A 129369-nucleotide genomic window follows, 5' to 3' on the forward strand; every position below is an offset into this window, starting at 1 on the left:
ATATACACACTTAAGTATAAAACAAGGAAGGGAAAAGGAAACTTGTTCTGGAACATTTGAGGAAGGAGAGGGACAGAAGTCATAGGTGGGGCAAGAAAGCTTCCAGAAGAGCCCAGAAGAAAGATAATGAATTCTTAAAGATAGATATCTGGAGGAAGTTCATTCCAGATGTAGGCAGGGACTGCTCCATGAAGAGTAGAAACCTTCCTGGTTTCAGTTGACTATAAATTTTAGGATCTGTTTCAGGCCATTCATTGGCCCAGCCAGGGGTGGACTTAGTTTTGGAGTGCTGTGACCCCAGGGGCACATAATGTAAAAGAAAGAGGTAGCTACCAGGTCTGACTTGCTTTGATTCTCCCAGGTGCCAGATTACCTCTAGATTTCTCAGGAAAAAGGTGGGGCAGGTATGAGTGACACTTCTGTCTCCCACGTATAGCATAGATTCACCTGAGTTGCCTTGTCTGTCTGTATTTCCTCCCTTGAGTAGGTCATCAAACATTATTCTCTCTCTCTTTTTTTTTTTTAATGGGAAAATAATTTTACTTTATTTACCATTATCCATACAATTTTAGTGCAACTTCCTTTTTTTATTAATTTTATTATTATAAATTTTTTTTGACAGTATATATGCATGAGTAATTTTTTTTTATAACATTATCCCTTGTATTCATTTTTCCAAATTTTCCCCTCCCTCCCTCTACTCCCTCCCCTAGATGACAGGCAATCCCATACATTTTACATGTGTTACAGTATAACCTAGATACAATATATTTGTGTAAATCCAATTTTCTTGTTGCACGTTAAGTATTGGATTCCGAAGGTATAAGTAACCTGGGTAGATAGACAGTAGTGCTAACAATTTACATTCACTTCCCAGTGTTCCTTCTCTGGGTGTAGTTGTTTCTGTCCATCATTGATCAACTGGAAGTGAATTGGATCTTCTTTATGTTGAAGATATCCATTTCCTTCAGAATACATCCTCATACAGTATTGTTGTTTAAGTGTATAGTAATCTTCTGGTTCTGCTCATTTCACTCAGCATCAGTTGATGTAAGTCTCTCCAGGCCTCTCTGTATTTCTCCTGTTGGTCATTTCTTACAGAGCAATAATATTCCATAACCTTCATATACCATAATTTACCCAACCATTCTCCAATTGATGGACATCCATTCATCTTCCAGTTTCTAGCCACTACAAAAAGAGCTGCCACAAACATTCAAACATTATTCTCAGGGCAGGATGGACAGGTCTAAGTTTCGAGACAAGAGGTCTGGAGGTCCTGTTTCCACTTGGTTGGAGGAAGTGGGAAGGACCTAGGAACCCTTTCAGATTGGGTTAGTTTCTGCATCAGAAAGGAAGGTCACTGACCAGTAGAATTGTCCCAAGCCTGGCCAGCTTACCAGCAGATGTGTTTAGACAGTGCTAAGAGTAGGTGAAAAATAAAATGTCTAGTTATTCATCTTGCCAACTGCCTTAGGTTTTCATGAGATTTAAGTATCAGTAGATTGTTTCACTAGGCATAACTTACCAAATCCAAAGTTGTTCCATTAATGTTATGTTTAGCATTTCTTTTTTTGTGAAGGAATCTGATTCATATTATGTTTTGAGTATAGAGGCAGGTGCTATTATTATCCCCATTTTATAGTTGAGGAAACTGAGACAGACAGAATTTAAGTGACTTGCCCAGGAAGTGTCTGAGGCTGGATTTGAGCTTGGGTCTTCCTGACAAGAGGTCCAGAGCACTATCTACTGCACCACTTAATAGCAATATTCAATAGCCATGAAGATAGATCAAAGATTCTTAACCTGAGATCTGTGAATTTGTCTTAAATTTTTTTTTTCTTTTAAGGGCAGCTAGTTGCAGTGGGTAGAGCACCAGCCCTGAAGTCAAGAGGACCTGAGTTCAAATCCCACATCTGACACTTAATACTTCCTAGCTGTGTGACCCTGGGCAAGTCACTTAACCCCAATTGCATCAGTGCAAAACAAAAACTTTTTTTTGAAGTTAAAAAAAATGTTCAAGACAAACAAACAAATCATAAAAAAAGGACAGTTATCTCTCCCCTCATAATTTTTAAAATTATGAAATATGATTATTTCAATGCTTTAGACCCTAATTTCCAGAGGCTATAAACTTCCCACTGTGGGGAAGTTAATTCTTGCAGTTTGGGGATTCCACCTGGGGCTGAACTCTCCTGACGGATAAATGGGTGAGTGACAGACAGAATTCACCCCAACCCACTAAATCTAATGTACTCCACCATCTTCCCAGAATCCTCCCCCAACCCATTATATCTAACTGATTGCAGACAATGCTCTGAATTAAAAAATACGGGCATCTTGCCATCTCCCCTTCCACCAAACATGCTCCTCTCTTCTCTCAAATCTCTCCTGACCTTCAATCAAATCCAAGCCATCATTGAGACTGGAAGGAGTGAGAAGATCAATAGTTCTATGACTCTACCTACCATTCTTGTAACTGCTGAGACAAAAACCCTCCACTGCCATTCCCCTTTGTGTGGGATGTAAAAAGACCCCTACTCAAAATGACTACTCAGAGATCACTCAAAGTAGAAAGCAGAAAGATTGTTTATGATTAAATTCTCTTGAGAATGGGCAGTCGCACTGGGAAAGAAGGTACTCACTGCTGAAGGGCCAGAGAATTAGTAAAGATACACAGCTTTTATAGATTTTGTTACAAGAGATTACATCACAAGAAAAAGAGCATTGTGGGGGAAGGGGAGGCATCGAATTGGTTGTTGCTATCTGGAGACATTGGAATGGAAGGTTTCTATTTCCTCGAAATCACCTGATTTCGAGGAAACAGAAAATCAGGACTTCAGGCTTTAGATAATCAAGCAGTGTTTAAACTAATAGTCTAAATATGGATAAATGTCAAATACTGATAAATGTCATCAGCTCAGGTTAAGTAAATATGTTTATAGCTGGCCAAGGCTCAAGTAAATATAGGCCTGCACATATTGTACTTATGCAGATTACGGAGAAAAAGAAATAATAAAAATAAAATACAGAAAAAGAATTCACCCATTCCTGTAAGTTCTTCACTTTATCTCTCCATTCCATACACCTTTACATTTGTTAGAATGTAAGCTTCCTGAGTGCAGAATTATCTTATTTTTGTGTTGTGCCCAGGAGGATCTAAACCACCTTTTCCACATATAATTGGGTAATGAGGGATAAGTTACTCATCCTTTCAGAGTCCTAGCCCAGAAGATGTTTATTTGTATTGATTTGTTCCCCACTGATAGCTCCAATATAGATAAATCATGAGACCAATAAAAAATAAAACTTTAGTGCCAGTCACACAACAGGTGTTTAATAAATGCTGAACTGTTAGAATTTTACTAGGTGCTGAACTACTGAAGAGAAGGGGGAAATGAGAGCAAAGTCATAAATAAAGATGTCCTTTCATGCCCACTGACTCTGGTGACTCATGGGTGTGTGGGAAGGAAATGTCCAGGAGAGGAAAGGATGCTGGATATCAATCCCAGCTCTGCTCAGGACAGCCTTTGTGAACTTGGGAAAATTTCTCAGTCTCAAACTTCTCGCTGATGTATTTAGTGAAAGACCAGTCCTGGGAGAATGCATGGGAGTTTGGAGAAGCTGCTTTTAGATGTACATGGAGGGACCTTGCTCTCGACTTGAGAGAGCAACATGGTGACTGTTTCCTATCTGCTTAAAAAGACCTTTTTGGCTGTTGAGCCAGAATAGAAAGTGCATACATGAGACTCCAATGGAGAAATTTGCTTGTTTAATTTCTTGATGACCGTAGAGTCTAAATTGAGTGTCGGAGTGCTCGAAGGTCAGTTGTAGAGCAGGGGAGGATCCTCTCTGTTGAGCCAACCTGAGTTAACAAGTGCCAAGGGATGAGCTTGGAACGGAGCTGTTTCCTATTTGTGCCTTCTTTCCTTTGGCACAAAGCTCTGTAATATCTGAAGGGGTCATGAGAGCCAGCTGGAAGAGGTCCTGAATGGAGACCTTCCTGACCTATTTGACTGGGTCCAGCAGTGGATCTCTCCAGTATCTCAATTATCTGGCCATACAGCAAACAGAGTGACTTTTTCATCTGCTGGGACATATTTGAGAGTGAACTTGGGTGTATGTGAATGCTTGTAGTAACCACATAAACTTGAACCCATTTTCCTCAAGGGCTAAAGTAATGGATGGGAGAGACCCTGGTTCAGGGCCAGGGAGAATTTTTTTGGTATCTTTTTTGCTTGCTATATTTTCTCTGAAAGCATCCTTTGTAAAAGCTAATGGATAAAACTGATGATAATATTAATGATATTAATATTTATCAACAATAGTAATAACATTAGTATTAAATTGATAATATCAAAGATATTGAAGAAATATTAGCTGGGACTGGTGATTAACATTGGGTAGAACAAATTGGAATTTAAGGTTTAAGGTTAATACCATTAGAAAAACTATCTCCAACTCTTTGGGGTTACCCATAGGACCCTGAGGGGAAAATGTACTTGCTCACAGGGAGTCCCTAAAAGAAAAGGAATTGGAATAAGGACCCTTCAAAGTCTTCGTGGGCTACATGTAGAATGAGGGAGTGAGTTATATAGCTCTTCCATCTCTAAATCTGTGGTTCTATGAATGGAACTCAAATAAAGTTATAACAATTGACAATGGGAACAAGTCTCCTTATCCCACTGGAGAGTAACCTATTATGTTGCTGAGTAAAAATGGCTTTTTTCCAGGCTTAGATCCTTTTCAATCCGGGAAGTCCTTAGCTTGAATGTAACTCAGGTAACCACCTGCAGAATGAGGCCCAAATGAAACAAGATAAGAATTCACAATAGCTAACATTTGTATAGCTTTGTCCATTATCTTTTCTATCTTATCTTTTTAATTCCTTCAATGAACCTAGCTGGAGAGTACTATTATGTTCATTTTACTGATGAAGGAGGCCTAAGGTCATATGGCTAGCTAGGGTGTAAGGCAAGATTCAAGTTAAGGTTTTCTTGATTCCAAGTTAGGACATGTACGGACTTTTCTATTCTGTTATCATGAGCCAGGAACTTCATCATTTAGAAGTCTCTTTGTCCTACAGAATACAACTAGCCTTGGTGCTCACATCTCATCAATTCCTGCTACCCCTTAGGTTTGGAGGGCTGAGCAATGAACTCCCCAAACCTCCACTTAAAAAGGGCTCACATTTTAGTCATATAAAAATGCTCTATTGATTAGAGAAGAACAAATTAAGGCAACTCTGAGATACCACTACACACCTCTCAGATTGGCTAAGATGACAGGAACAAATAATGATGAATGTTGGAGAGGCTGTGGGAAAACTGGGACACTGATGCATTGTTGGTGGAGTTGTGAATGGATCTGGAGAGCAGTTTGGAACTATGCTCAAAAAGTTATCATACTGTGCATACTGCTGGGCTTATATCCCAAAGAGATCTTAAAGGAGGGTAAGGGACCTGTATGTGCCAAAATGTTTATGTAATGATCAACTGTGATGGTCTTGGCTTTTCTCAACAATTTGGTGAGATTCAAGGCAATTCCCAAAGATTCGGGATGGAAAATGCATCCAGAGAGAGACTGAATATGGGATCAAAGCTTAGTATTTTCATTTTTTTTCTTCTGTTTGTTTCTTTTCCTTTCTTGTGCTTTGTTCTCCTTTTGTCTGATTTTTTTCATGTATAAAACAACAACTATAGAAATGTGTTTAAAAGAATTGCACATATTTAACCAATGTCAGATTGCTTGCAGTCTTGGGGAGGGGTTCGATAAAGGAGGGAGAAACATTTGGAATACAAAGTCTTTCAAAAATGAACATTGAAAACTATCTTTACACGTATTTGGAAAAATAAAATATTATTGAAAATTTTAAAAAGAGGGAGTTCAGCACAGTAATATTTTCATCTCCTATTTGGCTGTAGTTTTTTGGATTTCTTTAGAATTCTCCATCTTGCCCCCACCTCAGGTACCTTTCTTCTCTTAGCTTTTATCCTTTTCAGCTTCATTTGTGTGGTATTCCCTCATTAGAAGGTAAGCTTCTTGAGGGCAGGGTTTTCTTTCTTTTTATTTGTATTTGTATCCCAGCACTTAGAATAGGACCTGGCACATAGCAGCAAGTATTTAATAAATGTTCATTGATTGACTGACTGACTCCAAGTCCAATGTCCAATTTACCATGGCATCACACATGCCTACTCTGTCTTGGCAGAGACTTACACACTGAGGTGTTATGGGAGGAGTTCTAGTCATTACATTTTTAGTATGAGCATTTACACTTTAGCAGTCAGCAAATGCTACAAATCTGGTCTTGATCTATTGTTTTGTTGACTGTAACTTAAGTGATAGAGAAAATGTAGATAATATTTAAAACTGTGTTTTGCAAAACTTAACATTCCTTGGTTGTTAAACATTTATATAGTACGCTAATGCACTGCTTAAATGAGATAACATATATAGAACACTTTGCAAATCTATTTTTGTCTTTTTTTTATATATGTCTTTCCCACCATTGTTTTTCCCTGTTTATACTAATCTCTATGTCCTTTTACCCTGTCCTTCCTCAGAAGCCTATTTCCCAGGATTATTGTGGAAATCAAATGAGATTTGTAAAGCACTTTGAAAACCTTAAAATCCTATATAAATGTTAGCTGTTGCTATTATTATCTCTGAACCAACAAAATCCTGTTATAAATACTAGTTATTACAATTATATAATCTTATTTGAATCTAACAAATTGCCTGTGAAGTTGATGATGTTTATCCTTATTTTATAAATGACACTCAGAGAAATTGTGGCTTGCCCATGGTCACAAAGGAAATAAGTGTCAGAAGTGGAATTAGAAACTAAATTTTCCTAATTCCAAGTACAAGACTCATTCATTCACTTAATGAATATGAATTCATTGTGGCTACCATGAGCCAGGCACTGGGGATACAAAGACAATAAACAAAACAACTTTCATCTGTAAGTGCAGACAGTTCAGATTTATCTTATTCTAAAAGTGTGGGTGGAGAAGTAGGAATCAGATTGATCTTTTACTTCCAAGCACATTATACCTCTCCTCAGACTAGAACTTTTGGGGAAAATCTTTTTAAAAACACATCTATGTTCTCCAGCCCACAAAATGCTCAACAGGTTTTGTTTTAGGACAGCTATTTATTTATTTTCTCCAATATGGGTAAACTATGTAAAACACAAATGACTAATAATTTTCCTTTAAGAAATACTTAAAACAAGGGGCAGCTAATTGGTGCAGTAGATAGAGCCCCAGCCCTGAAGTCAGCAGGACCTGAGTTCAAATCTAGTCTCACACACTTAACATTTCCTAGCTGTGTGACCCTGGGCTGGTCATTTGACCTCAATTGCCTCAGCAAAAAACAAACAAACAAACAAAAAAACACAATAAAACAAAAATTCCCCAGGAGAAAATACATTCTTTCAGGAGGCAAGACCAACTTTTTGGAATATCTAATCAGTTATTTCACAATGTCCTCAGATTTATTCTCAGTAACTTACAAGTCCTAATTTTCTGGCCTAGGAGGTATGACTCTTTTGTCCTTTTGAGTTCAGGATGATCTTATGTGTAGTCATCTCCTCCAAGAAACATCATTATGAGAAATACTTCCCACTGGTCAGCTGGTTCTGACCTCTTGAAATCACAAGCTGGAAATAGACACTTCTCAGAATCACTGTTAAGTGATTTATATTCAGGAAAAGAAACGTAAAGCAGAAAAGTCTCCCAGGCTATTAAGGCTCAACTCTAAGCATCATCTAAGCAAGAACTAAGCAAGTACATGTTCTCCCTGCCATGCAGTGAGAAGTAGGGTGGCTGAGGGAGAGGAGAGAGAAATCCCTCCCTTCACCTAGTCCAAAGGAGAGCTGGGGCTGTAAATGGCCTGAGAGAGGCCATTTCTTTATTTTATTAAAGCTTTTTATTTTCAAAACATATGCATGGATAATTTTTCAACACTGACTCTTACAAAACTTTGGGTTTCAAATTCCCCCCCCCCCTTTCTTCCTACCCCCTCCCCTAGATGGCAAGTAAATAATATGTTAAACATATGCAATTCTTCTATACATATTTCTACCCTTATCATGTTGCATAAGAAAAATCAGATCAAAAAGGAAAAAAAAAGAAAAAAAGAAAACAAAATGCAACAACAACAAAAAGAGTAAAAATGCTATATTATGATCCACGATGACTTCCCACTGTTGAGAGAGACCATTTCTAATTGAAGGTACCTTCAATTTATAATTACTAAAAGAAGAGATTGTCTAAATCTTTTGTGAAGTTTTGTCACAATCCACCATGAGAATGAATTAGGATCACTCAAGAGCTGATCTTTGTAAAGTGAAATACTTATTCCTGAGCAAGAGGTCAATGCCCACCCTCATAGAGCTAGAAAGTAGGCTCACTCCCATTACATAATAGACAAAATAAATATGATAAATAAAATATTAAAATAAACGCAAGTATAATTACAAAAAATATATTTTCAGTGGGTGGACTCTAGTGGTTAGGGATGATGGGTTAGAAAAGTCTTGATGGTGCTTCAGCTGCTTTGAAGTGGGTACAGATTCTAAGAGGTAGAAATGAGGAAGTAATACATTCAAGGAATTAGGGACAGTTTGTGCAAAAGCAGAGACAGACTCTCCCATGAATGCACACCTGGCTTTGGGCCATTCTGCAATTCATCCGGGTATCATAAGGATTAGCAAGGCTACAGTGGTGGTTAACTTTATTTTCAGTCCTTGGCATTCAGAACTAAGAATTTAAAACACTGCACTCTCTCTACTAAAGGACTCTTTTTCTCTGGGCTCATATAAGTGACTGAGTTTAGCCCTAGAGAACTTGATCTTCAAAGAGAGAGATCAGGTTCTTTTTTTTTTTTTTTTTTTTTTTTTAAATTGCCTCTTTGGCCCTTTAAACCCCTCACTCCAAAGCCCTGGTGAAATTACTTTAAAGCTTAATTTGGTGCAAATCTAGTGCCTCCCCAAAAGGCAAAGTGCAAAGTTCTCAGTGAACAACATGAATAGGGTTTAGGACAGCTATTTATTTATTTATTTTTTACATTAATATAGGTGGTTGTATTGATCAAATGAAATTACATGTATGAAATATTTGGCCAGTAAATTAGTCAAGTATTTATTTAAGCATCTACTATTTAAGTTCTGAAGATTTTTTTTTATAATAGTTTTTATTTACCAGATATATGCATGGGTAATTTTACAACATTGACAATTGCCAAGCCTTTTGTTCTAATTTTTCCCCTCCTTCCCCTCCCCCAAGATGGCAGGTTGACCAATACATGTTCAATATGTTAAAGTATAAATTAAATACAATATATGTATACATGTAGGACAGCTATTTATTTCTACCTCGATAAAGAAATGTTAAACACAAATGCATTGACAGACACTATAAATAAGATGCAGTAATTTATAATTACTCCCAGAAAGTTGATTATAAAAACATGAAATTGTGAAGCAGTTTGTATTACTGATGAATAGGCATTTTATATTTCCTTGTCCAAATAATTCTGTTTAAGCCTATGGCTTCCTGACAAGTCAGGGCAGGGGCTGAGACCTTCCCTCTCTGGGTGGTCAATGTCTCTAGCACAGAAACCTCATCTTCCACTAGTCATCTTAGGCCAAAGGACATTGAACTTCTGAAACCCCTAAACTTTTCTGAGGTCGAATATGTCTATTTTGGGATTGCTCTTCAGTCATGTAAGTTCATGGGAAAAAAAGAAAAAAAAAAAAAAGAAAAAAGAGTGGATAAAGTAGCCAGGGACCTAATGCTCAAGCTCAAGCTTGCTTCTCTACCCACACAGGTGCTTCAGCATCTGTATGCTCAAAGTTCACTGTTTTTCCCACTGGGGGAAGGAAATGGGTGTCCCTCATGGGAAGTCTAGAAAGAAGGCCATGTGTTATAAGAAACAGCACAAGCTGCCTCTCCTTTCAGAAATGACCTGCCTCTGCCCCTGCTATCACAGGTTAAGGAGATTTCCTCATCTTCCTAAAGCTTTCCAGGTGTTCACTGCCCAGCCAACAGCCCCGGTTACCCACAAGCAGCAGCTAGCCCATGGGGTGAAGTCCCAGTTACGCAAAGATAATATTGACAGAAATGACAAGGCGTGGCTCCTCAATTCAGCAGTCATATTTACATAGTGGCTTTAACGTTTTTTGAGGCTTTTGTGTACATTGTGATAGTAAAAAGTTTAAAAGATATGTTAAAAAATAGTTTAAAAGATGGTGTGTGAGCCTTAGGGTAACCTTAAAGATGGAGAGAATGGCTAAAAAAGCTAGCTAGAATCTCAGTGAGCCATTGGAAGTCATTAGGCTAAGTACAAAAATGACCAGTATTTGATTTTCCCCGTTCCCTGTGAGTGTTTTGCCTAGATTAGTCTATTTGGTATTCATAATAATTCCAGGTAGTTTTTAACCTATAATATAAAATACTAGTTATGCAGGTACCAAGTGAAGGGACTGAGAAACTCCTCACTGCCCAGATATCTTCACCCACCTGTAAGTTATGGCTGAAAGTGGGGGGGTAGATATAGAAGGGAAAGTAAGGTGTCCACTGATAAAACCTTCCTAAAAAGTATTGTTTATGTCTAGTGTAGGGCATTTTGATTCAATCTCTGCTTCTTGTATTGTCAAAGACATACCACAGCAGGGAAATTAAAGAAGGTTTGTGATTTCTCACAGAAGAAATCATTATTCTGCTGCCTCATTCTAAGTGTTGGATGTGTCCTGTTTTTTTTTTAGATTGTTATTTCTTCCCATCTGCCATCACTGAGAAGAATCTCCACACAGGAAGGATCAGGGGCTGCTTATTTCTTTTTATATCAGTGGGTATAAATTAGGGTATGTGTGTAGAGTGATATCAAGTTAGAAAACATTTATTAAGCACTTACTGGATGCTGGAAATACAAAGATAAAATACAGTTTCTGCTCTCAAGAAACTCTTAGGCTAATTTACGGGGAACACAACATACAAATAATTAGGTACCCACAAAATATAGCAAGATAAATTAATCAACGGAAGAAAGGTGCCTATCATTTCAGTTTTGTCTGACTCTTCATGACCTCATCTGGGCTTTTCTTGGCTAAGATACTGCAGTGGTTTGCCATTTCCTTCTCCAGCTCATTTTACAGATGGGGAAACTGAGGCAAACTGGGTGAAGTGACTTACCCAGGTTGGATTTAAATTAGGGAAGATGAATCTTCCTGACTCTGATCCTAGTGGGGAGTGGGAAAGATTTCGAGCAGAAGGGAGGGACTTCAGGTGAGATCTGAAGAAAGTCTAGGATTCCAGGAGGTGGAAATGAGGATAAAGAGAAGAGAGCTTCAGGTATGAGAAATACCTGGTAAAGAAGAATGAAGTATCTTGTGCGTGAAATAGCAAAGGAGGCCACTGGTACTGGATGTAGGAGTGTGTAGTGGTGGGTGTAAGAAGAGAGTAAAAAGTCTGCATGGGTGTGGGGAAGATAGATTATGACAGATTATGAATCCAAATTGGGGATTTTACTTTTGATCCTGGAGATGACTGGGAGCCCCTGAGCTTTGAGGAGGGAGAGTGAGAAGGTCACACTTTCTCTTTAGGAAGATCCTTTTGATAACTAGGTGGAGTGGGATGGACTTGTGGGAAGCGAGCAGGCTATTGCAATAATCCATCTGGCATGCAGTCAGTACTCTTCATCATTGCTTTTCCCTTCCTCAGCCTACGCACAAATCAGTTATCATTATGCATTATAATCATATACACTGAAGACCTATTTCCTTTCTACCTTCTCTTTCCTACGCTTCCATCCCCCTCCCACCCATTTCTGGTTCAGATAAGCTCTGTGGAGTTAGGGAATTGATTTTATTTCAAAGAGAGTGTTCTGCATACAAAAGAGGCTTAACTAGTGTTATTGGAATTGGATTGTTGAATAAATAATGCCCAGAGGCTAAGATTCGTTTTCCTTGGCCAACGGTTTGAGGTTCTGTCATGAAAATGAAAGTGATTTTAAGAGAATAATAGAAGAAATAAAAAAATAAAAAAAAAAAAAAAAAAAGTCCAGAGAGTGAGTTTTACCTAAGTTCATACAGCTAAGTGTCTTAGGTTGGATTTGAACTCAGGACTTCCTGACTCCAGGTCCACTGAATCATCTAGCTGCCTTTAGCTGGCATCTGAACCGGCACTTTTACGGTTTGCAAAGTGCTTTACACATATTTTTTTCCTCCTTTTAAAAATAGTATGTTATTTTTCTCAATTATATGTAATGACCATTTTTAAACATCCATTTAAAATTTTTTGAGTTTCAAATCTCGAAATGATAAGGCATCAGACACGTGTGTATGGACTATATTATATATATATATACACACACATTAGATGCAATCACGTAAAATCACGTTTGTGAAGGAAGAAACATTAAAAGGGAAAAAAAAACCTCTGAGAAAAAATAAAGAAAATGAAAATAGCACGTTTCCAACTGCATTCAGAGTCCATCAGTTCTTGGGCTGTGGATGGCATTTGACATCACAAGCCCTTTGGAACAGTCTTCCCATTGCTGAGAAGAGCAAACAAAGTCTATCATAGTTGATCATCGCACAGTGTTGCTATTGCTGCGTACCACGTTCTCCTGGCTCTGCTCGCTTCACTCAGCATTAGTTTATCCAAGTCTTTCCAAGTTTTTGTGAAATTTATCTGCTCATCATTTATCTTCATAAAAAATTAATTAATTTTTATTTACGAGACATATGCATGGGTAATTTTCCAGCATTGACAATTGCAAAACCTTTTGTTTCACTTTTCCCCTCCTTCCCCCCCACCCCCTCCCCCAGATGGCAGGTTGACCAATACATGTTACATATGTGAAAGTATAAGTTACCTACAATATATGTATCCGTGCTCATCATTTCTTTTAGCACGGTGCTATTCCATCGCATTCACAGACCACAAGTCGTTCAGCCATTCCCCAAGATGTCAGTTTCCCATTCTTTGCCACTACAAGAGTTGCACTAATCTCTTGGCGCATGTGCTATGACTATTGTGTACATTTTGATGATCCCTGTGGGATACAGACCCAGAGAGATATTGCTGGATTAAGGGCTATGCGTGGCTTGATGGCCCTTTGGGCATAGGTCCAAATTTCCCATCGATTCTTCTCTTTTTTTCATCACAACCACCCTTGGAAATAAGCATTATTATCATCTCTGTCACTTTAAGGTCGGCGAATATCTCGTTCGATCTTCGCCACAGCGGCGGGGGGAGGGGCTAGTGTTCTCAATGAACAAGAAACTGAGGCAGAAGGAAGATGGTTTCTCCAAAGTCGCGTGGCTAGTGTGTTTTGGAGGGATCCACGGAATGAGATGTTTGAAAAACGCTTTGCAAACTTACACTATATAACCATTAGCTGTTTTTATTATTAATAATAAAATCCACCCTACTTCTAAAAACGTGAATTGTTTCCATGGTATTGGAAGGAATTATTATTTCCCCTTGGATCCGAAGGGCCTTCCTGCCAGGCCTCGGGAGGGGACTGCTGGGTGCCGGCTTCGCGGCAGACTGGCAGGACCCATTCATTCTGCCTCTTGGGCCGGGTCAGATATGTTTGGGGACTCTTTTTCCTGCCCTGGCTGACAGGTGGCGGAAGGTTACATAGCTTTCTGCTTAACACAACTTTATGCTTGGATTTCCGAGAACATGCCAAGGGCGTGCCAGCTGCCGCGAGAGGCGGGGCTAGAAGTCCTTGGGGCGGGACGGAGGCGCCCCTTTGAGTGGGGCGGCGGAAGGAGCCGGCTCACTTGCCTCTGGGACGTTCGTGAGACTACCGCTGTCCTCGCGCGCAGCCTAGCGCCCTCCGCTCCCGCAGCCGCCGCGACAGCTGCCCAGATCCGGAGCAGTGGGCGCGGGGTCCCGGCAGGGCGCGCGCACGCACTCGCGTCTCGTACGCGCGCGCGCCGCTCCCGACTGGGTCCGTGTGTGAGGGGGGCGTGCTCGAGAGAGCGAAGGCGCGGAGTCCGCGCGCGACCCCGGCCCCGGCCGCCCTCCGCCCGGCCTCGCAGCCCCGGCCTCCGGGCCGGGCCCCGGAGCCGCAGCCATGTCCAAGGAGGCGCGGGCCGGGCACGAGGAGATTATGGAGGCGCAGGTGATGTGGGAGCCCGATGGCAAGAGGAACGCACAGATGGACCGCTTCCGGGCGGCCGTGCGCTGCGGCCGCGGGCCAGTGCTGGGTGAGGGGCCGACAGGGCGGGGGAGGGTGGGGACCCTTCTGTCATTGAGGAGGCGGGCCATGGGTGGTGAGCCCCTCCCCTCTGCCTCATTGTACCCGCCTGTCGTTGGGGGGGCGTGGCGTGGGTGGTGAGCCCCTCCCCCTGTGCCTCAGTGTACCCTTCCGTCATTGAGGGGGCGTGGCGTGGGTGAGCCCCACCCCTCTGCTTCGGTTTACCCGCCCGTCATTGACGGGGTGTGGTGATGGGTCTGCCTCTTTGAGAGGGTGGGATGTGGGTGGTGAGGCTCCTCCCCTCTTCTCCTCCTCTCCCCTGCCTCAGTTTACCCCCCTCTAACTGCAGGAAGGGCATGGGGAGGGAACATGCAAGTGGAAGAATACCACTTCCTGGCCCAGTTTACCCTTTTGTCAGTGGGCAGGGAGGGAGGAACCAGAGACAGGAGTGTTTGAAAAACAGCTCTGGCTCCTGCCTCAGTTTCCCCTCCTGTCAGCTTGATATGAGTAGAACTGGGAGCCGAAAGCAAAGCAGGCAGGGCACTGCCCTGAGGCAGGGGCAGAGGCAGGAAACTTTGTGCTCCTTTGGCTCCATGCCTCCGTTTCTCCTGTTCGCCTGCCCCCGGTTGCATGTGTGGACATAGTGCATTTGGGTTACTGTGTTTGTCTTCTGGTCACTAGCACTAAGTGACGGGGCAGATAATTCTCTCCTCTCCCCTCTCTTTGCCCAGCTCTTGGCGAGTGACAGCATATATATAAGGGGTCTTGGGGGGGTGCTCGTCAGCTTCCCTCCTTTCTCAGCTCCCTCAGGGGTGCGGGTGACTGAGCTGTTAAGGGGGCCATGGGAGTTTGGGTGGTCAATAGCTTCCCCCATGGTTGATGAAGAAGTGAAGGGGGGAGGAGAAAGCATTCTTGGGGAGGAAAGAGGAGGAGTGTGGGCAGATGTCTGGTGGAGAAGGGCCTCAGACTTTGGTCTCTCTTTCCCTTTCCCCTCATCTTTAGATGGTAAAGGCCCCAGATTGAGGTATGAGGAACCGTGGCAAGTGCCTGTTTCTCCTTGTTTATCTCTGCGCTGCTCCTCACCACCCCTAAACTTGGTTTTGGAAAGCATTCCTTGGCAGGGAAGAGTGATAATGGGAGGGCATTTCTGTGCCTTAGTATTTCCCCTTTGTTAGAGGAGGGAGAGAGGAATGTCGTGGGGCCGTGTTTTTGTGACAGTTGCTTCATAGGTGCAGGACTGAGTGGTTGGACCTGAGAAAGAGGGTGTGTATAGAGTAGCTGTATCTGTGGGAGAAGTGTTCTGAGCCTCAGTTTCCCTTCTCTGCTAGATGAAGTGATAGGATGCCAAGATCTCTGACATTCCATAAAGTGGCTTCTTATCCAGACATAGCTGTCACTTTGGACCCAGAATCTTTTAGAATGATTGAATTTCAGAGCTTGAAATGACCTTAGAATTAGAATCAATTCTAGTCTAGCCCCTTATTTTTACAGCATTCAGTGCTTTCCTGATACTATTACATAAGAATCATAGGATTTATAAAAATATAAATTCCCTCCCCTCACTTTTTAAAGGAAAAAAAAACTTCCCCTGAGAAGGGAAGGGAACTCTCTCCTAGTTACCAGGGATACCTGACAAAGTATTTTTCCAATCATGCTTGGGATCAGAATATGCTGGCTCTGTCACAGGTTGGGTGTTAGAACTTGGGATCTACGGTCATACATCTGAAGATACCTTAGTGGGTGGAGCTAGGAGAACCCGGTTTCTCTCAGAGCAGGAATTCTCTCTTCAGCTGAGAGGCCAAACCAGAATTGAGCCATCTGCAGCTAACAAAACTCCCAAGGGCTTCTGGAACCACATCAGCATATTATTGGGAAATTTTAAATAATGAAGTGAAAATGAGGTACAAGGTAGATAACATAATTAACTTGTAGTTTTCTGAGTCAGGATGGGGCCCAACAAGGATGACACCACTGCTTCCCATCAAGCCTTTGAAGAGCTCCAGCAGTGGAAACTTAGCACATTAAAATCTCTATCAGTGGCGTGAGACTCAGAAAAGAGGGGCCACTAATCTGGATCCCTGTGGGCTGCATATCAATTTAATTTTAAGATGTAATATTATCTGTTTTATTGCATTTTTATGTATTTTGTTAAGTATTTCCCAGTTACATTTTATTCTTGTTCTGGTCACACTTGGGAATAGGGGGGGCCAAGCTGCCTGTGTCCCTGGTTTTTGATGTAGACCCTTTTGGTTTCTGTATCATCCTCATTTTGTCTTTTTGGAGCTTGAGAACCAGGATCTATTCTTTGTGTGTGGCTGGCCAGTTATTCTGGCTAAAATGGTAAAGGCTAGAATATCTGCTCACTGTTTGTTCTAGGGGCCTTTTCCCCTGCCCTTTTCAGACTGTTCTCTCTCCTTTTTTGCTCCTGCCTTCTCTCTTGGTCCAGGGGGCAGGGAAGCCCTTACTGTGGGGTCCTGCCCAAACCCATCTTTCTTCTACTAGGGATTTTATCTTTGCCCTAAACCTTTTTGTCTATTTTACTTAATTTATACTTGGAAGTTAGGACACAATATGTTATCCCATCTAGGACACAATTTGCATTTTTAGTTCCAACTAATTATGTTGATAGGGGATTTGGGGAGTAGATCTGGGTAGATGTCTTGGATCTTGAATGAAATTTGTTCTGTAACTTGAATTCAATATAGCAAGCATTTATCATGCACTAGTCAATTAAAAAGCATTTATTAAGTCCCTAATATATGCCAAGAATTATGCTACAAAACAAAAAAGGGAATAAAATTCTTGTTTTCAAATTGTTTACATTCTGCTAAGAATGAATGCTGGTCTTGGGAAATTCAAGTTCCAGTCATCCCTTTGTGGAGAGAGTTTTGGGCAGGACCTGACTCTTTTTGCCTCTGGACAGGATACCTTAAGATTTCTAAGAGTCATGGGATCCACCTTCTGTTGCTGATATTTGTTTCAGTGACAAGTGGAATTAGAGTTCTCATCACACCCCATGCTGTCAGGCAGCTTTTCCTTGCATTTACCCAATCTGACTGGTTTGTTGCCAATCTCTCATCTCAACTTTTTTCCTCCCTAAAAACATTCCAATTGAGCATATGTGTCTAACAGTGAGGATTCTTCCAGGGGACTTTAAGGAAAGTGCTGAATGACCCTTGCATTCTGAATGTAATTAGAAGGGAAGAATGTTATGAAATTAGCCTCATATTATTCTTTTCTTTAGAGAACTATGGCTAGATGACTTCTTTTTCCTATTCAGCAATCAACAAATGTATATTGAACCTTTCTTTGGGAAAGGCATTGTGGGGGATAAACCTGAAATATGTATTAGGCAATGTTCTAAGGGCTAAAGAGTCACAGATTAAATATACACCTCACCCTCAAGTAGATCATGTTTTACTAGGCTAGATACAAACAAGTCTGGATGAATATACAAGGGTTGATGGAGGCAAAGAAGAGATTCAGAGAAGAGAGGAACATTTAAGGAGGTGGAGGAAATCAGGAATGCCTTCAAAGGACATTGGAGCTGAGTTTTGAAGGAAGATAAGGATTTTAAAAGGTGGAGATGGATAAGGATATATATTTTAGGTTCTGATGACATCCTTTGGGATATACTTGAAGGTGGGAAACATCATTTCAGCTTCTGGGAATAGCTAGTCGATTGGTTTGATTGGAATAGAGTGTGTGTAAAGGGCAGTGCTGGGAGTGCTAAACCAGATTTTGGAGGGCTGTTTGTAGAGTTACCTACTTACATACAAACAAAAACAATAGGTAACAAATTCTTTGTATTAAGTGAATGGTGCAGACAATACAGATAATCAGAAGAGGAAGATAAGAGTTGGGTCTCCAAAGATAGAGAAAGAGAGGATTTCAACAGATGCTGAGGGGGAGGAAGGCCTCCTCATTGGAGTGTGCAGTACATTTGATAGAGGCTATCTATTGCCACTTGGGCTTGAATAAGAATCTCTTCTACCAGCTGCTTGAGGAATGGTCAGTTAGCTTTTGATTGAAAACTTTCAGTGAATGAGGAGGCATTATAATATAATAGCTAATATTTGCACAATGCTTTAGATTTGCAAAGCATATATATATATATATATATATATATATATATATATATATATATATACACACACACACACACACACACAGAGGGAGAGAGAGAAAGAGAGAGAGAGGGAGAGAGAGAGGAAGAGGGAGAGAGAGAGAGAGAGAGATTAGTAACTTTGGGGTATAATTCCAAATTGTTTTCTAGAATGGCTGGACCAATTTCTAGCTGAACAAACAGAGCAGGACTGAATCTGTTTTATTTTTTGTTATCTTTGCCATTTTTAGGAATGTGACTTAAAATCTCGGATTTGCTTTAATTTTCATTTTTGTAATTATTAATGTTTTGGAGTATTTTTATATGGTTGTTGATAGCTTGGATTTCTTCCTTTGAAAAGTGTCCCTTTATATGCTTTGACACAAGTGTCAGCATGGATTCCTTTTTACCTTTGTAAAGTGTTATACAAGATAACTTGCTAAGGCTTCCCTCACTGAGGAAGCCTCCTCTCCTTGCATGTATCTATCCTACATTTAGATAGCTATCCTTGATTCTATCCTTTAAAAAAAAAAATTATTAGACTTGCTCATTGCTCATAGCTATGGTAGCTCTCCTCCTTTTCTCAGCTGAAATCTTTTGAGGAAGCTAATTGCATACACTAAGTGCCTCACTTCTTTTCTCTTATTTGCTTCTGTGCCCTCCATAGCCTTCTTGCTTCTGATCTAATTTTTTCACTAAAACTGTTATCTCTCAAGTTAGCAGTGATATCTTAATCTCCAAATCCTAATGGCCTTTTTTTTTTCAATCCTTATCCCATTGGACTTATTGGAAGCCTTTGACACCGCACCATCTACTCCTAGAAATTCTCATTTGTTGTTCAATCATGTCTGACTCTCCATAACTCCATTTTTTTTTTTTTTTTTTTGGGCAAAGATACTGGAGTGATTTGCCATTTTTTTCTCCAGTTCATTTTACAGATGAAGAAACTGAGGCAACAGGGTGAAGTGATTTGCCCAGGGTCACACAGCTAGTGAGGGTTTGAGACCAGATTTGAGCTCAGAAAGCTGTCTGAGATCAGCTTTGAACTCAGGTCCTCCTGACTTCAGGGCTGGTGCTCTATCCACTGCACCACCCCGCTGTACCTCCTATACCTTTCTAGTCTTTTTGTACTTAATTCCCTTGCATACTTCTGTGATGTAGACATCCTGGATACCTTGCAATTTCTTACATGATACTCCATCTCCTGACTGTGCCTTTTCACTGGCTGTCCAGGGCCTGGAAGGTTCTCCCTTCTCCTCATTGCCTCTTGGTTTCCTGAAGGACTTAGCTCAAATCCTGTCTTCTGCAGGAGGCTTTTCCCACCTCCCCTTTTCTTTGATTACTTTCTATTTGGTCTATCCTATATATGAAGTTTCTTTGTCGACTTGAAATATCATCTTATTTGATTTGACCCAGTGTGCAGACTGTCAAGATCTTTTAAAATCCTGGTTTTCAGTGCATTAACTATCACTCCCAGCGTGGTGTCAGAGACATTTAATAAGCAAGTCATGGAGGGGTTGGCATCTCTGCTGGCGAAGAAGTACCTCGGTAATTGATGTAGTGAAGTGTTATTTACCTATGAATCATATGCTGCTTATTGTTTCCTGATTGTTTCAGGGTTGTTTGTTTTTCTCTTCTCAGTTGGATTGGAAGCAGTCCAGGGCAAGACATATTCATTTCTTTGAAATCCACAAGCACCTTTTAGCATAGAGCTGAGCATACAGTTTAGATTAAATAAATACTTGATTGATTGAATGGCCTAAGGGTTGCTGTTTTCCTTTTCTCCTTTCCTGTGACTAATTGTAGATATTTTTCAGGTTAAGAATTAGATTCTTTAGAGTATATTCTAGTTTGGAGTGGGGCTCTGCTCTAGTTGGATCAAAGATATTGAAGAACTTGAGAGTGCCTCCTCTGGTCCTGTTGTGTTGTATGGATTGGACCAGTTTTGTCAGACTTCTTGACTCTGAGTCCCTTGGGAACAGCTTGTCCTTCACAAGGGGGGAAGGATGATGAGTATGAGAAGCTGTACCACATGTGTATGGTCCTTCACAGTTTTGAAAAACCTTTCATTTGATCTTTATGACAAACCCTCAAAAGTGAAGCAGTTATTTGATTTTCATTGGTGGGGAAACTGAAGCCCAGGTTTAAGAGCCTAAATATATATTGTAATTGTCAGAACTGAACCTCAATCCCAAACCTTAGGAATCTTAAGTAGTTTGCTTTTCACTCTTCCATGAGCTTGGAACAGTGACTTGGCATAGAGGTATTACCAGTGACTTTTAAAGAAATTACATCAAAGCCAATGACAGGCTTTTTTCTCCACTACTGGTGCCTTGCAGGTAGTAAACCCTGAAATATTTGAATGGAACTGGTATTCCATTTATTTTATATTTTATACTTTAATATTCTATTCATTTTATCCTGAGTTCTACCAGTTTATTTTTTGTTGTTGTTGTTGACCTTGGAAATAATAGTTTGCTCTTGTAGTCACTTTTAGGCAACTGAATAATGACTGTCCATTATGAGTAACTTGATTTGGATTTTAAAAAATTTCTTAATACTCTCCAAAAGCATAATTTCATGAACTTCCTCTCAAGAAAAATGAAGCATCCTGTTACACTGTTGAATTATTCTTACAAAATCCCTGTGTAGTGATTCCAATTTCTTTACTTTTAGCTAATTATAATGAATTGTATCAGTGGTCGGTGGAGTCATACTCAGATTTCTGGGCAGAGTTCTGGAAATTCAGTGGAATTGTCTTCTCTCGTATGTATGATGAGGTGAGTGTATTGTTTCTAGGTTTTTATCCTTAATGTTGATAAATTTACAGAGCTCTTTATGCTGAAGATATTAAGCATCTTGAGGAAAGGAAGCCTGTTATTCATAACCTATTCTGTCTGTCATTGCATGATATTATGATTAGAGAGCTGGCTTTGGAGCCCAGAAAACCTGAATTTAAGTCTTCTAATACATAATCATTGTGTGATGATAGCTAAGTCATTTAGCCTCCTAGTCTTCCAGGAAACTCTAAGACTCCTAAGGTGAAGAAAAGTTATTATTTGTTATAGTGGAATTCCCACACTGAAAATTCTCTATACCAGTAAAATTACAGGTTCTGCTCCTGTCCTACTTCCCTATCTATTTTGCGTGTGCAGAGATATGGTAGGTTAATAGTGAGCAAAACAATGATAAAGTTATATCCTTATATATTTTGTTAAAAATATCAAATCTTAGGCTCTTTTCCCCTTTGCCCATTTTCTCTTATGATGTAAACAGTGTTCCATATAGGTCTGTTTTTTAGATAACAAAAATAGGTAAAAATATCAAATCTGTGGTTTACTGAAGAAGCAACACTGAATAGAATTTCAGTAAAATTTTCAGTAAAAAAAATCCTGAACTGTCTCATAGACATTTTAAACTTTAGCTTTTAAGATCACCTTTGGGGTTTTCCCTTGGGAAGTTGGCCCATTTTCTCCAAAAGAATGGAGAAAACCTTAGAATGCATGGCAAAAGTATCTAATGTTCATTTCAAGGCTATCTTGAAAGCTTTAACAATTAAAAAAAACCCTTAAAAGAATACTTTGGACAAGTGAGTTAGCTAGCTTTATAGATGGATAGCTTAGAAAACAATTATCATGAGTTACTTGTGTCTTAATTTGCACCATCATTTTCTCCAGGTTGTTGATACATCGAAGGGAATTGCTGATGTACCTGAGTGGTTCAAAGGCAGTCGTCTGAATTATGCTGAAAACCTTCTGAAGCACAAGGAAAACGACAAGATAGCCCTGTATGCTGCAAGTAAGTCTTCACTTGGTTTTTCAGATTCTCTTCTATGCATGTAAGAAACATAGAAGATTGCATTTAAAATTTAGTTGATTTACACAATTTATCAGAAATATAATTACTAAAATAAATTGACACATGCTAGCACATCCTATTTTCTAAAAGAAAAAAAAAATAGATAGGAAAATCACTGGGCTAAGTTTTGGTAGACTTGCTCCACCTCCACAACTAACTGGAAATGTATGAGCATATAGTAACATGGAATCTCTGCTTCCATCTTTTCATCTATAAAGTAGGAGTGATCTCCCCAATAGTGTCTCAGAAATAATGGAAACATTAAAACAAACAAACTTTTAGCAAGGAAAGAGACAATGAGGATTCAAATATTATACTCTCCCCCCCCCCCCCAATTAATAAATTGGGATAAATTTGAACAGGCAGTTTTCAGAGGAAGAAATCAAAGTTATCTATAGTCATCTGAAAAAATGGTCTGCTATTTCAGTGCCACAAACCTGTTGTGTGCAGAGTACTGTGCCAAGCATTAGATAACATATTCACATAATCCAAGTCTGGCAGAGATCTCCTTAGCTTTTAGAAAAAAGAGAACAGTATTTTTAAAAATTAATTTTAATGTAAAATTAATTCAATTTAATTTTTATTTTCAGTTCCAAATTCTCTCTCTCTCAAAATCCCCTCCCGTTTCCAACCCATTAAGAAGGCAAGAATTGCAATGCTCATTGTACTTGTGAAATTATATAAAATATTTCCAAAATGGCCCTATTTTGGAAAAAAAAAAAAAGTAAAAAAATATGCCTCAGTCTTTGTTCTGAGTCCATTAGCTTCCTTTCTGGAGGTGGATAGCTTTCATCATGAGTCCTTTAGAATTATTTTATTATCTTTAAGTTATAAAATCTTTCAAAGTTAATTATTGTTACAATATTGCTGTTACTGGGAAAGTTATTTTCTTAGTTCTTATTACTTCATCCTGCATTAATTAATACAAGTCTTCCCAGGTTTTTCTGAAATCATCCCTTTCATCATGTCTTATATCTTAATAGTATTCCATTTGACTCATATATCATGTTCTTCATTCCCCATTTATGCCCCACTGATGAGCATCTCTTCAGTTTCTAATCATTTGCCACCACAAAAAGATCTGCTAAAAATATTTTTTGTGTGTATAGATCCTTTTATTTTTTCTTCGAATTTTTTGGTATGTAGATCTAATAGTAGTATTATTGAGTCATAGGATACAAACAGTTTGATGGACTTCTGAGCATGGTTCCAAATTGTTCCAGAATGGCTAGACCAATTCACAACTCCATCAACAAAAGCACTAGTGTAATCATTTCCCCATAACCCCTTTAGCATTTGTCATTTTCTTTTTCTGTCATGTTAGCTAATATGATAGATATGAGATAGTACCTCAGAATTGTTTTAATTTGCATTTTTAAAATTGTTAATGATTCAGAGTATTTTTTCAGATGTCTATAGATAACTTTGATTTCTTCTTCTGAAAACTATCTGTTCAAATTTATCACAATTTATTAATTGGGGGGAAAGAGTATAATATTTGAATCCTCATTGTCTCTTCACTTGCTAAAGTTTGTTTTTTTTTTTGTTTTTTTTTTTTTTTTTTTAATATTTCCATTATTTCTGAGACACCATTGGGGAGATTACTCCTACTTTATAGTGAAAGATGGAAGCAGAGATTCTGTGTTACTATAGTAAGCTCATACATTTTCAGTTAGTTGTGGAGGTTGAGCAAGCTACCAAAGCTCTGGTAGTTCCAGGGCAGTCTTTTTTGCCCAGCTCAGAGCTTTTTTTTCATTGCCTGCTCTCTTCTGTGCTGTAAACAGAATTCCAAATAAGTCTTTTTTAGATGACCAAAGCTCATTTCTTTTAATGGTAGAACTTTTATTAAGTTGGAAATCAGTGCTCGCTCATAGGGTAGCCTGACGTAAAGAAAGGGGTGTTGGATGTGGAAGCCGAGAGCCTCGCTTTGACATTTGCTGGCTGTGTGACTTCTGGTCTTAATGAGCTGCATTCTTCTCATTTGTAAAAGCCTTGATCCCAGGCTGATTGTGCAGAATGGACAATATAAACCCTATGGTTGCTACATAAATGGAGGGGGTTATTATCACTAACATGATCGTATTATGCCTTAGTACACTGATGTCAGGGCTTGTTGAGCTAGATAGGGCTAGTCTGCCCAATATTGAATGGCCCTAACCAGTTAAGCCTTTTCAATTATGTGTTTGGTTCTAGATTTTTCTGTCTTCTTCCTCATAGCCCATCCTAAACTTGCTCTTAAAAACAAACAAACCAACCAATCCAATAACATATGTTTACCTCTGTGGACTTTTTTTTTTTTTTTTTTTTTTTTTGCTAAGGCAATTGGGGTTAAGTGACTTGCCCAGGGTCACACAGCTAGGAATTGTTAAGTGTCTGAGGCCATATTTGAACTCAGGTCCTCCTAACTTCAGGGCCAGTGCTCTATCCATTGTGCCACCTAGCTGCCTCTGTGGACATATTTATTGTGGGGAAAAATCATTGGTGGGCCAAACATCAGGGACAGGACTCTTTATTTGTTCCACTCAGTAGTTCTGCTCTTCATTCTAGTCCCAAAGTCAGTGACTCTTGGAGGCACCATCGTTTATGAAGGTACTTTCAGGTGTACCTTGGTTTAAATAAACCTGGTGTATTTGAGTTTGTTTTAGAAAACAGATTAAGAGAGAATTATTTGCTTTGAAAGATTTTAAAAAGAATAATGGATGTCCCTAGTGATTGAAGAATAGAATTCAGCTGGCACCCAATTCTTTCGGATGTATGCTAGTGATGTATATAAATGAGTTATCTTTAGTATAAAGATTGGAAGGCAAATCTTTGCTTTTGGAAGTTGCTAATTCTGGAATGCCAGGTACATGCATTACTCTGGTTAGAAAGAATGTAGCATCTTTCTCATACATTAATTATGTTCCATTTTGTTTTATATTGATTTCCATACATGTATCCCTTCTGTTAGAATCTGCTCCTTGAGAGTAAGGGGTCATAGGCTCATAGATTTGGGACTTAAGGGGAATTTAGAGTTCTTCCTCTTATTTTATAATTGAGAAAACTGAGATGGTTATATGCCTTGCCCAACATTGTACAGATAATAAGTGGTACAACTGGGATTTGAACATAGATCTTCTTGACTCCAAATTCAGTCCTATTTACATTGCACAATGTTTTTCACTTTTGAATTTAATTTTTATATTCAGTTCTATCCAATAACTTGCTAGTCTCATTGTCTAATATAGTGAGTACTTCATACATAGTAGGCACTTAATATTTGTTTGATTAAATTACCCAGAAGGTCGTCTTCTAGAAATCACAGCACTGAGAAGCCCAACTCATAGTTCAATAAAAATCTTTCTACAATATGGCTAATAAGTGAACATCCATTCTCTACTCTTAAGAGCTGGGTTAAAGGAAGCTTCTGGCCTAAAGCAACTCATTCTGCTTCTGGGCAGCTCTGATGAATTCTTAGAAAGTTCTTCCTGCCATCCGGCCTCCATCTGCTAGTCTCTCTTCCTTCCCCCTTACTGCTAACTCTTCTGACATAGACTTCTGAGACCAGGCAAGACAAGTTGAACCCTTCTGACAGTTGGTCCATTTGAAAAGCAGATAAAAGGAGTGAATGAAAAGCTTCTGCCTCTGGGTGCTATGAGATTTACTTAAGACTCAGGGAACAAAAGGATTCCCTTTCATCTTTCATAATTCTGAAGAACTCCCACTTCAGGATGCCCCTCCACTGTGACAAACTTCTGGGTCTTTGAAATGGTTATATTGTACATCACAAAAGTGCTCTGCAACTAATAAAGCCAGGCTGCCAGCAGGCTAGTCATCATTTTGCCTGGGGATTGACTTTAGGAATTAGTAAACCTTTATAATATTTGTTACGCTTTGGAATATGGTGTTCCTATGCTTTAGGCTTGTTGAATTTGTCTTTTTCCTTGTTTCTTTTTTTTTCTAAAACATTGAAGGCCTTTAACCCCTATCTAGTCCATTATAAAATTTAAGAGTGCCCACGGACCAGATGGGCTCCATGTTATGTATTTCTTTTAAGCAAGAAAATATAAAAAGAAGATTCTGAATTTTGCCATTTTATTGTTTTCTTTGGGTACCACTCTTGTCTCAGATGTTTACTAATCTCTGTGGCTCTGTGCTGATCCCTTCAAGGTTTTAGATCTAAACCTTCCTGTGTGCAGGTCTAGTCTCTACCTCCAAACAAATTGAAATTGTAGGAACTATTCATTGCCTTCACACTCCATTGTGTGGTGTAAAAATTATATGCAATGAAACACCAAATCTGTTTTTTGAAGCAACAGCTGGAGTTTCATGATACTTTGGAGCTGTAGGAATCTAAAATACAAATCAGCTTTTTTACTCAGGTTATATAGCTTGGTATTGTGAAAGGAAGGAAAGAAGAAAAAGAAGAAAGGATGAGTGGAGGCAAGGGAGGAGGGAAAGAAAGGAGGAAAGGGGAAATGGAGGAAAGAAGATAAGGGTAATGGAAGGAAGGAAAGAAGGAAAGAGGGACAGAAACAAACATGTGTTGAGTACTTCCCAAGTGCTAAGTGCTTTTCTGAGAAATGACTAATAGAAGCTTTCCTTGATAAACAAAGAGAAAATGTGTATATCTCAGTTTAGGCAGTTATACTGCTACACCTTAATATTGATGCACATTAAAGGTAAATTAGAGGATAATTATTCATTTAAAAAGAATGTTTTCTTTTTCCTCTTTTTTTCTTGTTTATTTAAAAAAATAGAAAAAAGACAAAAAAGGAAAAACAAAAACAAAACAGAAATTGTCATGACTTAGCAAAACATCAGGAAGTATTCAAAATATATAACAATAAATTTCAGGTTCAAGAGAGGATACGTAATAGTAGAAGAAATTATATTCATGAGTGTTTTATTCTTGCTAAAGCATTTATTATTGATTTCTCTTAAACAGTGAGCTTCCTAAGCTTTTTGATAGACTAATGTTTTCTTGTGACTTATCTGAAACAGTTTTTATTTAAAATGAGCTTGTTTTTCTTTGTTTCAGAACACTGGTGTCTGGAGTCATATGTTATAACCTGTGAAAAGCTACTCAGAGAGTACACTGCTCAGTACTGTTTGGATGTCTATTCCATAACTCTTTGGCAGCTTCAGACTTTTCTCTGGTGGTCCATGAATGCTTAACCTCTTCTTCTCTTTTTAGGGGAAGGCAAAGAGGAAATTGTGAAGGTGACTTTTGCAGAATTAAGACAGCGTGTGGCTTTGTATGCTGCAGCTATGAGGAAAATTGGAGTGAAAACAGGAGACAGGGTGGTTGGTGAGTATCCCGTATAGTTGTGGTTTCAGTGGGCAGATGCTGAGGACGAAAATGTGCTGTGCCCAGTCTTACTAACCTGGCTTTTAGTCTTGGCAGAAGGGGTCTTTTTATGAAGAGGACAGTGTTGCTGCATTCAGGTTGGCCAGTCCATGGGTCACTAAATAGTTGGCCTGGGTGAGATCTTGAAGATTATCTAGCATCGCCCTCTTATTTTACCGAGGTAGGATCCAGGAAGAATCAGTGACAGAGGTGGTTCTTGGACCCATGTCTTCTTATATAAGACTTTTTTTTTTTTTTTTTTAAGGATTTGAGGATATTTCTGCTTACTTTGAATTCTTTTCTTTGAACCTTCAAAAGATTAGGGGACTAGTCCTGGCTTTCCTACTAACTACTTGTAACATTGTCCAAATCTTTTCCCCACTTTGGTCCTTGGTTTCCTTACCTGTAAAAGGCAGGAGTTAGATTATTTTTCTAAACTTTCTTTCGGTTCTAGAACTTTGATACTTTTGTGACTATAGGATTTGTCTAAGAACATTGACTCAGCAGTGTTAGAACTTTTGGGTTCATGGCTCTTTGGAGCTTTTTTCTCTATATTTGGTGAACCCTCAGGGCAATTTTTAGATCAGTATCATGTGAGAGTTAACAAATATTGGGGAATGATTTTAAGTCACTGTGTCTATGGATGCTAGTGGCTTTCTTTCTCCCTCACAAATAGCCCCCCATCTTCCTTCTCACTGGCTGCCCTCACTCCCAACGTATGCTCACCCTCACCTCTGCTACCTAGAATTCTTCTCTTTCTCTAAGATGTGCCTTGGATGATGCTGCAAATTCTTGTGCTCTCCATCCCAGACTACCTTCCTTTTAATTACTATCCTACCTGCAAATATAAATCTTGTCATATTTGCTCCCTATTCAATAAACAGTAATTCATCATTATTACTAAATTATTGTCATTAGAATCAGATAGAATTTTTTCTGACTTTTAAAACTTTTTAAATTGGCTCCGTTTGCTTTGGAGGCTCACACTTCTCTTTCTGCTTTCCACTGTTCTGCCAAATTGTCCTTGCTATTCTTTGTCTAAGACATTCTGTCTCCTGTCTCTGTGTCTATATGTTGGGTTGGCCCCATGCCTGGAATAAGTTTGCTCTTCACTTCCACATCTTGGAATCCTTTGTTTCTTTCAAAGCTCTGCCCAAGTAATCTTACATAAGACTTTTCCTGAATTCTCCAACTGCTAGTGTCCTGCTTCTAATAAATTTATCTTGTATATATTTAATGATGTGGATGTTAATTCCCCCAGTAGAATGTAAAATCTTTGAGGGCAAAGATTGTTTCATTTTTGTCTTTGAATCGCTAACAACTTGAACACATAGTAAGTACTTAAAAATACTTCTTGGTTCTCATAGTTTAATGATATAAAAGTAATAGCCACCATGAAGAGGCCAAAAGAGCTTAGAAACTATAGTAACATTTGATTTCCTTACAAAGCAGAGAGAGGAGGCAGCTAAGAGCAACACTGGTTTAGAAGTCATCAAAAAATTTTTTTTTATTATGTTTGTTGAAATTAATTTTATTATAAATATAGTAATAAAATAAATTAAAATTGTCTGCTGTTAGAGGCATCTCAGTGACAAAGTGCATAGAGTTCTGGTTCTGGTATTAGGAAGATCTTACTTCAGATATGCCCTTCACATACTTAACTCTTTGTGATGTTGAGCAAGTCATTTAACCTCTTTCTGCCTCACTTTCCTCACTTATAAAGAGAGATGAAAATAATTGCACCGATCTTGCAGGGTGTTATGAGGATCAAAGGAGAAAATATAAAGAGCATTTAGCACATTGTCCTAGAAGAGAGCAGAATTCTATTGTTTGACTTTATTGACCTTCAGAGCCCTCCATACTTTAAAAGAGGAGGAACCTTAGAGATACCCAGTTATCCTTTTCTCTTTCTAGTTGGAAAGATTCAAAGAGGAAAAGACAAGATTTTGTTGTGAAAAGAGACTTGATTGACCCAGAGCCTATTGGACTACGCAGAATCCTATTTATTGAAAGGCTAGTTGGGCTTGTCTTGCTTGCCTCCCTAGTTTTTCAGTTCTCAGGTGGTGGTGTTGTTCAGTCTCATTTGTGTTGAACTTTTTGTGACCTCGTTTGGGATTTTCTTGGCAAAGACACTAGAAGGGTTTGCTATTGAGGAAACGGAGGCAAACAGGATTAAGTGACTTGCCCAAGGTCACATGGCTAGTAAGTATCTGAGGCTGTTTTTGAACTCAAGTTCTCCTGACTCCATTTCCGGAGTCCTATTTACTTTGGCAGCTAGCTGCCCTGGAATAAGGGAAGTATAGTCCCTTGTACATAGCATAATAGTTTTTCAACATCCTGTTAATTGTGATTGTGAGTTAAAAGAACTTGTCACTTCTTTATCAGCTTGAGAGCAGAACAAAAGTGATTTTGTTCAGTTCAAGAGAAATTAGAACCAGATAGGAAGCAGCTAGTGAAGGGGCTTTATAGAAAGTGGATTATTCTTGAAGAGACTAAAGAAGTCAAAGCCTGAAATCCATTTGTGAGATTCCCCAAAGAAATATGTTTTCCCATATGCCTTCCTTCTACGTTTCTATAATTGGGTGCCCACTGTCCCTCATAGACACTGTGCATTAGTAGAGAGTTTTTTGGAGTGAATTCTGATGTACTGGTTATTCATTTGCCTTATATTGAGTAACTGTGTTATGATTATTTTTTCTTTTACCTTATCATTAAGTATATGCTAATGGTGTCATTGGTGAACCAGTTTGTGTAAACGGGAAGTAAATCAGTAGGTACTCAGGAGTTAGAGTGCCAAGTAGTAGGAATGTATTCTTCCTATAACAGGGTTACTCCTAGGATCCTGAGAGAGTTTCAGTTTTAGTAATGTGGCAAACCTTTCTCTGGGAACCCCAGACCTGTGGGTATAAGGTTAAGTTGAGGTGAGCAAACCAGGCTATAAAGAGTGAGAGTAGATTCTATGCCATATCCATATGCTATAAATGTGGGAACTCATTTAGAGTTGATTGGAAGATCTTGGGTCTCTATCCTTGCTTTATTGGATACTCACCTGTCACCAGGATCCACGAAAGCAAAAAAAAAATTTTTGGGGAGCATTTTTTAAACAGATAATTTTTTATGTTTTTCTTTACAAATCAGACTTTTTTTCTGATATAATTTTAATTATTGGATAGCAAATATTAATCTTTTTTGGTTTATTTTACCTATTAGTAAGTATGGAAGTTAATATGAGCAATCCTGGATATAAATTATCTAGAGTATTGGTGCAGATAGAGCTACATAGAAGACTTTTAATTAAGGGAACAGCACCTGCCCTAAGAGCTAAAAAAAAATAATAATATTGAAGCTATTTTGCAAGAGGATATTGAAAATGCAACGAGACGCGAAATACTAAGGTGCATGAGAAAGGTAGGATTCTATTTGTTTTCTATATATTATCTGAAGATGTAGGCCTTTTTAAAATTCCTAGCAAGATAGGGATTGCAGAGTGATTGGAGTGTGATCTTAATTAATGAGATAAGTGATTATTACTAAATATTTATTATACTAAGTTTATTAATTAATATGATCAAATATTATTATCTGGAGATAAATCATTATAATTAACTTGGAAGAAAAAGCCATTTGAAAAACAAGAAATATAGATGTTAATAGGTTTCTCCCATGCTATAGAGTATAATATAATATCAGTGGAACCACAGGTCCAAGCTAAGATTTTTTTCAGAGAGAAACCATGTTCCCCTGAGCAATGCCACAGGGCATTTAGGTTACTAGATCATTGTCAGTTGTAAGAGTGCTAACAAGCAAATGTGCATGGTTTCCGCAGTTAATTGCCTTCCTTCAGTATTTCTAATGGAATTACTAAATAGGTCCTTCTTAGTTTTCAAATCCAGTTTTAGGTTACATAGTTATGGGCCCACAAAATCTGAGTTGGAATGATCCTCAGGGGCAATCCTGTACAACTATTACCTGCAGAACAATTCTCTTTACAACATTCCTAACAAGTGGTCATTTAGTTTCTGCTGATGACCACTCATAGGGTGGCCCTTGCTCTTAGATTTACTTAAGATATATACAAATCCAATTTTTCTGTCTTGTTTGTTTAGGAGTTTCTTTACTAAACATCATTACTTCCTTGTTTGATATAGCCTCCAGGTCCATCCTTCCTCCACATACACTCTTAAAAAGTGGCACTGAAACCTGAAGTTTTAATCATGTTATCTGAAAATCTACTAAAAGCAAAACAATTATAAAGTACATCGAGTAATTGTTCATATTGCAAAAGCATATTTCAGCTCACAAAAGTATTCAACTAAGAAGAGCTCCCTTAGTTCATTAGTAAGTTAACATTTTGTTTTGGGCAGGTCTGGAAAGCAAGGAAATTAGATTAGATTTTAACTAACTGGTTTTGTGAGTCTGACCTTTCTTAGGTAGAGAAATATAAGGTTGATGTTAGGATCTACTGCTTGCTCAGGGGCCAACAAATAAATAAATAAATAATATTTGAAATTATAATTTGTGAAGATTAAATTTAGAAAAACATCATCACATTCACTTTCAGGAGCCTATTTATGTGAAGTGGGTGTTGACTTTTAATGGACAGTTTTTCAAGATTATTATCTTCTCAGGTGCACTCATGATCTGTAAATAGAATCAGCATTTATCTTTAAATAACTTTGTTTGATTAGATTTAAGAAAATATACACATAAAAAACTCAGTAAATATAAAAATATTTGCTTGTTTTCCTGCTACTTATCCTTGGGGGAATCTAGGGTTTTTTTTTATGCTTGATTTTGATTCCTTATAATATTAGAGAAGAATAAGGAACCATTTTGAAGACTGGAAGGAAAATTAGTGATCCTGGGGCTTGTCCCTTTGTTCTTTTAAATATTGAATTTTTTGTGTGAATCTAAAAAAAATATTTTTGGCATAATTTATGTTAGGAAAGATGGAAGAAGAAAATATATCTCTGAGAGGCAAGAATTTCCAAATTTAATAGATAACAAAGAAGCAAGTTGACAGTTGACTGTCTAGCACATAGCAGACATTTAAGAAATCTTGTTTTATTAATTATTGGCTTCTAGAAGGAAATTAACAAATTGGACCATTTTCCAGGGTAGGTCAATTTTTTTTTTTTTCAGGCCTAGACCCTACTTGTCTTAGGGCCATTCCAGTTAGTATGGTTTATGCTTAAGACACGTGGTTTTAAGTTGCTAGGCTAGAAGCAACTTAAAGATAAGTGTTTTTGGCTGTATTTATTAGTCTATTTCAGAGCCTGAAAAAACATCATAGAAACTATGATGGGAAGGTGGAGGACTGAACTAGGTGAAAGGATGACCATGATTTTAAAGCCATCTTTGTTACTGACTTATGTTCAAGAAACATCACTTCTGTAGGACTCAGTTTACTTTTTTTGAAAGCAAAGAAATTAGACTAAGTCTTTATCAACTTTAGGATTCTGTGAATCTGAACTTTCCCTGTTCTTAAAAAAAAAATAAAGAAAAAAGGGGAAAAAAGAAAAATCCCTTCTTAACCGTTCGTGGGGTCTTGATTACTTCTTTCTGTTTTGCTCCTGGAGAGTTCTGATATTAAGCACAATCTAGTTTTACTGTTTGTTTTACTTGGCTCAGTTATAAATGTGATCTTTCAGAACTGTATGTTTTGGGGGTGGGGAGGGTGGGGAGTAGGTTTAGAGGGATTGAATGATTCTTTATGTTGAGAAATTTGCTTCCTTTTACTCTCTTCCCAGAGCAGGGACCAAGATGATTTAACTAAAAAACTCAAAGGAAGCTATTTATTCTTTCATTGGTGAAATGAGACAGTTTGGAAAAAGTTGTTCCTTTCTTAGGTCAGTCATATATTTTGCTTTGTAAGAAAGAACACACTTCTGTTGTTTTTTAATCATTAAGAAGCCAGGTTGATTGTCTTGAGTAGTTACTTCCTATTTGTGAACTAAGGATTAGCTTAATGGCCTTTAAATTGGAAGAATGTGAATGCATGAGTTGGTCCTAAATTCTTCCTTCCTTCCTTCCTTCCTTCCTTCCTTCCTTCCTTCCTTCCTTCCTTCCTTCCTTCCTTCCTTCCTTCCTTCCTTCCTTCCTTCCTTCCTTCCTTCCTTCCTTCCTTCCTTCCTTCCTTCCTTCCTTCCTTCCTTCCTTCCTTCCTTCCTTCCTTCCTTCCTTCCTTCCTTCCTTCCTTCCTTCCTTCCTTCCTTCCTTCCTTCCTTCCTTCCTTCCTCCCTCCCTCCCTCCCTCCCTCCCTCCCTCCCTCCCTCCCTCTCTCCCTCCCTCCCTTTTTCCTTTCCTTCCTTTCCTTCTTTCTTTCCTTTTTTTCCTTTCTTTCCTTCTTTCTTTCCTGAGGCAGTTGGGGTTAAGTGATTTGTCCAGAGTCACACAGCCAGGAGGTATTAAATGTCTGAGGCTCAGGTCCTCCTGACTTCAGGGCCAGTGCTCTGTCTACTGTACCATCTAGCTAACTGGTTCTAAACCACTTAGATCAATGGGTTCTTTTTGAGGGGTCTTTAGTTGAGTTGAATTTTTCCTTGTAGATGTATACAGTGAAATATAGCAGTAAAAATATAGATTATTCCATTGATTATGAAATGGTTTAACAAATTGTGAGATACGAATAGAATGGAATAACTTTATGTGATAAGAAACAACACATATGAAAAATTCAGAGAAACATGGGGAATATCTAGAGGACTTGATGTAAAGTAATCAGGACTAGGAAAATAATATGCATAAAGATTACGCAATGTAAATGGAAGAATAACATGAGAAAACTGACCAAATGTAGTCTCAGGAAAGGGGAGAAATGCATCTCTTTCCTTCCATTTCTGTGTGTGTGTGTGTGTGTGTGTGTGTGTGTGTAGGATTTTGAGTAAGGACAGAATCGAACAGTCAATTTGTTGGTTGGTTTGGTGAAATTTTTTTTTTTCACCCTTATTACAAAAGATAGTTTGCTGGAAAGGAGAAGGTGCTAAATATTGACTATTTAGAAATGAATGTGTTGTAAAGACATCAATAACTTTTCAAAACAGGTGATTCAACTGGCATTGATAGATAGCCAGATTTATCTCCGAGTAACACCATTGTTTTATTGATTTGTATTCACTCCATTCTGACTGTGGAAGTAGCATCTGAAATTATTTCTTAACTATTCACCATAGCTCCCCATCTGTGGCCACTTAGCATGTTTGTTTGCCAAAAACCAGAGGGCCTTCTTTGCCCATTTAAGCAAGTGCTCAATAAATAAATGTTTGTTAAATGAATGAATGAACAAATTCAGTCAGAATTTTCTTTCATGCCTCTGTGTGCCTTCTCTAACATTATGTAATAATTATTGAGCACCTTATTAGTGTGAAAAAAGTGAGAGTCTTGGATTGCTTCTGACCTTTGTTTCCTGTAGAGTGAGCAGTACTTGGTTGGGGGTTAAACATTGCCACTTTCTAATTCCTGGGCCCATTCACACCTGTGTTTCTGGGTAGATTACTCTGGATAAGAACAATAAAATCTTTTCACCTCTGGCCTAAGAAATACCTGAGCCAATTCAGGAGAGCATGGGAAAGGAGCAAGGAATTGCTCTCATGTGGCAAGGATTACTTCCATATATTTTGTGGTCATGTTTCTTGTGTTTCTTTGTTTCAGGTTATTTACCAAATAGTGTTTATGCGGTGGAAGCGATGCTGGCTGCAGCGAGCATTGGGGCCATTTGGAGTTCTACGTCCCCTGACTTTGGAGTGAATGTAAGCAAATCTCTTGGAGTTTTCTGGGGCCAAAATCTTCTTTGCACTGGGAAGGACAGATGCCTGTTCAGTTTAACCCTGTGCTTCCCTGTGCTTACACTGACATCTTGTGGCTATTATCAGGAAGCAGTTTTAAGTCTCGCCAATTGATGGCTTTTTCAGTTATTCACAGGGAACAAATCTAAAAATTAGGTTGAGGGGAGGGGCTGGCACTGTCTGCTCACTCCTGGGAATAATAACTCCTGGGTTGGCAATGGAAAAGCCCCAGTTGATTCTTAACTTATTATTATTAGTTTTAGAATAGCTCGAGAGAACAAGTTAGAAGGATTTTTATTGACTGTTCTCTTTTAAAAATATTGTTTATTTTAAACATATGTTTCTTTTTCAATTGTGAGTTCCAGATTCTCTCTCCCAGCCACTGAATAGGCAAGCAATATGATATCAAGTATACATATGAAATCATGTAAAAATAAAAGCCATATTTTAAAAACAGCAAGAAAAATAAAGTATGAAAATCATACTTCAGTTTTTACTCAGATTTTATTAGTTCTCTCTATGGGACTAGATGGCATTTTTTAATGAGTCCTTTGGAATTGTCTTGGGTCATTGTATGAATCAGAATAGCCATATCTTTCACAGTTGATCATCATTACAACATTGCTGTTACTGCTCATAATGATCTCCTAGTTCTTTTCACGTTATTTTGCATTTGTTCATATAGATCTTACCATGTTTTTCTGAAACTACCCCCTCCCAGTTATTTCTCAGAATAGTACTCCATCACATGAGAAAACTGTACAGTAGTACTCCATCACAGTCATATGCCATAACTTATTTAGCCATTTCCCAATTGATGAGCATCCCCTTAATTTCCAGTTCTTTGGAAAAGGAAAAAAGTGGTTATAAATATTTTTGTCTACATAGATTCTTTTTCCTTTTACTTTGATTTCTTTGAGAGATATACCTAGTATTGCGGGGTGTGTATAGTTTTATAGCTCTTTGGGTATAGCTCCATATTATTCTCCAGAATGGTTGATTCAGAATGATTGACCAGTTCACTACTCCACCAATATTTCATTAGTGTACCTATTTTTTCCTCATTCCCTTTAGCATTGTCATTTCTGGTAGGTATGAGGCGACACCTCAGAATTGTTTTAATTTGTCTTTCTCTAATCAGTTGTGATTTAGAACATTTTTTCATATGACTAAAAATAGCTTCGGTTTCTACTGAAGAACTGCCTATTTATGTTATTTGACGATTTATCATTTGAGGAGTGACTTTTATATTTATAAATTTGACTCAGTTCTTTTTTTTTTTTTTTTTTTTTTTTTTTTTGCTGAGGCAATTGGGATTAAGTGACTTGCCCAGGGTCACACAGCTAGGAAGTGTTAAGTGTCTGAGGTCAAATTTGAATTCAAGTCCTCCTAACTTCAGGGCTGGTGCTGTATCCACTGAGCCATCTAGCTGCTCTGACTCAGTTCTATATTCAAAATATAGATACCATAAATAATGAAGCAAATTTCTGATAAAGCATCATTTCTAAATATATATATTTATACACACACAAGAAATGATGCCTTTATCATCTGTTTTATCTGTTTAGCTTCTGTTTTATGAGTGAGCTCATCTCATTCACATTCACAGTTATGATTACTAATTCTCTTTCCGTTCATTTTATTTTCTTTGGTTTCTTCTCTTTCTTTTTATTCTAATCTTCCTCAAAAGATTCTAACCATTGCCTCCCTTAACCCACCCTCCCTTTTGTTATTTCCTCTATCTCTTCTCCTGTTTGCCTGTTGACTAAATTATATTTCTTTACAAATCTGAGGGTGTGGATATATTCTTCCCTTTTTAAACCAATTCTAATTAGAGTTAGGTTCAACCATTGTGTACTATTACCTCATTTTCCCTGCCACTGTAAAAGCTTTTTTTATATGCCTTTTTTATGTAAGGTAATTTCCCCCATTCTTCCTCTTCCTTCCTCCTTCTCCCTCTTTTTCAGTCCTTCTTTTTTTTTTTTTTTTTTTTTTGAGATCATTTCAACACAATTGATACCTATGCCCTCTATGTAAACTTTTAACTGCCATTAATAATGATAAAGATCTTAGGGGTTTCATATATCATCTTCCTGTACAGGAATGTAAACAGTTTACCTTTATTGAGACTTTTGTGATTACTCTTTCATGTTTACTTCAGAGTCTCTACACAGATCTGGTCTTTTCGTGGGAAATGATGATGAAATGAGAGTGGAAGTTCTCGATTTCATTAAAAATTCATTGTTTCCCATCTAGGATTATACTGTTTTGTTGGGTAAGTTATTTTTGGTTGTAGGCTTATATGCTTTGTTCTCCAAAATATCACACTCAAAGGTTTTTTTTACTGCTTTATAGTTAGTGGTGGCTGCTAAATCGTGTGATTTTTCTATGGCTCTGAACAACTTTAAACTTTTTTCTTTCTGGCTGCTTGTAATATTTTTTCTTTGGTTTTGGAGCTTGGGACTTTGGCTATAATGTTCTTGGAAGTTTTCATTTGAGGGTTTCTTTCAGAACGTTTCTTTTCTTTTTTTTTAAACTTTTTTCATTGGTTCTAAGAAATCTGGTCAATTTTCTTTTAAGATTTCTTGAAATATGATGTATATAGACTCTTCTTTTGCTTATGGCATTCAGATAGTCCAATGATTATTATTTTTTTTCTCTTCAATTAATTTTTTCCAAGTCAGTTATTTTTGATATCTATCTAGATCTATCTTACATTTTTCTTTTTTAAAAAAGTCGTTTGAGTTTATTTTAATATTTCTAGTTGTCTTATGGAGTCATTGCTTCATTTTAATCCATTATAGTTTTCTTGGACGATGTTTTTATTTCTTGTATCAAACTGTTAACCTTTCCATCTTTTTTCTTTCATAGCCCCTATTTCTTCCAGTATTTTCTTCTTGTGCTTTAATTTCATTCATAAAAGACATCTTTTTTTCTGAATTTCATATTTATGAATTGTTAAAATTTGCATGAACACATAGAAATATAAAGCAGAGAAGAGTTATTCAATTTCCCATTATACTTTTGGTGAGACTTTTCTTCTGATAGGCAAGGTTGTAATGTTCTTTGGTTCAGTTTCTTGGAGTCTCTGGGGGCAGCTTTTGTTTCAGTTCAGTAATCACCACAAGAACAGCCAGGTGTTAAAGTCCAAATCCTTTATTATCTCTTTCATAGTCTTGTTTCCTTTCCTGGAGCCCAGTTAGCTTCTTTCCTCCCTCCCTCCCTCCCTCTCTCCCTCCCTCCCTCCCTCCCTCCCTCCCTCCCTCCCTTTCTCCTTCCCTCCCTCCTTCCCTCCCTCCTTCCCTCCCTCCTTCCTTCTTTCTTTCTTTCTTTCTTTCTTTCTTTCTTTCTTTCTTTCTTTCTTTCTTTCTTTCTTTCTTTCTTTCTTTCTTTCTTTCTTTCTTTCTTTCTTTCTTTCTTTCTTTCTTTCTTTCTTTCTTTCTTTCTTTCTTTCTTTCTTCTTTCTCTCTCTCTCTCTCTCTCTTTCTTTCTTTCTTCTTTTTTTTTTCTTAAAAGAAATTTTTAAACTCTTTAAAAAAAAAAACAAAAACAAACAAAAAAAACCCTCTTGATTCATATCTCTCAGGAATGCTAGTTGAATTTGTGTCCAAGCTTTGTTTTTCTTTGAGACTTTCCTTGAAAATGATGTGGAGTCATTTTCTTTTGGATTTGTATCTTTAGCATCTCTGTTTAGCATTGTACCATAATAGCTCTTTATGGTGGTTTTTTGTTTGTTTGCTCATTCTTCCAACCTTCTTCTTGTCTTTAGACTTGATGTTAGGGCTACGTTTTGCACCCTTTTTGAATTGAGGTCTGGGTTGGTTCTGTAACTGCTTTCTTGGTGGGGATGAAGGAAGGGAATAGGTACCTACTATGTGCCAAGCACTGTGCTGAACGCTTTATAAATATTATCTCATTTGATCCTGACAACAATCCTGGGAGATAGGTGCTGTTATTTTTACAGTTGAGGAAACTGAGGCAGATAGATGTTAAGTGACATGTCCCTGTCACACAACTAGTAAATGTCTGAAGCTGGAGGTCAGGATTTTCTGACTTTCTGAGTAGCTAAGTGGCACAGCAGGTAAAGCGCTGGGCCTGGAATCAGGAAGACCTGATTTCAAATCCAGACTCAGATATTTACCAGCTGTGTGACCCTGGGTGAGTCACTCAATCCTCTTTATTTCAGTTTCCTCATCTATAAAATGAGCTGAGAAGGAAGTGGCCAACCGCTCTTGTATCTTTGCCAAGAAAACCCCACACGGGGTCACAGAGAGTTGGATGTGCCTGAAACAACTTCCTGACTCCCACTGCATCTGCTGGGTCATCCAGCTCCTCTGACACCTTGGGGTATCTCAGGTGGGACCCACAGACCGGCAGTGTTCCCAGAGTGCAAAATCAGATTGCTGCCCCCTGATGTGAGCTCTGCCTTCCTGACTTGGGTGTGAACAATAGGATTCCCACTCGATTCCCACTGTCAGCCAGTTAGTTATTGTGCTGGATCAGAGGGACAGAACTGCAGGCTCCCCTTGGTCTGGGATTGCTGCCCTGGTTACACCTCTGCAGGCCTTCGACTGGGCTAGAAGCTGGAACTGAGCTTCAACTTCTTTCAGACTAGAATGTCACCCTTCGACCATATTCCCTTTAGTCTGCCTGGATCTGGACCTGGACCTGGGTAGGGAGTGATAGAGCTGCTAGTTGGTCCTCTCCTTGGCACAGAGCCCCGGCATTGATCTGAAGCTCTCCCACTATGGAACTGGGACCTCCTCTTGCCTTGGTGCACCCCTTTCCTCTTTACTAGAATGATCTGCAGGCAGCAGGCTCCTGGCCAGGCTCCATCTCCAGTGTTTGCAGACATTCCTGCCTACCTGGGCCAACCAGGGTTGGAAAAGTGACTCACTGTGACTTTTTCTTGGTTTTCTCCATCAGGATTCAGTCTGTTATGTTACTAGATATGTCTAGAGCAGGGGAGGGGAACGTCTGGCCCACGGGCCTTGTATGGCCTGTGAAATCCTCTGCTAAGGCAATCACAGCCGATGATGAGCTGAAAGCTAGCTGCGATAACCTTCCACTGCTTGAAGTCTGTAAATTGATCATTTTGTATGGTCTGCGAATGATATTATAAATATCCAAATGTCCCTTGGAAGAAAAGACTCCCCCTCCCTGGTCTAGAGGGAGGTTTGTTTGGGGGCAGGATTGCTTAACTTTAGCGCTCCCCAGACTCCTCCATCTTGGCTCTGCCCCTTCACTTTAACCTGTGCTGTTCTCCGCCTGCCTGCAGCCTGCGCTAGGGGGCAGCGTGGCTTTGCTGCACACGGAGCAGTGGTGAGGGGCCAGGCCGGGCTGAGGCCGGCAGCCGGGAGCTGGCAGTGGCCACCTTGTCACGTGCGAATTTTCTCATTCTTCAAATGACACTGATGAGAACCTTCTTTCCAAGGTGACTGCTCTGTCATCTGTGGAAAGAGCTTTCATTTTGCTTGAATGATCCTGTGTCTGGCCTTGCTCAGAGACCATTGCTTTTACTGTCCTGCTCTATTCACTTTACTTTTACATCTTTCTCAGTTGAGTTTTACCATAAATGGCGCTTTCTGCTCGACCTTCATCAAGTCAAAGCCTCGGCAGTTGGGAACTCAAAAGCAGATTTTGACATCATTACAGTTTCCCCAGGATTCTTGTTCTTAACTCATAAGTCTGCTGAATTAGTTCTAGAACCTGGCTAAAGGAGAGGTCATTCATTTGGTCCCACAGAGAAGTATTTGCAGAGAGGGACAGGCTGAGGATGAGGACTGTAGGAGGAGTGTTGCTTTTCTCCTGTTTCTTCTATCAGGTGATGAGAGTTAGTTTAGAGTTGGTAGGACTGTCTTTCCAAGGGACCTTCCCAGCTTCCCGGTGACCCCAGTAAAGAGAAGGTTGCTTCTCCTTCAGTGTCCAAGTGGGAACAGAATATGCTGAAGGGGGGAACTGAAATATTGGTGGCTCTTTCTTCTCAAATAGGCCTGATGTGCTTTAGTGTAAGGATCCTTTAAATGGGCGGTGCCACAGCGCAATAGGAGAGTGAGTGGCCCAGAAGCAATCTCTGTGGATATAGGACTGCCCTGTGGGTGGGATCCCGGCCATACTGAGATAGCTTCGTAATGGGTGACTCTCTCGCTGATTGGCTGTGTGTGTGACCTCACGGGCCCTTTATAAGCCCATTGATTGCAGCCAGTCACTCTCTTTAACCTGGCTCCCTAGCCTGGGATAGCCAAGCCAAGGTGATGGAGCCATGAGAGGTAAGGAGTTTGGTAGAGAACATGTGGGTCTTCAGACCAGGTTCACTAGGGAACCAATAAGTCAGGGCATTATGTGAGTAGGTATAATAAAAGCTTTTAAGATTACAAGTGGCTGTTCTTGAGCGTGCTACTGGTTATTAACTATAGATTCAAGAGATCGTGGCCAGAGACCTTTGAAGGCCTCAGAGGAGGCGAGCCGGTAGAGCTCACACTGCAAAGGACAGTGGTCAAAGGTGCTCTGGTGGGTCTAGGACAGACTAGTAATAGTAACTGCCAGGAGGGCATGTTACACTTTAGGAAGTGGGGGAGCGTGGATGGGGGGGTGCAGAAGTCATTGGAGGGCTCTCCTCGTCCCCCCAGTTGTCGGCGTCATCTGGCACAAACTGCTTGGCCTTTATTTGATAGTGACTTTTCTGAGCTTGTCTTGTTTTCCTCCAGTAAAAGAATGGAAACTTCTGGAAGACAGGGATTGTTTTAATCTTGCCTTTGTCTAGGACCTCCTGGCACAATGGCCAGCCTAGGATGGGATTGTGAGAGGTGTCATATGTGTGATGGCCATTGGACAAGTAACGAGGCCGGAAGAAATAACAGAAAAGCCTCCAGTTGTTTAGTTGGTAAAACATTTTAATCTGCCTTCTCTGGTCATACTCCAAGATGACGCAGAACTAAGAGGAAAGATGTAGAAGTAGGTGAGATGGGGCTTGGATCCTGGGAGGGGTGCTTGGTCAGGAAAAGGGAGGCCTTTCAGAATACCCTGGTCAAGCCAATCCTCGGTGCAAAATCTGAGCACCACGATATAGGTGAGAGAAGAAGTTAGGTTGTACAGATGGCAATGAGTGAGGAGCCCCAGCCCCTGGGGAGAGGATTGGGGAGGCTGCCTGGCTATTGGGGCTCTTTTCCTGCCTGGTGGTGCTTGGAAACTTCTTATTCCTGTCCCAGATATTTGATGGCAAACTTCTGAGTGTTAGATAAAAGTGACAGGCATTTAAAAATAAATATGAGTATAAATTCCACTGAAGTTCTACTGTCAGACCTCCTCATAGTGTGGAGGGTCCCTGGTAAGTCCTGGCCAGGCTTCCAATAGGGATGGGCATGTGCTGGATTGTGCCCATTGTGGGAGGCCCCGTCTTCCTGGGCGAGAGAATCTCATCTCCAGGTCAGCTCTGAGTGGAAAGATGTTTGTCTAGAGCAGCTCTGGAAGGCTGGTACTGAGCTCTGTCTAGGGGGCAGCGGGTCTCACACCGACAGACTCTGGGCGGTGTGTGCTCTCATGCCAGGTGAGTATATATGGGCAGGAGAGACTGAAAGAAGTATCTTTTTTGTGGCCTGCCCACATATCCTGGCTCAGTGCTTTTAGAAGGCACTGTTTTCAAGTCAGAGATCCTGCTGGGCGAGGAGCTAGGGATGGTTGAATCTGGGGCATCAATTGAAGAAACATTTGTTAGGCCTCCTATATTCTCAGGCAATGCAGGTCTGAGGCATATTGGAGGATGTTAGGTATATCAGGAGAGAAGCACTGGGCTGAATAGATTCTAGCCCTTGAAGAAAAAAAAATCTAGTTGAAATTTCTACTGTTCTGGTTCAAAAGGTTGTATCTGCTGCTGATGTTTTAATAGTTTCCTTTCTCATGCTTTTAGCAAGTCAGGAAAATCATTCTATCTGCTCAGTGTGTGGAACACAACATAGCTAATACAGAAAATACTTTATTAGAGAGATCAATTTACAAGGAGAGAACAGAGCAAACACCTGATGTTGCAGCAAATTATAGGAGTGAGATTTTTGACTTATCGGCATATTACAGTGCGAAATGCTTAAGTAATTGAACGGAGATGATAAAAACTTCCTTTCCCCAGCATAGTTTTAATAAATTTTTTTTCTTGCTATTGAATGACCTGTTTGAATAGCAGTAGAACACATTTTGAAGAAATTTGTTAAAATACAGAAAGATTTGCTTTTGAAATAACTAAACCACATTTCATCCTGTAGCAGCACATGGCAAATGAGCAGTAAAGATTGATTTAAGAAGATCCTTGACTTAGTAGCATACTGATTCAACTCCAGCAAATACAGGGATTCCATCTTCATGTAAAATGAGCTAAGGGAACAGCTAAACACAGATGGTCTGGCTATCTTTTATTGAGTGTCCTCTATATACTCAGTCCTATGCTGAGCATTATGGGGGGAAACCAGCAAATGGCAGGTATGATCCCTGCCCTACAGGAGCTTATCCTATATGATAAAGGAGATTGGAGTGCCATAGGAAATCCTACTCACTCTTCATGGCCCAGAGCCACCAGGGCGGTCTCTGAGTTAAGAAGCATTTGCTGATTTCTTATTTTAAACCTATTGGAAATATTGTCCTTCAAAAACCATTAATTGTTTACTGTGTGAAAGACACTGCTAAGTACTGGGGATACAAAGAAAGTTGACAACAAAAACCAGTTGCTTCTCTTGGGGGACTAATAGCCTAATGAAGAGCGAAGGAGTTTATTCTGTTCCTTCGTACTCATTCAGTGACTTCTGCCTTTGCTATGATTCTCTATTCCCTCTTGTGATGTGAAAGTTGTTTCTTTCTTGAAAGTTCTTGCTATTGGAATGTTGGCTCTGTGAGGTCTTAGCCAAGCTGCAGATTTCAGATGGAGATGCCATAATGAACTGCCTGTCTCTTGCCTGGGAGCCACCTTTCTTAGGCATACAGGGTCATAAACTACTGCATCACATCCTAAGAAGACCCCTGGTTCAGGAGGCAAGAGATTTCAGTGCTCATATATATATTATATGTGTACATATGTCTATCTGCATATTCATATGAAATCCTAGCCTCTAAATGATTCAACTGCACTTAAATGGGGAATCCATCTGAGTGTTTGTTTAAAGGGAACAGAATCAGGGAGAGACAAATAACAGCAATGAAATAATCTTTACTCTCAGGGAGGGTACTTATATTCTAACAAGAGAATAACATGTATGTGTATAAGTATATGTATACATATGTATGTGATACACATACATAGATGTGTATCCCATACATATATTTTATGTGTGTATGTGTGTGTGTGTGTGTATGTGTATATATATATACATATATATATATATATATGTATATATATATATATATATGTATATATATATACACATACACACACACATAAAATATACATATAATAAATGAAAGAGGACAAATACAAATAAATGAGGCATGGAAATACAAGGTAGTTAGAGAGAGTGGGCACTAACAGTTGAGGAGCCAGTAAAGATTTTATATAGACAATGATGATTGAGCTGTTTCTTGAAGAAATTAAGTATTAAGTGCCTACTATATGCCAGGCACTGGAGATATAAATACCAAAAAAATGAAACAATTCCTATTTAAAAAAGCTTATGTTATAGGAGAAAAATAAGTACACTTACAAATAGTATAATGAAAGGTACAGTACAACGAATCACTATAAATACAGGATATCCCCCAAATCTCCATGCTGTTTTACACTTTTATGGTGCCATATAGATGTCAAAGTGCATAGAGCATGGGCCTAAAGTCAGGAAAACTAATCTTCCCATGATCAGATCTGGCCTTAGCCAGACCTTTATGAGCTGTGTGATTCTGGGCAAGTTGCTTAACTCTACCTCAGTTTCCTCATCTGTAAAATGAGCTGAAGAAGGAAATAGCAAATTACTCTAGTATCTTTACCAAGAAAACCTCAAATTGGGATGTGAAAAATTGGATGTAACTGAAATAACAGAACAACATAACTTTCCCTCAACTGTTTCTTTTTATTTTGGAGACACTGTTTTTGTTGTGTAAAAGTTTTATCATATTAAAACTCTCATTTTTTTGTTTCTTCCATTTAAAAACATCTTTTTTCTCATTTCTGCAGTTGAGGTATAACATTAATTTTTCTTTCATTTTAAACTTTTTTTTCCTAATTTTGTTCCATTAGGATTATTGTTATATAAGGTATGAAAGTTAGATTTTGAACTGTGCTTTTGGTTATGATAGTCATTCCCTGGTTTCCCAGACACTTTATAAAAGAATGCTTCCATTCCTCAGTGTGTTTATAATTTTGAGTTTTTCATCCATAGTTCTCTCATGTTTGTTTCCCCCCCATTTTTGGGTTTTGTTTTCACTGTTCTCTTTCATTGGTCTGTCTTAAAAAGGTGTTTTCTCCCATTTTTCTCTCTTCTTTCAGTTTTTCTTTTTCTTTATTCTTTTGTTCCAGTTTGTGATCTCATAAGTACAAGAAATTTCTGAGTAGGGAAACTGTTTATCCAGTGCAGATCTGCTCCTTTTTGATTTCAAAGAGTTGCCTGGGGCACTGAGAGGTTCAGTGATTTGCCTTACCCAGGGTGTCATTCAGGCAAGACTTCTTGAACATGACTTCTTGATTCTGAGGCTAATATTCTGTGCCCTATGCCAGTTTTCATAATTTCTGCTTTATGTTACTTTTTAGTACTTCTTATTTATTGGTTGATGTGTTTTTCATCTTCAAATCAAAATAGTGCTTTGATTATTTTTATAAGATCCTAGGATTTTCATTTATTTATTTATTTTTGGTGAAGCCTTTTTCATACCTTTAATTACTTTAGCCTAGTTCTCTTTGTGTTCTATTGTTATACAGGAATACTAATTTTAACAGCGTAATTCTCCTCCTAATGAAATCCTAAAATTAGTGACTAGGGATTTTCCTCTTTTGGATGATTAATGATATCTTTTTTCTTTTCCATCCTAGGGTGTCCTGGACAGGTTTTCCCAAATTCAGCCGAAACTTATCTTCTCTGTAGAAGCTGTTGTATATAATGGCAAAGAACATAACCACATGGAAAAGTTGCACCGGGTTGTTAAAGGTATCTGTTTTTCTTGTCTGTGAACTAGTAGAGTGAAGTATGCCAGCACCTATTTAAGTAAGAATGGGGGAGCAATGGGTTTTTTTTCCTCACTTCTTAAAAGTCATGGAAGAGATATATGATTGAGGTTCTAAATTATGTTATGTTTTAAAATGTCAGCATAATGTCTCGCTAGTTCACAGAAATCACAGAATTTCAAAGTTGAAGAGACCTTCATGGCTATCTAGTATACTTTATACTTCTCCAAATATTCTTTCTAAAACATATCTGATGAGGGGTTGAAGACATCCCATGAGAGAGAATCTACTACCTTCTGAGATAGTTTGGACTATTTTTAGATGGTTCTAATTGTTAGGAAGTTTTCCTTACATAAGACACAATTTGTCCCATTATAGCTTCCACCCATTGCTTCTCACTTTTCCTACTGGGATCAAACAAGTTTAATCCATCCAAATGAAACCTCTTGAATTTTTGAAGATAGCTGTCAAGTTCTCACTATGTCTTCTCTTCTCCAGGCTAAATATCTTTCTTTCTTTTAACTTGTCTTAATCTGCCATGAACTTGAAGCCCTTCACCATCCTGATTGCCTTTTTCTGGATGCTTATTAGTTCCTAAAATGTGGAGGTCTTAACTATATAAAATGCTTCGGATGTGGTCTGACAAAGGCAGAGTACATTGGGACTTTCATCTCCTAATTCTTGTAGGTTTGCCTTTTAAAACTCAAGAGGTTATATGGTTGATAGTTAAAGCATTGGACTTCGAGGGGAGGCAGGAAGATTTAGATTCTGCCTTAGTCATTAAGTCATTTGGTTTGCCTCAGTTTTCCCTGTGGCAAAATGGGGATAATCATAACATCAGGGTTTTGAGGCTCAAATGAAATAACATATAAAGTGTTTTGCAAACCTTAAAGCACTTATATAAATGCTTACTACAAGTACAGACTATGACTATTATTATAACAATGACAATTACTACTACTATTGCCATTTTTATGAATTTTTGACTTTCCTATTATACAATTCAGTCATTGGAAGCTTCTAGTTGCTCAGAAACTTCAGATCTTTTCCAGACTAACTTCTGTCTAACCTACTCTCTTCATCTGATACTTATTAAATCCCTTTGTTGAACCTAAGTGTTAGACCTTGGGTTCATCCCTATTAGATGCCATCTGACTGGATTCAGTCCATTGTTCTAGCCTGGGATTATCTATGGGATCCTGACACAGACATCTATCCCTCCCTTATATCCCTTTCAGTTTAAGATCAATTGTATATTTGGCAAGATGCCATTGACTTCTTTATCCAGGTTGTGGTACAAATGTTAAACAGTATAAGACAGAGCAAATTTCATGGGACACTTGGAAACTGCCTTCCAAGTTTCTTGTGTAGTCCGTGTCTCTCTGGCTTTACCATGGAATAGCAGGAGAGATTGTCAGATTGTCAGTATCAATCAAATGTAGGTAAGCTATGGAGATGCCCCTGACCTAAGGGCTTGGTAACTTTGACAGAAAGGAGATAGGAATGTGATATGATTTGTTCTTCATGAAGCCAGCTTGGCACTAGATGATGACTTATCTTTATTGCTGTATTGATGCTTACTAATCATCTTTAATAATACTTCCTAGAATTTTTCCAGGAATTGAAGTCTAGCCTATAGTTTATAGCTTCCTTTCTCTTTACCTTTTAAAAATTATACAACTTTATTCCTTTCCATTCCTGTGGTATCTCTCTTATTTGCCATGATTTTTCATATATTACTGCCAATGGCTCATCTGTCATAACTATCAATACTTTTAGCATTGGAAGATATAGTTCATCTGGGTAATTGACTTAAATTCATCAGTGATAGATCTAGGTAAGCCTTTTTTTATTTACTTATTTATATTGGTTATCATCTCTCTTATTAGCCATTTTTCTTCTCTCCATTCAGGTCCAGAGCTTCATTTTCTACTTGAGGAAAAATCAGAATATGAATTTAGAAGCTTTGCTTCTTCTCTTTAGTCACTTAACATTGTGTTGTCCATCTTCAGCAGTGACCCTTATACCTTCTTTGATCTGCCTCTTTTCTCCAATATAGATTTATTTATTTAAAATTTTTTTATGTATTTTTTTTCAGTTACATATAATAACAATTTTTAACATTCATTTAAAATTTTGTTGAGTTCCAAATTCTCTTTCCCTTCTCCTCTCCTTGAGAAGGCAAGCTTTGATACAGCTGTGAGATCATGCAAAACATATTTCCTTATTTGTCATGTTGCAAAAGAAAACACAGACCAAACCACCCTCCCTCCCCCCGCCAAGAAAAAATAAGATAAAAAAAAATCATGCTTTAATCTCCATTCAGACTCCACTCATCAGTTCTTTCTCTGGGTATGGATATAGTGTTTTTCATCATACATACTTCAGGATTTTCTTGGATGATTGTATTGCTGAGAATAGCTAAGTCATTCAAGCTGACCATTGAACAATATCCAGTATTTTTCTTACCTTTTTTCAGTACTGCCAGCTTTTGCTCCCCTGACAGTAATTATTCTTATAAAATTACAGAATTCTACTCCCCCCACCATTTTCTAATACCAGCTCTAGCTTCCTTCTTCTCAGATATCTAAGTTGGTGGGTGACTTTTCTGTGGCTTCAGGCAACCCCTCTTTTCCTTCATATCTGGATTCTTTGCCTTTGAGTTTTCAGAATTTCATCTTTTGGCTCTTCCTGTCTTCTCAAACCTCATGGACTGGTTTTTCCAGTCAGTTTTTTCTTAGAACCCTGTTCTAATGATTATGGTACATTATGCTTGACTTCTTTCTATTTTGTTGGCACAAATTCTAAGAGGAAATGGACTTCTCCCCTGGAACATCCAGGTTTCAACTATTTCCACCAGAACTAATTCTTCCATTATGTGAGTCAGTTCCCACAAATGTCATTTTCCTTCTTAGTTTTTTTTTTTTTTTTTTTTTTTTTTTTTTTTTGGTAAGGAGTATATTACCCTCAAGACAAATCAATCGACTTTTTAGCTGTTTTGTTTTTTTGGCAGAGCTAGAACTTCCTGTGCACTGCTCAGGTCTGTTTGGTTTCCCAGGTTTGTGTGTCTCTGTTGAGAACACAGCTATTTCCTTTTTAAGTCCAGGCTCTGTCCACGTAGTCCGCCTTCCCTCCAGTCCCCTTTTCTTCCCCCTGGTGATCTCCCTGTGACTCTCCTCAGGGCTTCCTGGGCTTCCTCACTGGAATGGATCTCCTTCTTTTAAGGGCTGTCTCAGCCTCCCTTTTACCAGCTTGGGTCCCTTGTGCTTGCCCCTCAAGGCTATGGTTCCTAATGGTAGTGAGACTTGTCAGCTCTGTCCCTGGTAGTCAGGCCCAGCCTAGTGCTTGGAGCCGTCCTTTCTCAGACTGGTCTCTTATGGCCTGGATGTCTCTCCTACAGTTAATCTGTGTACTATGTTCCTGGGCAAAGAGCTATCTTTCTTGCATTTTAGGCCATATCCTTGAACCCCAGAGCCTCTCTTCAGGCATCTTTTTAGGCCCAGAAGGGCCATATTTGCTTCTTACTTCTGCATCCTTGTCCTGCCTGGTCAGCAGTGAAGAAACCGTGTATGCCCCTATGGGGGTCAGGGCTTACCCCAGATTTTGGTGTACCTCCTGTTGGCAGGAAGTGTTGTCTATGCCTTGACTCAGAACAAGTGAATTGCCACCCATTTTGGTAAGTCTTGGTAATTCTTTGTGGCCTTTGGATGCTGGGCAGGCCCAGGAGGAGGACTGCTTACTTTTGTCATTGTGAGGTCCACACATATGCCCTCATCAGGGAGCAGCCATTGTTCTCCCTTCTCCCTCAGAGCCAGTGTCGCACCTGCCAGCACCTATGGTACTACTTTATTGCCCCTTGGAGGACAGGCAGCATTAGCTCCTTCGTCTTCATAAAGAGCCTTAATTTGTGTTTGTTAGTCCCTGTTTTTCAAACTGCTTGGGAACTTGTCTCATCAACAACTTTTGAACATAGTTGTGAGAGAGCCTCTTCAGCATTGTTACAAAAGAGAACCCCTAAATGTACTATCTTTCCTTATTTCAGTAACTCTAACCTGTTTTATAATCTGACATTTCTTCTTTCACTACCTTCTGTTTCTCTTCTTTTTCCTTTAGGGCCTTCTCTTAGCTTTCTTCTTTTTCAGATTGAGTTGTTATTCTTCAACTTGGCATCTTATTCTTCCGTTTCTTTGCACCAAATTCAGACTCTAGCTTGCTTTACAATTTCAAAGCTCTCCAAATTGTCTTCACAATTTCCTCTTTCACATATAACAAAATTTTTCTTTTCCAAGCCTTTACACTTTATAGTCTTTTTTTTCTGAAATCAAAGTAGAGGAAAGTATCATATTATTTTATTTCTTCCACCTTTCTCAGGGCTTCCTGACTTGAAAAAAGTGGTAATGATACCATATGTGAGTTCCAGTGAGAAGATTGACATTTCGAAGATTCCTCATAGGTAAGCTGATTTAATGCTTTGACCTGCTTCAGTATTCCCATAGGAAGAATAATTCTTTATGAAAATAGAGGTTGAGAGAGCTTTAGAAGTGAGGTGTGAAAGAGACTATAGGACTGAACTTCCAAGCCAGGGTCCTTGTATAGATAGATTTCAGTGAGCCATGACCTTGGGTGAGGAAAACTTATATCTTTATTTTTTTCTAACTTCTAACTGAAATTTGGTAGTTCTTTCAATTATAAATTAAATTCCATTTAAAACTGTTATGAGAAGGGATTAATAGGTTCTGCTAAAAGGATCAAAGTTAAGTCATCAAACATTTATTAACAGCTAACTTTTGCCAGATACTGCCAAGTTCTGGGAATACAAATACAAGCAAAAAAAGGATAATTCCTGTCCTTTAGGAGCTTACATTCTAATGGGGGAAGACAAGTCATAAAAGGTAGTTAAAAAGCAAGGGATGAAGGAGAGTGGGAGTGGAGAATGTGTGCAGAAAGTTGAAGAATGTGTACAAAGAAGCCTGGAGAGGAGGGAAAGCTGGCCTGGGCCTCTTCCTCAAAGGGAGGTTCTGGAGGGTAAAGGGCCATAACGCTGCTTATGGGGAAAGGCACAGGTTAGGATGAGAAGGCTTCTGGGGATTGTTTGGAGCACAGAGTCTATAGAGTCAGGGGTGAGGTCCTGAGTGGAGTGCCCCCTTTTATTTTGAGATCCAGAGAAGAGAGGGACTTAACCATTTTACGTGGTAGATAAGTGTCAGAGCTGGGGTGGGAACCTAGGTTCCTGGACCTCGTTGCACTCAGTGACCTGTCTTGAACAATTATGGAATCATTCTAGGTATACTATAATGAGGGCTCCAGGAGTAATACTGCATCTGTCACTCATAGGTGGGGGAGAGTGCAGTGGTCCAGGGAGGCTTCAGGGAGGAGGAGGAGGCTGACTAGTCCTAGGTGTGCTCTGAGTTCTGGGGAAGGTTTGTATGGAACACACAAAGGAAGATGGAGCAGAAGTGAGGATGGTGGGTGTTGAGTGGTCAGCCTGAAGGTGCTGATTGATTGCTATGGTATTGGATGAAGTGAGGGTGAGCAGAGGCCAGATCATACTGGACTGACTAAGGAATGGGAACTTGAACTTGGTCCATAGTGGAGAGTCAATAGAAGTAAACAGGTGAACTCATCTGAAAGTGGGAGTCAGCTTGATGGACCCATGTCATGAATCAGGCTTTTTCTCTTTTTTTGGTAATTGGTAGATTAAAGTGGCTTGGCTGGACGGGGGTGTGAGGATTTTGGAATTCTAGTCTTGCTTCTGCCACAGGCTCACTGTAACTGTCACCAAGTTATTTTATGTCTCTGGGTCTCGGCTTACTCGTCTGTGAATTGGATGTGAGGGACAGGAATTTAGCATATCAGAATTGGAATTATCTCTCTGGTTCTTTCATAAGGAGTTTTCTGGCTCGAAAGTCCTATTTTTAGTAGTTCTAGGCAGGGAATTAGAATTAGTGGTGTGATTCTGCCTTGTAGCAAACTGTCTGAGGGTAAAGCTTTGAAATGTCTGACTCCCAAGTTGGGCATCTCTTACATTCAGAATGTGTTTATCAGTAATGGAGAACATTGGCTGGGCTGCATTATCCACTTCATTTAGCTTTGTATAATACAAGAAGCTTCCCTCATTAAACCTTTGCAGTTCACTTGCCAGTACTATTCATCTTTGGTTTCTGGATGCCCCAGATAAACTAAAAACACATCTCTACACAGATATACTGACTGGGCTAGAGTAAAAACATCTTCCGAACTTTCCAGTTTTAGCAAAGCAACAAAAATGGTAGAAATTTGGTTTGATTTCTCATTCATTTGGGGAAAAAAGGCTTTGTTTTTGTCAAGTTGGATTAAGTGTTTTATATAAATGAAATTCCTATAGGACTAGAGGCATAAACAAGCCTTTTTTTGGCCATAAAAATCAGCAGTGAATAACATTGACATTTGTAAGTAGTGTGGGGTGTTTATTTATTAGAGAGATACCTTCTTTTTGATGTACTTTCTAAACCTTTGGAGCTCCCCAGGGTCAGGCTCCAGAGTCCTTAAGGATTCCATCTAATATAAGAAAGTACAACACCGCTTTGAGCCCAGTGCCTAGCATAGAGTAAATGTTGGCTGACTGATGGAAGTGCTCTGCTTTTATTGCAACATTGTCATCCTTAGCAAATGTCTTTAGGCTAAATTTCTTTTCTTTTTTCTTTCCAGTGACAGGTAGAAAAATACATTTGCTAAACAGCACAACAGTTGGATTTTGTATGAACAAAGGGTGAGGGATGGGGAATCGGGGTTTATGGACTCTTTGGGGGCTTTAAAGATTCTCAGTTCTTTCACCTGATAACCATGAGATTTGGAGGAATTCATTTCACCACTCTGGGCCTCAGTTTACTTATATGTAAAATAAAGGAATTGGATAAAATTATCTTTATGGTTTCTGTTTCTATTGATCTCAAGGTCGGAAAAAGGCTCTTCAGTGGGTCTTACCTTTTTCTGTGATTGCACGACCTGTGGTCGGTCATAACTGAGGGAGAAGGCCTGTTAGATGAATGCCTGCAAACCTCCATGAAGTTGCCTTTCATTCTTAGGGAGCAGCTTGCAGCACTTGCTTCTTACTGGGTATAAGGCACATAGCCGCAGAAAGTTTGCCTGGCTCCCAGTGAAAGTCATTGAGTGGTTTTTAAAGTTGCAGAGAGAGCCATACCTCTTGTAATATAGAAAAAGTGAATTAATTTGACCTCCTCTCCATGGCCCAGCCATTCAGAGGTAGTCTAACCTAGTGGCTGGAGCTGGCCTTGGAAACAAGTTCATATCCTAGCTCTGATACATGTTGGCTGGGGTAATCCCTGGCAAGTGTTTAGTGCTACAGAAAGTTCTCTTACTCTCCTACTCATGGCATATGCAACAATTTTGATCTTTTAGAGTGTCTTTGCCCTATGTTTTAGAGAGGAGGAGTTTGCAAATAAGAATGTCTAGTGCTAATTAGGTATCTAGCACCATGCTAAACTCTTTACAGTTATCATCTTGTTTAATCTTTACAACAATCTTGGGAAGTAAGTGCTGTTATTACTCTATGTTATAGATGGGGAAATTGAAATAAAACAAGTTAAATGACTTGTCCAGGGTCATACAGCTAATAAGTGTCTGGGGTTTGCATTTGAACACAGATCTTCCTGTTTCTAGTCCCTTCACTCTATGCACTGCATTACCAAGCTGTCCAAATCAGATAATTAACGAAAACAGGGGAAATTAACCTCTTTAAGAATGAAAGTCGCCACATTTATTTAAAGAGCCATTTTAACAGCGATAGCATAAAACAATGAATGTGATAATTACAAATGATTTTTATTTGCTGAGTTTATTAAATAAAGCGTTTCTAAAATTCTCTAATATCTCCTAAGATCCAACTTCAGAGCTTTATGTTAGCTAAGTAGAGCTCCGGGTCTTTCTTCCCTTGCACCAGAAGGTTTTCAGGGGCAAGCCCAGCAGCTTACTTAGTCTAAGTGTAAGAAGGCTTTTAATCAGCCAGTTGGCCACCAGGCAATGGGTAGTTTGGCTTATGGTAGGTCTTGAAAACCTTAGACAGGGAAGGATTATGGTAGAGTATCTGTTCTGCTGAATTAGAATAAACTTAGCTGAAGAACCGTGGCCTTGTACATTTGCTTTGTGACTGGTAAAGCAATATCAACCACATTTCTTTTGAACTGCTACAGAATGAAAAAATTGTTATTCGTTTAAATGAACTTTTCTTTATTTGGATGAAATCAGTGATAAGTTTAACTATGTACTTTCTCAGTTTACAGCATCCAATGTCATTATCTTCTGGGAAGATTAGGGTTCCATTGTGAGTGAAGAACATTTCTCAGATGGCCCCTAGGATTATGTGCCACAGTTCAGAAAATCCTGAATGATCTGTAATGTTTTCTATATCTGTCTACAGCATATTTCTAGATGACTTCCTTGGAGCTGGGAAAGGAGACCAGGCCCCCCAACTGGAGTTTGAGCAGCTGCCTTTCAACCATCCCCTCTTCATTATGTTTTCCTCGGGTACCACTGGTGCTCCAAAGTGCATGGTGCATTCCGCTGGGGTAGGTCATCTTTCCATGACTCAGATGAGGTGTTTGTCACAATGTGTGTTGCTTTAGAGAAGTACTGATAATCCTCATTTTATGAGTGAAGAAATGGAGGATGACAGTTTGTGGGGCTTTTCTAATTTGGCAGCAGCTGCCAATGTCAAAGCCTTCCTGAGTGGTGGGCATTGTTGGCATCAGGAGAAATAATATTGGTGGAAACCCAAGTGGTTTTTTAGAAATGCAAATAACTGCTACCAAAACTCAATTGGAATCTACTGCCTGTACAATGCTTGTACTTCTACCCTAGTGTAAAGTTGATTATTCTTTACTGTTTTCCCTTGAAACATTACTCTCCTGAAGAAATAGGGAAAGAAAACATTTGCCAGGTTTTATTTATTTAGTGCCTCACAGTTTACAAAGTGGTTTACAGATACAAACTCATTTGGTCCTTAAGGTCAAGGTGATTGTCATTATTGTCTTCCTACAGATGAGGAGCCCAAGAGTCCCTGCGAGTCAGTAACTTGCCTGTGGTTATACAGCTAATGATGTCAGAGGTAGGAGTCCAGCTGAAATCACCTGGATTCCAAGGCCTGCCTTTCTTTTACTATTGTACAGTGTTGCTTCTGCATTCCCCAGAATTTATCAGTCAGATATGAAATAAAGAAAATTTGGAAGCAAGTGGAAATAAAGACATCACACTTTAGCATTATCCATAGTTCTAAAGTCACTTTATTAGTTTAGGAATATAAAATCATATCACATATAACTTAGTTTGAGATTAAATTTAATAAGTCTAGCATGTTTTGAGCAAAAAAAATCAATTTTTTAAAATACAAACTTTCAGATTTCTGGCAAAGGATGTATAACTGATCCTTTCTTAAGTGTAATCATTTAAACTAAATGGAAAAACATCAGCAGAAGTAAACTCCATTGGTCAGACAGCTTAAAATTCCTCTGATTTATTATGTAGTATGGTTACTGAAGTCTCCCTTTGCATTCTATTCCTCTTGAAAGATCTTAGAAATCTGTTTTGTCTGTCCTGTTTGAAATTTAATCTGAACCTCTGCCAGTGTTCTTGTGCTTACTTCACTGCAAGAAAGGCATTTGAATACAGAGAGAAATATCTTAAAGCTTTTATTTGAAATACTAAGCTTAAAATAGAGGAATATCCATGGGAGAAACAAAATGTCGTGGTTATCAGCCTATTGTCTTTATTAAATTTCTTTATTAAATGAATTCATCATTTTGTAATGATGTGAGTTTACATGTGTCCTATTTCAAGCAAAATAACATAAGAAAATACATAATTATAGAGGAGAGAAGTTTAGGATGATTGTTTATTTAGCATATGTTATACCAGGAAATTCACTTAAGTAATGCTTTAAAGTCAGATTCGTTTTACAAAAGTTAAATTTCTTTAAAAGTTTGTGAGTATTGTGTTCCTCTAATTTTCTGTCATTTCTACTTTTCTCCAAATTATAATCTTCTCTCTTTGAGGGGAGCACTTATCCTTGGTCTTTGCTATCTCTTTTAAATATTTTTTCTTTCAAGTCCAGGAGAATAGGGGAAGAGAAGAAAGGGAGGAAATAAACAAATCATTTTTCTCGGTTCCTTCTCTGTTTTAAAGGAAACTAGATCTATAGAGTAACTATAACTTTGAATGGAAGGATCATTCAGCAGAGATTCAAAAAATTATTTGAATGTTTTTAATAAGAATATATAGAGGGAATGTAGGTATTTTTTTGTGCATTTGATAATTTATTTTCCTCTTAGTAATTCCTCATATCGGTATTAGATTATATTAGTCAGATAACAGTTGTTCACTGGTCAATGATTTTTTTGTTTTGTTACTATTCAAAAGAAATATTTCTGTTTATTCTTTTGCCCCCTCCCTATCTCTTCCTTCTTTGCTGGTGAGGTTCCTGAGATCTTTGGTGAACCGTAAAAGGATTGTAATGAAAATGAGGGAGAAAGGCTCCACTGTGTTTCTGCAGACTATATTGACTGAGGTTCAATGACTTGGGCAGTCTACTTCCTGCCCTCTCTGTTGCTTCTAGGAGAGGCCATGTGGTGTGGTGGAAGGAGCATAGCTCATTAGCTTCAGCAGAGAGCAGGGCCTTAGATCCTTGCTACTGGCCTAGTGACTGTTAGCCATGCAGTAAACTCCATGGAACCTTGTTTTCCTCCTTGGAAAAGAAAGGGGAAATAATACCCCTGTAGTTCCTGTCTCCTAGGCTGTTGTGAAAATCAGAGATCTTCTTGGCCTGCTCTGATTACCAATAGTCCTCCTTTTCCTTGTTTTTAGATAATCAAACAGGTGGTCACTGTCCCCATCTTTCTTCTCAGGGGATGAAGCTGCCTTAGATAAGGCCCTTTTGCTTCATGGTCAACTTAAATCCTTGGAGGCATCAGACATGGACTTGGATCTAAGAACAGAGAGCTCGGGAGGCCCAGGGAGGCCCATGGAGGCCCGTCCTTCCTGTCAATGTACTTCTCCCTGTTTTTATTTCATTCTTCCCAAGCTCTGATTATCTAGTTTGATAAAAACTCTGAGCCAGAGAATAGATGTTATTGGTAGAAGAGCAGTTCCCTTTTGTTCTTTAGAATCTGTTCTGTTTGTCTCAATCACTAAACATCTATAAAGCGTTTGCTACATGCCAGCCACTGTGCTGGGTATTGGGGATACAAATTCAGAGTGAAACAATCCCTACTCACAAATAGCTGTAACGTATAAGAAGCATGAACCATCTATTGCTCTTCCTATCTCTCCTCCCCCCTCACTCCCAAATCATGACATTTCATAGAAGTTAGAATTCAGCAGAAGTGACCTGGCTTCAGATTATTCGTGTTAGGCCCTTGGCTGAGTCCTAAGTTTTAACTTCCAGTCTGCTAAGTATACAGATGACTAGTAGGTGGCAGTGTTCTGCTATTTGTCACACTGATAATATTATCAAGTCCAGGCCAGTCTCTCTCAGTTGGAAAGGGAACGATGATTTGTACAGAGTTTTACTCTGCATTTGTTTCCAAAAGCATATGCTGTTAACATTGGGGGCCTCATCTTTATTGTAGACTCTTTTCTATCATTTTTATTTTCATGGCAGGTTCCACACAAGACCCTTTAGTCCATCCAGCACCAGAAAACATGGAGAGTTTTAAAGCCCCTTGACATTTTTCTGTCCGATTCATTAGCATTTCCTAGGTATCAGTGGCAGCAGGATGACAATAAAATTCCTCATCACTTCACAAGGACTCAGAAATCAAGTTTCTTGGAGTGAGGGAAAACATGTGTATTTTTTTATTTTTCCTTGAGCAATGTGCCTGAGTTACCTGTATATTTTGTACTAAGAGGTCTTGTCTTAAAAAGAAAATAGCTCCATTGAATGTGCTTTTGTTCCCTGTTTCTTTAGGGTACCCTAATCCAGCATCTCAAGGAACACATTCTTCATGGAGACACAACTAGCAGTGACATCATTATGTACTATACCACAGTAAGTATTTTGCTTTTTGTTTCAGATGCTTAGAAAGGGTTGTGTGTATTTAAATAAAACTCTTTTCTCCTCCTTTTTCTTTTCCCTTCATCTCTGACTGTGAAACACCTTCAGTAATTTAGCATGTTTTCCCTTGCTTATACCTTTCCTCCACAACTATGTACATTCATAGAATCCCTGAAGTAGTATTAAAAAAAAAACCAAACAGACCATTTTGGATCATTGGTCTATGAGGAGGATTCTTTTCCTGAATCTCAACACTTGCTTGTTATTTTTGCTTGTGTGTCTTCTCCTTGACTTGACTAAATACCACCCTGTTCTTGCTGCCCACTATGACTTCAGTCTATACAAACCTTTCTCTATGTGGTATGGGAGTCTGAGAAAGGATGGTTTACCTGTGAGCAATGAGATAGAAAAGCTGCCGTGGGAACATCCAGTAAAGGTTAGGTCTCTAGTCTGGAAAGATCAGGACTGATGGGAGTTTGTTTGAGATTTTTAATTGATAGAGATGAATGTATAGAGCAAATGGTTTTTTTCCCCCACTGAATTCCAGACATTAGAACTACTCCTGGCTTGCCTTTGTGAAGCCCAAAAGAGGTAAGTTTAAAAACAAATAAAAGAATGTTACTTTATTTATAGGGTAGTAGTAATCACAAGGAACTTTTTTCTCTGAAGAGTAATACAAGCTGAAAATATGAACAGGTTCAGAAATTTAGAGACCTAAAATCTTCTAGCAGAATATAAGGCTTTTGAGGGAAAACTGTATCAATTCTGTATCCACAGATGCTACCATGGTGCCATACTTAGTGGTTCTTAATTCTTTATTTAATGAATTAGAAGAGACTCTAGAAGGCATTTTGTCCAGTTGCTTTGTTTATAAATAGGAAAATGTGTTACAAAATTATACCTCTTAGGGTATAGGAATACCTTCCTATAATAGGAAGCTAGTTTAGGGCACAGTGGCATTTTAGTCCAATATTTTTTCTACTATACTATGTTGCTTCTGGCAGGGAAAAGGTAACAAAATTCTAATGATTTATTTGAAATCCCATATTGTACGGTATGCCCCTCCCTTCTGTCTGTCATTGGGCTGAAGGTTTACCCTGGGGAATGGGGATGGGGGGGAAAGGGTTAGTCCTTTCTCAGATTAGGGCTGCGTTGTATACTGCTAGAAAGGTAGGAAAGGGGAGAGAATAGCATATATCCATTTGACTAGCATGTGTTGCTCAAACAAATTGGCTCAAGGAATTTCTGTATCTTTGAGGAGCACTGACATCTAGCACCTGTCCCTTGGAACCAGGATTATAGTAAGCATCGAATTGCTATTATTCGTTCAAATTTCTTACTTGGTATTCTTTCCTAAGTTCAATAAATCAACATTTTATGGACCTGAGGTTTTGAATTTTAAAAAGCATCCATCCACTAAAGGGAGGAGACAACTCATCTATCCTATTTGGAGCTTGATGACTTAAAACAATAGAGTCTTTCATCAGCTGATAGAAATGCTTGTGGATCTGGGCTGTTTGTTCAGATGGCAGATTTAAACTGAGCCTCTTATGGTTTGGAATAGTTTCATCTTTATGCAGACTATTTCCATCATAACCTATTTAGCAAATGAGATAATGCATTCTGAAGTGCCTTAAACTATAAAGAGTTATACACCTGTAAGGGATGATGATTGTCTGCAGCATTATAGTGTTATCCTTATTAAGTGGCGTCATCTATGTGCCAAAAATCAGCTGTACCAGGCCAACGACACCACTTCCTTGTCCTTTTGCAGTCTTATTGGCTGTGAATAGAAGGATATTGCTGCTATTTAGGACTCCCACACATTCTCTTCTCTTTGTTGTAATATTATCAAGCTGGAAGGAGGGCTTCTTATTAGTTTTTTTTTTTTTTATTAACAAAACAAGTTTCATGGTCTTTTTAAAAATTAGCAACATTTAAATGAGAGTTGCCAGCTAAACCCAATTTCATATTGTCCTTTCTGTAATATTTAATAAGGAAGTTTAAATTGGCCTTTTTTGAGAAACTGGGTTATGTCATTGTTGGTTATTGCCAAAGATGGAAGAATTAAGGTGTTCTGCTGTGTAGAATGCTCTGGTGATTTGTGGTTTTATGATTTTTGTGGTGTTCACCCATATAGTGCATTCCCTAGGCAACAGTTTAGTTGATATACAGCTTGTATTTCTTCACACCTTCTTTTCCTTTATTCTTTTAGGTCAGACTACATTAGGGAGAGACTCTTTATTTAGTAGGTACTGATCTTCCATGTTAGCACTTTATAATTTTGTCCTTAACTGAGGATTTATGAGAGTACAGCATTTCATTTCCTCATTTGGAGGATTCCTAGAACTACATGAGGAGGAGAATGGGTCTCTGGTTCTTTGTTTACTGCTAAGTGAACTATAATGCTTGAAGTCGGTCTTCCAGTGTTCCTTTTATGTGTGGAGAATAACCATATTCTCGATCTCTTCTTTTCCCTGCCTGTCTGACTCTTGCCCTGTTGCCTTTTAAAATTCCTTTGAGTTAGCCATGTTCATGTGCCCTATACATTCTTTCATGTTGCACTGAATGTATAAAATGTCTAATTGTGGGAGGGAGTAAGCCTTCTTGACCCATCATAGATGGCTGTGGTCCAAGTACATAAGAAACTGCGTGAATGGAGAGATCTCTCAGTATAAACATTGGTCCTTTTGTCTCTTCTAGACTGGCTGGATGATGTGGAATTGGCTGGTGTCTGTGCTTGCAACAGGAGCTTCCGTGGTCTTGTACGATGGTTCTCCCTTGGTCCCAACAGCTAATGTGCTCTGGGATTTGGTGGACAGACTAGGGTAGGTAAATAAGATGCTAAACATCTGTTGGTTTTCACTGATGAAAAGGACTTAGAAAGTAATAACAGCTTTTCTCAATATATTCCTTTAGGCAGCTAAATTCAGCATTTTACTGGGAAGGGCATTTGGAATAAAACTGAAAATACTCTCCTGCCCTTGTACAAAATTGGGATGGCTTTTTCTTGGAATATTATATGCAATTGTGGTTCAAGGCAGGACAGCATAAATGATCAAGGGGAATGGAAGATTTCTGGGGCTAGCAGCATGAGAACAGGCCAAAATGATGAAAGCCCTCTTTGGTTTGTGAAGATTAAGGTTCAGAGAAAGGAGTATGAAGGAAATGACTGAAGTCTGAAAAGTCATGAAGGATCTAAACAGGATGAATATATTCTTAGATGATTTTTCTTAGAGCTCCACAGTAGCAAATGGAGACCAGAAAGTGAATAGGAATTTTCTTTTGTACAGAAGGACAAATCAAGTAAAAGGACCAAAATGGGCTGAGCAAGTCCTCTGCAGATTTTAGGGGGAAAATAGGCAAGATTATAGCCAATGAGAGGGTATGGAAGGGGTTTGGGAGGACCCATTGCAGTGAGATGAGATGTGTATTGATGGATACTTAATGGAACAGAGTTGAAATGCATGATTAAAGTAGAGCAGTTAGGGCTGTTTGGACCACGATGGGAGACTGATTAATCAACAGTCATTTATTAAGCACTTGGAACCAAGGATTATTAAGGACAATCCTACTTGTCCTTGGAACTTACTGGTTCTCATCAGAAGCAGAATCTTGAGTTGGTTCAATTATTGGCTCTAATTCAGTTTATTTTTTAGCTTTTTTTGTTCAAGAAACACTATTTATTCTTTGAGACAGTCCAAGAAATTGTCTTAGGTTTCTCTGCAGTAAGTATCCATCTGGTAATCCCACATTAGAGGGTCTGATTTTTCTTCCTAGATTCAATAGTAAAATGTTAAGATTTTAGGAAACAGACACAAACCGTATAAATGAATATGTTGACCATTTCTTTGGTGCATGGATTATAGGAAGGTGCATTTATTTTCTAGGAAGCAAGGTGGGGGAAAAATGAATGGTCTCATTTTTACCTTTCTGTTTCCTTTTAGGGTGTCATTAGGAAATGTCAAAAGATCCTTTTCATGAGGATCTTCTTTGCTAGGTAAATTACCCAAAAGTCTTTAGGATTTTATTTGGGTTAATACATTTTAGCAAAGATTCTTTATTTCTTTTTGGTCAAGGATGATTTTTTATAAAGAGTCTGGGTACATTCATGAAACTAGGAATAAACCCCAGACATAAATATAATTACTCTTTAGTTTTGTACTGTTTATGGTAGAAAATAGGCAGAAAAATGAATGTTTTTAAGCTTTTGTTCATTCATCTTTTAAATATAGTTTTGCCTGGTTTTTGTAATATTTAAATCTTGACATTAAGCTCATTTTGTTAGGGTATTTTCTAATGAGGCTGTATCCACAGAAAGGTTAATAAAATTCCTCGGAACTTGGATTGAAGGAAGATCTCTTTTTATATGTAGGGCAGCCTTTGAAAGCAGCCTACAGATAGAAAAGTTATATTGGTATGTTTAGAGAGAAATGTTTCTTCTCAGGACATGTTAGTAACAAAGCAGAAGATAAGGCCTTAAGGGAAACTCATCTTTGCACTCATCTATTTAAATGGTTATGTTTATGTTTATGTGTGCTATTAATGGCTTATTTAAATTTATGCATGGCTACATAGTGAAAAAGAGGGACTAATTGAAGGAAGTGAAGTGAATTAGGATGACCATTGCAGCAGTAACTGACAATTTGAAGCAGAGGAGAAGCCACAGGTTCTCCATTTTAGCTTTGTCTCCCTCTTTCTAAAAGAAGCACTAATGCTGAATTAAATGAAGTCACTAAAACTGTTGTTTCGTCTTAAGATTAATGATTGTTCAGAACTTGTGGAGTTTAAAACAGAGCCCTTGAAATATCTATGATGGTTTTAACTAAGATAGATAAATTTAAATATTAAACCTTGTTGATCACTGAAGATTTTAAGTTTAGCATACCAAGAATAAGGAATTTTGAAGAAATTAACAAGAATTCTTTAATTTATTTTTTAAAGCTATTATTTTGTTTTCTTTATTGGGGAGATGTTATATTCCTACAAGGTACTAAGACAGTGGAATTGATAAGAGACAGTAGTTCTCTAATTTAGCATGGTTCAGTATGATTGATCTGACCCTACAAGGAGATGTTATGGGCCAGAACTTGAAATAAGGTACTGAGTGGAATTGAGGAGACAGTGGTTAAATCTAATTTAACATTGATTCAATCGTACAATAAATAATGGTTTCCGAGTGATGTAATAATTAGAGTATACTCAGCGTGCAGCATATAAGCAAGAAGCTCTCAGGGACAAAGGGAACTCTGAGAAATTGAGAAGCCAGGATTCAGTTGGGCAGAACTGAGGAAGACAGAGAAGTGGTGGCAGGCTGTCCTGTGGAGAACACTGAAACCAAGATCTGGAAGGCCGCCAGAAAACTAGCCAAGCCCAAGTGAAGGAAAGAGAAAATAAAGGTTTGGGACTTAACTCCTGGCTGCATTTGAGGTGATTATTGAACTGAACTGAAACTAAGGCTGCCTGCAGAAGCTCCTTAAGAAACCTGCACCCAGAGATGATTACAATTTAGAGAAGAACATTACAGGGAGATATCTAGAACACCTTGTCAAATGGATGTGGGACAGTTTGGATGAATGGTTTCTTTTAGGGACAGAACTTGGGTTACTGCTGGGTTTTGCTAGTAATTGGATTGGCACTGAGTTGTATTAGTTGTTTACATTTGCTTATCTGTGACTGGGTATTATCATAATGCTGTAGTAAGAGATGGTAAGATCCTGTAGGTTGAATCAGCTATTCTTTTAGTGAAAGTTAATCATTTTGGAAGTTACTCAGGGGATCACTTTGTAAATGATTACTTCAGTAATTTACTAGAATGTGATTACTATGTTAAAGCAGTGATTTGCTGAGGGCTTTGTGGCTTGAAAGAATTCATATACTTTCCAGAGAGGTTGAACCATCTGTCCTGGGCAGGGCTTTTGAAGACATTTTTAGTTTGTGGTGCTGGCTGGGTGACTATTTTAGTAACACCTTTCAAGTCCCTGTTGAAAGTGCTGTGTAATAAACACAAATACTGTTCCATTCTGTGCCAGTCTTCTCACTTGACCTCTTCCTAATTTGGTAAAAGGGGAACTTCATGCCATTCTGTGGCTGGTCTCCTGCCTTCCAGGGAGTAGGAAAGAAACTCCATGTCAGCTGGCTCACATAGATGCTGTTCCATCAGGCTTCTCCTGCATGTCTATTGACCTGGCCTAGCCTGCCCCCAGGGAAGGAGGCTCCCCTTGCTGTGCGTCTGTGCTGCTTAAAGCCCTGAGAGCGTACTACCAGGCCAAAATCTGAGAGATGTTGATAACCTGTAGTTTTGTGAGCCTCAGATGAGATAATGGATAGAAAGCCAGTCTTCAATCCTGCAGTATATGTTCATTACTGTTATTGCTGTTAGCCTTCAGTCACTAGACCTCCACTTTGATGATGACTTTCTTCCCCGTATCTTCTGCTGCAGTTGTGCTCAGGCAGTGCATATAGAACGATACAGGAGTGAACTGCTAAATGTTTAATAATTAGGTTCTGTGTAAAAAAATTGTATGCAACACACATTTAAATTTAATCTGCATTATTAACTTAGAGCTGTTCTTAAATCTAGACAATATAAAAAATGCATTGCTCTGAATTGTAGCAATTTCTGAGACATAATTGCTTACACTGAACATTTAATAATGGCTTAGCAAACCAGTTAGAGTTGATTCCACCACACCCTTGTGATAACCCACCTGAGCTACCCTTCAATAATTAACAAACTCCTATCTGGTCACATCTTTCACATTTGGTTGATTCTGAATCTTCAGCTGTCATTATTCAAGTCTCTTCTCTTTCTTCCATTGTTTGTTCCCTTATTTTTCTCTCCTTAACACCCCTGCCAAATGTCCCACTCTAAAGCTACCCATACCTTACATTGTATCCTCTGGAACACAAGTAGCAACTTTGATTTCATTTTTCCTTTTCTATTCCTTCCATTTTCTAGCTCACACTGAAACCTGGCTTCCTCCTGAGTCTCTCTGGTGGCCTTTTCCAATGCTAGCTGCACTTCCATTCATGCCCTACCTCTTCCCACCCTTTTCACCCCTAACAGTTGTAATAAGGGTGGAAGTTAGAATACTTTCTGCTCCCCATGGCTGATTCCAAGTTCTCTCTCTAGCATCATTCCTCGGTAATCTTTGAGTTCATTCATTCTATCTCTACTACCCAACCAAAACTCTAGTGGCTGTTGTCTACTGATCTTCAGTATCCTTCTGGATGTTCTTTTCTCAGTGAGTTCAGTACCTGACTTACATTCTCTCTGTTCTCAATTGTTGCCTTCATATGAGGGACTTCAGTTTATATTTTGATGTTCCTCAAAGATTTTAATCTCCCAGTTGTTGAGTTTACTCATGTCCAATGATCTGGTCCTCATCTCAGCTGCACTTAGAGCAGGGGTTCTCAAACTACGGCCCGGGGGCCAGATGCAGCCGCTGAGGATGTTTATTGGCCCGCCAGGTTATGGCAAATGGGCTGAGGGGCGGAGACAGAGTGTGAGCTTTTGTTTTTACTATAGTCTGGCCCTCCAACAGTCTGAGGAACAGTGAACTGGCCCCTATTTAAAAAGTTTGCCACTGACCTAGAGAAAGTCATACTCAGAATCTTGCCATCACCCATAAATGTCCCACTTCTATCCCTAACATTCCAATCTATTGTCAAAACTCTTCTCTATTTTGCAGCTCTAAACCTCTATTCTTTGTCTTCAAAGTGGACCTCCAATCTCTCCCTCCCTCAATTCTTTCCTAGGTCATCAATCCTTTCTGGGCTATACTGTTATCCTTCTCTTTTCTTGATTCCTCATAGTGAACTGGCTCAACTCTACACTGACTTCTTTCAAATCTATTACCTTCTTATCCTAACAAAAGCTTGTCCTGCTAAACATCAGCTCAATCCTACTCAAATTAAATTGAGTCTGTGGAACATATTAATAGAAGTGAAAAGACATGAAGTATTTCAGAATGTTTACTTTTCATGGGTGGAACGTAACAATCCACTGGGACTTAGTTTTAATTCTGTAGACAACTTCAAAATTATGCTATGTTTTACAGTAACTAAAAGCTTAAAATATTTTCTGCCCCATTTTCTGTGGACAAATGAACTTTTCCTTAAAATGATAAGAAGCCTCCACCTTCAGCAAGCAATGTAAAAAAAAAAATTACATTATTTGTAATGGGGATATATTAGAAGTCTTCTCAATAAGATCAAAGGTGAAACAAAGGTGTTCATTATCACTACCATTATTTAGTATTATATTAGAAATGCTAACAGTAGCTGTAAGAGAAGAAAAAGAAATCGAAGCAATGGAGTAATAAAAACTCTCTTTTTGGAGATAACATAATGATATTTGCAGAATCCTAGAGATTCAAACAAAAAGCTAATTGAAATAATTAATAGCTTTAGCAAAGTAGCAGGGTTTTAACTAAACTCACATAAATTATCAGCATTTCTAAATATCACCAACAAAATCTTGCAAGAAGAGATAGAAATACCCCATTTAAAATAATCATAGACAACATAAAATACCTGGGAGTATACTTGCCAAAATAAACCAAAGAATATTATTATACAACACTTTTTATACAAATAAAGTCAGATTTAAATAATTGGGGAAATAGTATTTGTTTATGCGTGGGCAGAGTCAATATAATAAAAATGACAATTATATCTAAGCTAATCAGTGCCCTCCCAATTAAATTACCAAAAAACTATTTTATTAAGCTAAAAAATAATAACAAGGGAAGCTAGGTGGTACGTGGATAGAGCACCAGCCCTGAAGTCAGGAGGACCCGAGTTCAAATCTGGCTTCAGACACTTAACACTTCCTAGCTGTGTGGTCTTGGGCAAGTCACTTAACCCCAATTGTCTCAGCAAAAAAACCAACCAACCAAACCAACAACAACAACAAAACAATTCACTTGGAAGGATAAAGAGTCAAGAATGACAAATAAGTTAATGAACAAGTATAAGGGAAGGAGATTTAGTAGTATCAGATCTTAAACTATATTGTAAGGTAGTAATTATTAAAACTATCTGTTATGGCTAAGAAATAGATGGAACAGAGTACTTATACAATCAGTAGAATATTATAATAGTAATCTTGTGTTTGATTAATGTAAAAGATTTAAACTTTTGGGATAAGCATTCATTATTTGCCAAAAAATTACTGCAAAAACTGGAAAGTAATCTGGTAGAAACTGGATATAAATTAGTATTTTACATCATTTACCAAGATAAGGGGCAAAGGCATACATACCTAGACAGGGAGATATCATAAGTAAATTAGAAGAACATGGAACATATTAACTATCATACTTATGGATAAGAGAGATCATGAATAAATAAAAGATAAAGAATATTTTGTGATAATTTTGATTGAATAAATTAAAAAGGTTTTATACAAATAATACCAGTGTAATCAAGATTAGAAAGAAAGCAGAAAATTGGGGGAAATTTTTTATTTGCAAGAATATGAGTTATTCCTTAATTGATAAATGTTCAAAGAATATGAATAATTTTCAAAAAAAGAAATCAAAGCTCTGTATAGTCATATAAAAATGCTCTAAAACATTGTTAGAGAAATAGAAATTAAAACAACTCTGAGATATCTCATACCTGTTAGTTGGCTAAAATGATAGAGAAAATGACAGGTATTGAAGGGATTGTTGAAAACTTGGGTCATTAACACACCGTTAGTGGAATTGTGAACTGATATAATCATTTGGGAGAGAAATTATACTCAAAAAATTACAAAACTGTTTATGTTATATATCTTTTAACCTAACAAAACCATCCCACGGTGATCAGGGGAAAAAAAGAACCTATATGTTCTAAAAAGTAGCAGCTCTGTTTGTGGTAGCAAAGAACTAGAAATTTGGGAGATGCCTATCAATTAGGAAATGGCTAAACAAATTGTAGTATGTAATTATATGATAAAATATTACTGTGATATAAGAAAGGATGAACAGGTTGGTTTTAGAAAAACATGGGAAGACTTGCATGAAATAATGAAGAATGAAATGAATAGATTCAAGAGAATATTATATACACTAGTCAGTATTGTTCAAAGCATAACTGTGGATGATCAAGTTGTTCTCAGTATTATAAATATTTAAATAAACTTCAAAGATATGTGTCAAATCATGGGGTGGGGTGGGATGAGGAGGAAGGGAAATAGTTTGGAACTCAGAAATGTATCTCCCCCCCCCCAAAAAAAAAAGTCACCTAAATAAACAAAGGTTGACAACTACAGTCTTAGAAAGTTGTCTAGGCTACTTAAAAAATAATTGATTTACCCAAGGAAACATAGCCATTTGTGACATAAGCTGTACTTAAACAGATCTTCTTGACTCTGAGACTAGCTTTCTATATACTAGACCATGCTTCCTCTCAATAAAATGAAATAAAATTTAAAAAAAATTCTGTAGACACATTTCTGTTACTTGCTTTGCAAAGAAGAGGAAAAGATAATAATTGTAATTGAAAGGAAAGATAGATTTGAGAGTTTACAGGACAGGGAGAAAAAACCTGAGTCTCAGCTTAGAGTATCAGATCAGGGAAGTTGCATTAGGACTAGCAGAGCCATGCTGGCCTATAGCATTTATTCTTGGTTGCATTGGGAAAGAACTTCTACATGTATGCTTTTATTTGTTCCACTACTTTCAAAACTGGTGTAAATAATGAAGAGTGGACTGTAATTGATTTCTTTTACACACATCAGAGTTATTATTTATGTGATAGAAAAACAAAAGTGATCCCCATGTTCATATTCCTTTGATATGGGTAAGATATTAGAAAAAGGTGAAGTTATTCATTTACTTTTCTTCTTTGTTAGAGTAATTTTAAAATGTTCTTTCAGCAAAATACATGTTTATCAGTAGCATTGGAATTAATCACTGAATGTGATTTCTTTTGGAAGGTTAGGAGCTCCAAGCATTTAGGAAAAAAAGTAAAAATGACCCGAGTGATTTTTTATCCATGAAAATTGTGTATAACATTTTTTTTGGGGAAAGTTGCTTTGTTTTATCAGTTTTAATTCGTGACAATAGCTTTGTAATTACATGTAGGTAGATGTTCCCTCCTTTTCTCTCTTGCTCCAGGTACTCAGGATCCTGGAACTGTAGATATGCAATCCTCATCAATTCACTAAAAGAGGAAATATTTATATTAGTATTCAAGGACGTTCAGTTTTATAATTTTTTCTTTTAAAATAGCCTTTTTATGTGTACTTAAAGCCTATTTAAGGGCAGATAATGGTTGTGGATAAAACTAATTGCTATAGATTTGAAAGAAGTTCAGATCCTTAATGTCAGAATATGACAACATGTTTCTTAGGATGAGGAAAGACTTTATAAGTTAATGCTACAAGCCAGAAAAGTGGTTTAGGAAAGTTCAATTGAAAGTAAATTACCAATATTAGAAAGTTTTATTGCAATGTACAAATCTGGTGAAAACTTTTTTTTTCTCTTTGTTTTCTTTCCATATCTTTGTCTTATCTTGCTCCTAGGATCACAATTCTTGGAACTGGAGCCAAGTGGCTATCAGTACTTGAAGAGAGAAACTTGAAACCAGGTAAATTGACATAGATTATCACCAAGGAAATGGAATACATTTAATTGTGTATTTCCTCTATGCAAGTGATTCTTTTAAAAAAATTGGTGTTAACTGTAACCTTTTAATTGTTCTTCATTTTAGTGGAAACCCACAATCTTCAGACTCTTCACACTATTCTGTCTACAGGATCCCCTTTAAAAGCCCAAAGCTATGAGTATGTTTACAAATATATTAAGAAAAGTGTCCTCCTTGGATCTATCTCAGGTAATGCTCATGGTACTGGGGGAGGGGTAAAAATAGCAGAAGTGGGAGGTTATGATCAAGGAAATACTTGGATTCTACTTTTTATCTCTCTCTCAAATACTCATAAAATGAAACTAAAAGTTTTTGTAATGATTAGTTTTAGGCTGAAAATATCTCTGTTGTTAACTCTAGGCTATTTCTCCTTGTCATCTCTGTGTCCTTGGTTGACCTAAATTTCCACATTAGCCTTTGTAGTGATGCTTGTCATTAAAAAAAAAATTATTGATATATTTGGTTTCAATATAGTAGTTACTTCCAAACAGATAACTAAACAGACCTCTTTACAAAGTCCATTCACTGAGAAAAGAGTTAATAGAAAGCTTCATTAGCTTTGGAAGTATTATGCTAACAGCAAATGTTTTCTTTGACCAAAAGTTTTTTTCCTCATGTTTGCTTTCCTTGCATCATTATAGTCACTATATATACATATAAATAAATACAAATATATTCTTTTGGCTTTTCTTTCTTCACTCTGCATCATTTCCTATGTTTCTCAGAATTCTTCTATGTATCTTTCTTTATAGTGCAGTAAAGATGTAAAGAATCCCAGTTTTTATGGTGCTAATAAACTTTCCTTTGACAGTTGGTACTTTAAAAATGAGCTCCTTATCCAGTGACCACTGAGTGAATACATTGATAAAGGAGCTGAATCATATCAGTTGATCTTTTTTCTGTATGAGACATTAAAAGATAGGAAATTTGTAGCTAAACAGAAGGATGACTCATCATTACTCCTTGGACAGACAAAGAAAGGAGCTGGTACAGGGGTCTTATTATATGTCCAGAAGCAACAGTAAATATCATTTCATGATATATTTAGTCATCTTATATTGTAGAGTTAATGATAGATATTTATAAAGGACATCTATGATAAAAATTGTACCTTGTTGACCAGTATCTGGTGGGGAAGGTGAAGTGATAGAAAAATTCTATAAATAATTTAATTATGAATGTTAAAAATTGTCTTTATGTGTAACTGGGGAAAAATAAAATATTATTAAAAAAACTTAATTAAGATCTTTCCAAATTATATTACCATATGTTCTGATACTTGTTGATTCCATTGCAAAGGTATAAAAAGGTGAGGAGGGGAAAAATACATGGATATTCCTGAGTCAGGAGGAATAAATGAATGAAAAAAGCTGAACATTTGTCTATTGCAGAGGTCTCATGCCTCTTTATCATGAATGTTTTCTTTAAAAAATTCTCTAAAAAAAAAAACAGAACATATAAAGGTCTGATTATTTGTTTGGAAGGTGTTGGCTTTGGTGACCACCAAAAATAATGACTGCAGAAGGCTTGTTTTGGTGGGAGGAATTACCACTGAATCAGCTGACTCATCAGAGTTAAGGTTAGAATTAGTTTTTTTTTTTTTTTAAGAAAGAATAATAATGATAAAATAAAAACTTGAAAGATTTAACCCTGTAGTATTTAAACAAATCATTGAAAATTAAAAAAATGAAAAATGGATTACATTGTGACATTAACATTGAATAAATAAATTTCTTTCAGAAGTTTAGTCAGTATAAATTCATTACCACAATAAGGAGACCAAAAAAAGTCCAAAAAGTGTCTTAATCAAGCAAACATTTGATTTATTTGCCAAATGGTTAGAGATGGCTGAAAAGGACAATTACCAGTCAGTTAATAAACAAATTTTAAGCATCTCTATGTTCTAAATACTGTGCTAATAACATTGGGGATATAAAGAAAAGCTTATATCATAATAGGAGCAACAACATGTAATTACATAAGGATATATATAGTTCAGTTATTGAAAGAAACTCAGAGGGGAAGGCACTAGCCAATGGGAGCCAGGAAAGACCTCCTACTCTAGCTTAGAGCATAAAGTTGTTTGTGAAACTTTAAGAAGGATGATGAACAGTTATCAGCAGTGTTATCTCATGAAGCAGACAGAAGCATGGATAATGAAGTCAGTTAAAAGAGAACTTGACAAGATAGCCAACTAGGAAAAGTTATTTGGAGGGCATTTGATGGAAAGTGGAAGGAGAATTAGAGGCAGAAGAGAAATACAAAGGATATGAACCATCCATTTGAACAATTTTCCAATATGTCATTAGAGAGAATGTAGGAAAGCACTAACAAGGATAAAAATGGGAAGAATACCTCGATTGGGCTGAGTATATGTAAAGGAGATCTGGGCTGCAGGGTGTCTTAAGGGGCAGATACTAAAGATGTAAAAAACCCTCAAATTTAATGAATAGAGAAAGCAGGTGACCATCAGGCTGTCAGTAATCACAGACCCAGACTGCCCATTCACCTATTTGGTACAACATTTTTGTCCTTTTGTGCACAAATTGAGGGCTTTCTTGGTGAAGGTATTAGGGAACAAGTAGACTTTCAGAAACAGTATTCAGCAATGGACTACACTTTTAGCATTTCATAATTAACTTAAGATCTCATTGTTTATTGCTTACTAAAAGCATTTGAAAGTGGGTAGATGTGGAAAGGTTGCATTCTGTATTGTTGGAGGGAACACCCAAATCCTATGGATTCATTTGAGATATTTCATTACATTTATATACCATATTTTGTATAGCCATTTTCCAATTGTTTGGTTGCATTCTTTGTCCCTTATTTTTTGCTGTCAGAGATAAATATTGCCAGGAATGTTTTTGTTCATTTTTTCTTTATGTTTGATTTCAGTAATATCCTTGAGATATAGACCCAGCAGTGAGATTTCTGGATCAAATAGTATTAAAAAGTTAGTCATGTCTCTTATGCAACCCCAAATTATTTATCAGAATAATTAAACAATTTCATGGCTCCACCAGTAGTTAATGAGCCTGCCTGCCTTCCCACAGTACACCTAATTTGGAGTTTTCCCATCAAACTAATTTAGCCAGGTGCTACGCTGGATTCTTGGGATACAAAGACAAAAATAGCACTTCAAGGAACTGATTTGGGGAAGACAGTGCTTATCTATCCAGAATGTTTCAAAAGTTTCTGCAGTTTTAAGAGTTAGCTTTTGGAACACTCCATCAAGTACAGATAGAATTTATACAAAATAAACTGGGGGAAGAAGCACTAGTTACTAGGAATAATAAGAAAGGCCTTAGGGAGGAATTAGCATTTAGTCCGAGTTTAAAAGAAACTAGGGATTTTAAGAGTGGAATGTAAGGAAGGAGCACATTCCTGGCCCAGGATAGATGTATGGAGGTGGGAGATAAATGTGGTGAGTCAAGAGCAGCTGGAAGATCTGTTTGGCTGGATTCTGGCATGTCTAACTAGTGTGGCTGTGTAACTAGTAAGGATAAGTAGGTCTCATTGAAAGGCTCAACACTTGAGCTCATTTTTCAGTCTAGTAGTCTTGGGGAGGCCTTGAAGTTTCTCAACCAGGGTAGTAACGTGTCCAGAGCTGGATTTGAGGAAAGTGGCTTAGGTAATTGTGTGGGACTTGAACTAGCAAGAGCTGAGGCAGCGAGGTCTGTCAAGATGTTATTTTATTGCAGGAATCTAGATTGGGGAGAGAGTTGTTAGGGTTCACTTGCTAAGGCAGTACCCTTGGTTTGCTATTGGATATTTGTGAGAAGGTATTTCACATGAGTCTTGACTGACCTAGCCATGACTAAGACCAAAGCAGCTTGAGCTTGAGAATAATGTTTCTAGCCATTAACCAGTTGGGTGGCTTCTGGGACAAGTTACTTGACCAGACTCTCTTGAGCTTAATTTCTTCCTTTATAGAATGGATGGATAGTTGATATCTAAAATGTTTTTCAGCTGTAGCATTCTGAATCTGTCTTTTTATTTGTGTAGTATGGCTTTCCTTGTTATTATGGTTTTTTCTTTATTTTTGCAACAAAAATATCTTATTCACTTTAGCTTTCGGATAGACTGACATTTTAAAAACTCACCAATAAAAGACACTTTAATGAAATTAGCATTTCTGTTAGTAACTGGGGGGAAATGGAATGATTCTCACCTAGTGTAATGTCAGGGCAAGATAATTTCTTACAGATATGCTTTGGAGTTAAAGGAAATGCAATTTTCAAAGACTTGTTTTAAATGGGATTTTTTGGTCTTCAAAAGAGAGTTAGTGTTATTTGGAAAAGATTTTCAAGAAAAGCCTCATTTTCTTTACTTTCCCCTTCTCTTCATAATTCTATAGTAATTAATTAATTTTTGAATTTTATCCCTGTCCAAAGGCAACATATCTTTAATGCTGAGCTACCTTTAGTGGCTTGGTCAGCCAGGTCATCCTAAGATCCACATCAATTTACTTATGGTTGATTTCTTTTATGAGGTCCCCTTTCTTCTGGATCCCATGCTCGGCTCCTGGCTTCAGCATGACAGCTCCAGTGACAATTATCCTGTCACTCATGCTTTCTAGAGCAGTGAAAGGATGTTTAGCACCAGAGATTCTCTGAGAGGACTCCCTTAGGGCAAGGATTCCTTTATTCCCTTCAGCAAGTAGAGGGAGATTCTCAGAAATTCAGAGCATTATCCCTTCTATTGAGCTCACATTCACACACTCACACACACACACTCATACTCACACATACTGGAAGCTACTCCCCAGCCAGAGGCAGGACTCTTGTCGTCTGGCCCTAGTGAGCCGAGATGGAGTAGTGGATAAGAAGGAGGCAGGAAAATCTCAAGTTTGAGCTCTTTCCCTCCTCCCAGTCTGATCTGACTCTTTCTTTTCAGATGATGATTTCCTCTCTTTTAAGCACCTTTACGATTTCTGAAAAGAAAATGTAGTGCCACAGTGATCTTCAGCATTTAGGCCTCTGTTGGGAGAACGAATATTCAGTATTTGTCATTTTGGGGGGCTTTGGCCTCTGTATGCTAGTTCAAACAGAATCAACATATTTCCTCAGTTTTTTGAGTGTTAATCTTCCCTCTTTTTTTAATTGCAGGTGGGACTGACATAATTTCCTGTTTTATGGGTCAAAATGTTTCAATTCCAGTTTATAAAGGAGAAATTCAAGCCCGCAATCTGGGCATGGCAGTAGAAGCATGGAGTGAGGAAGGTAACTTATTTGTCCTTTCTCTCTTTAAATAGAATCCCTTAATTTTTGAGTTAGAAGGGTGCCTTAGAGATCATCTGGTTCAACCCTTCTTAGATGAAAAATTCTTTCTGCCTGGTACCCAGATTTTGCTTTGAGACCTCACCTTTTGAAGCAGAATAATCAATTAATTGTTAGGAAGTTTTTCCACATAATAAGCTTGTTCCTAGTTCTGCCCTTAGGGGTAGGCATAGCAAATTTGATCCCACTTTCTTGTGGCAGCCCATCAAACCTGGGCAAGGGGAAAGGGAAAAAGAACAAGCATTTATTAAGGCATGGAGGTAAGAGCTTTAACAAATATCTCATTTGATACCTTCAAACCTGAGGGGTAGGTGCTGCTATGATTCTGCTAGGAAACAGAGGCAAACAGGGTTAAGTGACTTGTCTAGAGTCTCACAGATAGTAAATCTGAGACTGGATTTGAATTCTGGTTGTTTTGATTCCAAGATCATTTTCCCAGATGTCTAGCTAGTAGATTCCCCCCAGGTTGTCTCTGAAATTTTTGTTGTTGATGTCTTTATGGTTTTTTAAAATCAACATTAATTTTCCAATATATGTTCCATATTTTATAACAAAAGGAAATAGTCAAGCAAAACTGACTAGTACAGCAACCAAATCTGCCTGTCTCTGTCATATTGTTATCATTAGACTCAAGACTGGTCATTGCATTTAATCTGAATTTTATTTATGATATTGTAGTCATCATATATTTTGTAATTTTCACCTTCTTGAGTTTTGCATCAGTTCCCCTATTTCTCTGAATTCTTTATTTTCATCCCTTTCTTTGAGTGTAATATTATGACTTTCCTCATGGTTTGTTCAGCTATTTCCCAGTGGATAAAGAATTATTTGCCTTTCTTTTTAAACTATGCATGAAAATTCTTATTTATATGGGTTGTTTATTTTTCTTTTTTGATTTCCTCAAAATATACATCCCAGTGACATCAATTGGTCCAAGAGTTTCAGTAGTTTAGTAATTTTTTGAGCACAATTCCATTTGTTTCTTAGAATGGGTGGGTCTAAGCCACAATTTCACCACCTGTGTATTTATTAGAGAGCCTGGCTTCCCAGAGCCTCTTTGGCTTCTCTTCTCTAGGCTAGATACTCCTAGGCTTTTCAGCTGTTCTCTACAAGGCATGAACCCAAAATTGCATTAAAAAAGTGTTCTGGAGTTCAGAATCATCACTACGCATTTGGACAAACATGTCCCCAAAGAGTTTCTGATTTAGAAGAATTGCCTTTCTTTGGACAGTTCAAGCTTATCAGTATCTATTCTAAAATGTTCTGTGTCTACTTGGAATTAATATTCCAGGTATGTATTGACCAGGGCTGAGTGCAACGGAACTTTTACTTTATTTACCCACTATCTAATGCCTTTTTTTTTTTTTTTCCTTTTAAATGAGTGGGCCAGAACAGTTGTCTAGAAGTGCTCAGTAGTCTTTGGTCTTGTGCTTCCATTGTTCTTTGTAAAATGAAAATCTAAATCTCTTTAAAACTGAGTAGATCTCTTTTACAAATTGCAAAGCATTTTTTTCCCTCTTGATATCCCTTTGCCAGTGTAGTTTAATGCATATTCTGCTTTTTGGAACTATTTCTGATTCTCCTTGTTTGAGTCCTTGTTCAGTAATTGATTGCAAGGTAAGTATGGTGGAAAAGCACTCAAACTTTCAGTCTATTTGTTAATGACTGACCATTGAGGAAAAACAGCTAGATGTTTTAGTACCTCTCTTTAGCCATCAGAAATGCCTGCCAGCTAGTCATCAAGCATTATTAAGTGTTTATTGTGGGTCAGGACTGTGAAAAGTGCAAAGAAAGGAGAAAATATTGGTTCTTGTCCTTAAGGAACTTACATTCTGATGGGGGAACTACATAGAAATAACTGGGTACATAAAAGATACGTATAAAGTAGATGGGAATATATCTTGGAGAGATACCCACTTGTCTGTGATTTTCCAGCAACATTGGTGTGTCTTGATCAGAGCAGAGGATGGTGGCAGTATTGCTTCCCTTCTTTTGGACGCTAATCTTTTAAATTCAGCTTAGGCTAGGATGATCTTTTTTGGTTGATGTATCCTGTTGTTGACTCATACTGAATTTATAATCATACCTTTTCCCACTGGAACTTTGTTTAATCAGGCTTTCCTCCTGCTATATTTGTGAAACTGATTTTTGGAGTGGGATTGTAGGCAGCCTGGGATAGGAGAAAAAACACTGGATACCCTATCCCTCTGTGACCTCTGTGACTTCATCTCTTGTGGATCCTAATTTTCTCCTATGTAAAATGTGCAAGTTGGATTAATTGACCCCAAAGGACCTTGCTAACTCTTAATTTGTGATCTGATTATTTCAGGTGTAGAATTTTATATTTATTCCTGTTAAATTTCATCTTGGGCACTTTTGGGCCTAACTTGACAAGATCTTGTAGGATCTGTGCTGTCATCCGGTATGCCAGCTGCCCTTGGCTTCATGTCATTTTTAAATTTGATAAGCAGGCCATCTTTGAAAGCAGTTGGAGAAGTTAAATATATGGCGATGGCATTATTCCCTTCAGTGCCAAGTAGGGCTCTATAAATGTGTGGTAACAGTCTGTAGCATATTGATCTCCAAAATCCAATTGGAGGAATAAAATTGCTTCCTTTTAATGGGTTGACTTTGAGGCTTTTGATTTGTTAAGTAAAAGATATAAAGAGCTTTGGGAAAATGTGAATTTTTGTGGGTTTTCATTTGTAGTTATTCTTCTTTCTGTCTAGGAAAGGCAGTATGGGGCGAGAGTGGTGAACTGGTTTGCACAAAACCAATACCCTGCCAACCTACATACTTCTGGAATGATAAGAATGGTATCAAATACAGGAAGGCTTATTTCTCTAAGTTCCCAGGTAAGTCTGGATGACTAGCAACAGGGCTAAGTTCCTGACTTGGTTAACCCCTCTGTGATCCCCAATTAAATTTTCCTGTCTTTATTCTCGTCCTCAATAGCCTAGTATTGTCTATATGAGCTGAGGAACTCGTTTGCCAGTGGGGTGATGATGAATTTTTTGATAAATATCTTGCCATCTTATGCTTGAAACCTTGGAAAGTAGCTATAATAGAGGTTTGTGTTTATATCACCCCTCATCCCCCTTCCTCCCCAAAGAGGCTATTATTTCCCATAAACACTGTTGTTGATCAAGTACAGCCTCAGTGGATGACCAGAATGGACATTTTGGGGACATCTTGCTCAATCATAACATATACTTGTTTTGGGAGAATGAAGTATGGGAAAGGTTGTTTAGTTTTTTTTTTTTTTTTTTTTTTTTTAACTCTTTCAACTAAATCATTATCCAGCCATTACAGAGTAAGAAGTATATTTTGGATTAGGGTGAATTTGGTGATTTATTTGCTCATACTCAAAGACATAACTGCTTTTAATTTTGAAAGAGTGCCTTTTTCTGAAGTGGAGGGGCTTCCTACTTAAAAAGCTCAGCTTCCTAGAGCTTTCTTATTTTATTTTATAACCATTGTCAGGTTCCTACTGCTATTAACTGATAATCAAGGTAGTTGTTTCTTCTGAAGTTATTTATACGAAAGCCTTTTTCATAGAAGCCTCTTTTAGAATTGAAAAGTTTCAAGTGATTTTAGGTAGTATCATGTGCCCTGACTTTATTTCTCTTTACCCTCTTAACCCTCTGCCATGTTACATGTGATAATGTGAACATATCATTTATGGAAGCTTTTGTGCCTACCATAGTGCTTTGGTGCTTGTTCCAGAATAGGTGCCAAGTAAATGATTAAATGAGCTAAGTGGAAAATTACATCTAGTTTCTCATTACTGAAGAAAAATATTTTGATTGAATTAGTTTGACAGTTGATAACAATGGTGATAGACAAACCTTTTATCTTTGTGTTCACCATTAGTTTTGATGTGCCTTTAGACTTCATTGATTTGAAATCATTTGGTGTAAAATGCTAATCTAAATTAGTTATAATTCTGAGCTTTATAATATTTTAAAAGAATGCAGTTTTCTTTCAAGTACATACTGCTAATCAAGTATTTCTGAAGAAAGATCCAGCAGGGCCTGCATATTAAGTAAACGGATTAGTTTTGTGTAATTAGCATCAGCCTGTGGCCCAGTTGATAGAGTACTGGGTTGGAATCTAGAAGATCTGAATTCAAATGTGACCTCAGATACTAACTGTGTGACTCTGGGCAAGTCACTTTACCCTGTTTGCCTAAATTTCCTCATCTGGAAAATGAGCTGGAGAAGGAAATGGGAAATCACACATAAAGAGAAATTCTCTCAGAGAAGACTGAAAAACAACTGAATAAAAAAAAATCTTATATAATAGCAATTCTTGTGCTTTAAAGCACTTAAAGCAGATTTTAAAAAATGAGACATCCTCCTCTGCTGTGGGAGCTCCACTATGTGTGAGTCTAAAAAGAGGAAGATTCTATGCTAGTCAAAGTTTGAAAAGTAGGGATATGTGATCAGTGTCCATTAACTTCTGAAAGAGAAAGAAAGGGCAGCTTCAGGATAGCTGTCTCTCTGTACATATACGGACCTATTTCAAATCCTAGTAAGTAAGCATGCCTCTCTGGTCTTTCACTGTAGCCTATAATGATAGAAAAAACAGGGCTAGATTTGACATAGTAGAGAGTTATTTAGGGAAAGCATTCTCCTCAGAGATTATAGTGCATGTAAATAGAATTAGGCTATAAGGAAGGATTTTGATAATTTTGATTCTTGAGGGTTGAGATTTTTGCTCTAGATGATAGCTCTGCATATTAGGAAGCCAGGAAAATTTATATGCCTGACATTGAGGAGAGCCAGACAGTCATGCCTTCTTCCACATTGTCCTTTGCTTCTCCTGCCAGATAGAGGAGCCTGTTCCAAAAGGATCATGTTTGAAATTAAGGCAAACTGAGGCAGAAAGTTCTAAGCACATTCAGTTTATTAGCAAGGCCATCAATTCTAATAAAAAACTAAGCCAAAAAACCACTTTGGAAAGTACAAGAGAACAAAAGATAACATTACAGATGAAAAATAATGTGATCACAAAGAAGTCTGGTTTGCAGGAAAAGCAAAAAGCTTCTTCCTTCTTGTTGCTATGGAAAGTTCATTGGCAATGTCCACCTACCAGGCAGAGTCCCAGTGATAACAGAACAAACTCCTTGGCATTCACCTGCATGCTTCAAGGATAATGGATTTCTTCTAATTGTACAAGAGAAGCTAGTGGTACAGAGATAACAGTTTTCTTTCAGTTAAAATGATTTATAAGGAAACTTAACTTTTAAACTTAACCATAGAGGAAATCTGAATTTCTAGACTCAAGAACTTCTGAACTTATTTATGGTTCAGTCTTTTTTGACTCTTTGTGATCCTATTTGGGATTTTCTTGGCAAAGATCTTGGCATGGATGGCCGTTTTTTTCTCTAACTCATTTTGCAGATGAGGAAACGGAGGCAAACATGGTTAAGTGACTTGTCTAGGGTCACACAACTAGTATCTGAAGTTGGATTTGAATTCAGGTTTTTCTGACTCCAGATCCAGCATTCTATTCATTGTGCCATGTAGCTGAACTTAGGGACAAAGAAACATGGCTTAGGAAGTTTACAGAATAGAATCACATATAAAATGATAAATCAGTATTTGATTTTCTCACCCTTATTTGGCAGTTCAGTTTCATTGTTTTTATGTTACATTACCAGTAGTTCAGCAATTTGAGTGTAGGAATTATTTCACATTAGTCTTTGTTCCCTTTTTGTCTAGCTCATGGCAGACACTAAATGCTTTTTAAATTGAATTAGATTACACACTTGTTCAATTTTGTGAAGTTGCCGAAACCCTTGGAGGTGTCTTTAAGTTGCTAGCCTAACATTTAGAGACTTTGGAGCTTCATTTTCATGTGGCTTCTTTCTTTCTATCACATTGTTCCAGGAAAGTTAATGTGGCCTTCCTCCCAAGGTTCCCTGGAAATAAAAGGGGACAAGCAGGTGGATGAAGCTGTGTTGTAGTTTTTACTATGTGTTCTGTCACTTAGAGAGAAAATAGGGAAGGTGCAAGTATTGCCCACTTAGGTAGACTGATGGAACAGGGCCAGTTTTATTCCTGCCCTCACTTCAAGGCTTTTTCTTGCCTTTTTGGACAAGGTGGCCTAGAGGTGAAGCAGAAGCAGCTCCATTCTAGGAGCTGCTTGGAACTGGCCCATCAGTTTGACTTTGTAGGTGACACACATTTCCTTTTTTTTTTTTTTTTTTTTTTTTTTTTTGGAGAGAGGGCAATTTAATTATTTTATTTTATTAACAAGGCCAACAGGTTATTAAAAAGGATGGTCAATTGACCATCTCTTTTAGACCAAAGACAAACACTTAATAAAGGTTTCTTGGGACTATGAGGGGAGAAAGTGTGAAAGGAAAAATAGAAAAACAGATTATACTTGACAAAAATCAAAGAGGGAAATCCCCTTTGATAACATTGACAAAAGCAGAGAGGTCAGTCTGCTTGATAAGTAGACCTTCCAGATAAAAGACACAAAGGGAAAAAAGTCACATCTGATGCAGTCCTGTGGCCCTGGTCTGTTCCAGCTCAGATCACTACTAGAAGTTTCCTACAAAATTGATCTCAAAACACTTTTTTGTTTACTTTGTGGTGCACATTTCCTGCAGGGACAATTTCTTCAGGACAGAATTGTATCTATTTTTCTTTCCCTTTTTAATGGCTTGGTAATTAGAGGTGGTGCTATCTTTTAAACAACCAAGAAATAGATACATTTCCCACAAAACAATGTTGAAAGATAATTTACACATGACCTGGAATATTTATGAGCAATCTTAGCCTAATTTTTTCCCCCCTAAGGCAGTTGGAGTTAAGTGACTTGCCCAGAGTCACACAGCTAGGAAACATTAAGTGTCTGAGGCCAGAGTTGAACTCCTGACTTCAGGCCAGTGCTCTATCCATTGTGCCATCTAATTGCCTGTTTAGCCTAAATTCTTAAGTGAAACTACTCAGCTTCTGATAGCTCTCAGTCTTTCAGAGCTTCCTGTTAAGAAACTACTAGGTTTTCTTTCTTTCTTTCTTTTTTTAAATTAATTTTATAATTATAACATTTTTTGACAGTACATATGCATAGGTAATTTTTTACAACATTATCCCTTGTACTCCCTTCTGTTCCGAATATTTCCCCTCCTTCCCTCCACCCCCTCCCCTAGATGGCAGGCATTCCCATACATATTAAATATCTTATAGTATATCTTAGGTACAATATATATGGGCAGAACCGAATTTTGTTGTTGTTGTTGCAAAGGAAGAATTGGATTCGGAAGGTAAAAATATTAGGTTTTCTTTTCCCTGAGTTCTTCTGATTTGCTTCAGGCTCAGATTTGGCATACAATTCGTTTGCCTGGGAATGCGGTTGGTTTTTTGACTTGTTCATATTTATAAATCTTTTAGTTAAGAGCCATAGGAGAATATAATGGTTTTCATTTCTTTAACTTGGATGAGAGGAAAAAAACAAATTGCAGATTGCTATGGGTCTCATGTGAGACTTCCATTTTGAATAAGCACAAGTATGTGGGGCAGCATGGGATAGTGGATGGGGCCTTGGATTTTGGAGTGAGGAAGACATCAGTTCCAATCTTCAAGACAATCTTAGCTCAGTTCCCTCATCTGCAAAGGGGAAATGCAAAATGGAAACAGTAGTAGCACCTTTCTCACCTTTCAGGACGGTTATAAGAATCAAATGAGTATGCATAGCCCTTGCAAATATTGAAGCTCTCTACTTTGGGACATCATCATTGTCATCACCGATGAATTGGTTTTTCTACTGTCTCCTAAATACCGAGGTTGTTACGGGAGCAACCTGCTAGTGGCTGCTGGGGCTCCAACTCAGACCAACAGAATAGATGATAGTGATACAAAGAGACTGAGAGGCAGTAGCATTCTCTGACCTCTCTTCTTCCCTCCAATTAATTTCATTCCCAATCCACAAGCAACATCTGTGTCAGTGAAGGCTGATTTGCAATTCCTTTAGGGCTGTTATGATTCACAGATGGGGGGGCTTTTGGAGGACACGCCTGCCCCTTCACACTTAGGCATGGTCCTTAACATGAGGTCTTAGTTAACTCTTGAAAGTTCATCAAACATCCAAATTCAGGAACTTCCGGCCAAGATGGCGGCGTGGAGGCAGACAGCTGCTTGAGCTCCTCGTTTTCTCTCAGAACTTACTTCATGACAAGCCTCTGACTTAATGCTTGACCCAGAAAGAAATTCACAAATAATCACCAAGAGAAGACATCCTTGAAAGTCGCCAGAAAAGGTCTGTGTTTGCTCGGGGGAGGGTCAAATAGACTGGGCGCAGACTGAGGGCAGGCAGCCGGAGTGAGACAGGCAGCTCACACAGCCCAGACCGGAGGGGGAGGGGTACGATCGCTTCTGTTTCTGCAAAAAGACTTTTATCTCAGAGTGGATACTCCGTCTTGGCAGCAAGCCAGGAGCAGCAGAGAGGGTGTAAACACCGGAGGTGAAGATTAAAACCCCGGAAAGCTAGCGTCTCTTGGGACATCTCAGAGCCTCAGAGCGCAGACACAGTGCAGCCATCACTGTCCTGTAAGTGCCTTGCTGCTGTCCCCCACAGTCTGTAAAGGAAGCCGGTAACGCCATCCAGCCCTCCCCCTCCCCCCCAAACAGAACAATTGTTTCTCTTGTCAATTTGTTTTCTTTGATTCCCACTCTGACAAAATGAACAAAAAATTCAAAAGGGCTCTAACCATTGACAGCTTCTGTATGAAGAGAGAGCAGACTTCAAACACTGGGGATACTAAAAGCAGACTGTCCCTAGATGAATCCCCTAAGGGGGATGTGAGCTGCTCCTCAATACAAAGGAATCACATAGAGGAAATCAAAAAGGCTTTTACAAGAGAGCTAGAAGAGAAATGGGAAAAGGAAAGGGAAGCTTGGAAAGAGAGCCTGGAGAAGTTATCCAGAGTGGATAAAGAGATCAAATCATTGAGAAACAAAATGAGTGAGCTGGAAAAGGATAATAGCTCTCTAAAAAATAAAATGGATGAAATGGAAAAAAATTCCATAGAAGAAAAAAACTCACTTAAAAACTCAATTGGACAATTACAAAAAGATATAAAAAAAGTGAGTGAAGAAAATACATCATTGAAAATTAGACTGGAACAAGTAGAAATGAATGACTCAAGGAGAAACCAAGAGGTAGTCAAGCAAAACCAGAGAAATGAAACAATTGAAAAGACTGTCAAGTACCTTACTAGAAAGACAACAGACCTGGAAAACAGATCCAGGAGAGACAATTTGAGAATAATCGGACTCCCTGAAAAATGTGAGGAAAAAAGGAGCTTGGAAACCATTTTCGAGGAAATTATCAAAGAGAACTGCCCAGACGTTTTGGAAACAGAGGGTAAAATAGACATTGAAAAAATTCATCGATCACCTACTGAAAGGGACCCTAAAATCAAAACGCCAAGAAATATAGTGGCAAAGTTCAAGAACCATCAGACAAAGGAAAAAAATATTAGAAGCTGCTAGAAAAAAGCAATTCAGATATGGAGGATCCACAATAAGGATAACCCAGGATCTAGCAGCGTCCACATTAAAAGAATGATACTCTGAAAGGCTAAGGAACTTGGCAGCCAAGAATAACTTACCCAGCAAAAATGAGCATCGTTTTCCAGGGAAGAAGATGGACATTTAATGAAATAAATGAATTCCATGTATTCTTGATGAAAAAACCAGACCTACATAAAATGTTTGATCTTCAAATACAGAACTCAAGAGATTTCTAAAAAGGTAAAAAGAAATCTTGAGAACTATACTTCTGCCATAAAACTATGTAAAGAACATATGTATAATTAGTCCTAGAAACTAGAGGCGGAAAGGAAATTATATCATAAAAAAGGGTAAAGTGGTGGTACTACATCTCATGAAGAGGCAAAGGTAACCTATTATATCTGAGAGAAAGAAAGGAAGGAGATGAACATAATGTGTATCAATAGACATATTCGATTTATGGTGAAACTTCTTCCACTTCATTGAAAAGTGAGAGGGAAGGAGTAAGCTAAGGGGACGGGAATACAGAAATTGTGAGGAAAAGGGGTAAAATAAGGGGAGGAACTTTAAGGTGGGGGAAGGATCCTAAAAATGGAGGGCTGTGAAAAGCAAGTGGTGTTCACAAGTTTAATACTGGGTAGGGGGGTAAGAGGGAAGGAAAGGAGAAAAGCATAAGCAGGGGTTAACAGGATGGCAAGCAATATAGAATTAGTCCTTCTAACCATAAATGTGAATGGGGCAAACTCCCTCATAAAGAGGAAGCAGTTAGCAGACTGGATTAAAAGTCAGAATCCTACTATATGTTGTTTACAGGAAACACACCTGAAAAAGGGTGATACATTCAAACTAAAAGTAAAAGGGTGGAGCAGAATCTACTATGCTTCAGGTGAAGTCAAAAAAGCAGGGATAGCCATCCTCATCTCAGATCAAGCAAAAACAAAAATTGATCTAATTAAAAGAGATAAGGAAGGGCATTATATCCTGCTAAAGGGAAGCATCAATAGTGAAGCAGTATCAATATTAAACATATATGCACCAGGTGGTGCAGCATCTAAATTCTTAAAAGAGAAATTAAGAGAGCTGCAAGAAGAAATAGACAGCAAAACTATAATAGTGGGAGATCTCAACCTTGCACTCTCAGAATTAGCTAAATCAAACCACAAAATAAATAAGAAAGAAGTCAAAGAGGTAAATAGAATACTAGAAAAGTATGACATGATAGATCTTTGGCGAAAGCTAAATGGAGACAGAAAGGAATATACTTTCTTCTCAGCAGTTCGTGGAACCTATACAAAAATTGATCATATACTAGGGCATAAAAACCTCAAAATCAAATGCAGTAAGGCAGAAATAGTAAATGCATCCTTTTCAGACCACAATGCAATCAAAATTACATTTAATAAAAAGCCAGGGGAAAATAGACCAAAAAATAATTGGAAACTAAATAATCTTATACTAAAGAATGATTGGGTGAAACAGCAAATCATAGACATAATTAATAACTTCACCCAAGAAAATGACAATAATGAGACATCATACCAAAATGTGTGGGATACAGCCAAAGCAGTAATAAGGGGAAGTTTTATATCTCTACAGGCCCACTTGCATAAAATAGAGAAAGAGAGGGCCAACGAATTGGGCTTACAACTAAAATTGCTAGAAAAGGAACAAATTAAAACCCCCCAGACAAATACAAAACTTGAAATTCAAAAAATAAAAGGTGAGATTAATAAAATTGAAAGTAAAAAAACTACTGAATTAATTAATAAAACTAAGAGTTGGTTCTATGAAAAAACCAACAAAATAGACAAACCCTTAGTAAACCTGATTAAAAAAAGGAAAGAGAAAAAGCAAATTGTTAGTCTTGTAAATGAAAAGAACGAATTCACCACTAATGAAGAGGAAATTAGAACAGTAGTTAGGAGCTACTTTGCTCAACTTTATGCCAATAAATTCGATAAATTAAACGAAATGGAAGAATACCTTCAAAAATATAGCTTGCCCAGATTAACAGAGGAAGAAGTAAGTAGTCTAAATAGTCCCATCTCAGAAAAAGTCCCCAGGACCAGATGGATTTACATGTGAATTCTACCAAACATTTAAAGAACAACTAACTCCAATGCTATGTAAACTATTTGAAAAAATAGGGATTGAAGGAGTCCTACCAAATTCCTTCTATGACACAGACATGGTACTGATACCTAAACCAGATTGAAAACTGAGAAAGAAAACTATAGACCAATCTCCTTAATGAATATTGATGCTAAAATCTTAAATAAGATATTAGCAAAAAGACTTCAGAAAATCATCCCCAGGATAATACACTATGATCAAGTAGGATTTATACCAGGAATGCAGGGCTGGTTTAATATTAGGAAAACTATTAGTATAATTGACCATATTAATAATCAAATTAATAAAAACCATATGATCATCTCAATAGATGCAGAAAAAACATTTGATAAAATCCAACATCCATTCCTACTAAAACCGCTTGAGAGTATAGGAATAAATGGATTATTCCTTAGAATAATCAGGAGCATATATTTAAAATTGTCAGTAAACATCATATGTAATGGCTATAAACTGGAACCTTTCCCTGTAAGGAGTGAAACAAGGTTGCCCACTATCATCATTACTATTCAGTATTGTACTAGAAACTCTAGCCTCGGCAATAAGAGCCGAGAAAGAGATTCAAGGAATTAGAGTAGGAAATGAGGAAATCAAACTATCACTCTTTGCAGATGACATGATGGTATACTTAGAGAACCCCAAAGACTCTGCTAAAAAGCTATTAGAAATAATTCAGAATTTTAGCAAAGTTGCAGGATACAAAATAAATCCACATAAATCCTCAGTATTTTTATACATTACCAACACATGTACAAAGGATACAAAGAGATATAAAGAGAAATTCCATTCAAAATAACTGTCCAGAGTATGAAATATTTGGGAATATTCTACCAAAGGAAAGTCAGGAATTATATGAGCAAAATTATGAAACACTTGCCACAAAAATAAAGTCAGATTTAAGTAATTGGAAAGACATTGAGTGCTCTTGGATAGGCCAAGCAAATATAATAAAGATAACAATACTCCCTAAACTAATCTATTTATTTAGTGCTATATCCCAAGAAACTATTTTAATGACCTAGAAAAAATAACAACAGAATTCATATGGAACAACAAAAGGTCGAGAATGTCAAGGAAAGTAATGAAAAAAAAAAATTAAATGAAGGTGGTCTAGCTATACCTGATCTAAAACTATATTATAAAGCAACAGTCACCAAAACCATTTGGTATTGGCTAAGAAATAGACTAGTTGATCAGTGGCATAGGTTAGGTTCACAGAGCAAGATAGTGAATAAAAATAGCAATCTAGTGTTTGACAAACCCAAAGATCCCAACTTTTGGGATAAGAATTCATTATTTGACAAAAACTACTGGGAAAACTGGAAATTAGTATGGCAGAAACTAGGAATGGACCCACATTTAACACCACATACTAAGATTAGATCAAAATGGGTCCAAGATTTAGGCATAAAGAACGAAATCATAAATAAATTGGAGGAACATAGGATAGTTTACCTTTCGGACTTGTGGAGGAGGAAGGAGTTTGTGTCCAAAGGAGGACTAGAGATCATTATTGATCACAAAATAGAAAATTTTGATTACATCAAATTAAAAAGTTTTTGCACAAACAAAACTAATGCAAACAAGATTAGAAGGGAAGTAACAAATTGGGAAAACATTTTTACAGTTAAAGGTTCTGATAAAGGCCTCATCTCCAAAATATACAGAGAATTGACTCTAATTTATAAGAAATATAATTTGATAAATGGTCAAAGGATATGAACAGATAATTTTCAGATGATGAAATTAAAACTATTTCCACTCATATGAAAGAGTGTTCCAAATCACTATTGATCAGAGAAATGCAAATTAAGACAACTCTGAGATATCATTACACACCTGTCAGATTGGCTAAGATGACAGGAACAAAGAATGATGAATGTTGGAGGGGCTGTGGAAAAACTGGGACACTGATGCATTGTTGGTGGAGTTGTGAAAGAATCCAACCATTCTGGAGAGCAATCTGGAATTATGCCCAAAAAGTTATCAAACTGTGCATCCCCTTTGACCCAGCAGTGCTGCTACTGGGCTTATATCCCAAGGAAATACTAAAGAAGGGAAAGGGTCCTGTATGTGCCAAAATGTTTGTGGCAGCCCTTTTCATACTGGCTAGAAACTGGAAAATGAATGGATGTCCATCAATTGGAGAATGGCTGGGTAAATTATGGTATATGAATGTTATGGAATATTATTGTTCTGTAAGAAATGACCAACAGGAGGAATACAGAGAGGCTTGGAGAAACTTACATCAACTGATGCTGAGTGAAACGAGCAGAACCAGGAGGTCACACTATACACTACAACAATGATACTGTATGAGCATGTATGCTGATGGAAGTGGATTTCTTCAACATAGAGAAGAGCTAATCCAATTCCAATTGATCAATGATGGACAGAATCAGCTACACCCAGAAAAGGAACACTGGGAAATGAGTGTAAACTGTGAGCATTTTTGTTTGTTTGTTTTTTCTTCCCAGATTATTTTTACCTTCCAAATACAATTCTTCCTTTGCAACAACAACAACAAGAAAATTCGGTTCTGTACATATATATTGTACCTAGGATATGCTATAAGATATTTAATATGTATGGGAATGCCTGCCATCTAGGGGAGAGGGTGGAGGTAAGGAGGGGAAAAACTCGGAACAGAAGGGAGTAGAATGGATAATGTTGTAAAAAAAAATTACCTAGGCATATGTACTGTCAAAAAAATGTTATAATTATAAAATAAAAAAAAAAAAGCATCCAAATTCAGCAGAACTTTTTCCAGATGAGGAAAACACAGCAGTGAAAGGAATTGCATTTTTACCAGCACTTTACCTGATTGTACAATTTGGAGCTGGAAGAAGGGGACATAGTTTAGGCTTTTCATTTTTTTTTTTTTTTTTTTTTTTTTTTTTATTTATTTATTTTTATTTTATTTTATAATTATAACATTTTTTGACCGTACATATGCATGGGTAATTTTTTACAACATTATCCCTTGCACTTACTTCTATTCAGATTTTTTCCCTTCCTCCCCCAAACCCCTCCCCCAGATGGCAAGCAGTCTTATATATGTTAAATATATTACAGTATAATTTAGATACAATATATGTGTGTAGAACCGAATTTTTTGTTGCACAGGAAGAATTGGATTCAGAAGGTAAAAATAAGAGTTTACATTCATTTCCCATTGTTCCTTTTCTGGATGTAGCTGGTTCTTTCCATCATTAATCAATTGGAATTGGATTAGCTCTTCTCTATGTTGAAGAAATCCACTTCCATCAGCATACATCCTCGTACAGTATCATTGTTGAAGTGTATAATGATCTTCTGGTTCTGCTCGTTTCACTCAGCATCAGTTGATGTAAGTCTCTCCAAGCCTCTCTATATTTCTCCTGTTGGTCATTTCTTATAGAACAATAATATTCCATAACATTCATATACCATAGTTTACCCAACCATTCTCCAATTGATGGACATCCATTCATCTTCCAGCTTCTAGCCACTATGAAAAGGGCTGCCACAAACATTTTGGCACATACAGGACCCTTTCCCTTCTCTAGTAGTTCCTTGGGGTATAAGCCCAGTAGTAGTATGGCTGGGTCAAAGGGTATGCACATTTTGATAACTTTTTGGGCATAATTCCAGATTGCTCTCCAGAATGGTTGGATTCTTTCACAACTCCACCAACAATGCATCAGTGTCCCAGTTTTCCCACAGCCCCTCCAACATTCATCGTTATTTGTTCCTGTCATCTTAGCCAATCTGACAGGTGTGTAATGATACCTCAGAGTTGTCTTAATTTGCATTTCTCTGATCAATAGTGATTTGGAACACTCTTTCATATGAGTGGAAATAGTTTTAATTTCATCATCTGAAAATTGTCTGTTCATATCCTTTGACCATTTATCAATTGGAGAATGGCTTGATTTCTTATAGATTAAAGTCAATTCTCTGTATATTTTGGAGATGAGGCCTTTATCAGAACCTTTAACTGTAAAAATTTTTTCCCAATTTGTTACTTCCCTTCTAATCTTGTTTGCATTAGTTTTGTTTGTGCAGAAACTTTTTAATTTGGTGTAATCAAAATGTTCTATTTTGTGATCAATAATGGTCTCTAGTTCTCCCTTGGACACAAACTCCTTCCTCCTCCACAAGTCTGAGAGGTAAACCATCCCATGTCCATCCAATTTATTTATGATTTCGTTCTTTATGCCTAAATCTTGGACCCATTTTGATCTAATCTTAGTATGTGGTGTTAAATGTGGGTCCATGCCTAGTTTCTGCCATACTAATTTCCAGTTTTCCCAGCAGTTTTTGTCAAATAATGAATTCTTATCCCAAAATTTGGGATCTTTGGGTTTGTCAAAGATTAGATTGCTATTTTTATTCACTATCTTGTCCTGTGAACCTAACCTATGCCACTGATCAACTAGTCTATTTCTTAGCCAATACCAAATGGTTTTGGTGACTGTTGCTTTATAATATAGCTTTAAATCAGGTACACTTAGACCACCTTCCTCTGACTTTTTTTTCATTAGTTCCCTTGCAATTCTCGACCTTTTATTCTTCCATATGAATTTTGTTGTTATTTTTTCTAGGTCATTAAAATAGTTTCTTGGGAGTCTGATTGGTATAGCACTAAATAAATAGATTAGTTTGGGGAGTATTGTCATCTTTATTATATTCGCTCGGCCTATCCAAGAACATTGAATGTCTTTCCAATTATTTAAATCTGACTTTATTTTTGTGGCAAGTGTTTTGTAATTTTGCTCATATAATTCCTGACTCTCCTTTGGTAGATATATTCCCAAATATTTGATACTATCGACTGTTATTTTGAATGGAATTTCTCTTTGTATCTCTTGCTGTTGGATTGTGTTGGTAATGTATAAAAATCCTGAGGATTTATGTGGATTTATTTTGTATCCTGCCACTTTGCTGAAATTTTGAATTATTTCTAGTAGCTTTTTAGCAGAGTCTTTGGGGTTCTCTAAGTATACCATCATGTCATCTGCGAAAAGTGACAATTTGATTTCTTCATTTCCTACTCTAATTCCTTGGATCTCTTTCTCGGCTCTTATTGCCAAGGCTAGAGTTTCTAGTACTATATTGAATAGTAATGGTGATAGTGGGCAACCTTGTTTCACTCCTGATCTAACAGGGAAAGGTTCTAGTTTATCACCATTACATATGATGTTTACTGAAGGTTTTAAATATATGCTCCTTATTATTTTAAGGAATAGTCCATTTATTCCTATACTCTCAAGCGTTTTTAGTAGGAATGGATGTTGGATTTTATCAAATGCCTTTTCTGCATCTATTGAGATGATCATATGGTTTTTATTAATTTGATTATTAATATGGTCAATTATACTAATAGTTTTCCTAATATTAAACCAGCCCTGCATTCCTGGTATAAATCCCACTTGGTCATAGTGTATTATTCTGGGGATGATTTTCTGAAGTCTATTTGCTAATATCTTATTTAAGATTTTAGCATCAATATTCATTAAGGAAATTGGTCTATAGTTTTCTTTCTCAGTTTTCGATCTACCTGGTTTAAGTATCAGTACCATGTCTGTGTCATAGAAGGAATTTGGTAGGACTCCTTCAATCCCTATTTTTTCAAATAGTTTACATAGCATTGGAGTTAGTTGTTCTTTAAATGTTTGGTAGAATTCACCTGTAAATCCATCTGGTCCTGGGGACTTTTTCTTAGGAAGTTGGTTAATAGCTTGGTCTATTTCTTTTTCTGAGATGGGACTATTTAGACTACTTACTTCTTCCTCTGTTAATCTGGGCAAGCTATATTTTTGAAGGTATTCTTCCATTTCATTTAAGTTATCAAATTTATCGGCATAAAGTTGAGCAAAGTAGCTCCTAACTATTGTTCTAATTTCCTCTTCATTAGTGGTGAGTTCACCCTTTTCATTTTCAAGACTATCAATTTGCTTTTTCTCTTTCCTTTTTTTAATCAGGTTTACTAAGGGTTTGTCTATTTTGTTGGTTTTTTCATAAAACCAACTCTTAGTTTTATTAATTAATTCAATAGTTTTTTTACTTTCAATTTTATTAATCTCACCTTTTATTTTTTGAATTTCAAGTTTTGTGTTTGTCTGGGGGTTTTTAATTTGTTCCTTTTCTAGCAATTTTAGTTGTAAACCCAATTCGTTGGCCCTCTCTTTCTCTATTTTATGCAAGTAGGCCTGTAGAGATATAAAACTTCCCCTAATTACTGCTTTGGCTGTATCCCACACATTTTGGTATGATGTCTCATTATTGTCATTTTCTTGGGTGAAGTTATTAATTATGTCTATGATTTGCTGTTTTACCCAATCATTCTTTAGTATAAGATTATTTAGTTTCCAATTATTTTTTGGTCTATTTTCCCCTGTCTTTTTATTAAATGTTATTTTGATTGCATTATGGTCTGAAAAGGATGCATTTACTATTTCTGCCTTACTGCATTTGATTTTGAGGTTTTTATGCCCTAGTATATGATCAATTTTTGTATAGGTTCCATGAACTGCTGAGAAGAAAGTATATTCCTTTCTGTCTCCATTTAGCTTTCGCCAAAGATCTATCATATCAAACTTTTCTAGTATTCTATTTACCTCTTTGACTTCTTTCTTATTTATTTTGTGGTTTGATTTATCTAATTCTGATAGTGCAAGGTTGAGATCTCCCGCTATTATAGTTTTGCTATCTATTTCCTCTTGCAGCTCTCTTAATTTCTCTTTTAAGAATTTAGATGCTGCACCACTTGGTGCATACATGTTTAATATTGATACTGCTTCACTATTGATGCTTCCCTTTAGCAGGATATAATGCCCTTCCTTATCTCTTTTAATTAGATCAATTTTTGTTTTTGCTTGATCTGAGATGAGGATGGCTACTCCTGCTTTTTTGGTTTTACCTGAAGCATAATAGATTCTGCTCCACCCTTTTACTTTTAGTTTGAATGTCTCATCCTGTTTCAGGTGTGTTTCCTGTAAACAACATATAGTAGGATTCTGACTTTTAATCCAGTCTGCTAACTGCTTCCTCTTTATGAGGCAGTTTGCCCCATTCACATTTATGGTTAGAAGGACTAATTCTATATTGCTTGCCATCCTATTAACCCCTGCTTATGCTTTTCCCCTTTCCTTCCCTTTTCCCCTCCTATCCAGTATTAAACTGGTAAACACCACTTGCTTTTCACAGCCCTCCCTTTTTAGGATCCCTCCCCCACCTTAAAGATCCTCCCCTTATTTTATCCCTTTTCCTCGAAATTACTGTATTCCCTTCCCCTTAGCTTACTCCTTCCCTTTCACTTTTCAATGAAGTGGAAGAAGTTTCACCATAAATCGAATATGTCTATTGATACACGCTATGTTCATCTCCTTCCTTTCTTTCTCTCAGATATAATAGGTTACCTTTGCCTCTTCATGAGATGTAGTACCACCACTTTATACTTTTTTATGATATAATCTCCTTTCCACCTCTAGTTTCTAAGACAAATTGTACATATGTTCTTTACATATTTTTTTGACAGAAGTATAGTTCTCAAGATTCTTTTTACCTTTTTTAGAAGTCTCTTGAGTTCTGTATTTGAAGATCAAACCTTTTATGTAGGTCTGGTTTTTTCATCAAAAATAGATGGAATTCATTTATTTCGTTAAATGTCCATCTTCTTCCCTGGAAAATGATGCTCATTCTTGCTGGGTAAGTCACTCTTGGCTGCATACCAAGTTCCTTAGCCTTTCGGAATATCATGTTCCAGGCCCTGCGTTCTTTTAATGTGGACGCTGCTAGATCCTGTGTTATCCTTATTGTGGATCCTCCATATCTGAATTGTTTTTTTCTAGCAGCTTCCAATATCTTTTCCTTTGTCTGATGGTTCTTGAACTTGGCCACTATATTTCTTGGCGTTTTGATTTTAGGGTCCCTTTCAGTAGGTGATCGATGAATTTTCTCAATGTCTATTTTACCCTCTGTTTCCAAAACGTCTGGGCAGTTCTCTTTGATAATTTCCTCGAAAATGGTGTCCAAGCTCTTTTTTTCCTCCCATTTTTCAGGGAGTCCGATTATTCTCAAATTGTCTCTCCTGGATCTGTTTTCCAGGTCTGTTGTCTTTCTGGTAAGGTACTTGACAGTCTTTTCAATTGTCTCATTTCTCTGGTTTTGCTTGACTCCCTCTTGGTTTCTCCTTGAGTCATTCATTTCTACTTGTTCCAGTCTAATTTTCAATGATGTATTTTCTTCACTCACTTTTTTTATATCTTTTTGTAATTGTCCAATTGAGTTTTTATCTTCTATGGAATTTTTTTCCATTGTATTTTTTAGAGAGCTGATTTCTTTTTCCAGCTCTCTAATCCTGTTTTCCTTGGAGTTGTTTACCTTTTCCAGCTCACTAATCTTGTTTCTCAATGATTTGATTTCTTTATCCACTCTGTCTTTGAATGCATGGGATGACTTCTCCAGGCTCTCTTGCCAAGCTTCCCTTTCCTTTTCCCATTTCTCTTCCAGCTCTCTTGTGAGAGCCTTTTTGATTTCCTCTATGAGGTTCTTTTGTATTGAGGAGCAGCTTATATCCCTCCCAGGGGATACATCTGGGGACAGTCTGTTCCTAGTCTCCTCAGCATTTGAAGTCTGCTCCCTCTCCACACAGAAGCTGTCAATGGTTAGAGCCCTTTTGAATTTTTTGTTCATTTTGTCAGAGTAGGAATCAAAGAAAACAAACTGACAAGAGAAACAATTGGTCTGTTTTGCGGGGGATGGGGCTGGATGGTATTAATGGGCTTCCTCTACAGACTGGGGGTAGGGCAGCAGAGAGCCACTAACAGAACAGCAATGACTGTACTGAGTCTGCGCTCTGAGGCTCCGAGAACGCACCGAGTCAGTCCAGGTGGGGGTTGGGGGTGGCCGGGCTCTGAGAGATGCTGGCTTTCTGGGGTTTTAATCTTCACCTCCAGTGTTTACACCCTCTCCACCGCTCCTGGCTTGCTGCCAAGACGGAGCATCCACACTGGGGCAAAAGCCCTTTCACAGAAACTGCAGAGATCACACCCCTCCCCCTCCGGTCTGAGCTGTGTGAGCTGCCTGTCTTGCTCTGGCTGTCTGCCCTCAGTCTGCGCCCAGTCTGATTGACCCTCCCCCGAACAAACACAGACCTTTTCTGGCGACTTTCAAGGATGTCTTCTCTTGGTGATAATTTGTGGATTTCTTTCTGGGTCAAGCATTAAGTCAGAGGCTTGTCATGAAGTAAGTTCTGAGAGAAAACGAGGAGCTCAAGCAGCTGTCTGCCTCCACGCCGCCATCTTGGCCGGAAGTCCGGCTTTTCATTTTTTAATAGATAAGGGAACCAGCTCTAGGGAAGTCAAGGGACTTGCACAGGGTCATACTTGCAATGAATGGTGGAAGTGGAATTTGAATCAGTGTTCTTCCCATTTTATCATGCTGTCTTTAGAGAACTTCTTAAATGGCTCAATTGTTAGGCTTTGTTTGATTTTCTGAAGCCACAATGACTCCCTGAGACTTTTTGTAGTTTGATTTTCTCACAGCATGTATGTAAACCATTACAGTTTTTGGATTATTTTCTACCCCGACCCAGCTTCCACTATTAACTATCACCCAAAGCTCTGAGCAGGGATTGACTTTTCTCCTATGGTAATTTCTTATCAAGGACTGGACTTTCTTGAAGCTTTTTTAAAGAGTGGGGCATGTTGGTGGTTGGAGACCATGTAGTAGCATTTGGGAGGAGGAGAAATGGAATGAGAGATATGTGATGTTCTGTTGTCTCTAAATTGTGATCGTTCTCTGGGAGCAGATTTCTTGGGAAGTTTCTGGAGGCAGCCTTAGTTTCAGTTCAATAATCTCAAAATGCAGTCATGAGTTAAAATCTGGATGCTTTATTGTGTTCTTCAAAGTCTGGAGTCCAGCTAGCTTTAATAGAGGCCTATCTCTTTCCTTGGTTCCCCAATGAGCTCTTGTCGGAATGTCTCCAGCCGGCTTCCGCCTCTAGTTCCCTCTGAATCCAAAGCCTCCAGCCAGCACAAAGGTAGATCAAACTCTTCCTCCAAGAGTGTGGGATTGTGGGCTTCTGTATGCTTGGCCCTGAGACTTTCTTGCTTATATGGTGCACACTGAGTACACACCAATCTTTTCATCACCAGGAAACCATTATTTGTTGTAGAATTAAATCAATGCTAAATTAAATTTAATCATTGTCTCCTCAATTCCACTCAGTACCTTATTTCAAGTTCTGGCCCATAACATCTCCTTGTAGGATCAAATCAATTGTTTCTATTCATTCCAGTGACTTAGCACCTTGTAAAAATCCTAACAGAGAAGTGCTTAGAAACAGGCACTTTATTTTTTGACAGCAGTCAGGTCCCTTCAGTGGACTAGAATGCCATGCTTGTGAGGTCATTTTATTTCATTAGACTCCCCTCGTTTTTTGTTTTTGTTTTTGTTTTTCTTTACCATGACCTAGCACCCATTTCTGGCCTAACCCAGCCAATCAGTATATGTATGTAGCACTGGTCAGCATGGTAACCATGGGAGAAATTCTTATAAGTTAATGGCAAAACATCTCAGCACACATTCTAGGGCAACTGATAGGCCAGGAGCTTCTTGTATATAAATAGTGGTGTATTATCATCATCATTAGCCTTAGAAGTCTGCACAGGCTATTCTGTCCAGAGAACGTCTTCATCAGAGAACTGACTTTTTTCTCTCTTTTGTCTTTGTGAAGGTGTTTGGGCCCATGGTGACTACTGTAAAATAAATCCCAAGACTGGAGGGATCATCATGCTTGGTCGGAGGTAAGGTGCTATTTTCTTGCCTTATAGTCACCCTCCAATTGCTATCCAGGTTGTCTACTTCATTTTAATAGGTGTGTGTGTGGGAGGGTATAGAGAAAAGTATGGAGAATGTACGTAGATGATGAGGCAATCTATTGTGAGGATATGGGCAGGTGGGGCAAGAAGAACAGGCTAATTCCTAATTACATCTTCAGTTTCATCCTTAATGCTTATGTTAGGGGGAATCTGGGTGCTGTGTGGTATTCATCACCTCCCAGGTCCCCAGTTTAACATGGGAGTCTGGTTTTTAGAGCAGAGGATAGTATAGTGGCTACAGCTTTAGATTCTTACCTCTGAAACTTAGTAGTTGTGTGAGTATGAGCAAGTCTTTTAGCTTTTCTGAACCTGGGAACGAGGTAATGAAAATACTTTTTGGATCTTAAAGATGTGTCCCAAAAGATTCGGTACAGTTTAAAGTTTTAATAACTTCAAATTATAAATGCTATTTAGAAAATAACATTTAAAGGTTAATTATTGACATTTTTATCATATAGATGTTTATTATAAAAATTTATAACATTATGAAAAAGTATACATTACTCAAGTCTGCTTCTGAATAAGTTTGTAAAAACTTTTATTAGCTCCTATTCAGTAACTAAAAGGATTATATTTGTAATCTTCGTTTAAAGATTATCCAGGGTGTGGATATTTTGGTGCATATATAATAATGTTTATGTGACCCCACCATAAAAAGTATGATGGAATTAAATCAGTGGACCAAAGTGGACTCCCAGACTGAGGAGATGTCATCCAGGAATTGCTGCACATTCATACTGTATGATGACAGATTGATCAAGCTTATTACAATCAAAATTAAAAATAAATCTGTTATTCAGAATTCATAAAACTACACAAGTGTTTTAAAAATCAAATAATTAAACTTTAAAATTTAAGTTTGTAGCATTTAGACTTCTGAGATTATTAAAGGTTACAGCTGAACTAAAGCTTTTGGGAAATTCTATATAAATGTCAGTTCTTATTCATTCCCTGAACCATCTGAGCCTAGCCTGATTCCAGCCTTATGTTTCATAGCCCTATCTCTGGTTCACTTTGTTGACCCCTGGAAAGGGTATATATATTCCTGCCTCTTATCTTTATGTACATTAATCTGTCTGCATGGTTCTTTTAGTGTCTTTTTCTTTTCTTTTTTTCTTTTTTCCTTCCTTCCTTTCTTTTTTTTTCCCCTGAGGCAGTTGGGGTTAAGTGACTTGCCCAGGATCACCCAGCCAGGAAACATTAAGTGTCTGAGGCCATATTTGAACTCGGGTCCTCCTGATTTCAGGGCTGGTGCTCTATCCACTGCACCCCCTAGCTGCCCCAAGTATCTCTTTCTTGGATGGGTCTTACTGAGCTCAAGTTCTCCCCCTTCTAGGAAGCTACTGGCCTTCAGTGAATGTTCCCTCTCATGAACTTGTTTCTGTCATTGAGGTGACCTTTAACAAAGACTCCCAAGTATTGTTCTTTAATCTTCTTTAATCTATGGACTCCTCAAAGGCAAAAGCTGTATCTTTTAGTCAAATTCAACACCTGGGCAAGTCACTTAATCTGTATCTGTCTCAATTTCTTCATCTGTAAAATGGGCCTAATAGCAACTACCTTTCAGGATTCTTATGAGGTTTAAATTAATGTTTGTAAAGTACTTTGTAAACTTCGAAGTGCTATATAAATGCTAAATGTTATTTTCATTATTATTTTATTGTTATTGGTATTTTCATTTAGACTTCATTACCTTTTATCTGGGCTGATGAGGAAACCTATTAATTGGCTTTAAAAAAAAAATTTCCCTCTCTCCCCTTCCCAATCTGTCCTTCACACAGCTGCGTGGAAGTTCTACCTAAAGCACAAGTCTCATCATGTCACTTGCCTTATTAGAAAGCTTAGAGCTCCCTGTTGCTTAGAGAATAGAATAAAAACTTTTCAGTTCTCCATTTAAGGCTGACTCTAACTCACTTTGTGTGATTTTTTTTTTCCACCTAACTTCCCCTTCCATGTTCTCTGTTAGCCAACTGGTCTGCCTCTTATTCCTCATCTCCTGCCTCTGTCTTTGACCATTATCTCTTCTTCACCTCTGATATAGTCCCCTTCCACCTTCTCTTCTTAGAGCCTCTGACTCCTCTCATTGCCCAAATCCAAGCTGCCTCCCACCAAAAACTTCTATTTCCATCCTCTTTCCTCCTCAGTGGTGAATGCTCTTTTTGTCGTGAAATTACTTCCTGGCTGTAACTTATAACTGTGTCTCTGTTGTATCCTCTCAGTAGAATGTAAGCTCCTTGAGGGCAGGGACTATTTTAGTAATAATTATTTATTGAATTTTTCTTTCTTCCAGCATGTATCTTTAAGCTTGGCACACATGTATCTCTTGGTGGTGTTTTGCTAAAGACGTTGTTGTGGATGTCAATTCAAGACAGCCTTTTGTTCTTTATGGAGAAGGGAGCTTTTGGAGTGAGAAAAGCTGAGCAAATAAAATAAGAGTGTAATGGGCTAATTATGAGACATATTAATGTTTTCAAAATGTTGCACATTCTTTATGTTATTTGATCCTCACAACAATCCTGGTAATGTAGATATTAATAGATTTTATTAAACTCCGTTTAGAGATAAAATTACTGAGGCCCAAACAAGTTGTCACTTGCAATATTGGAAGCAGAATTCAAATCTAGTTTTCTCCCAACTTTCCAATGGAGACATTGATAATTTCTGCATGAAGGTGAAAAGTTGTTAACTAAGATTTTAAAAGTCTTCATATTTGACTTTCAGTTTCTGATTGTGACTTTTAATTATGCATATAGTTTGAAATGTCTTGGCTGATGATGCTTATGAGAAGCTTATTCCCTGCCTCCTTTCTGAGGAGCAGCTCTGGGTTTAATGTCTTTGTATTTATTTTCAGTGATGGGACGCTCAACCCTAATGGAGTCCGCTTTGGCAGCTCTGAAATTTATAACATTGGTATGAATTCTTTTTCACTTGCCAGTTGGCCTGTGCTAGCAAAAAGAAGTATTGTGGGGAGGTTTGAAGCCCAGAACTTAGAATATCTAAGTCCTTAGTTTTTATTTCTAAGCAAGTCACTTATTCATTTGCTTCCATATTTGAGACTTTTTTCCATTTTCTGTTTTTCATAGTGCTTTTAAGAATTTAGTTTTAGCTTCATATAACATTAAAAGGATAATTAGGGTCATCTGCAAATCAAAGAAGACTGCTTGATCTTGAGTGCAGTGGCATGGCCAGTTACATCCCAGGTCCTTTAAAGTATAGACTGGAGCCCAGATCTCTTGATTCCATGATTTTGCACTCAGGGCTTAGGCTGATGCCTGGTTTTATGGAGCTAGAGTGGCCATTAAAAATAATTGAGTCCAAATCCCTCTTTTGCAAGTGATATCCATAATAAATGGCACAGCCAGAACAAGAGCTTGGGATTCAGGTCTCCCATACCCTCTTGCCTCCTGCTTTTTTTTAAAGAAAATGTGTTAATGGCCAGTGTTGTTGGAAATATAAACTATTCTCTAAAGAAGTAGATGGTTATTCTTGAATTTTAGCCAGCGCCTTGGAAATTTATACACTTGGCAGTTGTTTTTGCTTAATTTTTGACCATCATAAATACTTACTATTTGGTTAACAATTTTTATCTTTTTAGTTCCTATTGTATATAAAGCTTTTTTGTGGGTCTTTGCCTCATGCTATTTGGGTGTTGTTTCCCAGCTGGAAAAATAACAGTGACAAAATGTGAAGTTTCTTCTTTTAATCACATATTGCAATAATGCTGTTGAAGAGGCCTGTGTTATGTACTATTAACTAGGCTAATCTTAGTTATATAAAGCATATTTTCATATATAGTCTCCTTTTGAAAATTGCTCCCATTTTTCTCCCCAAACTCTCAATGATTTATAGGAAATAGCATTAAGGAATAGGTGGGGATAGAGAGAATTTCAGGTCTATTACAGTCATGGTGGACTAACTAGTTACTGTTTATATCATAAAAGCATCATATTAGTAAACATGTTTTCTGATACATATTGTAGAGACTTAGGTTCTTTTCTGTTTTTACAGTTTCACTCTTTGCAGAAGAGCTCCCTTTTGTACAATTTGCCTGAGTCTTTCTGAGTCTCATGAGCCACAAGGAGAATCAATGCTAGGGATCCCGGAAGCTTTCCTTGGGGATTGTCAGCCCCTGAATTTTTGAGCATATGTACATGTGGGTAGATAAAGAAATAGGAGGGAAAGGAGAGGAAATTTACTATTGGGATAATTTGAAGAGATTTAGATTAGGGTAAAACCCCAAACTATAGAGTTGACAAGATATGGACATTGTTTTTATATTCTACAGTTGAAGCCTTTGAGGAAGTCATGGACAGCCTGTGTATCCCACAGTACAATAAGGATGGGGAAGAGAGAGTGATCCTGTTCCTAAAGATGGTTCCTGAGCACTCATTTAGTCAGGACTTGGTGAAGAGGATTAAAGATGCTATTCGCCTCGGCTTGTCAGCCAGACACGTCCCCAGCTTCATCTTGGAAACCAAAGACATCCCGGTATGTTGGGGATCCCTCTCCCAGGTGGCTGACTTTTTTGTCCCTTTTGGAATAGCTGCTAGGCAGTTGTCATCTACCTTGGATCAGACATGCAGGAAGTCCCTACAGCTGAGGGCTGTGCTCACTTTTTCTGCACAGCTTCTCTGCATTGCCTGGTATCTTGTCTTCTTTTACTTTCTTGTGTTCTATTTTCCAGAGATTGCATTTAAGCAGTCTCTGATGAGCATGTACACCCACTGGATGTATATATAGTCCATAGAAATATCTATTTTTCAGGAATACAATTTTTGTACTTTCTTGGAATTATTATTCAGAAAATGAATTGTGAGCTACTGAGATAGTCTCTCTCCTTTGGGTTTGATATTAAACTATGAGGAAAAAGGAAAGTATAGATTCAGGTACCTTAGAAGATTAGCTAAAATAGCTGGCTTTCCTTTTTTGGATTCCATCTGCTGAGCTTTTAATTTGAAACAAGTGTAGGAATTTACCCAGATTGGAAAGCAGCTTTAACTCTCATTTGCTTATAAAATGAGAACCTTCTGTAAATCTAAAATACAAACTGCTGAGCATGTGTGTGCATACATGCCTGTGTGTACAAACAGTGTTGTGGATTTTAAGCTTACAGAATCTATCTCTCCTAAGGAAAGGCCACAAGAAAACACCACCTGGTTAACATATTTTTGAAATTAAGTTGATTCACTATGAGAAAAGCAAAATAAAATGCTGTCCAGAAGTTGGTGTGAATGTGTAAAACATGATCAAAAACATTATTCTTGCTATGTGCATTATTAGGAAATATTGACCACTTTTATTTCCATTAAATTTTTCAGATGACCAGAACTTTTTTCTTTCTCTGACAACCTTGAGTTTCTTTCTTTTGTTTAAAAAACAAAAAAGCATCTTGAATTGTTAGGATTTATTTTTAATCATGTGTCAGGAAACCTGATAGTTAATATGGGTTAGGAATATGAATATGGAGAGTGGTGAGGACAGTTGATCAGAAAATCCTTAAATCCATAAATCAGATATATGTGTCTGTTTCCTGCTATGTGTGAAGCTGTGACGAGAGCATCAGGTCTGGGCCTTTGGCCTATCTTTGGTGTGATTCACTGAGTGATCTGGAGCAAATTGAAGTGGAACTGAATCTGTCAAATGAGGGGCTGGACTTAGATAATTTCTAAGGCCTCTTCCAATTCTAACACATTTCTGAGGCCTTTTGGGTAGAGGAAATCTGCTCTTTCTAGAATGCACTTCTTTCCTATTCATTTCTCCAAATCTCCAAATCCTCATGGCCTGATTCAAGGTTTGTATCTTCCATGGAGCCTTCTCTAGTTATTCTAGCCCACACTTATCTTGTTCTGATCTAAATTCTTGTAGTCGTGATCTATTTTACCATTAGACCTACATTGTGTTCTTTTTGAATCCTTTCTCTCCTCCAGCTATACACAATACTTTGTAAAACAGTGCTGAGCTCATAATAGGTAAACATTTAAATGCTAGATTGAATTCATTCATTTCTGGTATGAGATGTAGGGACAAGAAATCCCCCAAAACAAAATTATTTATTTTTACCCACTCCCATTTAACCCAGTGATTCCATGTAGACTTAAGCCCAGAGGACTTAGGAGAATCCAATTTCTCCAAGTTCTCCTACCATGTGTAGATAGTTTTTTTTTTTTTTCATATGTAGATAGTTAAGTACAGACATTTACACTATTAGTAACTACTAATATATCCAGAAGCCAAGAGAGGTTGAGACTTGTGGTTTTTTTCCACTAATGGCAAAAGTGGAATTTTTATCCTTAAATAACAGTTTATTTTCCTGACTGACACAGGAGTTATATTTTTGGTCTCTTAGGCCCTTTTGTATAGAATTTATAAGCATGTACAATACAGGAGAATTTAACTTTAAAGGAGAGAAATAAGATGTTGGCAGTGTGATGCATATGACAGGAAGACTCTGGGGCATCACTGCTCAGATCATTAATTAGTTCACACATTGATGGACTTTTTCAAGTGACTGAATTTTAATTACACTTCAGGTGTGTCCCTGGTAAAGTGATCATGCTGTTACCATGCTGTATTCGGTATTCGTTGGATTTACTCTGAAAGAAAGTTTCCTAAGACATTCACATTTGTTAGTTCCTTAAATCCAGTTTTTTTGGGAATTGCAGAAAGGCAAAGCTTTTGCAGGACATGTTTCTGGAGAAAGCTAAATACAATTAAGAACTCCAGAAAGAACTTTGCTGATAGAATTGTTAACAGTCAGACCTGATGGCAGAAGGGACAGTGTTGAAGAATTGAAGAAGTATTGAAATTCAATAATTATGTTTCATTCATTTGCTGACCATCCCCCAGGCTCCTTAGCAGCCTTACTTCTTTGGAGGTTCATTGACATCTCTTTCTAAACCTCTCCAATCTTTCTACTTTTGGAAGTTTAGTTCTTCCAGGAAGGTTTCCTTGATTTCATAGGAATTTTGAATCTCATTTTGGGAAAGCACATTTATTTTACCTTCAAATCTCTGGGTCTGTATTCCGAGTAGTACAAGAAGAAAGGTCTTGGATTGAGTTTGAAGTGAAGGTCTGTGTCATGTTTTAGTTATTTTCCAGGGGCTGTTGGGACTGAACAGAAGGTCCTGAAGTCTTGTGCAGTGGTAAAGACTGAATTCACTTATGTTGTTGGAGTCATAGGCTCCATCAGATTGACTTCTGATGTCCTAACAGTTTGGTGCTTTTGTTTCAGTAAATAGTGGAGTTGGACTGTTAAAGAATGCATTCCCTTTTCACTCCTACCTTTGACTTCTTCTTTTCTTTCAGGGTTCTTCTCAGTTTTCTCCATGTAGTTTTCTAAAATTCCTTGATTTTAGTGATAGCAAGATTTTTCTAGAGTAGTTTTTCCAATCTCCCTTTCCACTCTTCCCTTCCTCTCTTACTTTATCTCACTGTCTTATCCTCCAAAAGAGAGAGTGTGAGGACTATTTTTAAAAAAATGGTGTCTAATATCTAGCACAGTGCCTTGTACTTAATAGGTGCTTTACTTTAATAGGTGCTTTAATAGGTTCATTAAATTGAATTGAGTTCAGGTTCTGGACAGGAGAGTAAGTATTTGGAAGAGGAGGCATTCTTCCAAAGGAGAGGTACCCTAGTGTGTTATCATGCTATTTGCGGAAGGTAAGATCCTAGACAGACTGAGGTGTGTGGCACACAGTCAGCTACAGAAGTCCTTGTTAAATAGGATTTTCTTCAGTAGTATGTGGACATGGTGGGCTGGGTTTTTTACCCAAAATGTGCCTTGAATTTTTCCTTTCTCTCTTACCTTGCAGTATACAATCAATGGAAAGAAAGTGGAAGTTGCGGTGAAACACATCATTGCTGGGAAATCAGTGGAGCAGCGTGGCTCTTTCTCCAACCCCGAGTCTTTGGACTTGTACCAGAATATTCCTGAGCTTCAGAATTTCTAAATGTGACTGAATTGTGCATCTCTCTGACACATTTGTACATAGAATTCTTCTATCTTCTAAAATTATTTAAATATTGAAGATTCTTTCAAGAAGGAAACTTACACAAAGTGCTTTATAAAAATAGATTTATTTAAAAAAAGCTTTATAAAAACAGGTAAATGATTTCCCTCTTTAGCAGTTAAATAGTTCTTATATCCTGCATCTTTGACAACTTGAAGAAAATTCTGCTTTTTAGAGGGAAAGATAGCTTTGGGGGTGGGGTTATTTATCTATATGTATATTTAGCTAAAGAGAGGCTTTGAATGTGTGTATGACTGCACACGCAAACACACAAACACACATAAATTGTATATAGGAGTGCACGTGTATATGTTATGACCATTATTCAGTGACAAGATAATAGGAAGTTGAGAGCCTGGCTAATGTTCTAAGTGAACTGAAACACTGTCAAATAATTCCTTATCTTGAGAAATGACAAGGATTTTAGATTCATGCTGAGAGCTTTCCAGGGAGTCTCTGAAATGACCTTGTTCACTCCTCAAGGGGAAGGTGAACCTCAGGACTTTAAAAATGTAGTTTATGTTTTACTTCATACCTTAGGCAGTTCCTCAGGAGATGTTGCTCTGTCATTGAGCATCAGCAGTTCCTTAGAGTCTAGGTATATAGCCTCTAGTCCTAGAGATGTTCATAGCTGATTGCTGCAAACTCTCCAGTTGAGTGATTGTTAGACTGTGCTATCTGTGCCTATGCTAGTATGACACAACTCATTGAACCAGATTTATGAAGAACCTGCACTTTCCCAATGACAAATGAATTTTAATATTTCATAGGACTTTCCTATTGAATTGATTTTTAATTTTTAGTTGTTTAAAATTTTAAAAATGTGATTGTGAAGTGTTGACTTGTGTGTTTTGGTGATAGACATTTGTACCATGGGGTGATGTTCCTTTTCTGAGTACAAATGGAGACATTGCCTTGTGTAATGTGTTTAGCCTTGGTGATGAGGTGTGTTCTTCTGGCATTGAGGCTGGCCCTAGATTCTGGGAGAGATGGAGATGCCCAGTAATGTGGCTGAGCCTTTGTACCCTCAGGAAAATACTCCTTCAGTTTCTGATATTACTGTACTTTCTGGATATGTTGATTTCTTTAGTTTCATGTTGAAATTTCATTTATTAGAGCTTCCCGTATTATACCAACAAATTATTTTGGTGAACTCTTTATTTTATCCTATTAGGGGTTTTTTACAAACTCTGGTATTTGTTTTTGTATTTTTTCAACCAAGTACAATGTTCTAATAAAATTACTCTATAAGTTCTTTTTTTTTTTCCAGGTTATAGTACAAAGGGGGAAAGTGCTGTTAGGAATATGGTGCAACAAATAAATGAATATATCTATACATTATACATAAATATAAATGCCTGTCATTTTGTAAAAGGAAGAATATGCTTATTTCCACTGACATATTGATATATTATTATATTGACACCTGCTTCCCCTCATCAGCAAGTTTTGCATTTGTAATCAATTTTTTAATGAGTAATTAGCTGTTCTGAGCCATTGGGGTTCCCGAATAAAACTCTTCTGTGTCCACCTGTAAGTTTACATGGGACTGCTCACTTTAGTCTGTTAGGGAAAAACATTTTTCTCTGTGCCACAGTCATGGTCCAATGTGCATTGTACTCTGATCTTTGAGGAAGACAAACTCCAGATTTATAGTTTTAGTCATTACAAGAATGTGGAGAAAGTAGCATCATGTTTGAAGTTTTATTTGTAAGCATTCTTGTAGTTGAATATTAGGCTTTGATTAATAATCAGTGTCATGGCACTTTTTACATTCACATGTAGTACTGTGGGCTTAAAATGGGGAAAAAACCTTAGAGTCCGGTTAGTCCTGCTCCTTCATTTTACAGATTAGAAAAGTGATGCCCTGAGAGGATAGGTCAGATGATTTGCCCATGGTCACCCAGGCAATGAGTAGCAGAGCCAGGAATTGAAGCCCACTCCTTTGTCTCCTTTTATTCTTTCCACATTGGAACACAATGGAACAACTTGATAAATACCATAAAACATATAATAATATAAAAACATAATTAAATGCCAGGGTAGAAGATATGGGAAATATCTTTCAATCAAGGATCTAGATATGTATGTAGACTGTACTGTGGAGAAAGCTTCCATGAAATAGCACATACATAGATTTTAAACTGGGCTTTGAAGGGTGGAGACTCTTTGGTTAGGTGGAGAATAGGGAGAAGATACTCCAGATGGAGGAAGACTATAATTAAAGTTTTAGAGGCAGCAGTAGAACCCTTGTAATACAGAAGACCTAAGTACACTTGGGGAAGTCTCTGACTTCTCTGATTTATTATTCCACCTGGATGATCTGGGAATGCTAGCATCTGCTCCCTACTCTCTTCTAAGAGTAAATCCCAGATCCCCTTAGCAAGCGCTAGAATCACCAGAATCAAAAGATGAATAGTTTGCATTACAGGTAATGGAACAGGAGTTGTATCAGCCCATAAACATAATGGTGGTATCCACTGGTAGCAGCCTTTCCCTGCCTAGTAATCAGTTTAGTTTTCATGTACCACTTTAGTTATGCCTCCAGTGGGGACAGGGAGATGGTTGTGGAAGTTTGCTCCCTCGGAAGCAATATTTCAACCATGAAACTTCTCTGTAGCATTGCTTGGTTCTGGCTATTTCCGCGGCTCCCCCGTTTACAAAATCTGGTATTATAGGTAGTCTTCAGGCTGACTCCCAGCTCTACACAGGAGTTATAACTTCTACTCTTTTTTTAAAAATAATTTTTATTGATATATCTCTATCTATCTATCTTTTTTTTTTTTTTTTTTTTTACATTTTTCCTCTCCCAAAGGGCCGTCCTATATAGGTATTCATTAAGTGCCTACTGTGCAGTAGGCAGTGTTCCAATTATTGGGGATACAAAGGAAATCGAGAGATAGTCTAGAGAGAGATTGCTCTAAAGGAGCTCACTGTCTAGGGATTAATATGCAAACAATCATATACAAATGAGATGTATGTGAGATAAATTGGCGATGATCAACTGGGAGAAGGTGCTGGCACCAAGGGGGCTTGAGAAAGACTTTGTATAGAAGGGTGGGAGTCGATGAGATATGAAGGAAGCCAGGGAAGCCAGGAGGCAGAGAGAAGGAGGGCAGAGTGACAGCCAGGGCGAATGCCCGAGCTGAGAGGGGGCCGGTGTCACTGGATCTGAGTACTTCAGGGGGTGGGGTGGGCGGAATATAAGATAAAAGATTGGAGAGGCAGGAGGAAACTGGGAGAGCTTTAAAAGCCACAACGGATTTTATATTTGATCCTGGAGGGAACGGGGAGCCAGTGGAATCAATTAAATATGAGCATGTCAGAGTGGTGACAAGTGTGACATGGTCATATATTTGCTGTAGGAGGATCAATATGGCAGCTGAATGGAAGATGGACTGGAGTGGGGAGGAGACTTATGGCAGAGAGATTAACCAGGAAGCTTTTGTGATAGTCTGTGCAGGAGGCCTGGGCCTAGCGGGCACTGTCAGGAGGGAGGGGGACGTGGATGTGAAGGAGTAATGATGGTGTGGGGATGGCGGATTGGCAGAGTGGGAGAGCAGGGAGTGGAGTCTGATGGAGCTTTGACAGATAATAGAGGAGTTAGGAAGGAGAGGGGCTTTTTTGGGGAAAGATAACGAGTTCAGTTCTGGACATGTTGAATTTGAGATGTCTTCGAGATCCAGTCTGAAATGTCCAATGGACTGCTACAGCTGTGACACTGGTGCTCCAGAACAGAGTAAAATGACTAAGTCCGAGAAGTGGAAATTAATTACATGTGAGAATCCTCTGTATTTATTAAGTGTCTGTTGTGTGCCAAACATTTGTGCCAAGCACTTTACAAACATCTCATTTGATTCTTAAAACCACCAAGAGTCTTTAGAGTTTAAGAACCCTGGTTTAAAAAAACTGAAGCATAAAAGTGACTTGCTCCATGTAGAGGCTGAATTGGAAGTCGGGGCTTCCTGACTAGTCCGGCTGCCAATCCACAGGGACAGCTGAGTTGACCAACTGATATCCGATAAACGGAGCATAGAGGAGGGCCCAGGACGGGGCTCCCATGGCTTTTAGTGGGTGTGACTGGAGGGAGACCCACGAAAGCTTGGCCAGTGGGGGACAAGGATGGGATGGAACAATGGCAGCTGAGTGTTCAGAAGAACTGGATGGGGAGGGGAGGGGGTAAGAGCAAGATCATCATTAAGGAGTGAGTTTGGGGGGCTCTCACTGTTTGAGAGGTTCAGTCTGGGTGGACTTGTTCAGGCAGTGAATAGATGGAAAGTATTTGGTGGTGTAGGCCCTGGCACGGCAAGCCAGTAACTATGGAATCTGTGTGGCCTGAGGCCACTATCCAGTGACTGTGATGAAAATCTAGGGGAAAAAAAGAGAAAAGACTCCTGAAAATTCAATCAACACGTAGGAAAATCTCAAATTGTATGCAATCTTCCATCCTCTGGACCTTCCCACGACAGCTAGGTGGCGCTGCGGTAGAAGAGAACTCTGGGTCTGGAGTCAGAAAGCCTCCTCTTCCAGAGTTCAAATCTGGCCTCACACACTTTCCTGCTGTGCACAAGTCACTTCAGCCAGTGTGCCCGAGTTCTTCCTCTGTGAAGTGGACTGGAAAACCAAATCACTCCAGTGCCAAGAAAATAGCAGGTGGGGTCACACAGCGTCGGAATGTGACTGACGGACGCGGATTTCCTGCAGTGTTCTTCTCATTTCTCTTCATGGTGGAGATGCTCGTTCTTTTTAATTTTGCAACTTCCTCTTTTGATTACTGTTTGTCCTTTTCGTTTACATTGTCCAGAGATGTTATAGAATATTTTATTTGCGATGCTTACTTCACTCTGCATCACTTCATGTGAGTCTTTTCATACTTCTCCATATCATCATTGTTTGTTTTTTAACAACACAGTAATAGCACATTACATTCATGAATTACAGTAACTCCCTTCCCCTACACGATATATATATATATATAGAAGAGAGAGATAGAGAGAGAGATAGAGAGATGTATTTTTTTATATGCTGTCCCACAACCCTAACCCTCATAAAAGATTTCTTGTTGGAACTTTAAGGGACACTTTCCAAGGGAAGATTCTGGGAAGATGGTGGAGCAAGTTGGTAAATTTCAAGTTCTGTAGATTTGCCCCAAATAGAACAAATTTGTGTCTCAGGGCAAATATAGACTGCTGAAAAACCAAGAAGAGTTGGGGGAAGAACAGGGGTCCTCCTGATGCAACCCCAAAAGATTTGAAGAGACACCCCTGGGCAAGGATTAACATGACTGAAGTGCAAACACCTCCAGGCTAATTCCTCGGAAAGATCAAGTAGGGAACTCAGGCTCACTGGGCGTGGTGGGGAGCCTCAGGGGGAAGCACGGAGACTTTCACCTGTGGACTGTGGAGTCCGGCTCTGAGTCCAGGATGGCAGAGTGAACCTTGGCTGATTGAGAATGCCAGTGGGCGAGAAAGGAACCAGCCCTGGTGAGGGCAGAGGCAAAGGGGCAGCAGCTCCACCAGATGTGGCCCTTGCAGGAGAGGGGAGCTCTTGGTTGGGGGTCCCTGGTCAGAATGGAGAACTGAAGCGAAGCTTGAGGCATCCCCATCCTAAGATTAGAGGTGCTTACACTAATACCTTTTATTTTTTTTAAAAATGCACTTGCAAAAAAAGAACCCCATCATGGAAATCACGGGAGCAGGGAAGACCTGGGTTCATCTTCAGAGGAGGACACTTTAGTAAACAAAGCTTCTACCCCAAAGAGTAACATGAAATGGCTCCCTGCCCAGAAGGAATTTATTGAACTCAAAAAAGAATTCAAAAATCAAATGAGAGCATTAAAGAAAAAATTAAAACCATTTAAGAAAAACAAAAAAATTATGGGAAAAAAAAGTTAACCAATTAGAAAAGGAGGGACAGAGTCTCAAAGATGAAAATAACTCTTCGGATATTAGAATCACACAAGGGGAAGCCAGTGAAGCTATGAGAGACCAAAAAATAACAAAACATTTAAAGAATGAGAAAATAGAATAGAATGTGAAACATCTCCTAAGAAAACATGACAGATTTTGGAGAATAGATTAAGAAGAGGAAATAGAAGAATAATTGGACTGTCAGAAAGTTGTGACCAGAAGAGAACTTTAACATAATAATGCAGAAAATAATAAAAATTGTCCTGAAGTGATATAACATGAGGGGAAAGTAGAAATAGAAAAAAAAAATCCACTGCTCACCACCTCAAAGAAATCTTTTGTGGAAAACACATAATAATATTATTGCCATATTTCAGAATCCTCAGGCCAAAGAGAAAAATTTTCAGGAAACAAAAAAAGCAATTCAAATATTCTAGAGCTACAATTAGAATTGTATAAGACTTAGCAGCAGTCACAATATGAGACAGCAGGTCTTAGAATCCTATCTATAGAGAAGCAAAAGAACTAGGCCTGTGGCCAAAAATATCATATTCAGCAAAATTATCTATAATTTTGAATAAGAAAAAAAATTCAACAAAATTGAAGATTTTCAGGACTAGCTATCAAATGAACCCAAACTTAACAGAAAATTTAACACATAAGAACCAATATCATAGATCAACTTTAAAGACCTCAACATGGACAAATTGTTTATTTTTTTACATGGGAAATGTATACTTTATGTTTGAGATTAACATCAACAATAGAGTAAGTTCAAAAGAAAGATTGGCAGAGTAGAGGTAAAAGTAGCAATCATGTTATATAAATGAAGTGCAAAAAAAAAATAGAGGCATTAGAGGGGGGAGTTGGGCTCCTACTTCTGAAAACCTACTCACATTGGAATGGGTCAATAGGCAACACCACATATACCATGAAGGGCATAGCATCCTCTGAACTCTATAAAGAAATAAGGGGAGAGGGAGCGTGAGGGAAGAAGACACGGGAGGGATTCTTGGATGAGAGGAGGTTAAGTAATAGTAAGCCAAATTATGAAGCAGAATTTAATGAAAGTTAGCAGGGATAGGAAAGACGTGTGGTACGTGTGTATGTGTATATATGTATATATCTACATATGTACACATAATTATCTTTTTTTAACTGTAGCCTGCTTGGGCATAGTGGGGGGGGATGAAAGGGAGATATGTGTATGTCTATGCGTGTGTATGTATGTGTATGTATATATCTACATATGTATACATAAATACATTCTTTCTCAACTTTTTAGGGGTAGTGGGGAGGTGAAAGGGGGAAAAAGAACAAAGTAAAAAAGGTACACAGCAGAGAACAAAAGAATAATTTACAAGGAAGTAAAGAAAAGATGGACATTCACAAATATAATTTCTTCACTGATTTTCTGTTTTTCTTTTTTTAAAATTTTGTTTTTTCAAATAAAATAAATTTGGAAAAAAAAGAACACTTTCCTTCTACCTTAAAAAGCAAGTCTCTGGCCAACCCCATGTAGATTTGTGGTAAAACATTAATTTGCTTTCTCTCCAGAATATATAGCCTGGATAGTCGCCTCTCTTGACATTTCCTGTTGTCCCCCCTCTCACTTTTTCCTTAATTGCCTTTTCATAATCCCTTAGGGAAGCCTAGAGCTACTTTCAGTGAAATTTAGCAAAGGAAAGGGTGCATCTTTGTTTCCTGGAACTAACACTTTTATAGGCCTGAGATAGTTGAATCTTAATTCACAATCGAGTATGGTATTTTTGAGGGACAATGAGAGAGGGCAGGTTATAGTTGGAAGGCAGAGGAATGGTGAAAGAGAATGTTGAAAAGAGGATGTGGATTTTGAAGTTGGCTTTAATAGTTATAAATGGCTCATCTTTCCTCTCCTCAAACTAGCATCCTAACTCCCCTTCCTTTCTTAAACTCCTAGAAAAGCTTTCTATACTCTTGCCTTTATTTTTTTTCACTTTTCCACTGACTCCTATGTTCTACTCCCTTGCCATAGGTTTACTCTACTGCTTTGCTTTGGGTCCTCTTCTCTATTGTTTCTTTCAGTGACCTGATCAACTTCTCTGGGTTCAACTATTATCTCTACAAATTAACTGTCTCTCCCTTAATTTTGTCCATCATCATCAACAACCTATTAGACATATTCATTTTGACATCCTCTTTCCTCATCTTCATATTCTAGAAGCCTAAGTGAAGCCAGTCTTTATTCCCCTGGTTAGATCCTTCCTTTGGTATTTATTTTTAATTTGTTTCTTTGTATAACGTATTAATTTCCCTGAATAGATGTAAGTTTCTAGAGTCTAAAGAAAACAGTCCCTAACATAATGCTTGGCACATAGTAGGTGTTTTGCTGAAAGCTGAATGAATATATAATGCTTTTTGTCTTGTGTCTCTTCTATCTTTGAGGAAAATGGACGCAAAAGTTAAGTGATTTGACCAGGGTTGCACAACTAAATTCCTGAAGTTGGATTTAAACTGAAGCCTGGCACCATAGCTACTGCACCACCAACCGCCTCTGCCATATGACTTACAAATCATTGGCAAGGAAATGGAAATGAATCTTAAATGGGTTCAAAGGAAGAGAGAGTGTGACTGGGGAGCAGAGACCCCTAGGTTCAAATTTCAGTTCCAAGATTTACTAGCCATGTGAACTTTGGGCAAATCATCTATGCTCCTCTATTCTCTCTCTGAAGTCCCATTTATTGAAAGGGGGTAATATTCCACGAACTACCTCAGAAGGTTATTGTGAAAAAAATACTTGATCTTAATTTCACTGATGGGTTTGTCATTCATAAATCTGTCAGCTTTTTAAGATTAATTTCTATTTTCTTGCCAGTGATTTGTGACTCATATAGAAGAGGCACTTGCTGGTACCTTGAATATAGGAATTTAACTCTGCACTTACTAGTTCTGTGATCTTGGGCAAACCACTTAATCTCTGTTTGCCTCAGTCTTCCTCAACTGTAAAATGGGGATAATAATGCCACTCTTGCTGTGGGATTGTAAAGACCAAATGAGTGAACATTTGTAAAAAGTCCTTGGCATAGTACTTGGCATGTAGTAGGTGCTAAATAAGTGCTTATTTCATTCTATTTTCTTTTCTCATGGATCTTTCTGACAGACTGGTATGACTTCATCAATTGGATAGAAGATTATCATTCTGTGTTTTAAAGATAGGATTGAAAGCTGGAAAGATGATTAGTGTACACTCTGTGTTCCTCACATTTTCTAAATGGATGAATGATGTCTGTTTCAGTAGGCTCTTTTAGAGAAAATATGGATATTGCTACTTTCTCTTTAAGAACCAAATGGAATATTGTGGAAAAGGCAATTTGGCCGACAGTTTGAAGAGTTTAATTGTCATTCTGTGAGGTGTTTTTCCCTTTGAGGTCAGGGGGAGTATGTGTGAACTTAAGTTTGATCTATGAGAGAAACTATGGAGAGGAGAGAAAAAAAGGGAGAAGAAACATCTTTCTTGTTAAAACTGTCAACTGTTATTTTATGAATAAGCAGAATTTTATGAGGAGTAAGTCTGGAGAGGTTATTAAGAATAAGGGCTTGAGAGAAGCTAAAGATACTCTTTTTTAACATAGCTAAAGAGAAGCTGGAGAAAAAAAAGATGGAGAGACTTTTCTTAATGTAATTGTTTTAATCTTTATCTTACAAAGAGATGAAGAGAATGCTCATTAAGATATATTATGCGTTCCTGGATAAACTGAGTAATGTAGTATTGTGTTCTCAGAAGTGCAGAGAAGTCTCTCTCTTACCATTAAATCATCTCATTAAACTGAGGGTTTGAGGAAATTTTGATTGTAATCCTTCTCACAGCTGAAATATTGTAAATAATTATGTATCTATTATTAAAATATATACCTATACATATCTATATGTTATTAATTTGTTAATACATTATATATTTAGTAACCTATTTGTTTAATCTGAAGAGATTAAGGAAGTTAATATTCAGAGAACTACACTGTTGAATAACAACCTTTTCCCATATTTGATAAATTGGTGGGGGCTCTGAGCTTAATTAATGAGGGATATGATATTACAGCTTTATTAATTAATTAGGAATTTTCAAATCTACTCCTGGATTACTCTAGCGTTCAGGATAAAACAATTAAATGAGAACTAGTCAAAGTAACATGCTGTGGGGTGACCAACAAGCGAGCATAATTAACTCAGATCCTGTGTTGCTTCATGTAACATGTGTTATTTCCCTTCCTAATCTTGATAAAAGTGGCTATATGTTAAATATATTAGCATTCCAGAGAAATAACAAGAAACCCATGGGCAAAATTTATGTATTTATATATATATATATATATATATATATATATATATTTTTTTTTTAAATTAAATTTAAATTTTTTTTGAGGGCTGGTGCTCTATCCACTGCACCATCTAGCTGCCCCCAAAATTTATGTATATATATATATATATATATATATTTTTTTTTTTTTTTTAATTTAATTTAAATTTTTTTTGAGGCTGGGGCTAAGTGACTTGCCCCCGGTCACACAGCTAGGACTTCTGAGATCAGATTTGAACTAGGGTCCTCCTGAATTCAGGGCTGGTGCTCTATCCACTGCGCCACCTAGCTGCCCCCAAAATTTATGTATTTTAACAAAATATATGGAAGGGTAAAAGTTACAGCTGTCTGGGTTTGAGATGAAGAATCAAGAACAAGAGAGAGATTATTAAGATTATCTCCTAAATAGAGGGAGAATGAGTCTTTGTCTTGGCCCGTAGGTCGTTTCATGCCAAATATCAGTCCCATATAAACACTAGGAACCCCAGATCAGTTTAAGGGATATAGCAGCACAAAAGGAGAGAGACTTCTGACTTTTTCCATAGAATCATATGCTTATCTAGAGCTGAAAGGAACCTCAGAAGCCATCTATCCCAAACCCCTAATGTTACAGTTGTGGAAACTGAGGGTAAGTGTCTTACAAGGTCACATAGGTAGCACACATTGAGTGTGCTTACCTTTGGAATCAGTCTTGTCTTGGGAAGGGGATATTGGTGATGAGCAGTGTTTCTCCACTTCTTGATCTTGCTTCCACCCAGATGCTCTGCAGCATAATCGATATTCATTTCTTATAAGCTGTACAGAATCATTAACACTTCCTTTCACTGGGAATTAATTTCTGCAAGGCGTCTCTGGCACATTTAGTATACATATACTTATTAATAAGTGACGTTGGAATATTTCATTAAGGTAAGACAGATGGTTTGGAACAACAGACAGTTGAAGCCGTACAGAGCAGAGACTTCCCTTGACATAACTTGGCCCAAGTATAGGAAGAAGTTACTTAATAAGAAAGAAGGAAAATATAGTTAACTCCTGGGTATTTTTAGTGTTTGACATGGCCATAAGGTGCACCAGCTGGGCTGCCTTAATCTTTCTATAACCTTTTTCCTCTTCTAATTTCCTAGTATACCCTGTTAGCAAATATCAGTGAAGTGAGACTCCGAAATTACTTTCTCAACCAACAGATGCATGAGCAAGTGGAGTTCCCAAAGTAAAACTATGGTTTTCCTCTTACATTCTGGGGTACATCTGACAAGGAGTGGGGTTCTTGTAATGTCTTTCAACTCAAGGCGCCTATAGATGTGTTTCTCCTATAGATGTTCTCCTGTGTCACTGATTGATCCAGTAATTAGTATTCTAATATCAAATGGACCAGTTAGCTTTTTATAATATTTATTGATATTTATTTGAGATATTTATTGAGAAGATAATTCTGTTTTCCATCAGCAACTCCGCTTGGTTTCAATGCCATGGACTATCATGTCTTCCTCAGAATAAGCAGTATTCTGAAATATCCTCACCATTCAGATTGGCTCAAGTTTTGATACTCCACACCTTCTTAATTCCCTCAGTTGCCTCTCCTTTCTGATTGCAAAGTAAAGCAATAAACTTCTTCCAAACATCCTCTTATAGAGGGCTGTAAGTATTAAGGACTTTCCGGTAACTCCATTTTTCCATCAATGGCTCAGCTTTATTTTGATTTGATGGAATAGCATGACCCTTTGCTAGGTAACCCATTGGTGACTCCCTTCCCCCCACACTTTGAGTTTACTTTTCTGTTTTAGGCTTCTCCCACCCCACCTAAGATTATAAAGTCCCTGAGAAGAGGGATTATCTTCTTTTTCTTATTTGTATCCCCAGCATTTAACAGTGCCTTGCATATAGTAGGTGCTTACTAAATGTTTATTGAAGTGAATTGAACATAGCCCACCCTGACTCTTATGTTCCTTTGGAACATATCTGAAAGTAAAAATGATCATCACTTGTCTGACAAATATATGAAATATTCCAGCCCCTTTGTTCCCCACCTCAACTTTAATAATAATACCTAGTATTGATATATTTCTATAAAGTTTGAAAAGCATTGTCAATATATTATCTCATTTGACTCAATGAAGGGACAGAAGTGCGTGTTCTTAACTCTTATCCCAGGACAAACTTGATCATTATAATTAGAGATCACAATTTTATTGATTTCTGATCTTCCTATTTACATAGTGGTAGCCATATATATCTTGTTTTCTTGGTACTACTAAATTCACTCTGCCTTTAGTTCATACAAGTCTACCCATGTTTTTCTGAATCCTTCAAATTCATTATTTCTTAGAGCATTGAAATATTGTATTACACTCATATATTACAATTTGAAGGGGCATTAGGTGACACCATAATGCATAGAGTACCTGTCCTGGACTCAGGAAGATTCAAATTCAGCCTCAGACACTTCTTAGCTGTGTGACCCTGGGTAAGTCACTTCACCCTGATTGCCTCAGTTTCCTCACCTGTAAAATGAGACAGAGAAAGAAATGGCAAAATGGGGTCACAAAGAGTCAAACAAGATGAAAAAAATTGATTATAATTTGGCCATTCCTTAGTTGTTGGACTCCTACTTTGGTTCCACTTCTTTGCCTCTATGATATACCCTGACATTCATGGTGGACAGAACTTCTCCAGTTGCCATGTAGCTGAGCTAAAGGAGAATTCTGTCCCTCCTATTTCCAGAAGGAAAGAGACAGAGAAAAGAAGAGTTGTAAGGCTATATTTGACAATGTGTGAAGTGAACCAACAGAAGGAAGGATGAGGCCCTGAGAGAATGATGCTCAGTTCTTCATGGGCTTACGTTATTGAACATTGGGAAGTTTCTGTCTCTCAATGTCCAGTTATGTTGGCGTGAATTTTTGTCTTAATGAACCTATGGTGGCTCTTGGTGATTACTCTTTCTCTTTCCAAATGTTCTTAAATGGCCACTTCGGAAATTCAGCCTAAGATTTTTGCTTGGCATAAAAGTTGAGTTCGTGGGCCCAAAATATAAAGAAACTACCTTTCTTTCACCCTTTTGAAGATCAGGACAGAGTTTGTTGCAATCCAGCTCTGCAGTTGCTCTCCTGTTCTTTAAAGCTTTTCATAGCTCATTGTGAGTCTCATTTTTACATCGGAACCAGTAGGAACACTCATCTTGATTGAGGTCTGTCTCAGCAATTCTGAAACAGGTTAGAGATAACTTGGGGTTTATTTGAATGTAAGAGCATGCTTCTTATTGGAACCAATTAATTATTTTGCTAAGGAGAATGGACTGGAAACTGAACCTCAAAGTTGAAAGTGACCTCAGAGGCCATTTTGATGGATCTCTACAAGGATCCCTCTAAAACATCCCAGACCTAGGTCAAACAGTCTTCATCTGAAGATCTTTAGTGATAGGGAAATTACTACACCCTGAGGCAACATTTTCTGCTTCTAGATGGTGTTTATTATTAGGAAGTTTTTGCTTCTATCTGTCCAACTTCCATCTGTCACTCATAATTCCACCCTCTGGGGGCCAAACAGCACAGATTTAATCCCCATTCCACATGATGACTCTATACATTTGAAAACAGTTTTCCAACTAATTTCTAATTTCTTCTTCAGGCTAGACATCCTTAATAATAGACCCTCTCATCAAACAAGTGATTATTAAATACTTCCCATGGACCACGCATTGTATTAAGCCCTGGAGATGCAAAGAAAGTATGTTTTAAGTCCCTTTTGAATATTCTCCAACTTATCATTGCCTTTCCTAAAGTAATAATGATGATGATGGGATAGCTAGCACTTCATAGTTTGCAAACTGCTTAATGCTATTTCTTTTGATCCCAACAACAACTTTGGGAAGTAGGTGGCATTTGAGCTGATTGAGCCTTGAAGGAAAATGGAAAGCCTAAGAGGTCAAAGATGTACATTTCACAAACAAAATTGAGACTGAGAAGTGAAATGACTTGTCCAGAGTCATGTAGTTAACAAATGCCCGGGGCAGTATTCAAAATCTGGTCTTCCTAACATCCTACACTCTATCCACTACTGCCTCACCAATTGCTTCTTAAAACGCAGTGCCCAAAATTGAACACGGTAGTTTATGTGTGTGTGTGTATATATGTATATATATGTAAAACATATTTAGGTACCGAACACACGGTCATTTCTTGTGTGTTGAACACAAAATTTCTTTCTTAATGAAGTTTAAGATCAAATTAGCTTTTTCACTGGCCATGTTGCATTGTTAACTTATATGGAATTTTCAGTAAAAAACCCAGGTGTTTTTCCCTAATTCAATTCAATAAGCATTTGTTGAATGTTTATTATGTGTCAGTCACTTCAGAACAACCCAAAACAAAATAATTCTTGGCCTCAGGGAACTTATAATTTTCTGAATCAAGTGAAGAGAAAATGATTTAAATACAAGATACATACAAAGTAAATGCAAAATGATTTGGGGGGGGGTGCTAATGGAGAGCCTGAACAATTAGGAAAATAAGGAAAAGATTGAAGGTGACATTTGAGCTGATTGAGCCTTAAAGGGAACTGGAAAGCCCAAGAAGTCAAAGATGTATATTCTAGTCACAGTGGCCTGTGCAGAAGGCCTTGAAGGCAGAAGATTAGATGTTATGTAAGGGGGACATCACATGACCAATTTGGCTGGAACATAGACTAGATGTGTGAAAGAGAGAGCAATGTGAATTCGATGGAGAAAGAGATTGGAGCCAGACTGTTAGGGACTTTCAAAGTCATAGGAAGCTGCTGAAGCTTGTTGATTAGGGAAGCAACAGTCAGGTTCGCCCACTAGGAATATTAATTTAGCATCTGTGTGTGAAGGATGAGATAGGAAAGGGCAAGATCAAAGGCAGAGATTCCCATTAATTGTCAATCAATGGGTGTTTATTAAGGACTATATCTCTAGCTACCCAGATGAAAATTGTTGTACTTCAACCCCAGCCAACTGACAAAGCTGACAAAATATGGGACTGGCCAGTGGAGGAGGGATTATAAAAATGATGGAATGGCATACTGATAGATTGGTGGAGTTGTGAAAATTGGCTCAACCATTCTGAAGGGAAACATTTGTGAATTTGTCTCAGAGATTCTATTTGTAGGCATATATCCCAAAGGAGGAAAGGAAAAGTCCCATAAATACCAAAATATTTCTAGCAGCTCTTTTTGTATTAGCAAATAATTGGAAGCAAAATAGATGCCCATTGATTGGGGAATGGACAAACAAGGCCCTAATGGAATGATACTGTAGTATAAGAAACAATAGGTGACTTCATGGATAGAGCACCGGATTCAGGAAGACCTGAATTTAAAGTCCATCTCACTTACTAACTACTAGCTCCTGAGTGAGTCATTTAATCTCTGTTTGCTTTAACCACTGGAGAAGGCAATGGAAAACCATTCTAATACCTTTGCCAAGAAAATCCCAAGGACAGTATGGTCCACGGGGTCATGATTAAATGACTGAACAGCAACATATAAATGTAATATATAATATATAATATAATGAATAAAGAGAAGCTTGGAAAGACTTAGATGGACTGATGCAAAATGAAATCAGCAGAACCAAGGAAACAATTTACACAGCGACTACAACAATGTAAATGACAGCCACACAATTGAAATGAGATGCCGCAACCCTCTGAAGGAAGAGAGATGAGAAAGCATCTCCTTCCTTTGCAGAGGTGAAGGATTGTGGGCATGGGATGGTATACATAGAATCAAACTTTTGCAATATGTTGGTTAGTTTTGATGAACTGGGTGTTTTTTTTTCTTTCTCTTTTTAATTCCTTGTGAAATGGATGGTTCTCTGGGAGGGGACTGGAGGAAGGCTATACTGGGAAACAGATGATAGCAAAAAATATCAATAAAAAGTTATTGAAAAAAATACCTGATCTCAAAGAGAGACCACATACACACATATAAGCATATGCAAAAATATGCAAAAGAAACAATGGATAATTATTGAAAAGAGGCACTAGCAGGTGGGGAGAGAGGAATTGGGAGAAGCGTTATATGACATCTGAACTGTGCTTTTAAATAAACTAGGGATTCTAAGAGGCAGAGATGGGGAGAAAGGGCATTCAAAGGCAAGGAGACAAAATACTGTGTGTGAGGAACAACAAGAAGGTCAATTTGGTTGGACTGTGTGGCATGTGACTGCAATGGTATAAGCATTTATTAAATACCTATTATGTGCCAGGCACTGTACTAAGTGCTTCACAGTTATTATCTCATTTGATTCTCACACAACTTTGCAAGGTAAGTGCTGTTATTGTTATATATGTTATTATGCTGTTATTATACTAAAGTAGACATAGGTTAAGTGACTAGTTTAGTCAGCTACTAAACGTCTGAATCCAGACTTGAACTCAGATCTGACTGATTCCACACTCTGTGCCTCATGGGTCCACCTAGTTGCCTCCAAAGAGAGCAGTATATAATTACATTGGAAAAGTAAATTGTGAAAGGTTTTTATATATCAAACAGAAATTTGTATTTGATCCTAGAAATAATGGGGGAGTTCAGACTAAAGTCTTGTGGATTTGTGAGGCAGGATGGCATAGTGGGAAGGGCGTTGAACTTTGAATCTGGAATATCTGCCTCAGATATTGACTGAATATATGACCCTGGGCTACTATTCCTTTTGTGCCATGGTTTTTACCACATTCTAAATAAGGATGTGACCTCAGAGGTCCCTTCCAGCTCTAAACCTTTATTATGATTCTTAGATTTTCAATGTGGCCATAGATACAGACCCAGTAATGACACTGCTGGGTCAAAGGGTATGCTTTGTTTATAGCCCTTTGAGCATAGTTCCAGATTGCTCTCCCGAATATTTGGATCATTTCACAACTCCACCAACAATGCATTAGTGTCCCAGTTTCCTGCCCTCCCCTCCGACATTTATCATTTTATTTTCCTATTACCTTAGTCAGTCTGAGAGGTGTGAGGTGGTACCTCAGAGTTGTTTTAATTTATATTTCTCTAATGAATAGTGATTTAGAACATTTTTAATATAACTACAAATGACTTTAACCTTGACACATTTTGCTACTATTATTTTTCAAAGTTCTACATTAATCAGATGCTGCAACATGTTCACATCCACCTTGGGCCTTTCTATTGGTGTGATATTCATTTCTAAATATTTTGGGGGACTGGTGTATCACACACAGATTTTGTTGCAATACAGAATCCCTGGTATTAAAAAGGTGGTCCTTTGCTTTCATTAAAAGAACTTTGGAATTTCCCAAAGGCAATCAATTCTCTCCTTTCTCTTCTTGTTCAATTATGGGTCCAACTTGTATTGGCCTGGCTGTGCTTTTGGAAAATTCCTTTGACAACTTTGTGGAGGATGGATAAGAGTAGAAGAGAGAGTATTGTATTAGTATAGGAGAGAAGAAATGATGTGAAAAAAAGTGGAAGACATGGGTTTGAGAGATGTAGAGGAGACTGAATTGACAAGTTTTGCCAGCTAATGGATATGGGGATGATGGAGGTAGAGGAGTAATTTTGAAAATTACTCTAAGGTTGCTGAGATGGGGGGCTAGAAGGATGGTGTTGCATACAAAGAGTTTGTTCAAGCCTCCTGAACTAAGGCTCTGGTTTGATTCTACTCACGTGAGTGAGTGAGCCCCCTTCCAGGCTCCTAGGTTGCTCACTTTCCTACTGCTAATCTGACCCAGGGCCAGCCTAAGCCCAAATCAGGATGCCTATGCTCCTTGATAGTGTGGGGGGTCAGACCTGGGTCCTTTAATTGGAACCATGTTCTGGATGATCAAGCAAACAAGTGCTGAGCATGCAAGAAAGCTGCATTTTGGGTTCTACGATTAGGACTGTGAAAGCCTCTACAGCCGTTTTGATGGACTGTGGCTTTTTCCTAAGTCATTATTACCTTTCATTTCATGGAAAGGATTTCTAATAGCATCTTGCTTTTTGCTCACAAAACCTTCAAAACTGTCATAAGCTAATGGGCAAGAGGCCTGTTAGGAGGATATTTAAAATCCATTACTAGCTAAACGTTGTCTCCTTTGTCATGGTTTATCATGTCGGAGCTCCTGGCCACTGTTGTAGTAAATGGATTATCTCATATTTTCATTAGTGTTTTTGGAGAGACCGCTTCCAAGGGAGAGAAACAGTTGTTAGTCAATTCATTATCCTTGATAGCAATTTTCAAACTTGTTCATCTCACAACTCCCTCATTCTCTTCCACTCCCTCCCGAATAAAACCACCCACAAATGAACATCCTTAAAAATGAGTTGGGTCCCTACTGGGGAGATGAGATTGTGCTGCTTATTGGGGCTTTCCTCAAAGAGTGGAGAGGGAATGGGATGCTGTCCTGCCTCCCGCGCTCCCAAGAGAGAGGAGAGCCATAGCACTGGCTATGTCGGTGTTCCCTCCTCTCCCAGGTTGGTATAATGCTCTTTGCTTATATGTGTCACATTGCTCCCTGGGCTCACCTGGGTGAGTATAGTAGAAAGCAGAGGCAGTATTCAATCCCAGGCCTTTCCTCTCTGAATCTGACACTGATTTTTCTTTGTGCCATATTCTCTTCTCATTTGCTTTTTCAAAGCATCTTGCCTCTATAAGGAACCACCAAGACCTGATAGTAGAACATACATATGTCTGGGAACTGATTCCTTGCAACAGATCCAACAAGTGGCCATCTACCTTCTGTTTGAAGACTTCCACCAGCAGAGGCAGCCAGTCCATGCTAATTGGAGGGTTCTTCCTTATGACCAGCCTAAATTCCACTTCTTTACAAATTCCTTAGTTCTTCCATTCAATATTTCTTCTCCAGGTTTCATTATCTCCTCTTCCTTTAATTGGTCTTCATATAAGATCAACATGATGCCCTTTGCCATCTTGGTGACCAGTCAGTGAATAAGTCTTTATTAAGTGCCCACTATGGGGCAGGTAGTTGGCACCATAGAGCATATGGTGCCAGGAATCAGGAAGACACATCTTCATGAATTTAAATCTGGCCTAAGACACTTACTAACTGTGTAATCCTGAGCAAATCACTTCCTCGTGTTTGCCTCAGTTTCCTCATCTGTCAAAGGGGTTGGAGAAGAAAAATGGCAAAGTGCTCCAATGTTTTTGTCAAGAAAACCCTAAATAAGATCATGAAGAATGGGACAGGACTGAAAACAAATGAGCAACATGTGCCAGGCACTTTGTTAAACACTAGGGATACAAAAGGCAAAAGACTGCTCCTCAAGGGGCAATTTTATACATACATACACACATATATTTATATATATTATATATACAACACATACACATACACACACATATATGCACATATACATGTTAAGGACCATGCCTAAATGAAGGGGCAGGTCAATTCTCTGAGAGCCTCCAAGCTGTGAACATCTGAAGGAATTGCAAAGCAGCCTTTACTGACACAGGGGTTGTTTGTGGACTGGGAATGAGATAAATTGGAGGCATGGGAAGAGAAGAGAGGTCAGACAACCTAAGGGCCTCTCAGTGGGGAGGTCAGAGAACAGCAATTACCTCTTTGTCTCCTTGAATCACCATCATCCTCTCACAAGTAGAGAAGAAGATCTACCAGAGGTAAAGAAAGTTACATATTGTGTTCCCAACATATACACTCATTTATGTATATATTATATATATTTATATATACATATACACACATATATATTTATATACATTTATATATACATATATATCATATGCCCTTATATATATACATATACACACATTTATATATACATACATATATTTATACACATTATACATACATTGTATACAATTATATATACGCATATACACATTTATATATACATACATACACATATACATTATATACATTTATATATACATCATATACAATTATTTATACACATTTATATATACACACATATACACACATACATACATGTAATGTTCTGGTTGGTTTCTGGAGTGCCTTCGGACCAGCCTTGGTCTCAGCAGAATAATAACCATGAGAATCATCAGGAATAAAGTCCAAAGTCTTTATTATCTCCTTCACAGTCTGTCTCCTTCACCTGGGAGAATCCAGAAAGCTAACCAGAACATCATACACACACACACACACACACACACACACACACACACGTCCTATGGGAAAGACAATATACAAACCACAATGTACAAACAAGCTTTATATAGGATAAAAAGGAAAGAATCAACAGAAGGAATTAGACTTAAGAGGAAGCAGGAACACTTCTGTAGAAGGTAGGATTTTAGTTGGGACTCGAAGGAACTGAAGAAGCCAGGAGGAGGAGATGGGGAGGAAATCTCTGGACATTTTCCAGGTTTTCAGTGTGCTTCCTAAATGTGACACCTAATAGCTTTTCAGAGCAGTAGGATTAGGCCAGGCTCTAATTAGTCTCCTTTTACAAGGAAGTTAATTATAGCCCAGCCTGGGGTTAGAGGAATCTGGCTTTCCCCACAGAACTCTTTTCTAGAGTGCTGTTTTTTCCTTCCCAGGTGGCAGGAAAATTTTTTTGATGTTCTGATTGTTTTATCTAATTTTATCTAAGACTATAATCTCATAGATTGTCAAAGTGAGAAAGGACCTTGAAAATCATTTAGTAATGTTGTTTTCATGTGACCCTTAGCTTGAGCTCTGTCTTCTACTGCTTCAAACCATGCTGGGAGAAAGTTGGGTCTAGACTTGGCTCTCTCTTCCTTCTCTGCCTTATTTTGGATTATTCTCTATGACGAGTACTTCCTAACAAATCTTAGATGCTTTGGGGTGTCTGGTCTTTGGAGTCCAGAATGTTTGATACCACAGTGGAGTGCTGGCTCATTTCACTCAGTATGTTCAGGACCAGTCTTGACCATGGCCTGGGTATGAAAGAGAGGATGGGAGAAGGGAAAACAAGTATATTTTCCTGGTATTAGATGAAAATCATATTGACTTCCATGGCCTGGGTATGAGAGAGAGGATGGGAGAAGGGAAAACAAGTATATTTTCCTGGTATTAGATGAAAATCATATTGACTTCCATGGCCTGGGTATGAGAGAGAGGATGGGAGAAGGGAAAACAAGTATATTTTCCTGGTATTAGATGAAAATCATATTGACTTAGACACTTTTAACTTCTTTCGGTGGGTGGGGTATTGTGTGGGCCAGCAGGCAGGACATACTTTGGATGAAAACTTTGTTGTTCTTTCCAATTGCCTCTTTTTCCTCATTGGGGATCAATCTATCAACAAACATGAATAAAATATTTATGATGTGAAAGACATTGGGTATACAAAAGATAAAAGTATCACAAAGATATCTGGAATCTTAAGGAAGAAAACAACTCCTTGAAAACTACAGTTGGGAAAGGGAATATGAATAACATTATGAGATACCAAGAAATAATAAAATAGAATGAAAAAAATGAAAAACTAGAAGAGAAAATGAAGCATCTTATAAGAAAAAGAACTGAGCTGGAGAACTTGTCACCATAATAGCTTTCAATGTTAAGAAAATTTTTGTTTGTTTTTTGCTCATTTTCTGAGTCTATTATTCTGTTTTTAACTCTTTGTTAAAGTAGGGCTCTGTTTCCAGGGTGGAGAGTGCATTGTCCAAAGCTTCAGGGGTTTTGTGCAGCTGTTTTCGGAAATCCTTCTAGGAATTTGACCACAAACGTTTCTGTCCTACTGTAAGATTTATTGGGCTGCCCAGGGCTGGGGCTCTGCTGACCCAGGCTGCTCTGGGACTGCACATCAGACTCCCATCTTGTTGCCACAGATCCTCTCCACGAACCTTCCGAGTCCTCCCTGGAGTCTCTGGGGTGAGAAGTCTCCAGCACTGCTGCTGATTCAGAGGTCCTGCCTTGCTGAAGCTGGGATACTGGCCGGAGCTGGAGCCAGGGCCGGGACTGCACTGAGATTCGGCACTGGGCTCCACTCTGGTTCCACAGATCTTTTCTGCTGACCTTCCAGGTTCTCCTTGGAGTCTCTGAGCTTAGAGGTGTATGCAATTAAAGGAGTGAAGATGCTCTCATGGGAATAGAGCCTTAAACTATACTTTGAGACTATAATAACAAGCAGAGCTAAAAAGTTGCAGGTGTTGTCCCTTACTGTTTTTAGTATTTAAATACTCATTAGTATTTAATTACTTCTAATTAGTATTTAGTTATTTTTTTTAAAGAGATGATGGCTTTGAATTCTCTTGAAATTTTAAATTTGTATTTTATTTATTTATTTGCATTCTTTTTGTATTGTATTGTATTTATTTTTATTTTATTTCTGGGTTAGATTTCCCAGATTAGAATGTAAGCCCTAACTCCCCCCAAACAATGGGAGAAAAGTCCAGCCTGGGGGTGGGTGGGACTTTGGGGGCTTCTGCATCAGAGACATATTTAATCTTGTTTCTCACTTTATGTTTGACACTTCTTTGCTGGCAAACACCCTCACAGATGGAAGATGCCCTTTCTCATAATAAGCCCCTATTTGCTTTTTTCTTACTCTGAAGTCTCTGATTGTATTTGTGGATGACACTGTCCCACCCAGAAGTCTGGGAGCCACCAGGAGTGCCACTTATTCAGAGGTTGGGTCTGGGGTTGGATGCTGGACTCCCAACTTTTCTGCTGAGTTTCTAAGTTGCCTTTGGCTGGAAAATATTCTACTCCATATTTGCTCTAAAATTTTAGTCATTATTTAAAGGAATTTGGAGCAGTTTGGGGGATAGGTTGGGTATGTTCCTGCCTTTACTCCACCCTTTTGGCTCCCCTTTTCCTGATCCTATTCCCATAATAGTTGTCTAAGGTTGGGTTCTTTCTCCTTTGCTTGTTCATTTTTATTTTTAGCAGCTTGTTATTATGAACATTTCTAAGTCTGGAATTTGGGGATGATGCTTCTGACCTCAGGTCCTTCTTAATTTATTTTTTGAGCTTTGTTCAGCATCCAACTTTAGCCCTCCTTTCCCCCTCCAAGCCACAGCTAGGGTCTCCAGATACACTATTGTAGAAATCTTCTCACTCTTTGAGAACCCTCCAATGGCTGTATTCTTCAGTTCTCCCCTCTGGCCTGGACCCGAAGCCAAGGACTAGGCTCTCCTGTAAGTGGCCACAGTCAGAAGCATCTTGCCCCACTCCTTCTGCATTCACTAGGTGTCTTGCTGGTTCCTTTTCACTTTCAGCCACAGCCCAGGACACACACACACACACACACACACACACACACA

At 38.0% G+C, this 129369-nt stretch overlaps 1 protein-coding gene across 2 annotated transcripts; it reads left to right on the forward strand.

The window, feature by feature from the left end:
• The first annotated feature begins 13901 nt into the window (after positions 1-13901).
• AACS (acetoacetyl-CoA synthetase) lies at positions 13902-107267 on the forward strand. 2 transcript variants are annotated; one of them, XM_074286252.1, is made up of 18 exons: positions 13902-14230; positions 21002-21105; positions 22003-22123; positions 27360-27473; positions 35163-35260; positions 46296-46410; positions 50799-50880; positions 54844-54991; positions 58384-58464; positions 61174-61298; positions 69989-70053; positions 70177-70299; positions 75219-75332; positions 78119-78244; positions 97773-97842; positions 100769-100827; positions 102203-102405; positions 105729-107267. In XM_074286252.1, exons 1-18 carry the CDS (start codon positions 14098-14100, stop codon positions 105864-105866), a joined length of 2019 nt encoding a protein of 672 aa, XP_074142353.1. In that variant the 5' UTR covers positions 13902-14097; the 3' UTR covers positions 105867-107267. The 2 variants fall into 2 exon arrangements, with proteins under 2 accessions (XP_074142353.1, XP_074142439.1); XM_074286338.1 differs by lacking the exon at positions 102203-102405 and having other exon boundaries at positions 13989-14230; positions 105729-105991.
• Positions 107268-129369: the final 22102 nt, after the last annotated feature.

This window comes from Sminthopsis crassicaudata, chromosome 1, assembly GCF_048593235.1.
Source record: "Sminthopsis crassicaudata isolate SCR6 chromosome 1, ASM4859323v1, whole genome shotgun sequence".
Taxonomy (NCBI): Eukaryota; Metazoa; Chordata; class Mammalia; order Dasyuromorphia; family Dasyuridae; genus Sminthopsis; species Sminthopsis crassicaudata.

Coding starts and splice junctions, on each gene's coding strand:
- AACS (XM_074286252.1), top strand. CDS start 14,098: ATGTCCAAGGAGGCGCGGGCCGGGCACGAGGAGATTATGGAGGCGCAG. Junction 50,881..54,843: donor ATTTCGAAGATTCCTCATAG/GTAAGCTGATTT, acceptor ATCTGTCTACAG/CATATTTCTAGATGACTTCC. Junction 75,333..78,118: donor AGAAGCATGGAGTGAGGAAG/GTAACTTATTTG, acceptor CTTTCTGTCTAG/GAAAGGCAGTATGGGGCGAG.